We start from the raw sequence: 144,179 nt of genomic DNA, 5'->3' as shown, positions 1-144,179 counted from the left end.
TCCTTAGAATAGATTTCACTAGGGACGTACAGTCAACGTATTGGATTGTATCATCGCTTGTTACGGACATCAGCAGCCTTGTTTTGCCCAGTACTGAGGGGTTTCCCCAGATCCATGCTAAAACCTGGTCACACCAGGAGGATTGCTCACCCTACCCGGAGTAATACTCCACTTTTAATGATTAGCCACCAACTTGACATAGAGTTAAGCTCATTTGTTTCAGGTCATTGTCAATAGTTGAAGAATTCTTTTTTTAATTTATTTTTTAACATAAAACATTTACATTGTTCCAAAGCCAAAATCATATGATGAGCCACATTCAGAGAAGTGCTGTTTCCATGTCAATCTCCTTCATTTTATTCTCTCTCTCCCCTTAGAAGTATCATTTTCATTAGGTTTCTTGTTTATTTGTTTATTCGACCACTATTTCTTTTTTGAAAACCTAAGCAAGCACATAATATAGTGATATCTCCCTTTCTTACACAAAAGATAACATTCTATACACACGATTTTCATATACCATTTTTAAAAGTTTCCCCCGATTGGCATCGAATCTAGAAGTGCAAAGCCATATACCTAAATAATCACACTTGTCATCCTCAGAACGATCCTAAATCTAAAATTCCAGAATTGGGGAAGAAAATCCAACAAGCCAGGGACTGAATGATATAAATAAGGCAGGTTAACTGGGATAGAAAATGCCACATTTTTTCTCCTCACCAGACCCCTAGCATTACCTACTCAACCTCAAACAGCTTTTTAAAATTATTGCTGAGCTCAGACCTAGGGTGTGTTGGAATTTAATATAATGATGAGTCTTAGATGGCGAGAGGAATTGCTTTCAGCTTCCAGCTGCTGAGGATGGTAAACGGGTGATGAGAGGGAAGCAGGAAGGGCCCTCTCGTGTGGTCCCGTGTTGGGGCACCAGCGCCCAAAGGGAAAGGCACAGGGATTGCTTAGCCTTCTGCTGTGACGGGGCCCATGTCAGAAGCACGTGTGAGCTGCTTGCTTGGCTGTGTGAGATTCCACACTGGAGCTCTTTGTATGGTGTATACACAGGAGCATAACAAGTGAAAGATTTTAGGGTCTGGAAGAGGAGTCATGGATGAGATCCAATGATTTCCTTGAGCGGAAAAGAAGAACAGGCTCCCATTTTTTTAATTTGTGAGGAGCCATGCTCACCTCTTTGCAGATTGGGCCCTGCAGCCCGCAGGCTGAGCACAGGCCAACTGTGGCTGTCAGTGTTCTAGGCAGGGCTGGCATGATCTGTGGGCCTAATTGGTGGCTGTCAACCTGGTGTAACTTAAGGACAGCCGCAAGCTTCTCCTGCCCTCTCAGATTTCCTTCCTAACAGGCCCTTTGGAAAGGACACAGTCTTCTGAGCTCTTTTTGACAATAAAAGGAGGATCTCATCTCTTGAAGGTCGCTCTTTAAATGCACTTTTGCCTGTAGGGAGAAGGAGATATGGAAGCTCTCACCAAATCCAGTAGGAAATTCAGATTCATGTGTAGAGGTGGAGGAGTAAAATGGTTAGAGCAAAGCCCCTGAAGATTGACTGCATGGTTTTGAATCCTAGCTCCACAATTGTCTTTAGGGACCCTGGGCATTTTTTTTTTTTCCTGTGCTTTGGTCTCTCACTTGCAAAAAAAGAAAAAAACAAGAGCTTTTCCTAACTTAGAACGTTGCCATGCTCCTACAGCGGGTTGAAATGTGGCCCGCAAAAGATGTCCACTGAAACCTCAGAATGTGGTCTTTTTTGGAATAAGGGTCTTTGCAGATGCAATTAAGTTAAGGATCTAGAGACGAGATCATCCAGATTTAGGGTTGGCCCTAAGTATAATGACCAGTGTCCTTATAAAAGGAAAGAGAGGGAGATTAGAGACGCAGAGAGACAAAGGGAAAGCTCTGTGAAGACGGAATTAGAGACTGGACTGATGCATCTACAAGCCAAGGAATGAACGCCATGGATTGCCAGCAACCACCAGGAGCTAAGAGAGAAGCGTGGAAGGGAAACTCCCCCTGAGACTCCAGAAGAAAACAGCCCTGCCGATACCTTGATTTCTGTCCTCCAGAGCTATGAAAAAATAAATTTCTGTCATTTCAAGCCAAGCTGACAGTAATTTGTTATGGTAGCCCTAGGAAACCAATACAGAGCCTAAGAGCAACAAATCCTGGGAAGCAGTTCACAGAGCGAAAGCTCAGGAAATGCTAGCGCGGATTTCTTAGCTCAGTTGAAACAAAGCAAAATCGGCTAACAGGATACATCAACTGGATGATAGCGGTGGGAACAAAACAAGGACCAGGCAGGGAAGAGACGCTTGGATCACCCATTCATTATCCACTGCTGCTCAAGTATGCAAAGGAGAATACGAGCTGATTCTCGGCTTTGAGGAACTTGTTATCTAATGGACAAAAAGTCTCACTACGGTGTGGCTTTCATCGACGTACTGGTGACTCTCAAATGTTTATCTCTAGTACAGACTTGTTGATTGATCAACTCCAGAATTATGGGATCCTGTGAAGCTGGGTTGGAGCGTCCCATCCTCACTTTCCAGCTGGGAAACTTGGGTAAATAATTCAACATCCATGAATCTCAGTCTCCTCAGGTCTTAAAATAGGCTGAGGAATATCTGCTTCTCAGGTTTTTAAATGAGAACACCTATTTAGGGCACCCCGCTGGGTGCTTGACACGTGGAAGTGTTCAGAAACAGTCATCCCTCTGACTATCCCTATGCAAATTCTTACAGGATAACCAATAGGAGCTTCAAACTCAACACAGCCCTAAGTGACCTCCTTTAGGAACTTCTCCCTTCAAACCCTGCCCTTGAGCTTCCCTGGTGGCGCAGTGGTTGAGAGTCCGCCTGCAGATGCAGGGGACGCGGGTTCGTGTCCCGGTCCGGGAAGATCCCACATGCCACGGAGCAGCTAGTCTCGTGAGCCGTGGCCGCTGAGCCTGCGCGTCCGGAGCCTGTGCTCCGCAACGGGAGAGGCCACAACAGTGAGAGGCCCGCATACAGAAAAAAAAGAAAAAAAAAAAAAAAGAAACCCTGCCCTGGCCCTTAATTTCCTGATCCAGTTAATGGCATTGTCACCCTACTGTCTTCCAAATCCAAACTTAGAAATTATCCTCTCCTCTCTTCTCTTTTCTTAGCCCTTGCATCCAGATAACCACAAGATCCTGATGATTTTACCTTCCAACGAGCTCTCACATCTATCTCTTTCTTGCCAGTTCTGCTGTCACTGCCTTCGTTTGGGTGTTTCTCAATGTCCTTCCAGGGGTCTCCTTGCTCTATTCTAACAAGCATATCCCAGCCCCCAGGCCCCAGTTCCTAGTCCTCCTCTGCTTTACCATTGGACCTATAGTATAGCTACGGTCTTCAAAGCTGATCTTGTTATTCTGCTGTTTTTAATCTTCCCATTGTTCCTGTTAACCTAGATGGCAGAGGTCAGGACCAGCATGCACTCTGAGAACATGGGAACCCTGGGAGAATTAAGAGCTGATGTGTTAAATCCCAGACACTCAGATGCCCAATGAGACAGGAAATAAGGGACAAAAGGTAAGGCAGGGTAGCCAGACTCAGACAGACTCACGGTCACACCTGTCTTCTGCTTGCAGGGCTGAGTCTTGAATTAGTTGTAAGGAACGGGGCTGCAGGAAAGTTCAAGCAAGATTATCCTCTCTCTCTGAATCTGGGACTGAGAACCACAGAGTCAGGCTTAAATAAAATGAACAGGGGAATGTTCCAAAATTAGAAAGCTGCTGTGATTTTCCGGATTTTCTGAAGCCTTAGCCGCAACAGCTGTACATGCAATAAGAAGTAAGAAAATACTTTCCTGCCATTCTCCCACCTTCCCTGAGTAGGACACTCCAGTCACAATTCTTTGCAAATACATCACACTGTTTTATGCCTCAGGGCCTTTGCACATGCTACAGTAAGTCCCCCACATACAAACCTTCAAGTTGTGAACTTTCAAAGATGTGAACGTGCATTCCCATGTCCAATCATGTAAGTTAGTTCACATGTCTGGCATACATTGTCACATGTGTGCATCCCGTACAAGTGGTTGTGATTTTGTGTACTTTACTGTATAGTACTGTATAGAGTATCGTAGTACAGTATCTTTATTTCAAGCCCAGGATGTCCGGAAGCAAGCGTAAAACAGCAGATGTAGCTGGTACTGCTATACTTTTCAAGGTACTGTACCGTAAGATTAAAAATGTTTTCTTTATTTTGTGTGTTTGTTTTCTATGTATTATTTGTGTGAAAAGTATTATAAACCCATTACAGTACAGTACTATATAGCCGATTGTGTTAGTTGGGTACCTAGGCTAACTTTGTTGGACTTACGAACAAACTGGACTTATGAATACGCTCTCGGAACTGAACTCGTTCGTATGTAGAGGACTTACTGTATCCATATTTATTTCTTTAATTTGGGACTGTCTATCTCCGTTAGAATGTAAGCTCCAATGAGACCAGGCCTAGAATAGCGCCTGGTACATAGCAGGTGCTCAGTAAACACACAGTGAAAACATGATACTCTTCCTTCTTCTTGGAGTACCCACCCCCTTGTCTGCCTAGGGAATGGCCTATCTATCCTTCAAGACTCAGCTTCTACATGGCCTCGGACAAATCTCCCTGATCCTGCCTCACTCCCCCTCTCCTAACTCATTCCCTCTTGTGGACCCTTTGGGTTTCGTCAGTGATCCTCTAGGATTGCATTTGTCCTGCCATTTACGACGTCTAAGAGACCATGGACCACAGAAGGCAGGGGGCCAAGTCTTGCTGACAGAGGGCCCCAGTGCCCGCCCAGGGAGAGCCACTGAGCACCATTCATCATGAATGTTTGGGGAACCAGGAAGGGGAGCACCCAGCTCTGCCTGAAGGGTGTGGGGAGGTGAGGTAAGAGAAAGATTGCCAGGAGAGGGGAGGTTGGCAGAAGAGAGATGGGAGATGAGTCTTCAAGGGGGACAAAGGGACATTCCACGAAAGAAAAGACATCCCAAGTTCTACTCTAGGGAGTCTTTTGAGAAAAACGCTACTAAGGACCCCTGAGCTGTCCAACCTGAGTCCAAAAAAAGGGGGTTTAGTGGGTGACATCACTGCCTAAGAAGCAGCATTCTGTGTTTTCCCCCTGAGCCTACAGCCTCCTCAGCAGGGTCCTATTCCCAGCCTGGGTCAGGAGGCAGAACAAGGACGTGCACATTGCTATTCCAGCGGCAGTTTTGCCTGCAAGCTCTCGGAGACCACACAATAGAAGTTTTCAAATAGGAAGTTTCAAGTAGCCACGGTGTAATGAGATCAAGACTGCCAGCATGTAGCATGACAGGAAAAATATCATTTATGGCCGGCTTATGAATCGTATTTGCATAAAACTTATGAACCCAAGAGCGCACACTCCCTACGCAGGGAAAATCAACAAGAGCTCTCCTGGCTTTTGTTTTCTCTGGATGGTGGCAGCCTATCAGATGAATAAGTCTTTGTGATGAGAGATTTCTCCAAAGCTGAACAATTCTACTCATAATGGATTCCTAAATACACGAACGCATTCATTCAGACACTTCCTCTACTGCTGCATTGTAGAAATAAAGTCTTTCCGCTTAAACTGTTTTACAACTCTTAAATCCCTGCCCACCCACTGACACACCCTTCATACCCCACCTTCATATCCACCCACCCTTCCAGGCACAGAGCATCACACAGCCTGTACCCAGTGTATCCAGAGTATGTGCATATCTACAGAGGCTGGCCAGGGTGCTGAAAATCGCCTAAAGCCCTCATTCTCCAGGGCTGACCTTGAAACTCACAAGGGCATAGTCCTTCAATCCTTTTAGAGGAAAAACACCCTTAACAGGCTCAGGTGAATTTCTTCCTAGGTAAATTGAAGCAGTTGAATTATACGAAGTTTGAAGTCCGTTCTCCCATTTTAGAATTCTCAATTCCCTTCGCTCCACACTTCTCAACCTCACAACACAGCATAATACAAGCTAGCAAAGAGTAGGCGTAGCGTCTGCTATGTAAGGACCTTCCTGTGCCTTGAGGGGGCACGAGCTTTTCTGCTAAAAACCCCCAAACCTTGGTTTTCCTTGGTCCCAGTTGCTACTGCACTCAAAGAGTCAAATAAATAAAAATGAATTGAAACCCTACTCTGGACATTTAAGATAATGCCCTTTATGAGTGTTTCTAGACCCAATGTGTCTTCAAAGCCCCTTGGTTTGACTGACTAACGGTGTGGACTAAAGGGAGCCAGTATTAAGATGGGGTAACATTTCTGGACCTCAGAGGTGGTTAGGACCACAGCCAACAGCATGGCTCTGGCGGGTTGATGGGGGCCAGGAGGGTGGACTGGAAGGCAAGAGGGTCTCCAGAGAGCTGAGCAGGGAGCCAGGGAAGATGCGTTAGGGCAGAGAGGAGAGTGAGGACCTGAACGTGGGCTCCTCCTGTGCGGGGCTTGCAATACCTCCTGCCCCCAGACAGCAGTATGGTTTAAAACTCCCTAGCCTAGTTGAGGCCAGAACAGGGATTGTAGATTCAAAAGCTTACTAAGGGATGGCGGCATAATCGTGGGAGACCTTGCTCCCCAGGGTGGGGAACAGAGCAGGGAGAGAAGGGGACTGTGTAGAGAGCAGACACCTGGCTGTAGCCAATTGCTGATTTTAACGCACAGGGACTCAGCATCCCAAGGTCCGTCATTTGATGTGAAATTTGCACATTTCAAATATTAGCAACTAAAACAAATTTAGAATATTTTGTGTTCCAGACAAAACACCTCGGTGGGCCGATTTGGAACTCCAGTAGGATTTGTACACAGGCCAGAGTAATCAAAGACATTTCACCAGTGATGGGATATGAGGGCCTGGCCTGGGGAAGGGCTGTCGGGACCTCAGATAATCTGTGAAAGGAAGACAGGTCACCAATGCCAAAATAAACCTCAAAGTGAGGAAGACTAAGAATATTTGGAGTAATGGAAAGCTTGGCTTCCTCAGGAAAATTGTATAGTCAGGGTCCGGGGACCCATGCTGTCCCAGGATATATATACCTGTGGTCAATACTGTTATCCCAGGAGCCACTTAGGGGGAAAAAAAAAAAAAAACACACCTCACTTCTGGAAAACATGAAGCTTAAAAGAAATTGCTTCCAATTTATACCAGAAAAAGGAAATGAGGTCAGAAAAAGGTGAGAATAAATCAAAATACTTACATTATAGGAAAAGCTACACCTATCTGTTTCTTGATTGCAGGAAACTGAGCAATGCTTTTCGGAGGCCAGACTGCAAAACACAAACCTGTTTAGCTACGGCTTGATTACAGGCAATTCATGCCCTGAGATTCCCCTCTCACTATAGTTCAAAGTTTGTGTCCTTTAAATGGTGAGCTGATGCTGTTGTATTACTGTGAATGCAGATGGATATTACAAATAAATTGGGCTGGGAAATCAATATTTTTTGAGCACCTACTATGTGCCAGGCCCTCTGGGGATGCTTCAGATATGACAACTGCTTTTGTTACTCATAGCATCTTTATGAGATAGGTCATTTTCATCATCCCCATTTTACAAATGAGGAAACTGAGGCACAGAATTGGAACACGACTTATTCAATGTCAGGGAGCTAATAATAAGTGGAAGAACTGGACTCTAAGCCAATTCAGTATAATAATAACAGCAGCTAATACTTCTTCTCTCCTCTAAGGGATCTCTGAGCTACCTCTGACCTGTAACCTTCCATAATTCACTCCAGCCTGTCTTTAGAGGGCTGTGAAGCTGAAATGAGATGGCACATGTAAGCACTTAACACACTGACCTGCCCAATAAATGCGATTAATAGTTGTTATTATTAATAGAAGTAACTGGATCTGGCATTCAGAAGGCTCTGGTGACTGCAAAGGAGGGAGACAGGAGGGACAGGGACAGATTGCCATGAACTGGGAGGTGGCTGGAGATGAAAAAGAGGAAGCAGCATGTATAGACCGCTCTATGGAAAAGTTTGGTGTTTGAAATTTGTTTTCAAGAAAGTTGATTTAGCACAACTGCTATGGACTGAATTGTGTACCTCCCAAATTCACGTGTCGAAGTCCTAACTGCCAATATGATAGTATTTGGAGATGGCCTTTGGGAGGTGATTAAGTCATGGGGTGGGGCCCCATGATGGGATTAGTGCCCTCATTGAGAGAAGGTCTCTCTCTTTCCACGGCCAGAGGGCACAGCAAGAAGACGGCCACCTGCAAACCAGGAAGAATGCTCTCACCAGACACTGAATCTGCTGCCAACTTGATCTTGGACTTCTCAGTTTCCAGAACTGTGAGAAATAAATGTCTACTATTTAAGCCATCCAGGCTATGGTATTTGGTGACAACAGCCTGAGTTGATTAAGACAATGACTGTAAGTGGAAGAGGAGAGGCTGATGCTGCAAAGGACAAAGGTGCTGGTAAATGAAGAACAGCCCCAGGGCCTGGAGGGAAGAGCACCAGGAACCCAGACAAGGTCAGCCCTGGAAAGGGGGAAGGATGTATCGTCCCCTGAAACAGGGGAAAGAAGAAAGTGGGTAGATGACCCTGATATATTTTGATGTGAAAGGAAGAAAATTGAGGGACTAAAGTTTGACCTAATTCCAATGGAAGTGGAGAAAATGTCGTGGCTGACAGGGAGGAGAGAAGGAAAATGCTGGGCGTGGACGAGCTAGAAAAAAGGTGGCATGGCTTCCGTGGGGAACCGTAACCATGGTTCCCTAGATTTTCCAGCACAGCCCTGATTTTAGGATTCTTCCCCATCACCCTCTGTAAGTACATTCATGTGGACACGCATACTTGCCAGATCTTATGCCCAATTTGGGATTCAAAAAAATAGTCCTACCAACCAAGGGTGAATAAAAGTAATGATGAGCAGCCTGAAACAGACATGAGATTAGACTGAGCAAATGTGCACTGGATTCTATCAGTCAGGCTGGGGAACTCTAGCTCCACAGAACAGTCCAGAGAACCAGAAGCAGGGAAGGCTTTGCAAGGGGGACATGGTGGAAAACCAAAAATGATAGGATTCCATGGCAAAGATGAGAAGCAAGGCATTAGGATGGGAGCACCTCTTTCCCTATCCTGACCCAAAGTAAAGAAAGCTTACCTTATACTCAAGATTTCTCAAAATGTATTCCCCTTGGTCAAACAAACTTAGGAAGCACAGTGTATTTTCTCCACAGAGGATTTATATTACAAGTCACTGTGTTAAAGTCTCTGAGAAGTCCTGCAGTAAACAAACTTTGTGTCTGATAGTGAAACACATACATTTTAATGAAACTGATCTTTGGGAAAATACTAGAGGTACTTGGAAGGGCTACTTTAATCATCTACTAAGGGTTGGGGTGGCATTGAGTCGGTAAGGGACCTGCTTAAGAAACAACAGATGGGCCCTAAATGCCTGCTATGAAGAGTGGGACCAGTGAACTGCAGGAGTTTTGTTTTACTGAATGCAATATGCAGGTCTGGGGCCAAGACAAACATTTTCTGGACAAAGAAGAAGAAGCTGGATTTGAATGAGGAAAGGACAGGTAGAAGGACTTCCATGTGTGCCAGGAAAATGGAATCTTGTAAAGAGGTACATCGAGTGGGGATATTTAAGATACCTTTCTATGAGTATGGGGGACAAAGCTTCTTCTTCATTTCTTTCAAGAAAATTTCAGCAAAGGCTGAAAAATAAAATCACAAAATAGCTGCATGTAGTTGAAATTCCCTTTGAAAATGGTAAGGGAGCTGAATGCCACATGGCATGGAGTTGAGATGGCAACGTGTTAAGATGGGGTAGGGGTGATGTCTGTCCAACTGGGTTCTCTCTGTTCAACCCAGTATTTCCCAAACTTATTTGTCCAAGAACCTGTTTTCTTTTCTTATAACACCTATTAACATCTCAGAACTGGCATTCCTCAGATGCAAATTTGGGAACACCTGGTCTTACTCATTCCACTTGCATATAATCTGACTAAAGTAGAAAGTTCTAAGTTGAGAAAGTTCTAAATTTGCCTTCTGGCAGAAATAACCAAGGGTAATATTCAAAATACCTAACAAGTCCAGCATGAGTTCCAATAAATGAGTGGGTAACTGTCAGACCTGAACATTCAAGCTGAATGTCAGCCCTACAAAATTCTATTCTTTTCTTAGGCTACGTTTAATTCTGGCACTGGAATTTAGACTTATCTCTTAATAGAACTGGAGGGAACCTTGGATATCTTATTCTTCAACTACCTCCTTGGATACAAGAGATAATAAGTGGCAGGTTGGTGGCATAGTTGGGGCTGAAACCCCAACCCACTAATTATGGGGAATACTAGCAGTTACTCCATGAACTGCAGTGAATAAATCCCTACTAGGAATCCAAGACCCAAATCATCAAATACTGCCCTCTTCCTCTTCACCCACCCTCCTCACCTACCATCTGTTTTGGGGCTACAGTTATGCATAAACCCTGCATTTAGGAGCAAGACCACAGCAGTTGGGCTTTGCTTGGATGTGGAAGAAGGAACTCTTTGGACCTGTGTTAGTTAGGATGGGTTAGGCTGCAGTCATAAATAGACCCATACAGGTTGTGGCTCAGCACAACAGAAGCTTATTTCTTGCTCACGTGATAGTCCAGAATGGTTCCAGTTCTGGGGAGCTGGGGGATGGGGGCAGAAGCTCTTCAGTTATTCAGGAACCTAGGACGTAGGTTCCTACGTCACCTTCAGCATGTAGCTTCTGAGGTGGCTCAGGGGTTCTCCATCTCAGTCAGCAGGATGAAGGAGGACGCATGGTAGCATGTGAACTAGATTGGAAGCCACACACATCACTTCTGCTCCACTCCCATTGGCTGGAACTCAGTTTCGTGGCCACGAGAGAGGACGGGAATGAACCGAGGAAAGCGAAGGAAGACATTTTGGTGAGTAGATCCTTTGACCTTCATTTTCCCATTAACTTATGAAGCATGAGGATTTAAGACATCAGCTTCTCCATCTGTAACTGTGAATAAAATAGAAAGAAATGACAATCAGCTTCACTGGTGTCTTTTTTTCTTTTTAACTTCCTAATGTTTCCGGTAGCCTGGTTTATGTTTAGGACAAAAACTGACAAATGCTGATAGTAATGTAGAGTTCTTCTCCGAATCCTTATATGTTATATGTCCTAATCCTTAGGACAAAAACTGACAAATGCTGATAGTAATGTAGAGTTCTTCTCCGAATCCTTATATCCTGATCGCCCTCCCTCCTTCCCCTCCATTCTATGAATGAAAGAGAAGTGTTGGATACTAGAAAGCCTATTGATCTAACAGACAGAAGATTTAGGTTCAAACCCTTCCACTTCCTAGCTGTATGACCTAGGGCAAGTCCATTAGCCTTTTGGAGCCCCAGTGTTCTTTAATTATAAATTAAAAATTTACATAGGAGCTCCACCGAGATATCTAGTCCCAGAAAGTGTAAGAGTCTCCTCCATCAGTTTCCATATACATTCATATTAGGGTCCTTCTTGGAGGATTCATTTCAGGAATGGATTGGCATTGTTCACATAGGTTGACAAGTGCTCTATTTTGGGGCTGGGGGGGATGGAAGGCTAACCCAAAGATACCATTGAAGTGTCACACTTGAATGGGGCCATTTTAGTGAGTCATCTGTCTCTCCTTGAAAGTAGAGAACAATTTTTCCATAAACTTGGTTTTGTTTTTTGCCATTTCTAAGCCCCTGGTAGTCTGTCTAAATTTATAGTCATTTTGTGTTTGAGTCAGTCCTTAAATTAAGATACAATGCAGGGGACCTCCCTGGCGGTCCAGTGGTTAAGACTCCGTGCTCCCAATGCAGGGGGCCTGGGTTCAACCCCTGGTCAGGGAACTAGATCCTGCATGCATACAGCAACTAAGAGTCTGCATGCCGTAACTAAGACCTGGCGCAGCCAAATAGATAAATATTTTTTTAGAAAAGATACAATGCAGAACATAGACTTGGAGAACTGGAGTATGCACAGAAAAATCAGTGAAACTCATAATATGTCATGAACTTGGGGCACATTTTTATTTTCCAAGATACATCAAGCTTCAGGATAAATTTTTTTGTACTTGTAGTATCAGTGATCCTGATGGTAATGATGACAATGATGATGATTTTGCATTAAGGATATAGCACTGATTTAATAGGAATACAAATAAGGGTGGTGGTTGGATAGAGACGGTTGTGGTTAGACTTGTCAAAGGGGAAAATTATGAAAAGATACATGCACCCCAACGTTCAGAACGGTACTAAGTACAACAGGCAAGACATGGAAGCAACCTAAATGTCCATCAACAGATGAATGGATGATGAAGATGTGGTACATATATATACAATGGAATGTTACTCAGCCATAAAAAAGAACAAAATAATGCCACTTGCAGCAACATGGATGGACTTGGAGAGCATTATGCTAGGTGAAATAAGACATACAGAGAAAGATAAATACTGTATGCTATTGCTTATGCGTGGAATCTAAAAACTACAACAAACTAGTGAATATAACAAAAAAGAAGACTCACAGTTGTAGAGAACAAACAAGTGGTTACCAGTGGGGAGGAGGGAGGGGCAATATGCAGGGTGGGAGGCACAAACTATAAGGTGTAAGATAGGCTCAAGGATGTAGTGTACAACACAGGGAATATAGCCAATATTTTCTAATAACTGTAAATGGAAAGTAACTTCAAAAATTGTATAAAAATTAAAATAGTTTTTAAAAAGAGGAAAATTATGAGCAAAATAGTAGAAAGGCAGAAATAGACATAGTTTACTAAAAGACAGTGGAAATTGATTTGGTTAATGAACACTTCTTTTTTTAAATTAATTAATTAATTAATTTTATTTTTGGCTGTGTTGTGTCTTCGTTGCTGCACATGGGCTTTCTCTTGTTGCGGAGAGCAGGGGCTACTTTTCATTGCAGTGCGTGGGTTTCTCATTGCGGTGGCTTCTCTTGTTGCAGAGCACGGGTTTCAGTAGTTGTGGCATATGGGCTCAGTAGTCGTGGCGCACGGGCTTAGTTGCTCTGTGGCATGTGGGATCTTCCCGGACCAGGGCTCAAACCTATTTCCCCTGCATTGGCAGGCAGATTCTTAACCACTGCACCACCAGGGAAGTCCCTGAACACTACTTTGGTAGAAGGAGCAGACAAGAGGAGGGAGAGAAGCTCAAGAGAGGCAAAGCAAGAAAACCGACAAGGGCAGAGGAGACAAGGGTCAACCGGCATTTAGAATCCATTTCTATTGCCTCCTAGTATATATGTGCACAGCAGAAGCTAGAAAACAAAACACGACATTCCTCAGACATTTTCTCTCCCTCCGAAAGTGGGGTTGTGGATGTAAACTGGGTTCTACCAACAAGGGCCAGCCTGCTCTGAGTATGCAACCTGTGTGAGCAAGGTCCCCTTGCTCAGCAGGGCTCCAGGTTCAGTTTAATGCTCTGCTGTCAAGGTCTGGAAATCCTGAATAATTTTAGCTTTGAATTTGTGTTTTATAAGTGAATTCCAACGGGACAACAGAGCATGTGTGTGAGCAGAGGAGATACACACAGATGTGGGTGTCTGTTACTGTTCCTTGCTGCCCATTCCCATGTAGCTTTAGGGGGACCCCATGAACAAAGAATCTACGTAGGAGGACATTTCCCCCTCCTCCAAGCCCCTGGCAGCCACTAAACTACTTTCTACCTCTATGGACTTACCTATCCTGGATAGTTCATATACAAAACTCAAAATGAGTACCCAGTAAGGACATTACCTACACAACTGAATAAGCAGGGCTTTCCACTTAGGCAGAACTTCCTTGAATACAGAAAGAAGGTAAAGACATTTTAAGATACATGAAGCACCAAGGTACCCTTATCATATTGTTTCTTTGCATATTTTTTACTTGCCTAGAATTAGGCAACCACTTATGCTGAAAATGAGGAAAAGGGAAGCTATGGTAACCCATAGTTCCTTTTCTTTCTGCCTGTCCTTGCTCACAGTAAGCCGAAGGCACAGAGTATTGGTGGAATGTGTACATGTCAAAAAGTGAAATAAAAACAGTTGAGTTAGGGAATTCCCTGGTGGTCCAGTGGTTAAGACTCCGTGCTTCCACTGCAAGGGCCACGGGTTCGATCCCTGGTCGGGGAACTAAGATCCCACATGCTGCGGCACGGCTTTAAAAAAAAACAAAACACTTGAGTTAGTTATGTGCGGTGTTTCCATTGCTCTGATAAGAATAAAATATATATGCATATAGAAGCTATAAAATACAAATTGTGTGATTTTGGTGATTCTACATGAAAATTAAAGTCTTTTATATTTGTATTTGAAACTGGCATGGCACAATGTAAAGATGAATGGTAAAACTCATGCTAGTAAATTTTTAACTTCTTCTCTCTGAGAAAGACATGAAATAGCAAATAAAAAACGCAAGTCAAGAGAGAGACTGCAGAAGAAAGGGAAAACCTTTTTATTTTAGTACCTGGAACAGTACTTTTCTTCCTTCTTTTTGAACAAAGGGCCCTGCGTTTTCAATTGCGCTGGGCCCCATATATTACGGAGCAGGCCCTGTCCGTCAGTTTGATTTCCTCATGTGAGATCTGGGAGGCAAGATAGTGTGGACGCCATCTTCCTTCATCGCCACTGCTTTCCACGCGATTGCCACTGCCTGACGCAGCCATGGCTCATGGTTTATGCTACTTTCATCACAAGATGAAAACAATAAGAATCCTAGAGTAAGGTTTAAATCAGGTAGGGTTCCTTCCCTATTTCAAAGGTAATTCAGGGTTTTGAGTCTAATACTATTCTTGAATTAATTTTCATTTTTATCGAGGTAATCCTTTTATATAATTGAACATTTCAAATAACATATGATTTTTAAAATTGAGTTGTAATTTGCATACCATAAAATTCACCTTTTCAAACAGTACCTTTCTGGAATTTTTAGTATAGGCACAAGGTTAGGCAAACATCACCACTATCTAATTCTGTAATATTTCCATCACCCCCAAAAGAAACCCTGTACCTCCTGGCAGTCGCTCCACATTGCTCCCTCCCTTAAGCCCCTGGCAACCACTCATCTCCTTTCTGCCTCTGTGGATTTGCCAATTCTGGATATTTCATATAAATGAACTCATACACTATGGTCTTTTGGGTCTGACTTCTTTCACATAGCATAATATGTTCAAGGCTCGTGTTAGTGTCATCAGCTATCAATACTTCGTTCCTTTTTCTGGCTGAATAATATTCCACGACATGGATATGCCATGTTTTGATTATCTATTCATCCACCGAAGTATAAAGTTTAAATGAAAAGAGTAATCCCTTGCTCCGGTCTTTCCTTCTCCTCACTCTTACTCCCCAAAGGAAGCCACTTTCTACTCTTGTCATTTCTCCTGGTCTGTACCTCCCTGTTTCCACATATCCTCTTTATACTGCTATTTATTTGTAATTTTAAGATATTTATTATATTCCTACTTGGGAAGATGTGTCACTCTGACTCCTCCACACTGACCTATTTTTTCTTCTTCCTTTCTCTGTCACTCTGACACCTCCACACTGACCTATTTTTTCTTCTTCCTTTCTCTTAATACAGTTATATGGACAATTTTTGGTTAAATCAGTATGTATTTAGTGGCCAGATTATTGTGACCGTGTAAAATACTGTTCACTGCTGAGTCAAGAATTATACCATTATCACTTCTACTTTTCAGAGCCAGGAGAGTCATGTCTCTTCCTGATCTCCACATGCTGGGATGCCACAGGCTCAGGCCTTGGACCACTTCTTTTCTCTCTTTATACTCACTTTCTAGCCACCCTCCTGGCTTTCAATATTATCCAAATGCTTATGACTCTCAAATTTATATTGCCAGGCTCATCTTCATTTGCATTCCAGACACATGTCATCCATTGCTGACTTGACATTTCCACTTGGACGTCCCACAGGTACCATATACTTAACTCGTCCAAAACAGAACCCCTACCTCCTTTCCTCTGGAGCCACAGAATTCCCCATTTCAGGAAATGGCGCTTCCATTCTTCCAGTTGGTTAGGCTCCAAACCTTGGAATTATCCCTGTCTCTTTTTTTCCCCTTTCATACCCTCTATCCAATCCACAGAAAATTTAGTCAACTCTTCTTCAAAATATATAAAAAATCCAACCACTTCTCATCATGCCCTACTCTTACCATCCCAAGTCCAGGACACCATCAACTCTCACCTACACTATGGCAACAACCTCCTGACTGGTCTCCCTACTGCAATCCTTGCCCCCTGATAGTTACCGTCCACACAGGAGCCGGAATCATCCTTTTAAAATGTGAGTCATGTCATGTCACTCCTCTGCTCTAATCTCTCCAATGGTTTTCTGTCTCACTCAGATAAAATGTGCTGTAAGATCTGGCTCTGCTGTGTCTTTGACCTCACCTCCTTCCACTCTTCCCCAACTTACTCTGTTCCATCAACATCGGCTTCCTGGCCACACATGGAACACTTTAAGTGCATTCTAGCCTCAGGGCCTTTGCACTTGCTGTTGCCCCACCCAGAATGCTTTTCTCCCATATAGCAGCATGGCTGTCTTCCTTACTTCTCTAATATCTTACCTGCTCAAATGTCACCTTATTGGGGTGGCTATTCCATTAGCCTGTATAAATCAACCCCCTACTGTGACTCTCTCTATACTCCTAATCTTGCTTTATTTCTCCTCCAATATTATCTCCAGTATTAGTATCACCTGGCACATTATATATTTGCTTATTGTCTGCTGTCTTCCCCTGGAAGGCAGGCATTGTCTGTTATATGTACTACTGTATATCCAGTGTCTAGAATGCACCTGAAATACAGTCAGCACTAGAATACAGTAAATATTTGATGACTGAATGAATTAATTTAAAAGTGTCAATAAATGCATGTATTCGATCTACAGGTTTAATTTGGAAGCAGAATTTCATATTCTGCACTTAAAAATTCTATGTAGTTTCCCCTCATAAATGCCTCCCTGGTTCGTAGGACTCTGTGTTTATGTGTCATTCTCTTCCACAGCCTGAAGCTCCTCAGAAGAATTCACAGTGCCTGGCACAGAAGAGACCCTCAAATGTCCGTGGGACTCTAAGATCTCAGGGATTTAAAGAACTAATGGGTATGGCTGCTCATAAAGGTAACATGTGGCTCATCCTCCAGATACATTTAAGGAGTGAACCCAATACATCTGAGATGGAGAATTCTCCAACCTCATCCATCCATTCATCCAGGTATTCATTCAAGCATTCAATCTGATATGTATTGAGTACCTTCTCTGCGAAAGTCTCTAGTTCCTACAACTTTCTATTGTATCTAAATGACCTGCCCTCCCCCATTACTGGTCGAAATGTTATTTCTTGTTCTGACCTCAGTGAAGCTGGAGAACAGCTGGGTACCAGCATCTGTCTAATCACCCTTCATCCCTTGGCAACTATTAAGACATGCCAGGATGCTCTTTGCTGAGGCCTCTCAAATTTAAAATGGGGACACTCGCTATTCAAACTAGAGAGCCTTGACATTTGAATACTTGCCCCTCCTTTTTCCTGCCTGAGAGAAACGCCTGGTTGTTGACTTTCGGGGTCAGGCATAGACAGCCCACCCTTCTGTAGGGCTGGTGTTTGGTTTGGCGGATTGATTTCATAGACAATGGGCACATTTTCATAAGTCATCACAGCAGGAAGTACCCACCTCCTTGGAAGCAATGTGTGACAGCATGAGAGAAGAGGGGTCATACTTTCTGTATGGAACTTGAATTCTATTCAGCTGGTATGGAGCAATTTTTAAAATGTGGGCATAGAGATGAGGCCAAATTGAAAACCAGACCCCCAAGTCTAGCAGGGGGGCTATTTTGTAGTCAGGTCTTTAGAAGTTCTCTACAAAGTCATTGGGCTCGCGGTACATCCTTCCAAACTCCCTGCTTTAGTTGCAATGAAAAGGTGTCCTTGGAGTGAGTTTCCTGAAACTCTGCTGTGTTATGTAAATAAACTTGTTTTATAATCAAGTGGTGTGGGGTTTTTACTGTAGGGCCTTGTTTTTAGGTCAGAGGTCAAGAAAGCAGGGCAAGCACCAATCAACATTATTGTTTTGCAACAATTACTCACTGTTTTTGTTATCTTCTAAAAGGAGACCATTTGCAGGGTAAAGGGATGTTTTACTGCAAGAAACAAGAGGCAAAAATTCATTCTTAAAAAAACCCAAAAGCTGAACCTAATTCTTTTATATTAAGAGGGGATTCTTTGAAGCTCTCCTGTTGTATTTTAAATGATTCCGTTTACACAGATAGCTACGCATATACATACAATTTGTTTCACAACCAGCTTTTGGTTTTTGTTTTTTGCTGCCTGGTTCAGAGCCATTGTGTAAAAGACTATCATTTGTACGTGAGACATTAGTAGGGGAAATGGGCTCGTCTGCCTAGAAAGGTGGAGGGTGGGGGGGTGTCAGTATAAAAAACTGACTCCAGAGTGCATTTGCCTGTGAAAGGACCTATTCAGCCATAGTGAGGTGGAGTTGCAGCCCTGGGCCACACTGTTGGGAAGTGTTCCTGGACCCGCAGGTGGGGTAGGCCTGGGGCTGGTTCCTGGTACAGCTCCTGGCTTTGACTAGGTTCCTTTTGTTTTCCTCTGGGAGGTTGGCTCCGCAGTCCAGAAACCTGCTTGTGGCTGGTTCTCCTGCCAGGTGCTTCCGTCCTTGGAAAGGTACGGGCCATGAACACAGGGACAGCTCAGTTAGGACACACAGTTTGTAATTTAACGGATACATTTCTCTAGATATGCACAGCCTTCCTTCAGAAGTATTCTTTCCCCTTGACCTCATCCCTAGAAGTTACTTTCTTTTGCTCTAAGACATTTTCAGAATCCCGTGTTTATTAGCCTAACTTCCCAGCTCTTATTCTGTTCCCCGTCTTACCGGAAAGTCCCAGATCAGAGCTTTCCACCCACCTGGTGCCCTCAGCCTCCATGGGAGCTACATCCTCTTCACAAGGATGGAAGCAGGTTGGGGAGTCTTCTGGATTGAGTCCCTCAAAGCTCCTATGCAGTCGAGTCACCCATTGGTACCGGGCTAAATAAGCACTGTTTTTGATGGTAGATAAATTCAGGAATAGATAGAAAAGAAGCAAGTTTCAGGGAGTTAAGTAACAGACGACTACAAATTTCTTTCTTAATTCTACCATCAACTCCCTGTGTGACCTTGAGTTTCTAAGATGTATCATAAATGCAGAGAACCTCAGATAACTTCCCAGGGCTATTTTGATCAATACATATTAATTGGCTAAGGAATGCGGTGATTACAAATGATTTTGTAAATGCAAAGCTTTATACATACTAAGTAATTTTTCTGCATGACTTACTAATGACTGGACTAAAAGCTACAGAAGGAAGTCCACATTGTCTCTATAATAATATATATACATATAAGATAAGATATGTAACAATATCTTGTATAATAATAAGAGCTAACAAATATGAAGCCTTTATGTCCCAGGAGCAGAGCTTAGGTTACCTCGTATAATTTCCCCAACAACGCTTACAGGTCAATATTTTCATTTTCCCCATTTTAGAGATGAGGGCACTGAGGCACAAAGGAGTTAAATAATTTCCCAAAGTCTTGCAGACAGAAAGGGCCAGAGCTTCAACAATTCATTTTCATAATTGCTCTTCTCCACTCTGCTGTAATGCCCCACCTAGATCTGGAAGTCTCTTAAACTACTGCAGAAAAGTTGGGTAATTGTGTTTAATTAAAATCTTCAGTCCATCAGATGAAATCATGAATACCTGTTGAACGATTATTTTGGTAGTTACACATCTTAAACCATTTAATTCTCACTTCAACCCTAAGAAATTGGTACTTATTCCCTGTATATGGATTAAGCACAAAGATGTTAAGAAACTTGTCCATGGTCACAGTTAGCAAGTGGCAGAGGCTGGCTTTGAACCTTGGGTAATCTGGATCCAGAGTCTGTGCTCTTTACCCATAAGTAACCCAACCAATGACCAAAAGTGTAGAGCAACATGTAGAATCCCGTCCCTGTCTCAAGGAGTGGACTTGACCAATAAACTAACTGTGTGATTTTGGACCGCAGTTTCTTCATCTGTAAAATGGACGTTCTCCAAAGACCCTGCCAGCTCTGTAGTTCTGTACTTTAACAAGTCTGCATTTCTTTTTCTTTTTTTTTAATATTTATTTATTCATTTATTTAGGCTACGCTGGGTCTTAGTAGCAGCACGTGGGATCTTCATTGAGGCGTGAAGGATCCTTTGTTGCAGCATGAGGGATCTTTAGTTGCGACATGAGGACTTCTTAGTTGCGGCATGCATGTGGGATCTAGTTCCCTGAGCAGGGATCGAACCCAGACCCCCTGCATTGGGAGTGCATAGTCTTACCTACTGGACCACAAGGGAAGTCCCAAGTCTGCATTTCTTAACAGGAGTCTGGAGAGCAATCTTTGCAGCTTCAGGAACAAGTGGGTAGCAAACATCGCAACTGTAGGAATTTGAGAAGACAAAGTCTACACAAGTTTGGTGCTTCCTGCAGGAGCCGTGGGATGCTTGAAACCAGAGGTGTTAGTAAGACTTCCAGGAGGTAAAACCTCTTGGCAAGAGAACAGTGTTGCGTTCCCAGGAGAAGTGAGAGCTGGTGAGGGCTTTAGAGGTGTGGTACAGAGGGGCCGTGGAGGACTCACCTAGAGTAGAAGGTAGGAAAATGGTTAAAACAAGAAGAAGAAGAAGTAAAAGTGTTTTGTGAAGTTGGATGTGATATTGGGAAAGGAAGAGAAGTTGCAATGTTATCATTCATGAAATGCAAATCTTATAGTAAGGGCAGCACATAAAGAAAGAGCATAAGGGCTTTGGAATGGGACAGACGTGGGTTTGATCCCACTTCTGCCACATTTTAGCGTGATCTAAGTGCCTTAATTTTCTCCTTGGTAGAATAGGGGTCACATAACACAGAGCAAAGACTCAATAAATGCTACTTTCCATTCCAACCAGCCAGGATTGCTTCTCTCCCGTCCCCACCCTCACCCCAGACCTAAGAAAGTCAAAAGCCAATGAACTCTTAGCAGTGATGCAAAGCTTTGATCTTAAAAGAGGAATGAAGACATCACATCCACCCCTGTTTTTCCTTTCAAATTGCACTAGGCTCCCCAAAGAGCTTCACCCTGAGCTCCAAGAGGAAGGGATGGGAAGACAGGGATGAGTAGCAAAAAAGCAACCCGAGATTAGAGGAGACCAGCTTGCACCAGAAAGGTAAACCCAGGGAGTCTACTAAGAAAAGACGTAATAGTAGTTCCTCCCTCCTTGGTCCTGTTTCCCCACTTGCACCCGGGGTAGGGCCTGTGGTGGCCAACAGCTGACTGGCTCCACTGGAGAGGGGGCTGTCAGAGGAGCAGCCTCCATCATCCTTCTGTCCAGGGTCCTCACAACAGAAGAAAGAGCAGCCTTGACGTTACTCAAAGGGACGAGTGGGATGAGACAAGAGTGTCACATACATAGATGCAAAAAGGCAACTTGGAGAGAGTGGAAGAGCCTCCCTGTATTAGTTTCCTACTGCTGCTGTAACAAATCATCACAAACGATGGTTTAAAACAACACGGACAATTATCTTACAGTTCTGGAGGTCAGAAATCTAAAATGGCTGGGAAGGCCAGCTGTCGTTCTGGAAGCTCTAGGGGAAAACTCATTTCTTTGCCTTTTCCAGCTTCTAGAAGCTTCCTGTGTTTCTTGACTTCTAGTTTGAGATTAGTTCCCATCTCTGCTTCTATCTTCACATCTTCTTCTTGGACGCTGACCCTCCTGCCTCCCTCTTGTAAGGACCCCTGTGACGACATTGGGCCCACTTGGATAATCCAGGATCTCGCCCCACCTCAAGAGCCTTAATGTAATCACATCTGCAAAGTCCCTTTTGCCTTGGAACGTAGCATCTTCACAGGATCCAGGGATTAGACATCTTTGGAGCAGGCCATTATTCAGTCTGCCACACTATCTAAAATTTGGTAACCAGAAATCTGATTTATCTCCTTATTCAATTTGTAATCTCAAAACAACTCACTTCACTCTAAACCTTGCTGTCTCCATCTGTAAGAAGGAAGTGACCCTATTTTTCTTGATTCCTTTTGGGCTCGTTGGGGTCATCTACATAGGCTGTCCACTCTTGTGCCTTGTGTGGTATAAGGGAATGGTAAATGTTGGATCGTCTCCCTCTTCTCTAGCACGCAACGGATAGGCATTATAGGGTTAGAGGCTGGGAGGAGGCACTTGGACCCTTGGGAGCTGTCACAGGTCGAATTCCTGGGAAAACAGATGTTGAGACTGAGATTTGTATGCGGGACGTTTATCGGTGGGTGGTCTCAGGATCAGCACCTGTGGGGTGTGTGGGAAGTAGAACTGGGGAAGTTGGGCTGTGATAACGATGCAACAAAGGCCTCAACCTACCCAATGGGGAGCTCAGAGATGACTCATGTTAGGCTGAGGGGCTGAGCTTCTATATCCCTGCAGGTAGTCATTATACGAGGGTTGCCTGGGGAGGGGCATGACATTGGCCTAGGAGGCTTTCTCCCACTGAGGGTACCCCGGGAAGAGAACACATCAGCAGCCAGTGCTTCCAGAAGCTGGAGGAACGTGTGCCCCAGTTCTGCAGCAGGCACCTGGGGAATGTCCCCTGGTATCCACTATAGCAGCTAACCTTTCTGTCTTATTGAGCGAAGACCAGAGAGAAAACAGACCATAAGTGTCTTGACAGGCTGTATAGTGCACAGGCTCAGAGGCTCAGAGCTTGTGCTCTCAGGCAGGTAAGTCTGACTTCATATCTCATTTCTACTTCTTCCCGATGTGATTTGGGGATGTCACTGTACCTCTCTGTGTCTCTGCTTCCTCATCTCTAAATTAGAGGGTAATAGTATTAATCTTAGAATTGTCATAAGGATTAAACAGATAGTCAGTGTACAATTCTCAGCAGTGCCTGACATCTGATGGGTCCCATACATGGTAGATTTTGTGGTTAATAATATTCTCACAACTCCTTTCCTACTTTATCTTTTCAACCCAAACCCAAGAGTTTAACATGTGAGCTGGAAAGGAAAGGGAAGAATCCTACAAGAATACCCATCGTGATTTGAGACACATGTCACTAAAGCCGGCGGTGGAGGGCAGAGATTGGGGCTTAGAGAGTGGGAAGAGGGGTGTTAGGAGCACACACCGGGAGCCAGGCTGCCTAAGTGAGACTCCATGCCACTCACAAACTTGCCGGATGACCTTGGAGGGTCATTGTGGGAATTAAATGACATCATGAAAGTAAAGCTCTTAGGACACTGCCTGACACGTGGTAGGTACCTTGTATGTTTGCCATTATTATTCTTAGGCTACAATGTATCCACAAAGGCAATATTAAGGGAAGAGGCCCTTGATTTAGACCTTGCAGGTTTCCCAAGAAGTTTAAATCACTTGGGTATCCAGACTGAATTTCTGAAGTTGGCTACAAACTCTGTCTCTTCTGTTACTAGATTAAACCTCCAGTAGCACCAGTTCCCTGGCTTAAGTGTTTAATCATTTACAGCTGTCACCAGGTTGTCAAAGAGGGTGATGCTACCTTTAGTCTGAGCTGGGACTGGATGAAGAAAAGGGGCTTAGGTAAAATTACTCCAGGGATCAGCTATAGGGATTGGTGTTCTTTGAGAATCCTGGACCTCCCTTCAAGGTAAAATAAAGGTTGGTAAGAGAGACTAAACCTTTTATGCATTTTATGTCTTCTTCTTAGTTCCTTTTTTACCTGGAATGTTAAAACCTGAGGAACTTCAAACACCCCAACGCTTACGTATCTGCCACTTTCTCTTATGTTGATGTTCTCCAACTTTCTTTCTCCCCAGTCCAAACCCATGCTGGAAAGGGTTACAGAAGATGTGACTGATGAGAATAAAACTGGGACTACACTACTGAATCTGGAGACAGAGAGGGGGGCTTTACCTCCTTGCAGAGGGTCCAGGCTCCAGACTGAGAGCTCCTGCCCCATCCCCCACTCTCCTCTCCTTGCTCCTCTCTCTGCGTCAAAAATATCAGATATTTACTTTGATTTTCCTTTTCAAATGTGCTTGATTTTCAAGCCCACCTCGTGGGGTTCCTACCACACAGAATAATAAAAATAAGCCACAGGAATCCCAAGTCACGGAGCCAGTTTGTTGGACTCATTTAATCTTTCTCCAAGATTAACTCATTAATTTTATTTAGTTAAGAGTCACAGGAATGTTTCCCCTGCAACTATGGTGTCAAATTTTTTTTTAAGCAAGTTGAAAAAAAAAAAAGCAAAGTACGCAATAAAACAAACATGCAAAATATTTTGATAAGAGGGGCGCGATCATGCTGTCTGTATCTTTCAGAATCTGAAAAACTCCTAGTGATCTAAGTTTTTGGCATTAAGGGAGATACTTAGCAGACAGGATCACGCCCCTGATTTTTAACTTTGTGGACTTAAACTCAGTGAAAGTCAGTTCACAGAGTTATTATTACTAGGCTGGAATGGACTGTCCATTTCCTGTACTGGCTTTTCATATCAGAAGGCAGAGTTGACCTTAAATCTTGTCATTTTTATTTCCCAGAAAGAAAAAATGAGAAGAATAGGCAAACAGAGAGAGTCATGGGACTTGAAGGGAAAGCCCCCAATCAAAATGTGTCTGAAATCTATGCCCTACTTTCTACCGCCAATGCTGCTCTCCTAGGGCAGTCTACTGTTACCTCTAACCGAGACTATTACTTACAATGGCCTCCTAATTTATTTTCCTGTATCCATGCTTGCCTGACTCCTGTGTGTTTTTCCCACACACAATGGCCAAGGTGATTTTCTAAAAGTTTAAATCAAATTATGTCACTCCCCTGACTAAAAGTCTATACTAATTTCCCTTGCACTTCATGTAAACCCAAAATTCTTTCTGTGAATACATGGCCCTGCTTGTCCTTGCAGGCTCAACCCACTATTTTCTAGCCCCACTAGACTTCACTTCCTTAAGTAAGATCTTTCAGGCCTCAGGACCTTTGCACATGCTGTTTCCTTTATTTAGAAAGCTTCCCTCCATCCTATTCCCTTCTTTCAAGGGACTCTCTCTTCTCCTCCCTTAGACCTCACCTTAAATGTCACTTCTTCAGGCAGAAATTTCCAGACTATTCTATTTAAACTAGGCTTCTCATTCTGGTCATTAGTCTCTGTTTTAGTCTTTACATAGTATTTATCATGATTTGTCATTATTTATTGTTATTAATTTTTCTTTTTTTCTGGTTTATTTTCTGCTTCGTGCACTTGCGTGTAGAGGGCTAAAAGCATGTTTTTCTTATTCACCGTTGTATTCTTTCTGTCCAGCCGGGCAATTGGTACAAAGTAGGAACTCAACAAGTATCTGTTATATCAAGAAATACTTTATTCTGGTAGGAGGTGTTTTAGAAGGCTGCATTTTCAGGACTTCCCTGGTGGTCCAGTGGCTAAGACTCCACACTCTCTATGCAGGGGGCCCAGGTTTCAATCACTGGTCAGGGAACTAAATCCCACGTGCTGCAACTAAGACCCGGCTCAGCCAAATAAATAAATATATTTTTTAAAAGACTGCATTTTCCATGAAGTAGACTGCTTTTAAAAGTTTAATTTTATTAAACTCTATATGACATGCTGAAGTGTCTGTTAAAATCATCTAGCTATAAATTTCACTGAGATTGTTTTCATCCCCTTGTTTGTTTCTCATGTTTTCATCCGCTTGTTTCTCATGCTTTCTTGTCTTGTCCTTTGTGGATTTTATGAATATGAATGTTTGCTAGAATGTAAGCATCACTTTGCCTGTTTTGTTCACTGCTGCATCTCCGGTATCTAGAACAGTGCATGGCACATAGTAGGCATTATAAATAAATATATATATATTTATATATATATATATATATATAAATAAAAATAAACAGATGGGACCTCGTTAAACTTCAAAGCTTTTGCACAGTGAAGGAAACCATACACAAGACGAAAAGACAACCCTCAGAATGGGAGAAAATATTTACAAATGAAAAAACAGACAAAGGATTAATCTCCAAAATACACAAACAGCTCATGGAGCTCAATATCAAAAAAGCAAACAGTTCAATTAAAAAACGGGTGGATCTAAATAGACATTTCACCTAAGTGTGGGATTTTAAAACTAGGTAAATACAGAATTACACCAGAAAACCCATCAGGAATGAAGAATCAACTCGGAATATTTGTACAAGATTGAGATGTGTTAGGTCTGATTGGTCCTTCAGAGATTCATTCAAGGCACTCTGCCAGTGGTGCAGTAGGTTAGTGGCTGGAATAGAAATCTAGTACTATTCTTAAGATTTTCTTTGTTGTTAAATTCTGGGCATGGTATAAGAAGCTAGATGGATTTCTTCCTCTTAGGACCAAGGTAAATCAGCTTATAAAAATTATTCAAGGACACCATGTCCCCAAAGAAAGGAGGAAACAAGAATAGGCATTATTTAAATCTTGCCTGGGCCATAAGCCTTGGCAGTTGGCAAGCAGCCAGTGCCTGGACAAGTCCAAGTGCTTACTGTATTGATAGACGATGAGTTAGCAGTAGCAGAGGATCGCCATCACCATCACCATCACCATCACCATCATCACCATCAATATCATCATCATCACCGATGAAATCTGAGTTTTTAATCTAGGCATTTGAAAACAAGTGAAGCCTCCATACAATGTAAGCAATCGTCTGAGCTTGATATAAAGAGGTTCAAGTTACATTTGATCAGGAAATACTTTGGCTCTGTCTGCAATCAGGGTCAAAAGAAAAAAGAAAAGGGATTTACTAGATCTAGAAATGAGTTATTGGCCTAAGCAAATCTGGGCTGATTTCAAAATGATAATTTATGATAAGCATTTTGCTTTTAGAATTTTATTTTTTGCCTCTATTCCCTTATTGTTTTGGTCACTGTAGGAAAAAATAGGACTGATGAGGGTAAAAACATCTAAGTACTGCAGAGTTTGATTTAGCCTAGCAATTAGATACATTTTTACAAGTGCCAATAATTGTCCCCTAAAATAAACTGTAATGCTATGAAAATGGATGTCACAGTCAAAAATTACTCATCTATTTTGAAATCTAATTCATAACATCTACTTAAATATTTACAGATTATAGTAAAAAACTAAGAACTATTAAAATTATAAAATGTGTAAGTATAATTTATGAGGAATTTATCATTCATGATTTAATTAAGCAGTTCATTGCAGCTGTTCAGGTTCATTCTTGAACAAAAATATCCTGCATCCAGCAATACTACTGAAAACCAAAAGTTTTACCACAACAGAGTTAGTTTTCTTTCTCCTTTTTTTTTTTTTCTTTTCTAAAACTGTGAAGAAAACCCCAAGAATCTAGGAAGTTGGAAGCTTTGTAAAACGTGGTAAAAATTAACGGAAGAGTAGCAGTGCTCCATGTTCAAGACCAGACCCTTGGAATGGGATTCATCTGTAAAACCTGATATGGCCCATGTTGGCTCCCCAGCTTACAGCAGCTGAGCTTTAGAATCGTTGAGAATCACTGATGGGGCTTACTAAAAATATACATGGGCCTGGAACCTCAGATTGTTAAATTCTAGGTTAGACCCTGGAAATCTATAGTTCATAATGTTCCTCAGATGTATCTGCTGATCTGCCATATTAAGAAAGTGCTAGTCTAGTTCCAGGGGATTTGAGAGATGGTAGAGGAACCTGAAATGGATCCATCATCCTGTTATCCATCAAATTCAAGCCAGCTTGGAGCCTGTGTTCTGAACCAGGCAAGAGCCCTCCAGGCTAGTTCGGTCCTTACATTCCAATGTCTCAGATTCCAGTGCTGAATCCAAGGTGAATGATGATAAGGGGATTGGCAATTAGCGGGCTTGGGGTCTAGTCTTCTTTGCTTCCAACCAGCTGTGTGAAATCAATCTCACTTGCAGCATATCCATCTATAAAACGAAGGAGTTGGGCTAAATGGTCCCTAAGACGCAGACTGCAAACTGGTGGCCTCAGGCCACATCCAGCCTGCAGATTGATTTCTCTAGGACCTACATGGTGCTTGAAAATGAATGTCGATTCGTTTCCCAGTAGGGAAATCGCCCCCTCCCCCCGTCCAGATCTAGATTTTCAGTTTCTCTTGGAAAATGGGAAATTCTGGGCAACAATGGGCCCCTCATTCTTACCCAACAAGTGTTGCGTGGTAGGGTAGGTTTGTTCCTTTTTAAAGAACCTTGAGGACCTTCCCTGGTGGTCCAGTGGTAAAGAATCCACCTTACAATGTAGGGGATGCAGGTTCGATCCCTGGTCAGGGAACTAAGATTCCACATGCCGCAGGGCAACTAAGCTCGTGTGCCACAACTACTGAGCTCGCACGCCTCAACTAGAGTCCGCGTGCCACAAACTACAGAGCCCACGCGCTCTGGAGCCTGCGCGTCACAAATAGAGAAGAGAAAACCCAAACGCCACAACTAGAGAGAAGCCTGAGCGCAACAAAAGATCCCGCATGCCTCAACGAAGATCCTGCGTGCTGCAACTAGGACTCAACACGGCCAAAAATAAAATAAATAAATAATAAATAAATCTTTAAAGAAAAAGAAAAGGGCCACAAGCTCTTATATTCCAACGGTAATCACATTTCCTACCCACCAGCCTACTCATACATTTATGTTTCTGCTTGGTGCCTGCAGAGCTTGGAGCTGTTGATTCTTGCCCCAAGGTCATTCTCAAGACTAACATCCTTTGTCTCTAGATAGCATCATAAGGGTGGGTCCTTTAACCAGGCCTGTGTCTAACTGGCACCTCAGCAGCTGTTCAGTCCTCCTTAAAGTTTGAGTCAGGAAAGCAACTTCAGCTGTTCCTTTATCAGGGCCCAGGGAGTCTTTAAGAAAGAAGCAAGAGAGTAGGAGTTTGAAAGAACGTGGTGACTGCTTCTTCAGAAAGGATCCAAAAAGCTGAAGTTTCTATGTTTACAAATTCCCAAGTACAGTATACCCAAGTGGGCCTTATTTAGGCCAAATGTTTGTATCACTGGTTATGTGCTGTTCCACCAATTGCTAAACTGCCAGGTTTTTGCAAATTATAATGAAAATTGTATGGCACTGAGTCCAAAATCCTTGTACCAATATAATAATTGCTGTATGGCTAGAATTACTGAAAGGAAGTGGCTTTTCTGGGAAAACAAAAGTGGGAAAAGTTCTTTTTTGCTTTTTCAGAAGCCTCTTCAGCCTGAAGGTGGGATAATTGGGGTTGAGGGACTTGGGAAATACTACTGAACTGATATAAACCTGATTGTGATTTAATCAGATCTCAGTTATTGGAGGGATTGACCTATTCAGGACATGTTTTTCACACCACTTCCTCTTAAACACCTTGCTCAAAACACCAAATGCAAAGAGTGGCCAGTGTAGATACTATTCTCAGCTTCCCCAGGCAAATTAGTGCCAAAAGCACACTCTCTATGGTCACTTGATTAAAATCAAACATTTCTTGGTTCCCAGTTATGGGCATAATTCTATGTTATAAAAGATGGATAAAATTTGAGCCCAGAAGCTAGGGTATGTTACAAATATCTATGCAAGTGACAAAAATACCCATTAGATGTTTTGAAGGATTCTACTGTTGAGAAAGGAACAACGTGCTATGGGAATGGGAGGACGGTATCATTTAGGTTGGGCCTGGAAGGATGGGATGAATTGGATGGTGAAATGACAAGGAGCATTTAGGCAAAGAGCCTGACAATAGCACATGTGTTTGAGGAAGCTTACATGGTCTGCTATGACTAGAATTAAAGCTTCTTGGATGATGAGAGAAATAAAAAAGCATGAGAACTGGCAAGAAATAAGGCTAAATTACAGCCAGATTGAGAAGTGTTTTGAATGTCATATTAAAGCATTGGAGCATTTTTTTTAGGTAAGAGTGATACTCATTGAGGGTTTTTGAGATAGACATTGAAATTAGCATATTTTTATTTTAGAAAAATCACTCTCTCTGCAGAGTGCAGCATGGATTGGAGAGGTGGCGTGGGGGAGAGACAAAATTATTTTGAGGTTTCTAACTTAGATTTGTTATTATTTTCTTCCTGAAATGTAAAAGGTAAAATATTTATTGATTTAGATTTTGTTCAGTGATGCGGTTTAATGTTAGCTTAATATTAGAGTAAGAGACCTCCCTGGAAATTGAATTATTTTGTTAAAATAAAGGATATATATTATTTTATTCTAATATATATATTTTTAATTGAAGTATAGTTGATTTACAATATTATATTAATTTCAGATGTACAACATAGTGATTCGGTATTTTTACAGATTATATTCCGGTAAAAGTTATTACACGAAAATGCTTATAATTCCCTGTGCTATACAGTATATCCTTGCTGCTTATCTATTTTATACATAGTAACTTGTATCTCTTAATCCCATACCCCTAATTTGTCCCTCCCGGCTTCCCTCTCCCCTTTGGTAACTACTAGTTTGTTTTCTAAGTCTGTGAGTCTGTTTCTGTTTTGCATATATGTTCATTTGTATTATTTTTTAGATTCCACATGTAAGTGATATCATACAGTATTTGTCTTTCTCTGTCTGACTTGTTTCACTAAGCATAATATTCTCTAGGTCCATCCATGCTGCTGCAACTGGCAGAATTTCATTCTTTTTTATGGCTAGTATTCCATGGTATATGTACACCACCTCTTCTTTATCCATTCATCTGTTGATTGTCACTTAGTTTGCTTCCATATCTTGGCTACTGTAAATAGTGCTGCTATGAACACTGGGGTGCATGTATCTTTTCAAATTAGTGTTTTTGTCTTTTTCTGGATATATACCCAGACGTGGGATTGCTGGATCATATGGTAGTTCTATTTTTAGTGTTTTGAGGAATCTCCATGCTGTTTTCCATAGTGGCTGTATCAATTTACATATTCTAATATACTCTTTCATTAAAAAGTAGTGTAACTAAAAAAAGGATTTATTTAAGGATTTATTTATTTAAGGATTTCCCCCTCCTCTTTATGAATTTCCTAGGGTCTTTTCTTCTTCCTCCCCTTTTTCTTTTTCACCGATTCTAAGCAGTTTTGCAGTACTTTGGAGTATAAAGTCTGGGCATTGAACCAGGGATGGTAATGTTTCAGATACAGGTTAGGGGTCTGAATGATCTTCGAGATCCCTGTTCTCTCCTGCTACAGATAGCTGAGAGTGTGATAAGACATATGGGATGGAAACTATCAAGTCAAATATGGAAATAAGCCAATAAATAAGAAATCTAATCATGACAACAAGTAGGAACTCAAAAGAAACATAACCCACTGAGAAGGAGAAAAAACATAACACACATACTAATATTTCTAGTATGTTTTACATTGGTCCATTAAATATGGAACCTGTTTCAGCCTCATGGAAAATGGGTGATTTTCAGTAGAGTCCGCCAATGAGAGGCCTTTGGGGATTTTGAAGGAAAAAGGAAGGCCTTACGTATAAAATACAATTACAACCATGTGAAGTATCTTCTTGCTGGGTCTGGTACTATTGAACTGCACTGAAACATAATTAAAAGTTCAATTCTTGTAAAATATGGGAAATGACAGCTGATAAGGACAATAAGGCTGTTTCCTGAATTTCATATAACTTGGGAAATATTCTGCCCACTGAGATGCAAGGCTGAAGAAAAATTCCATAGAATGAGGAAAGGCCGAACTTAATATTTCATTATTTTGCTATTACTTTTATTATTTTGGAGAACTATTCACAAACTGCTTTGTGAGTATTTTCATTAAATATAATTATTGCTAATTATAAATCCATACTATCTTCATAAAAACAATACAATCTCAGACCGTTTTAGTTGAAAAGAGGACAAAGAACAGTAAGCCCACTCACAGAGTTCACACTTTGAGCAAAGCGAAGTCACCTGCCTCCAAGTTCCTACAGGGTTCCAGTGATGGACACAAGGGCCCTATGCAATTCTCTGTTATGTAATCTTAAAATCCACTGCTAATCCAAGATTATCTGCTCCCTTCCCACCAATACACCATGGCCAAGGTTAGGGCCTCCAAAGTCAGACAGGTTTGGGTTGCAGGGCTGCTCTGTTGCTTACCAGCTGTGTGGTCTAGAGTAAGTTAGCTAACTGTCCCATGCCTCAGTTTCCAAATCTGTAAAATGAAGACAATAATCTCTTAGGGTGGTTTTGAGTGTTAAATGAGAAAATTCATCTAAAGCAGGGTTTATCCACCTTGGCACTGTTGACATTTGGGGCTGGATAATTCTTTGTTGTGGGCCAGTGGTCCTGTGCGCTTTCAAATGGTTAGCAGCATCCCTGGCCTCCATCCACTAAATGCCAATATCCTCTCTGTGCTCCCCTCTCCCCCAGACGTGACAATTAAAAATATCTCCAGACACTTCCAGTGTCCCCTGGTGGGCAAAACCGCCTCCCTCCCCTCAACTAATGATTTTAATAGGATACTCGGCACATAGTGTGTGCTCAGAATACATTAGCTATTATTATCATTTTGTATTGTCGTTAAGGAGCAATCTCTTTGTTTCTTTCTTTGGCCTCGATGAGAAGGTGCAGACAAATGGTCAAATGCATGGAGTAGGAAAGGATGAGCCACAAACCGTATCATCAGTTTCTGACAGTTTTGTTAAACATTGTGATTTCTTTTCTTTTTTTTTTTTTTTTTTTCCTGCCACTAAGGAGAAGATGGTGACCCAACCCTTGGATCCTTCCTGATATTTTCAGATTTTACCAGGCTCCGCAGATGCCTGAATAAAGAGAATGTTGTCACATTACCAAGCCTGCTGCGCAGAAAAGGGAAGATGATAATATGATTAAATCACTTGCCCGCTATTCTACAAGTTGAGCCAAGCCATCTGCAAATGTAATTTCCATGCATTTCTTCACCTCTCACCTTCCACCACCGCTATTACTTAACCCATTGACCCAGATAGCTGCTTATTAACATTTAACACATGTTGAAATGTTAGTGGGCTTTGAACAAAACGTGAACAAGTTTCTGACTTGCTTTTAGCTCTTTGCCCTTGAACCATTACATGAGTTATTCTTAACACCCCTGCTCTGCCATTGCTATAAACATGGCTAGTATTTTTTTTTAAAGATGAGAACGAACAATTTATGAAAAGAGTTGCCACCCCCCTGGCATGTAAGCTTTCATTCATTTACTGAATGTTGATGAGCCCCTATTATGCTGGACATTGTGTGCTAAGGTCTCAATGAGCGGACATGGTGGTGGTTTTCTAGTTGCTGTGGTAGGGGAAGCAGGGGAGGGGGGTCCTGGGAGACACAGACAGGTAAATGGGTCATTATAATACATCATAATACAGAGTGAAAAGTGCTAAGACACAGAAGGTGTGTCATCCAACTGAAACACATAGTTGGGCCCCTAACTCAGTCTTCAGGGGTTAGACAAGTTGCCTCTATTCAAACACAAATAAAAAGAAAATTATCCCCACTTCCCTCATAAATAAATAAGTAAAGTAAGTAAATCAATAAATTAATCAAGTAAGCAAGTAAGTCACACTGATGATAAAAATACAAAGTTCTGGGGAATTTCCTGGCGGTCCAGTGGTTAAGACACTGCATTTTCACTGCCAGCCCGGGTTCAATCCCTGGTCAGGGGAACTAAGATCCCACAAGCCTCACGGTACAGCCAAAAAGAAAAAAAAAAAATACAAAAACTTTGTCTGACTTACTTCACTTAGTACGATAATCTCTAGGTCCATTCAGAAACTAACACAACATTGTAAATCAACTATACTTAAAAAGAAAAAAACCAAAATAACCTCAATCAAGGGGGAACCTGAATGTTGGTGACATCTGAAGTGTGTAGCCCTGGGATATGCAAAATGCAAAAGTATTTGAGTATAGGAATATTTACTATTTATTAAACATAAATATTTCTTAATTCCTAAGTTCCTTCCAGAAGGAATTCCTTCCAGAACATTTGATGCAGCTAAATTCGGCAAATAGCAACTTATTTTTTACATGATAAAAGCAATACATGAATTTACTTGAATAAAAGTTCAAAGAGTACAGAAAGAAGCCAACTCCCTTACTTCCTTCCCCCTTCTCCAAAGCTACCTTCTTTGCCTAACATGAACAGTTAACAGTTTGATGTGTATCCTTTCAGAAATGTAGTTCCATATTAGGTGGAACCATGCAAAATTGCTGCTTCCGTTGGTCAAAAATGGTCAAATTATCCGTACCTTCGTAGGATTCCACCTAATATTTAACATGATTTGAGTCATCTTACACGTATTACTCTGTGACCTCCCTTTTTCTTCAACAGCATATCTTTAAACTCTACGTGAATAAACAGAGGTCAACCTTATTTCTTTGTCACATAACATCTCTAAAAGGATTATGTAAAAATCTTGAGATGACAGATTAAGGCTGATGATGGTAGAGCTGCTGGAAAAGTTACTCATCATTTGCTACCATTTGAAAAATAAACTGCTCGCCTGAGGTCAGCCTGACCAGAGCCCCCGTACTTTCCAAGGGACCCAGTGTGCATGGTTAAGAAGCTTTTCAGTTTGCAAACAAAAGAACGGCCCATCCCCTCCCCTGTGCTGGGCTGGCTCTTGCTGCCTCATGTAATTTACCTTTCAGCCATCCAGCGTTTTCCGACTGCACTGTGCTGGGCTCCAGGCTGTCTGGGAGAGAGGCTGGCTGGCTCCAAGACCCAGAGCCCGTAGTCTGAAACTCAGACTAAGTTTTTGTGTTAACAACAAATGTTAACTTGGTTTCTGATGACTGCCGGACTCTTAGGCTAGTAGCTGATCCTCCTAGATTGTTGTCTAGTATAATTTTTCATAATTGCTATTTTTCATAATAATGCCCTCAGAGGGCAATTTGAGTGGAAGCAGCCTTGGATTTATGATCAGAAAACTTGCCTTTAAATGTCTGCTCCATTGTTTATTAAAATGGATAGACTTCGGCTAAATCGCTTCTCCTCACTGAACCACAGTTCATTTTAATAGCTATAAAATTAAGATAGTAAAAAAGATCTCTCATTTATTGGGTGCTTACTATATGCCAGGCATGGCTTTTAGCACTTTGCATATATTAACTCACAGCCGTGTGAGGTGGCTCTGGCCCTATTTTTACCCCATTTTACAGATGAGGAGACTGAGGTGCTGAGGTTAAATAACTTGCTCAGAGTCACATAGCCAGGGAGTGACAGGAATGAAAGCCAGAGGTGCAATGTTTGAAGAAGCTAAAAGAATATGAGCGGTTTTACCATCTCTTCTTGGCCACCAGCACAAAGAGTTGGTGGGGTTTTATTCCTTTCAGTTATTGCCCCCAAATCAGAGAATCATCAACATTTTGGAGCAGGATGGAACCTCAGAGACTGTCAAGGGTAAACCTCTCAGGTTAAGGGAGAAAGATGCTGGGCCCAGAGCATTTAGGAGACTTGGGCTCAAGCTTGCTGCTGAGTTTGTTGGCAATCTGTAAATCTTCTTTGGAGAAATGTCTATTTAGGTCTTCTGCCCATTTTTGGATTGGGTTGTTTGTTTTTTTGTTATTGAACTGCATGAGCTGCTTGTAAATTTTGGAGATTAATCCTTTGTCAGTTGCTTCATTTGCAAATATTTTCTCCCATTCTGAGGGTTGTCTTTTGGTCTTGTTTATGGTTTCCTTTGCTGTGCAAAAGCTTTGAAGTTTCATTAGGTCCCATTTGTTTATTTTTGTTTTTATTTCCATTTCTCTAGGAGGTGGGTCAAAAAGGATCTTGCTGTGATTTATGTCATAGAGTGTTCTGCCTATGTTTTCCTCTAAGAGTTTGATAGTGTTTGGCCTTACATTTATGTCTTTAATCCATTTTGAGTTTATTTTTGTGTATGGTGTTAGGGAGTGTTCTAATTTCATTCATTTACATGTAGCTGTCCAGTATTCCCAGCACCACTTATTGAAGAGGCTGTCTTTTCTCCACTGTATATTCTTGCCTCCTTTATCAAAGATAAGGTGACCATATGTATACAGATTGCCAACAAACACATGAAAGAATGCTCAACATCATTAATCATTAGAGAAATGCACACCAAAACTACAATGGCCAGTCAGAATGGCCATCATCAAAAAATCTAGAAACAATAAATGCTGGAGAGGGTGTGGAGAAAAGGGAACACTCTTGCAATGCTGGTGGGAATGTAAATTGATACAGCCACTATGGAGAACAGTATGGAGGTTCCTTAAAAAACTACAAATAGAACTACCATACGACCCAGCAATCCCACTACTGGACATATACCCCGAGAAAACCATAATTCAAAAAGAGTCATGTACCACAATGTTCATTGCAGCTCTATTTACAATAGCCAGGACATGGAAGCAACCTAAGTGTCCATCAACAGATGAATGGATAAAGAAGATGTGGCACATATACACAATGGAATATTACTCAGCCATAAAAAGAAACGAAATTGAGTTATTTGCAGTGAGGTGGATGGACCTAGAGTCTGTTATACAGAGTGAAGTACGTCAGAAAGAGAAAAACAAATACTGTATGTTAACACATATATATGGAATCTAAGAGAAAAAAAAAAAAATGGTCATGAAGTACCTAGGGGCAAGATGGGAATAAAGACACAGACCTACTAGAGCATGGACTTGAGGATACGGGGAGGCGGAAGGGTAAGCTGGGACATAGTGAGAGAGTGGCATGGACATATATACACTACCAAATGTAAAATAGATAGCTAGTGAGAAGCAGCCGCATAGCACAGGGAGATCAGCTCGGTGCTTTGTGACCTCCTAGAGGGGTGGGATAGGGAGGGTGGGAGGGAGGGAGACACAAGAGGGAAGAGATATGGGAACATATGTATAACTGATTCACTTTGTTATAAAGCAGAAACTAACACACCATTGTAAGGCAATTATACTCCAATAAAGATGTTTAAAAAAAAAAATCTTGCTGATGAGCCTTGGAGGCGTTAATCTTGCTGCCCACTGCCCTCAGCCATTCCTGTGGTTCATCAACCACTTGGCCAATCTGGCTTTGTCTGTATTCCCATCCACTCCCCACCTCCCAGTGCCCACTGGGTAATTTTGAAGGGACTCTCAGACATCATACATTTCATGATAAATAGTTTAGTATATATCTAAACTATAAGGACTCAATTTTTTAAAAAAATATTTTTTAATACATTAATTTACTTATTTATTTATTTTTGGCTGCGTTGGGTCTTCATTGCTGCGCGCAGGCTTTCTCTAGTTGTGGCGAGTGGGGGCTACTCTTCATTGCCGTGGGTGCCTTCTCATTGCGGTGGCTTCTCTTTTTGCGGAGCACGGGCTCTAGGCGCGCGGGTGGCACGCGGGCTCAGTGGTTGTGGCTCACGGGCTCTAGAGTGCAGGCTCAGTAGTTGTGGCACATGGGCTTAGTTGCTCCGTGGCATGTGGGATCTTCCCAGACCAGGACTCGAACCCGTGTCCCGTGCATTGGCAGGGGAAGTCCCAATTTCAAAAAATATTTATTGAAGTATAGTTGATTTACAATATTGTGTACAGCATAGTGATTTGGGGTTTCTTTCTTTTCTTTTCTTTTCTTTTGCAGTTATATTCATTTAAAGGTTATTGTAAGATGTTGGGTATAATTCCCTGTGCTATTCAGTAAATCTTTGTTGCTTATCTAGTTTAAGTCTAGTAGTTTGTATCTGTTAATCCCATATCCCTAATTTATCCCACCTCCTTTTCCCCTTTGGTAGCCATAAGTTTGTTTTCTATGTCTGTGTGTCCTTTTCTGTTTTGCATATAGATTTATTTGTATTATTTTTTAGATTTCAAATATAAGTGATATCATATACTATTTGTCTTTCTCTGAGTTATTTCACCAAGCATAATATTCTCTAGGTCCATCCATGTTGCTGCAGATGGCAATATTTCATTCTTTTTTATGGCTGAGTAAGGACTCTATTTAAAATATATATATATATATTTATTTATTTATTTGGCTGCACCAGGTCTTAGTTGCAGCATGTGGACTCTTAGTTGCAGCATGCATGTGGGATCTAGTTCCCTGACCAGGGATCGAACCCTGGGGCCCTTGCATTGGGAGAGCGGAGTCTTAGCCGCTGGACCACCAGGGAAGTCCCAGGACTCTATTTTTAATATTAGCACAATGCTATTACCTTAAAAAAATAATAATCTCATCAAACAACCTGTCAGTGTTCAAATTGCTTGCCCCATTTAACGCACATTTTTTTAACAGTTAGTTTGCAGCAAGCAAGTTTTGAACTTTCAACAAGTACAGGACACTGTGGAAGACACAGAGATGGTGAGAAACAATCCCCACCCTTTGGTTCTGAACAGTTGAGGATGAAGTTGAAAACCTATTATCAACGTGAAACAAACATGCACTCTGTGCAGAGGGAAGCAGTACAGGATGGATGTTTGTTCATTGGCTGCCTGGGTTCAAGCTTACCTCCACCACTTACTAATCAGGCGACTGTAACTAAGTCACTTGACCTATCGGTGCCTTCCTCTCATCTGTAAAATGGGGTGAATGACAGACTGACCTCTAAAGGTTGTTTGGAAAAGAAATGTGTTAATACAAACACTTCAATCAGCACATGAAACATCGTAATTACCCAATAAACATTATCTATTATTATTATATCCTGGAATGGTTATGACCCATTAATAAGTCTTAAAGGCATTTTATAGTAGAAAGGTGGGCAGTTCTGGTTATTATGGCATGAATAATTACAATACACAATAATAATTAGTATGTATGAGGGTGATGATGATGATGATTTTGGCCAGGACTGATTTTTTTTAATGTGCAAGTCAATGAAAATTAATTGACTTTAGGGGCTTCCCTGGTGGTGCAGTGGTTGAGAATCCGCATGCTGATGCAGGGGACACAGGCTCGAGCCCTGGTCCGGGAAGATCCCACATGCCGCGGAGCAACTGAGCCCGTGCGCCACAGCTACTGAGCCTGCACTCTAGAGCCCACGAGCCACAACTACTGAAGCCTGTGCACCTACAGCCTGTGCTCCACAACAAGAGAAGCCACTGCAATGAGAAGCCTGCGCACCGCAACGAAGACCCAATGCGGCCAAAAATAAATAAATAAAATAAATAAATGTATTTTAAAAAATTAATTGACTTTGTCAATCGCAATTTGCAAGTGCTTTTGAACTTGCATCCTCTCTCTCTCTCTCCCCCTCTCTGGGTTCACACCTCCTTCAAGCTGAGGGCTGAAGGACTCAATCCCTGCAGACACATGTCCAAGGCGTTTCTGTCTTAAAGGGCCCAAGGGATAGAAGGGATCTGATTCCTAATTGAAATGAGGTGGCTGCCAAGAGGTTGCTATAATCTTTATGCTCAGGATAACTATTCATCCTGGAGGGTTTGGTTTATGTCTGTTGTCCCCTTTCACTCCCCAAAGTGTCTCAGACCCCTTCCTCATGCTCGTCCCTACCCCTTCCTGCCCTGTATATACCCTCATCTCCACAGACACTTTAACCACTGAAGACCTGAGGACAAGCCATGAGCAGAGCTACTCTGTCACTGGAAATGGTTTCTGCTACAGCACTGGTGTGACAAGGGCCATGCTCGCATTACTATCCCTTCAATTGTGGAAATAGTTCCTATCAATCAAGAATGAGGGGACTTCCCTGGCGGTCCAGTGGTTACGACTCTGCACTTCCACTGCTGGGGTCACGGGTTCGATTCCTGGTCGGGAACTAAGATCCCGCATGCTGTGTGGCAGGGACAAAAAAAAAAACAAGAAAGAATGAGGGGAGTTTGGGATTAATACATATACACTACTATATATAAAATAGGTAAACAACAAAGGACCTACTGTGTAGCACAGGGAACTATATTCCATATCCTGTAATAATATATAATGGAAAAGAATCTGAAAAAAGAATATATATATGTATAACTGAATCACTTTGCTGTACACTTGAAACTAACACAACATTACAAATTAACTATACTTCAATTTAAAAAACAAAGAATGAGGGGTGGGTCCCTAATCTGAGATTATTTAGTTGCAAATTTCAAGAACTGTAAGTAGATTAAACCATTCTGCTCCCTCCCTCCCTCACCAATCAGGAGACCTGATTTACATGTACTCGTTTTTGTGTGTGTTAAATACATTTTTCCTCCCAGTATTTTCCTGACCATTTAATACTTTTAATCGTAAAGCAAGTTTTTCTTCCTTCCTTACTCCTGCAATGTGACTTCTTTATCAGATCCTAAGGAAAACGTCAAAAGGTGAAAAGATCATGGCATTCAGTATGAGATTACGACAGATTTGGATTATACACATTTATGACAATAATAATTCCAGAAAAAGAAGCTGGATTTCGTGGAGACTGAATAAGCCCTGGTAAAATAAAAATTATAGGAAAAGACACCCAGTTGCATAGTTCATCCGTAATTCCATCTTGCAGACATTCGGTGACTACTGTGTGCATCATGGCTTCGTTTTGGGCAAGCCCTTCAGTGAGATCCACAGTTGAATTACAGCAGTTTCCTCAAAGAATGTATTATTTAGTGGAGAGAGGCTGTGACAAGGTTACGAATAATTCTAATAAAAGGCAATGAAAGATATATGACTTTAAGAGATGCCTGAACAATGTGCTGTGGGGAACACAAATGTGACTCTGAAGTTAGAAATACTCCTAATTCTGGGAAGTAGCATGGATTTAGATAAGAGGCCCTATTGAGTTGTTTTCTGTTTATTCATTTTTGTACAGGGCCCCAGGAGGAGCAAGTGCCGTTAAGTATGATAAAGTAATCTTTTAGTGTCATCTTTTAAGTACTAAAAATATATATATATATATGTACACATATTTAAGTATTAAATATTAAGTACTAAAATATATGAATATGTATATATTTATATTTACATATAAATGACTCTAGGATTTTAAAACTGACACCTCCCACCCCCCTGCAACTTTTCCCATTTCTCACTGGACTCCTCCCTTCTGTTTTCTAATGTTAATCCCTCCATCTTGACTTTAGATTCTGTCTTTTGTTTTGTTCTGTTTTGCTTTGTTTTTTGTTTTTGCCACGCTGCCCAGTTTCGGGATCTTAGTTCCCAACCAGGGATCTAACCCGGAAGACAGTGAAGGCACTGAGTCCTAACCACTGGACCACCAGGGAATTCCCTAGATTCTGTTTTCATCTCCCCTTCTCAATCATCCTCCCCCACCAGCTGGATCTTCCAAATCTCCCTCTTCTGGTGTTTTTACCTCAGCCTACAAACTGCTCAAGGCTTCCCAATCTCCCTTTGATCCCTTACCCCATCCCCTCCTTTTTCATACCATTCAATTTCTTGTACCTCTAACGTACTGCTCAACCCACTGCAGCCTGAACCCTGGCGTCACAAACTCTGTCTGTGTGTCTGGGTGTGCGTCTGAGCGTAAGAGTATAGATTTAGCCACCAATGACCTCTAGGTTAACTAGGGAGGGGAGTTATCACAGGAATTAAGTGCAGGAGCTATGGAGTCAGCCTCCAAGGGTTCGAATCCTGGTGTAACTTTAGTGCAAGTTACTTAACTTCCTTGAGCTTCAGTTTCCTCAGCTGTAAAGTAGGGGAGACCAAGAGTACCTACCTGGTAGAGTTATTGTGAGGGTGAAACGGGCTAGTTTATGTAAATAATTTGGAGCTGGCTGAGCGTTGCCGGTTCTTATTATGATAACAAACCGACTGCTGTTTTTCTGTCTTTATCTTATTTGACTTCCCTAAGAGACAGGCAACACCTGAACACTCCCACTCTCCTGAAATCTTCTTGAGCTACAGCCCTCTCTGTGTTTGCCTTTCTGACCCTTGCTTATCAGGATCCTCTGTGGGGTCCTCTTTTTCTGTTTGTCCCTTAAATGTGGGTGCTTCCCTAGGTGCTGACATCAGCCCTCTGTTTTCCTCAAGGGGGACAGTCCATCTGAGGTGACCTCATCCAAACCCTCGGCTGCAGCCACCTCCCTATGGCCTGGCCTGTGCTGAGCTCCAGGCCTGGGTGTCTAGCTTGCATGACATCCACGAGCACCTCAAAGCCACCAGGCTCAACTCCACATCCTTCACTTTCCATTAAAAACCTGCTTCTGTGTCTTGCTGGAAGGAAGCACGTTGGAGCTGACATCAGAAATGGGTCTCTCTTTCCACTCATCTTCCACAGTACTGTTGGGGATCGAGGCCTACAGGTCTGCTCAGCATCTCTCTTTTTCACCCCCTCTCACCATTCTCACCTCCACAAACTTAATCCAGTTTACCACTCCTCCTGTGGATCACCACAATAGGCTCCTATTTTCTCAAGTCTGGGCCCCTTTCCATACATCCTTCATTGAGTCTTCCCACTATCTTTTCAAAATGTTAACCTTATCACATCTGGCCCCAGAGTAAAGTCCTTTAGTGACTCTTCATAGCTTCACCCTTCATCAGAGGATGAAGTTCATGATTCCTGGCATGAATAGCTCTTGTTTATCTCTGTCTCGACTCTTCCCTCCCTGTGAGGCCCCGCTTCCTAGCTGTGCTGTGCCACTCGTGGTTCACATGCCTCACGCTGGTTCTTGCCTCTAGCCCTTCGCATGCGTGTTTCCTACCTCTCCCTGTTTTGCCTTCCTCTCCTCTGGATGCCTCAGAATCTGCCATCTCTTTGGGGGAGCTTCATGAGGCCACTGTACAACATGATCGAGGTGCTCTTCTGTGTTCAAACATCACCCTGTGCAGAGCTCTGTTAGAGCACCTGTAACCAATTTGACCCCCTTATGTGTCTCTCTTCTTTCTCTGTAAATCCCATGAAGACAGCATCTCTGTCTTGTCTAACTCTGCATTCCCAGCACCAAATAGAGCACATCTGGCACACAGAAGGTGTTCAATCGATACTGAGTGAAAGCTTGAACTAAGAACATACATTATCTTTTTTCATCCTCGCAAACTGTGAGGGTTATCATTAGTACAGAGTCTACTAGTAAGGATCATATACTCATTTCTCCCATTTGATGGACAAAAGACTTTCAAATCGTCACTGGAAAAACAAGGTCTATTAAGGAGCAAACGTGAAAAGGATTATTCCCTCGATGTAGCAATTCCACCTCTAGGAATCTATCCTAAATAGTTAATAGGAGGCAGGGAAGTTTTATTCACCAAGATCTTCATCACTAAGTAATTTACGATAGAAGAAAACTGGAAAAAAATAGAGAAATGATTAAACATCCAGAATTATGGTATATAAATAGGACCGACAACATTATATTAGCATTATATAGTATGTTTCCAAAGAATTTTTAATGATTTGGGACAATGCTTGTGTTATGACTAGTGAAAAAGCTTGAAAGAAAATTAGCAAATATTGTAAAATCAAATCATATAATGAAAAAAAAAAAACCCTTAGAATAGGCAGAGAAAAAAGATTTGAAAGAAACACACCAGGGACTTCGCTGGTTGGGAGTCTGCCTGCCAATGCAGGGAGGGGGTTTGAGCCCTGGTCTGGGAGGCTCCCACATGATGCGCCCGTGCGCCACAGCTACTGGAACTGCATTCTGGAGCCCTTGAGCCACAGCTACTGAGACCACGTGCCACAGCTGCTGAGGCCCGAGTGCCTAGAGCCCATGCTTCTGCGTACCGCAATGAAGAGTGGCCCTCGCTCACTGCAATTAGAAAGGGCCTGTGAGCAGCAACGAAGACCCAACATAACGAAAGAAAGAAAGAAGGAAAGAAAGAAAGAAAGAAAGAAAGGAAGAAAGGAAGAAAGAAAGAATTGCTTTGCTTGGCTCTGTAAAAAAAAAAAAAAAGGAACATACCAAAATGAACTCTTCAGTAATTATACCTTGGGTGATTTTTGTTTTGTTTTGTTCATTATAATTTTTGGTATTTTCTAAATTTTCTACAATAAGCATCTTTACTTTTAGAATCAGAAATATAAAAAATCTTCAAATTACAGATCTGGGCTGTGTGAGACTATACCGAACATTTTTGGTTCTCTTTGTGAAGCATCATTCCTCCTTCTTCTGTTGAGAGGACCTCGGTTTTTCTTTGAGAACACAGTCCTCCCCATTCCCTCGTGATGTGGATGAAGTGGGCCCCCAACCCAAGCTCCAGGGATGGGCATGTGACCCAGGCCTGGCCCATCCTCATGTTCCATCTGTTTGGCTTCAGTGACTGGTTCTAGATGGGCATGTGACTTAAGCCAAATCAGTGCTTCTGCAGGAGATGTTCCTGAGGGCAGAAAAGCTCTGCTTGCATTGGTACTAATGAGCTGTAAGTCTAGAGCTGCATATGAGATCAGGGAAGCAATACAGGAAAGCATTGCTGAAGGATGGAGATGAAAAAGAATGCATGTGTGTTCACACACACACACAAACACACACACACCCCACCTTCGAGTCTGATGACTTTGAGCTCTTAGATCTAGGCAAGTCTGGGACATTATCACCCCTTGACTTTCCAGTTATCTAGGCTAATACATTTTAGGTTTCTTTGTTTGCATAAACTAGTTTGCAACTTCTACAAGTTGCAATCAAGAGCTCTCATTAATACAGTTACGAAAACAATAAAAATACATAAAGTATAATCCATGAAAGGGTCCAGGGCCAATCACAAAACAGAGTACAGAACTGATCCCACAAATCGTACCTGAGATATAAAACATTTCCATTATTGTAAATGTTTCTACTGGACGTGATCTAAAGTATAGTTCATTCCCCTGGAAGTTCGCTCATAGCACCTTCTATATGCCTCCTTTTAGTACACAGCTGGCAGGGGGTACTATTAAAAATAGCTAATAACCCTAAAGCCACAAGGACTGGAAGCTCTCTGTTGTGCCTGTCAGTAAACCTTTAATTGCTGGATCTGGGGAGATTTGGGGTGTCTCAAGGGAGGAGTTGGAGTGAGAGGGTACTAAGGTGTTTAGGGAGGTAGGTTTTCTTCCAATCAGTACAGAAAGATTTCAATATTCTACCAACCGATATGGCCAGCCTGGGTATGTACAGGCTGAACACGAGCCCTGTTAACAGATATTATAGTTTCTTATTTGGGTATCTGTTTTTCCTCCTGGAACAAGAATCCCTCTAGGTAGAGACTCTGTCTCACTGATTTTTGTATCGTATGCCTACCTAGGTGCTCATAGGTGTTTTTGAATGGTGAACATGAATGATAGTCCAGCATTGTATAATTCCCTATTGTTTTTTATTTTTTTTCTGATAGACGTTTCCTGCCTAGAATTAAATTGCAATATGGTCTCTTTTCAGCCACTCTTCTGAAGACTTGTTATCCTCTCCAATATCAGTTGATTGAAGAAGAAAATTGTAAATTTTCTTTCAGGCAAAATGTTGATATTTTTAACACATAGTGATTTTTTCCCCCACTACAAATTATTTTAGAAATAAATCAAGATCCTAGAAACTTATGATTGCTTTGCATGGTAGCTTTTATCTCTGTCATTATAAGAAGATGTGGTCTGATGGCCCTGAGCACAGAGCCCTTTAAATTTCAGTTCTCCCACAGCTGTGTGCCTTGAACCATTTGCTAGGACATTGGGGTGTGGGTTCCCTCACTTGACTGTAAGAACTGTGGCAGGACCCACACCTGTCTGTGAACAATGGTCCTCCCAGTGCCTAGCCCATCCTCGTTCACAGTAGACACTTAGATGCTTATTGAATGAATAAATAAAAACATTTAAAGAGAGGCGATCATATATATTGATGAAGTAGTGATAATTTTTAAGTGATTAGCTTTTTTAAAAAATTTATTTATTTTATTTATTTATATTTGGCTGCGTTGGGTTTTCGTGGCTATGCGCGGGCTTTCTAGTTGTGGCAAGCGGGGGCTACTCTTCTTGTGGTGCGCAGGCTTCTCATTGCAGTGGCTTCTCTTATTGCAGAGCAGGGGCTCTAGGCGCGCGTGCTTCAGTAGTTGTGGTTAGTGGGCTCTAGAGCGCAGGCTCAGTAGTTGTGGCGCATGGGCTTAGTTGCTCCGCAGCATGTGGGATTTTCCCTCCAAGTGATTAGCTTTAAAAGTCACTTTTCTTAAACCAATTTAGGTCCTATCAACATCGAACAGGTGAGCTTTCAATATTAAATAAAGGGGGTGGCAGAGAATTGGTTAACTATAAATTTTGGCTGCTACTTTAGAGAAGAGTCTAGGTGTATCTAAATTATTCCATAGCTTTTTCTTACGGGCACTTCCCATTTCTTTTCCATTCTGAAGCTTTCTGGAGAGGTGTTTACTGATTTATTAGAATGCACAGGGAAAGCTCATCATACCTGGGGTCAGTCTTATAATGACTGGGTCTCCCCTCTTTTAGCTGTGTGATCTCGGGCTACTTTTAGAATTGAAATAATATACATATCTGTTCCGCGACCTCACAGAGCTGTTACTGTGAGCATGAAATAGCATTCAGCCTAAGGAGGAACTATAAAACCCTATACAGATACTGTTGTTTCCTTGGGTAAAGCACTTCCTAGGCCGTGAAACTTGGCTTAAGAGGATCATTTTACTATTGTTTTGCCTTGGTACAGGCTAGGGCAGCTAAGAACACAAGAATCCCCGCCCCTGTAACTGTCGTCTGATAGAGAGGCAGAGAAACCCTACAGAAAAAAAAAAAAAAAAAAAAAGGCGCCCAGAGGGCTTCCAGAACAACGACTTTGGCGCAAATGGATTTAAAAACTCGGGTTCCCAGAGTAAACTTCTCAAGGCCCCTTCCCACCCCAAAGCCCCAGTCTCCAGAAAAGTCTCAGCAGGGGCTTGTTGGACAGAGGCCACACCGACCAATAGAAACCAACTGTGATCTTACAGGTTGAGGAGCAGGTGGAGAAACAGAGCATTAATAATTACCCACGCCTGGGCTCAGCTTTTTACCGCGGCGCCTGGCGCCACGCTTGATCCCCCTCGAATAACAGGAATAGAGAAGAATGTCGGGGCCCAATCCCATCGCCCCCCCCCACCCCCCCGTTCCTGTCCCCCGCACCACCTTCCACCACTAGCGGCGTCCAGCCTCTTCCCTTGGGAGCGTGCTCGAGGGGCGGAGGCGGACCTTTATTGTCTGGGGAGCACCTGCCAGGTGGCGGGCCGGTCCCCTGATGTGCGCGTGGTGCCCAGCTTCACAAAGCGCGTGGGCAGCGCCACTCTCGTCCGGGAACCGCCTCTGGCAGCCCTACTATATCACAGGAGAGAAGAGGTGGAGAGATGAAGGGGCTCTGGGGTCAGGAGCGGGCGGCGAGGGCTGGTGTGCCCGCTCCCTACCCGCGGGCTCGGTCCCCCGGGATCAGCTAGTCGAAGGAGCAGGGGTCAGACGCCGCAGCCAGGGAGCAAGACCCTGGAGTGGGGGAGGGAGGGAGGGGAGGCGAGGAGGGGCGCGGAGAAGGGGCGTGGCCGGCACGCAGTGGGAGGGCGCTGGGAGGAGGGGCCGCTGCTCGGCGCTCGCAGCTCTGGGGGCCCGGCTTTGCCGCGCTCAGTGCACTTGGGCGAGAGCAGGAACGTGGAACGGAGCTCCGCTCCCAGCGCAGCCACCGCGATGAGAGGCGCTCGCGGCGCCTGGGATTTCCTCTTCGTCCTGGTGCTCCTGCTCCGCGTCCAGACAGGTGGGAGGGCGCTGCGGGCACCCGGACCGCGTCCCCCGGCTCACCCTGTGCCCGCCTAGGGCCCGAACACGTTGGGGTGTGTCGGGAGAGGTGGTTGCCGGCCCTCTGGTGCCGGGGCATTTCAGCCTCCGGGAAGATTCGGGGCGGCCCTGGGACTCTCCTGCGTCCTGCCCTGCTCACCTGCGCAGGGAGCCCCCCTGTCGCTGGTGGTGGGCGCGCTGAGCGGGGGGTCTTCCGGGAATGGGGGCGGCGAGGGGGGCTTAGGCTGAGCGAGGTGAGGCTGAGGGCAGCGGGTTGCGTGCGAGTTTGGGGATGCTTTTGTGCGGAGGGTGAGCGGGCGCAGAGGTGGGCGGCGAGGTGGTTCGCATGCAGCGCGTTAATCTCCGCCGGGCGAGGCGCGACCGCTGCTTCCTTTTGTTAAAAGTTGTGCGTGTGTGACCGGCGCACCGGAGGACCGGCCCGCAGGTTCTCAGCCGCGCGGAGGGCGAAGTTGGACGAGAGCCTTTTCTTTGCTCTGCGGCGGCAGCTTTCCAAACCGCGGCGCTCTTTGTGCCCCAGAGCAGGGGACGGACCCGCTGCCTCTTCTGCTCCAGGCGCCATCCTGGACCCGAGTCGAAGACTGCGTTGTCCTCGGGTCCTCCGGTTATGCCTTTTGCACGGGGAGCGTGCCGCGTGCGGCTCTGTGTCCGCGAACCTGGAGGTGCGGCTCCGGAGACAACTTGGGTAGGGCGTGTGGAAAGCAGCCGCTAGGTTGCAGACTTTTTGCTTTTGTAGATTCTGTGCCCGAGGCTCGCCCCTTTCTGCCGGGTGCCGTTTCTTTCCTGCAACGCGCGTCGGAGCGGCTGAGGGCTGCGTTTGCTGCCTGCTCCCGGGGGAGGCGGGGACGGTGCGCCGGGACCCTGTGGTTCCTGACCCCAGCCGCCACCCACGCACGGCCGGAGTACCCGGCCAGGCTGGCAGGGCTCTGCAAGCCCCTCTACACGGTGTCTGCGACCTGTAATCGCAGGTCCCTGTTTTCTTTGGGAATTTTGAGATTCGCAACACCCCCTCCCATATGATATCTCTACTGAAGGGCTGCCTGAGGTGAGGGGTGGGAGATGGAGTGGAACTTTCTGCAAATCTTACTTACATCTTAAAGCTGTTATGAAAATCGGTTATATCTGCGCGGGAACTTGGGTCTTCAGGTGGAGGAGGATTTGCAGGTTCCTGGAAGCCCTCAGATTCCTGCCGCTTCTCTTTTTCTGGGCGTCGCTGGTGCGCAAGCGAGTGCAGGTCACCCGACTAACCCCTGAAGCCCTGCTTTTTCCCAGGTCATTTTTTTTTTTTTTTTTAACCTTTAAGGCTAACTTGATGATGTAAGGATAGAAAGTGAGTCTGAACTGGAATTCAAGGGCTCCAAAGGAAGCATCGCTGTGACTATTGTGGGACTCTATATCTACTGCTGATCAGTTTTCCCATAAAGTCTTAAGATGCAGCCTTCCCCTTCCCGGTCTTATAAGGCATTGTGAGGGCTTTCCTGTGGGGGAAGAGAGGTAGGAGGGATCATGAATGAGTGTCTGGATTCCCGTGGCGGATTTGACTGCCTAAGCTTCAAATTAGACGTTTGGTCCTTTCCATCTTTGTACCATGACATTTTAATTTCAGTGAAGGGGTGTGCAGTGGACCCGTCGGGCACACAAGAAAGGTAGACTACACATACTATTTCCCAGTTTTTAAATTAAATGAATCCATTGCTCCCTTATTCCTCATAATTAGCCGGCTCCATCAAACAGATTTTTTGGCAAAGGAGATTTTAAGGTCTGGCTCCTGGGGGGCAGTGTGGTGTAGTGACAAAGCCTTGTGCTGCCTTTCTGGGTCTCCTTTTCTCAGCTTCTATTGGCTGTGTGCCGTTGTGCCAGTCCCTTAAATTTGTGGGAGCCCGGGGTCCTCAACAGGGCAGCAAGGGGTCTGCACCATGAAGGATCCTTTGGGTCCCAAATTCTCCTCTTCCAGTGTTATGAGCGTAGACTCTACACTTCTTCTGAACTCTTTCCCTGAATCCTTCCTGCCTCCTTGAAATTCCACTGCCTCCTGGTCACAGCGACCGCTTGGTGGTGTCCTGCTGGTCTGCCTCTGGTTAAAGCAGGGAGATGTGTGTTTCTCCAGTCCAAACATGCTCCCCTACAGTTTCCCTCTGAGGCCTAGGAGGTGCCAACTCTGCAGGACCCTCCTTCATCACCAGGCCCGCCCCGCCCCAGTGTTTACAACTCCTGTGCCCAGCAGGATAAACCTGCAGTGAATAGTGAATCCTACCCTCCCCTCGTTCCTGCAGGTGTGAGGCTAGAGTCATCCCCAGCAGCTGGACACATAACATTCTGAATTACTGTCCTGCTGGAAATAACATGATGGTCTTATAAAAGGGAACCCAGATAATTCATTTATCCACTTTCTGGTGTTTCCCACCCACCCACACATTTTTTTCTTCAGACTTTATAAACCATTCATGCCGTGCTATTGCAACACGTTTTCTAGGGTGCCTCCAATTTCACGTTAGTGCCAGACCCAGTGCTGGGGCCTTTGCCTGCAATTGCCAGTCCTCTCAGCAAGCCCTGGAGGTAGTCTTGTTACCATCCCTACCATTAAAGCTGGAGAAACTGGCTGAGGATAAGCCAGTTCCCAGAATAATCAGGGGTGAAGCCTGAGGTTGGCCCCATATGCCCAGCTGTATTTCCAGTCACATGATTTCTCAGAATCAGTTGTAAAGTGAGATTTATTTGAAACTATTCTATATCATATGCCAGGCATTGTTGGAGGTTCTGGGAACATAGGATGGCCAAGATCATTACTTTCCCATTGTTGGTGAAAAAGACCTAGGTTTCCTGTCATACGATGTCTGAGTTAGTGTTCTCAATTTGAGGGAAGTATTCATTGAAGGGGGAGTCATTCAGTGATAGCTTCCCTGAGGCGTATGTAGGCATTTGACGCTTCGTATGAGGGCTTTAGGTGTTAGCTGTCCTATTCCAGGTAGAGTCCCTCCAAAATGAAGATGCACTATTTCTAACATGATGGTGCAAGTTAGTTGAAATGTTTTTCCATCCCCATTGCCAAAAACTAAAAGTGGTCTTAGCATTATATACTTGTGGGGTACTTGTGAGAGAGAAAAGCCCCAGTGATGGGTGACATCGTTGGCTGTTTACCCTGGACGAGCACCGTGAGATATAATGGCAGCTCAGCACTCCAAGCCTTTCTTTTTCCAAAACAAATGCTCATCAGAAATGTGCCAAGTTATTTTGTGGGCTTCCCTTGGAGCACGTTTCTGTACAGATGTTGTTGTGATGGATTTTGCTGCTGTTGTTGACGGCCCTTAGAAGTTGCCCTGAGGATTTTGACTCATTTCCTCAAGTCTCCCCCGGCTGATTAAGGAAGGACACCAGGAAATGAGCCGTGGTGTCCTGAGCGGGAATTCTTGAAGCTGGACTGCAGTGCAGGGACCCCTTCAAAGGCAGCGGTCAAGGCTGCAGCGGCATTTTCTCCAGAATGAATTTAGTTTAAACAGCTGATAGGCTAGGGAAGTGCTTAATGTTGCTTCATTCACATACGGGAACTTTTTTAAAAAGGGGACTGAAGGACGTTTGAAGAAATCCTAAGCATGCAAAATTTCACCTGCAGTCTCTGTAACTTGAATAGATATTTTCGTGGCTGCAAATCCAGAGTGAAGAGGGCCTGCAAGGGAGTCACCAGAGGAAAAAGTTTGAATCTAGGCCGAATCCAGTGTAAATCTTTGTTGAAAGCAGAGAGGACTTATGAGGAAGCCTAGCCTGGCAGCTCTTAGTCTCTTGACATTTTGGACCCGAGACAGCCCATCTTTTGACTTCAGACTCTTAATTGCAAACTCATAGCCCTTGCATGGATGTGTTTCGTTTGGCCCACATGATGCTTTTTTAGAAAACATTGGGGCAGTATTTAAAATATGGAGAATTTATATCAAGATCTAGGTTTCTTTATTCTCTCGAAGAATTGAAAACTCCCCGTCTTTAGATGGGACCTCTGCTCTTTCCATTGCTCTAGACAGTACCACTCTATACTGCCAGTTGGGCTTTTAGGCATTTAGTCTTGGGTCCCGGTGAGCACAGGTGGGACCATGCAGGTACCTAGTGGAAGGAGCACAGGGCTAAGGAATGAAAACAGCCTTGTATTAGTCTGCTGGCTCCATGACCGACAGCTTTGTGACCTCGGAACAAATTGCTTGCTTACCCTTGCTGAGCTTCACTCTTTCATCCTAGTTTTAGCTGTGTGACTTTGGGAAAATTACTTAACCTCTCTGTGCCAGTAAATGTGTGGCTTCATATAAAGTTTTTAGAATGGTACTGCCTGGCACGCTCATGGTATAAGCTCAACACATGTCAAGCTCTGTACATATTTATTATCTGTAAATTAGGAATTATTGCTGTCCCTAAAATGGGAATAATGCCTTCTCTAATATGAGTACTCTAAAGATTAGAAACTGATTCTTGTAAAGATACTTGGCACAGGGTCTGGGATGGCATAGGCAACTAACAAATGAAGAAATTCCATGAGTATGTAGAATCTGACTATTTCTCTTTATAATCCTTGCACGCAGATACCAATAGGTACTAACTTGACAGCTTTTAAAATGAAATAAACTTTAATTTTTGTCTTGAGTTTTACATAGCTTTTGACAAAACAGTTGGGAATCACTAGTGTTAAAGAGTGAACAGATCTTTGACGATTTTTTCCACCGGAGGGGAGAAAAACCCAGAAGATTTTTTTTTTTAACATCTTTATTGGAGTATAATTGCTTTACAATGTTGTGTTAGTTTCTGCTGTATAACAAAGTGAACCAGCTATATGTATACATATATCCGCCGGAAGATTTCTCTAGTGAAAACATTCATACCTTCTAATTTTTCCATTCATCTTATGCTTTAGCCTTAATGCTTACATTTTGGTTATGAAATGCGTTGGTTAGGTATTTTCCGCTGCATACCTTTCTGACAGGTTTTTAAGGCTTTTGCAAACTTTAAAATTTAAGCTAAATTGTTATTCAGGGCATGAGGCATCAGAGTTAAGAGTTTGGGCTCTGAATTTGACAAGTTTGTCCAGCTTGGCCTCTTGCCAGCTCTGTGACCTGGGACGAGACCCTTCACCTCTGCTTAAGCTTCAATTCCTCATCTGTAAAATGGGGATAATGGCATAGGCCTACTGAAAGGAGTAAATTAGATCATGCAGGAAACACACTTTGCATAGCGTCCCTTACAGGGAAGGCACGGGGACTCCACCATCAGGCTGATTTTATGTTTCTTTTTCAGCGTTTGTCTCTTAGGAAAGAAATTTGGAAATGGTTTTAAACCAGATTATATAGAGGGGTTTCTTTTAGTATTAAGATGAAGCTTATCCATTCAATGTCTAGTTTTTTAAAAGGTTCACAGTTAGTGTTAATGCATACTTCTCTCCCTGGTTCTTTGTTTAACCTTATTCACCGGCTGCTTTCCACCAAAGGGAATATAGCTTTCTGGATAAAAGTTTAGGAGGGGAAAGTTCTGTCAATGGCCCATTTTCTCAATGAATAAGTAAGTGTAACTTACAGGGGGTCCATGAACCCTATTGCCTTGTAAAGTGGCATTGAAAGCACCTTGAGAAGGGAGGAGCTTTTCCGTGACTATATGAGGCCCTTCCCTAGCTGTGAGGGACCAAGCTGAGCTTGTCCATTGCCCTGGGCTGGACACACAGCAGTGCTCGGGCAGTACTGGTTTAACTTCTCTCCTGTTCTCCAGCACTTGTACAGAGCTTTGAACTAGTGAATGCTGAGCCAACATTTCAGATTCAGTTTAACAAAGGATGATCAATCCCTATGCCTTGGTCCTTGTAGGGACTATACGTGTGGGCTCTGGGGGTGGGGTAGGAATAGAGTAAGAGCAGAGCCAACAATTCAAAGAGAGAATTGGTGTCGTAAGAAGTGCAAAGTGCCCAGGCCATATTTCACAGGAGAGGAGTTTACATCTTGGTGGGCATGTGATAGAGATCAGGGATCAGTCCACGTGGGAGATAATATTTGACATTAATTTCTAAACTTTAAAAGGGGGTAGAGTGTCTGTAGTTGAGGCTTGTGTTGGAAAAAGCTCCTGAAACAGGGAGCAAGAGATTAAGATCTTATTTGAAGATTTTCAGATCTTTCAGTTGGTGTTAGGACTGGGGGTAGAGAATTGGAGGCTAAGAGGCTGGAAAGGTGGACTCTGATTAGCCTCAAGGAGCATTGGAGGGGGAGGGTATATTCAGTGTTGAGTTTGGTCCAGATTCTGAAAAGAACTTTGAAGTCAAGGCTACGGTAGACTTGACCCAGTAGTGGCCCTCCCAGCTTTGCTAGCTGGTCCAGGGCTGTTCGCTGTACTATTCTGTCCTGTTAAGCGCACTCCCCAACCTGCTCCAAAAACTTGGACATCCCCTTGCTGTGGGCAGCCAAAACTAAGGGAGGGGTGTGTGTGTGTGTGTGTGTGTGTGTGTGTGTGTGTGTGTGTGTGTGTGTGTGTTTAAATTTTAGTAAAATGCACATAACATTAAATTTACCATCTTAACCATTTTTTTGGTGTACAGTTCAGTGGTGTTAATTACATTCACATTGTTGTGTAACCCATATCCAGAACACTTATATCTTGCAAAACCAAAACCCTCTCTACCCGTGAAACACTGAGCCCCTGACAACCATTATTCTACTTTCTGTCTGTATGAGTTTGACACTCTAGGGACCTCATTCCGTATTTGTCTTCGTGACTGCCTTATTTCATTTAGCATACTTGTCCTCAAGGTTTATCTGTGTTACAGCGCATGTCAGAATTTCCTTCCTTTTTAAGGAAGGCAGTGTATGTATATGTATGTGTATATGTATGTACCGACCACATTTTTTTCTCCGTTCGTCCATCGATGAACACTTGTGTTGCTTGCCCCTTTTGGCTATTGTGACGAATGCTGTTATGAACATGGGTGTACAAATATCTAATGGAGAGTTTCTGAGGGGCCTCTGTTAGGATGGTTAGGCCCACGGGTGAGAGCTATGTGTTGGTGGGGAGCTGGGCAGAGGGACCATCGGTCACACTCTTTTTTTTTTTTTTTTTTTTTTTGCGGTACGCGGGCCTCTCACTGTTGTGGCCTCTCCCGTTGCAGAGCACAGGCTCCGGACATGCAGCCTCAGCGGCCGTGGCTCACGGGCCCAGCCGCTCCGCGGCATGTGGGATCTTCCCGGACCGGGGCACGAACCCGTGTCCCCTGCATCAGCAGGTGGACTCTCAACCACTGCACCACCAGGGAAGCCCGATCATACTCTTTAGATGGTTAGGTGGTCTCTGGATGAAGGAGTGAGTGCTTGCGTGTTGGGGTGCATGCTCTGGAAAGAAGGGGGAACACTTAAGAGACATGAGGAAGATAAAGGTGGCAGACTTAGTTACTTTGCTTGGCAAATTTACGGGCATCTTGGATGTGCCAGGCACTACGAGATTGTGGGGAAGGGGGACAGGAACTATTGTGGGTGTGGTAACGGAGATCTGGGGGTGCTATGGAGTTCACAGAAATAAAGCCAAGAAGAGGAGCCCGTTTGAAAGAGGCCATATGATGCTGGACTCCGCTATGTTTGTTTATTGATTATTTACAGGCTGCATTTACTTGACAATTTCACGGACACGTTGATAGATATAAACGAAAATCTTCTTAGGGTCATGTCCATGTTAAAAACTAAAGCCCAAAGGTCACAGACCATGGCTCTATAATATTACAGTAGGATTTGGGGATTCTAAAGAATTGTGTGTTGTGTACCTGTCGTGTAATGAAAAGTAAATTTTCATGAAAAGAAGTCGATGGCAGGAAGATAATTCTTCATTTAGTCTCTGCATGAGACTATTTTAAAAGTATGTTTATTGGTTTTCTCAGAGAACAAAATGGATGTTTTAGGCACAGAAGAGGACGTAGAGTTGATTAAAGCTTTGGGAAATAGGCCCTTTGAAGGCAACTTAAAGAACTGGATTTATGAAGCCTGGAGAAGATAACGTAAAGGAAGGTTTAGTGAATGACAGTCTTCAAATATTTGTAGTATGTGAGTGAAGAATGGGACAAAATGAGAATAGTTGAAATTGCCCCAGAAAGAAATTGAGGTTTTTTTTTTTTTTTTTTTAGGGAAAATTCTTTGATTGGAAGGGTTGGAAAAGACTTTATTGTGTTGCCAGAGTTATAGGGCTTTGGCCATAGGTATGAGAAAAGCCAGAAGTAATTGTCATTCTGAAATGGTTAGGTCCTGCCCACCTCAGTTGGCTTGATGACCCCTTAAGGGCCCAGCTGAAATCTTTCTAAATAAAATAACCAGCTGTTTTTCTCTCTTCACTGCCTCGGCTGTGGGCTGGACTGTTTCTTATAAATTCTGGGTAGACTCTAACACGATCCTCACAGTTTTTGGTTATATTGAAAATAGCCAATAAAGAACTCACACCTAAAAAGGGGTTATTGATCGATCTATTGGAGTTGGGGACAGTGGATCTAACCACAGAATGAATTGTGCAGTGCACGATAGCTTAAGCTGAGTGCCAAAATAAGTGCCCAAAACAAGGAAGTTCGAGGTCTGGAGAAATCTATAATCGACCATAATTAGCCCTAACCTAAGAATGACTGTGCTCTGTGATCACCCGACTGACTGTGGATTCTGAGACACAGCCAGCCATGCTGCATGTAGGCTGACAGATCTGTAAGGGTGAAGAAGTCCTTTTCCCTTGATTACTCAGGGATGGACTGTTCAGTCTGGGGTTTACCCAGCACCCTCACTTCCCTTCCCACCTGTCCCTTCCCTTTGGTCATTTCGTGGTCATGGCTCAGTGGCACGTTAGATCAGCCAGTGGTCCAGCAGGGGAAGGTGGTAGAAATGAAATTTCAGTTGGGCAGTCTCTGGTTGATTACATCATTTCACTTGTCCTGTCAACATGCATGATGATTTCTGAGATGTGATCCCTGCCTTCAAGGAGCCTGGGATCTGTGGAAACATAAGTGCTCGGTGTAGATGCTAACATAGTTAAGATTTGTAATAAGATTTAAATACTTGTGCTGGTCCAGAAGCCAGGACACATATTCATTTGCATTGGGTTGGAGGAATGAGCATCATTTTTTGAGTAGAATGGCTGATTCCAAGGAAGATCTGGGACCTGAGTTAAATCTTGAGGAATGGGGCAGGAATTGGTCAAGGTGTGAACAGCAGAAGTAGAGGTTTACGGTCAGCCGAAAGACTCCCATAGAAAAAAATCTGTGTGGAGACTAGCAGAAGATGAGATAGGATAATTTTTAGGGCACCTGGATTTTTCTTCAGTAACTGCAGTGTCTCCTGCGGTACCATATGTGATGAGATTTTTGTATGTGTAATCTGGTCAAGTAGGTGCTTACTCAGAGAAATAACTTAAAAAACGGAAGAGTATAGGTCTCACTTTTTTTTTAAAAAAGGTCTCACTTTTGCATGATATTACATATATGGTATACACAATGCAAATCCAGAGTAGATCCACGGATGTGTACTTTGACTTGCTTTTAAGTCCAGGGCTAATTACCCTCCCCTACCTCCTTCTCGCCCCCCACCCCAGCCAAGATCACAGATTTTGTAGGCTCAACATCTGATAGTAGCAAGAGATGATCTTTGAGTCTCTGCTTCTTAACAGAGTTTAAATATTTATTAAAATGATAAGTCAGGAATGTAACAGTCTGCATAAATTCACTTGTTCAACCAACCAACCAACCAACCTGGCAACAAATGAAACCCCCAAGCCTGATAAGAGTCCTGAGTGGCTTAGGCCATCTTGGGATTCTGCTGTAGGTTCCCTAGGCCTGCATTTAGAAGGTAATTAAAAGGTAATGAGGGGTGCTGGTCACTGCCCTTCCCAAAGCAGTGAGCCTTGGGGAGGAGGTGGCTGTTTGTGGCGGGCAGAAATCTATCACTTAAGGAAAGAGTGTGAGTGATGGTACTTTCCAGGGAATGCCTTGTTCTTGACCTAATGGATTAAAAAATGATAGGGAAAATGAAAAAAGGAGAAATCCTTACTTTTTTCCTTGTGTCTCTTAAGTTCTTCAGTGAGGCAAAACATCCCACTTCATTTGGGTTTATCCCAGGTGACTCACGTTATTTCAAAGGGTGTTATAAAATTCTTGAAAACAATCAGGGCTGCCAGTAATTTAAATATGATGGCCTATGCAGACTCGTTAGCAGAGGAATTGCTTTGCAGGGTTAGAACAAAGGTGGCGTTGTCACAAAGAACTTTGGAAATTATTTGGTGTCTCTTTTTATTGGAAGGAAGTATTTATAGAAAGGGATCTAATGTAGATGTGACTTCTGAGGAAAACATTTACTAGCGATTTTGTGTGGCATTTGGCTGTTATTCTACTTGGCTAGTGCATGCTTAAAAAAAAACAAAACTACGGGCTTCCCTGGTGGCGCAGTGGTTGAGAGTCCGCCTGCCGATGCAGGGGACACGGGTTCGTGCCCCGGTCCGGAAAAATCCCACATGCCGCGGAGCGGCTGCGCGTGAGCCATGGCCGCTGAGCCTGCGTGTCCGGAGCCTGTGCTCCGCAACGGGAGAGGCCACAGCAGTGAGAGGCCCGCGTACCTCTAAAAAAAAAAAAAACAACAAAAAAAACTATTGTTTAAAAAATTGAAAGTTATACTACTTGGAAAGACTATGGGTCCGTTATAAAGTGATAAGTTTTTAAGTTTATAAATGTTAAAATGCATTTCCATCCTAATTTTCACAATGTAGATTTCTTTTTTAACGGCTGATGGAAGATTTGCATTTCAAGGAATGGTCTGGTAAAACTGCACGGACTGGTCTTTTGACTTTTCGTCATTGTTAAGTCAAACCAGGATTCTTACTTCAAAAATATGTCATTAGAATCACCACTTGAAAACAGTTAATTGGGATGTTTAAAGGTTTTTCTCCTTATTTTAGTATAGTCAGTATATTTACTACAGGGAAATAGTAGACAAATTTCTAGCTCAAGCAAAATGTATCACTTTCATGAAAAAGAATCCCCCATTCCAGCTTTTTAAAATAAACTAGCATATGTAGAAGGGTTTATGAATTTTTTAGGAGATCTGAATGTGTAGCCTAATTTCCATTCCAGTCTTTTCAAGGGATAGTATTTTAAATGATCACCTTCGTTTCAGAATGACTGCCTTCCAAGAAGGAGCTGGCCAGGATGCCGAAAGAGCTCAGGTAGTGAGCGGCATGCCATCAGGTGAGGACAAATCCAAGGCAGGTGCAGATGGCTTCTCTCCATTTGGAAAACTTGGAACAGCAACTCTGGGCATAAAGCTGTAGTGCTTAAGATTTACAGTTTCATTCTGTTAGTCCCTTCAGTATCTTTTAAACGGACCCTACACGTACCAGGAATTTATAGATTTGTTCACAAATAATTATTGACGCAGTAGCGGGGCGAGTGGTATAGTTGTAAACATACCAGGCAAAAATCCTTGTCCTCTTGGGGCTTATGTTCTAGTGAATTCTTTTTCTTTCATGAGTCCAGGTCCACAAAGAGCCCAGAAGGAAGAAAAAGTCTAGAGTCTCTCAGAGAAAGCGCCTTCATTTAGATTTATTTCAGTTTCTTATTATGGTCAATTAAGGAAGGAAGCAGAGAAAAGCAAGGTTTCTCAGAGGGTTGGGGGACGGGGTTCACAGGGAAGGAGGGACCAGAGGAGGCAAAAATGAAGTTAGGTAGGGGTGGTTTGGGGAAGGGCGTGGGTCGGGGCCGACTCAGGAGGAGCTTTGTGAGATGTTTGTCAGTTGAGTCCTGTCCGCCCCGTCAGTGCCCTTGGAAGAGCTGAGCATCACACGCCAGTCGTCCAGCTTGTCACGGCTCCAGTCTTTGTAACTTCAGCCTCTCCAGCAGGTATGAGGATGTACTGATGAAGGATGTACCGAAGGGGGTGGCAGAAATGTCTGCAACGCCGGGGGAGCACAGATAGGTGTCTTCACTTTCAGGACTTTGTGGAGCCTTGAATGTGCCAAAGTGCATCGTCCATCTGTGGCTTTAGAACCATTTTTCCCAGAATGGACCAGAATGCTTTTTCACAGCTGAGAGAGGATGCTTCAGGGGTCCAGGCTGAATGCTCTCCAGTACGTCTCCAAGCACTGGAGGCTCTGCACCTCCTTTTTTTTTTTTTTGCGGTACGCGGGCCTCTCACTGTTGTGGCCTCTCCCGTTGCGGAGCACAGGCTCCGGACCCGCAGGCTCAGCCGCGGCATGTGGGATCTTCCCGGACCGGGGCACGAACCCGCGTCCCCTGCATCGGCAGGCGGACTCTCAACCACTGCGCCACCAGGGAAGCCACTGCACCTCCTTTTTAAATTCTTTCATCTGTTTCTTGTCGCAATCTGACCACCTTCAGTTTTTAATAATACCTGTATTTAACTAATGGTACTTTTGAGTCTGACAGAGCGCCATTTAGCCACCGTCTGTTATACTGGGCATGGTGTGTCAACTCCCGTGTTGCTGCAGCCAGCCTGGGTGAGGTGACAGGGTGACTTCATCTGACTTTGCATTTTCGCCTTAGGGTGGCCTTTCAGAGTTCCATGAAGTGATAAGCCCTCCAGCTTCAAATCGGGGACTCCCCCAGATGAGAATTGCCACTGTTGGTGCCCAGAACTGGAAAGTTCCTTCTCTGGCAAGTCTTAGGCCTGGAGTAGGACTTGTGCTGCCTTTAGTATTGATCCTCAGGAAGGAATCCAAGATAAAGACTGTCCAGGGACAGAAAGTGGTACCCTCTTCAGTTATGCACAGGAAGGCATCCACTGACCACAGCTGTGATTGAAGGCATTAAGGTAGATACTCAGGTGCTTGGTACCATGTCAGTTAACAATTTCGATGAAATCAACCTTTAGGTATACAAGTGTGGATGCTTAATTATGAAATCAGTTGCCTTAAAGCACTTGGTTTAGATTTGACGAAAGACTATAGTGTTTCTAAGCCAGAGAATTCTTTTTATCTGGTGTCATCATCATTGGTTAGCACCTATTGTTTTGGGTGAGAATTTCAGGGCCTAAATTTAAATAGACCCTGTTTAAGTTTGCTATCAGTTGACTAGAAAAGGATTTAAAGAAAAAGGGGGTTGTCCTGTGACTTCTAGGCTGGGTTATTTGAAAACCTATTAGCAGCCATTTTATTTCAAGATGGAGGAATTGAATCTCACGTTAACTTTAAAAAATATGTAACTTTAAAATACATAGAAATGTAATTATATATATGTTTATCATGGGACCACCTCACACACGGAGAATAGTGAACGAACCCTCATATACCTGTCATCCAGCTTCAGCATTTGGATCAACACGTCTTTCTGCTTCACCTCTACCCACTTCATCCTCCCATTTTTTTTTTGGCCGCTCCACACGGCTTGTGGGATCTTAGTTCCCCGACCAGGGAACAAACCCGGGTCCACAGCAGTGAAGTCCCATGTCTTAACCACTGGACCTCCAGGGAATTCCCTCCACCCTCCCATTATTTTGAAACAAGCGTCATAGAATTGCATCTGTGAACATTTTCAGTATGTAGCTCTAAAATAGAAAAGTTCCCTTCCCTAAACATAACGATAATGCCAATGTCACAGCCTTCCAAAGCAATAAAATTCCACAGTGTCATTGAGTAGCTAGGATTCACATTTCCCTTATTGAAAATAAATATAAAGACATACGAATATATAAATATTTGATAGACTCTAAGCAAGAGCCATATATAGGCAGTTTGTTGATAGGGCCTTTTAAGTCATTTCTTATCTATAGGTTCTATTCTCCAGTGTTTGTTGAAGAAAACTGAGGATTAGTCCTGTGCAGTTATCCGCAGTCTGAATGCTGCTGGCTGCATTCCTGTGGTGCTGTTGAACATGTTCTCTGTTCCCTGAATTTCCTGTAAATTGGTCATTTAGAGGTATGATCATACTCAGGTTTGATTTCTTTTTTAGTAAGACGACTTAATAGATGGTGTGTTCCTCTATTATTCTCTTTCCATTTTTTGGATATACCGTTGGGTACTTAAAAAGATTTGTGCTTTCTGTTCTGACGGTTGCCTTTATACTTATACCTTTATATGATACCCTTGGTTCGCTCTTCCTGGGGCTCTATTTTCTATTGGTTTCCTTCTGTGAGTAACAATTTAAATTAGCTAGTAGCCTGTTCTTTCCTCTCCCTTTTCTCCCCTTCTTGGGATTTGAAGTAATAGCCTTTTACTATAAGGCAGTCAGCAAGCATATTCTACTTTGCAGATACTCTCCCTCCCCTAATTTTTCTGATAACTGCACCAAAACTACTTTATCAGAATATACAGCAATCACATACTCTGCTGTCTCCTTTGTTACCACCATTTAATCTTTTTTTTTTTTTTTTTTTTTGCTGTACGCGGGCCTCTCACTATCGTGGCCTCTCCCGTTGTGGAGCGCAGGCTCAGCGGCCATGGCTCACGGGCCCAGCCGCTCCGCAGCATGTGGGATCCTCCCGGACCGGGGCACGAACCCGTGTCCCCTGCATCGTCAGGCGGACTCTCAACCACTGCGCCACCAGGGAAGCCCCCACCATTTAATCTTAGTTCCACAAGTAAATGTATGTTTAATGCTTGCCACTAGTTCTTATGTTCTGTCTTTCCTGACATTTTGGTTTTCTGAAGCTCATCCTCTAACAGATACCTCAGGAAGCATTCATGGAAGTGTTTCCTGAATTATGTTCACAACAGCTTGTCTGTAGCCTTCGCTTTTATACTTAAAAGTCAGGTTGTCTGATATAAATCCTTGGCTCATCTTTTCTTTGCTCAAGGATCTTTAATATTTTACTATATTGTCTTTTGCCATAAAGTGTTGTCAAAGTCTGCTGGCAATCTGATTTTCTTTCCCTCGTATTTAACTTGGTATGTTTGCCTAGATACCCGAAGGCCTGTTTTTTGCCTTTATTCTTTGAAGTCCAGTAATTCTGTAGTGTTAGATGCTCTGGGTTGATTTTTTCAGGGACATACTGTGCTACTTTAGTAAGTACAGTATCCTCCCATATCTGCAAGGGGTTGGTTCCAGGACCTCCACGGCTACCAAAATCCTGGATGCTCAAGTTCCTTATATAAAATGGCACAGTACAGCTGGCTCTCTGTATTGTGGTTGTGGAACCTGCGGACACAGAGAGCTGACTGTAATTTCAAACTTTCTTGTAGTGTAGCTTTTGCTGTTTGTTCTATTCTTCTTCTTGGCTTTTGGAACTCGCATTGTGTGTATGTTAGATCTTCTTTGCCTGTCTTTTTATATTGATCATTTTCTCTCGAATCCTTTTAATGTCTTCATAATTCGTTTCAATTAAAAAATTTTTCTCCTTTCCATCTTCTCCTTCTTTTGAGACATTATTCATTTTATTTGCTCTTGTGTTTTTTTTATTTACCCTTTATTTCTGAAATGAGTTTTTTCTTTCATTTCTAATTCTTATTTCTTTATCTCCATTTTCAAATCTTCCTTTTCTCCAGTTCATTTCTTTTTTTCCTTTTTTTTTTTTTAATTGAAGTATAGTTGATTTACAAGGTTGTGTTAGTTTCTGGTGTACAGCAAAGTGATTCAATTACATATATATATTCAATCAGCTCATTTCTGAGTTTTAAAAATTCTGATTTAGGCTGTTCTTTATAGCTTCTTTTCATTTAATTTCTTTTAGCTCATTTTTGAAATATTAGGTTATAGTTTTCATTTTTTTTGTGCCTTTCTGGCATGATTTTATTTTCTATACTAGGGATGTCATTCTATTCCTTATTTTTTCTTTAAATAACGTATTTGGAATTCAACTGCTATTCTTTTCTGTTGTTCGCTATGAGTTTTCGTATACTCTTATTAGAGCCATTATAGCTTTTCTAGCTTCACAGTTCTAGAGTACCCACTTAATATTGTTTTCACAAAGTGGTGAAAAAAATGGTCTTTGCTTTTCTACACCTAAGATCTTACTTTTTTTTAGTCTCTGTTCTCAGCCCCTACTTATCTGAACCTTTCCTTTCCTTTGCCTATTTAACTCATCTTAGATTCATCCTTAGCAGTTTCTCCTTAGTGTGGGGCTTTGACCTAGTTTGTTAGTTCATAGGGATCAGATCTCTCCTACCCCAGAACATTCCAGCCCATTAGAAATACATGGGTCACAATCCCCTCTGTACTTCCTAGGGAAGTTGGAACCTGCAGAGTCCTCTGCCAACTTCTGTGCGTGTCCCCAGATGGCCCTCTGAGCATTGTAGTGTGTACCTAACGGCAGTTCTTGAAGCTGTTGGTAGTTTGTCCCCACCTCCTTCATACATAGGAGGGGGATATACCTTATCACCTGGTTTTGTGGGTAGGGGATACCTTATCACCTGGTTTTCTTGTAGATGCTATCCATAGGGTTTTTGGTTCTGCTCTATTTGTTTTTATGGTTAGGGTGAGTTGGGGATATTCAATAATTATGCTTCCACCACCATCTTGCCAGAATCTATATGGACATTTTAACATAAAATTTGTAGACCTTTGGGTCTACCAAGTCAGGATGAAAGTAGCAAAGTCTTGAAACATTAAATCAGTAGTACCTGCCTTTAAAAATAATTTTCTTCCAAAATATAAGAAAGTAGAGAGAAAACTTAATGGTTTTAACTATCTGAAAACTGGCCACTTTATGGGCTACCTAAGCCATATTCTAAGCTCACTGTTTTGTTTTGGTTTTGAATTTTATTAATTTTTTTATACAGCAGGTTCTTATTAGTTACCTATTTTATACATATTATCGTATATATGTCAATCCCACTCTCCCAATTCATCCCACTCTAAGCTTATTGTTTATGACAAAATGTAATAGTTGAAATCCTCTGAGTACCAGGAAGCCCATATCTGAGGAAAAGGTGTAAAGAGTGACACACTTTTGCCATTATTTGTTTGGTTTGATATTCCTTGAGTTCTGAAGGAGATAATGCTATTTTATAGTTTTAAAAGGGTTCAACCACATTTACACTTTTAATAACCATCTAGTAAAGATAAAATCATTACTTAATTAGGTGCATTTTTCTCTTTCAGCCTTTTTTTCCCCCAGTGAAGAATTTGCATATCTCTAATTATAGTCATTTGAAAAAAAAATGCTGCCAGGACTTGACATAATATTAATTTAGATTTCCAAAAATACTAAATTTCCTTCCTCCAACTTGAGTTTCCTCCAGTTGGCCATTGATTTAAGTTACATACTAAAAGGTGACAATTTTAGAATTGGCCCTTTTTTCCTCCTGTATTTAGGGATAGCCATTATTCTAAAGCCATAGAAGGAAGAAGTAAAACTTTCTCAATGGGTATATTGGAAACTTTTTTTTTTATTCTGGAAAATAGAGTAAGATCATTTTCAGACATTCCCTCTGGTTTTCTACAGAGATTGAGAAGAAATCATTTCAAAATGGGGCTGGTCATTAAGAATTCTTTGCAAACGGGTAGCAGGCTTCATGTATTGCTTGAAGTGAATGTCACCCAAGAAAAATTAAGGGAAAAGTCAACACTCATTAAGCAAATTGACCAGCCAAGTGTTTTGATGAATGTCGCAACAAATTTGAATAAACGAATTTTGTCCATTAGTGTGCTTTTAGACCAATGTGATTGTTCTGGTCTAATTATTTTTTATTTTGTGTATTCAAATGTAGAATGGCTGCAGAATTTACGATTGCAGCAATTATCTGATCACCAATTTAGAAAATTGGTGAATAGTATCTGACTACTCACCAAGAAATGCCTGGCATTTGATACGGCTGGTGCAGGACCACATACAGTCCAAGGAGAAGCCTGTGCTCTTTTCTCTGGTTCTCACCCACTGCAGATGAGAGCCCAGAGGCCGTCACTGGGTTAGCATGGGCTGTGGACATGGGCTCAGGGCCCTCGGATGTCATGCACCAGATTGAGGTCTGATGTGCTACAGAAGTTGTATTTGCCACCCAGTGTCACTATTCCAGAGTCCTGTAGCTGTGACTGGTGAATTCTGCAACATTTCCCACTTCTCAAGCTTGGGGATTCGAGAAATCTGTGCCCGAGTGGCTGCCAAAGCTTGTCAGGGGGACCCAGTGTGAGGCCGATTTCTAGGTGTAAAAGCCAGGCAGATTTGCTCACTCAAGAAAATCTGTTTTGCAGGTTTGCTTTGAATTCCAAGATACAGATTCTGGTAAAAAAAAATTTTTTTTTGCTGCATTAATGCCACGGGTTTCTCCTGATAGCTGCCTGCCTTGTGGGGGAGGGGATAACTGGTCCTCTACGTGTGGTCCTGGACCACCCGAATGCAAACTCTCCCTTCCCCTCCAGACCAGGGGGCGGGCCCAGCGGTCCCTTTTACCAAGCTGTCCAGGTGATCCTGGTACAGACCAAAGTTTGAGAACCTCCAGTCTTCAATGCAAAAATGATTGGGTTGTGTCACAGCGTTGGGCAGTGATCGTTAAAAAAAATATTAAAGTTCGTGTGACTTCTTGAATGTCAGGCGAGGGTGCAATTCTCAGTTCTCTTTCTGTGGCACTAAAAAGATAGATAGGAGTTTCAGTTGGTCCAGACAGGAAAGCAGACAATTGCAGTACTGTGGGACAGTGCCCTGCAGAGGCTGCAAGGGGCCTTCAGAAAACACGCGTGTACCAGGGGGAGGTGTGATGGGAAGGCCCCTCTTGGTGATATTTTAAAGGAATAGATGTGATCGTGTCCCTCTCTGACCAAAACCTTTCAGAGACTTCCCAGTGTTCCTGGAATAAAGTCTGTCCTTGTAGATCCCATCCCACGCCTCCAGTGTCTCCTCTTGATCTCCATTTTGCAGATTACCTGCCTCATCCTTCGCTGTCCGTGCTTTCTTCACTCCTTAAGGATGTCCTTGTTCCTCGGAGCTGCAGGAGCCCCTCTGCCCACTGCCAGGGGCACTGTGTTTCTCCCTGGTCTCTTAGTGCACCTCAGACCCCAGCTCGCATGTTTCCTTTGCAGTCCTTTCTGAGCCCCCCAGGGTAGGTCAGGTCAGCGCCCCTTATGTACAGTGCACTTCTCCACACTCTGCACATTGTAATTATATAATTGTATAATTATTGGTTTACAGCTCACCCGTGGAGCTAAATATAAATTCATATAAATTCCACGAGAGACCCTGCCTTGTTTCCCCGCTGCCCAAGGGCCCAGCCCATGGCAAGCATTCGAGAGACATTTTTAGTTGAGTGAATGAATGCGGGTGGGAGGCGGGGGGAGGGGCAGTCCCGTTTTTATCCCTAGGACATGCGGGCTGGTGAATGTATGCAATTTTGATGGAGGCGTCACCTAATGAATTCTATTTACGAGAGCATATTTGTCACCATCATCTAATCCTCCTGCTAGAAAAGTGAGTCCCCGTGCACAGTGGCAGAAGAATCTTATGATTTGGTTCTAATTTGGGGTCTGGCCTGTGGACCACCCAGGAGAAGTTCTTGAGTATTATGCTTCCAGGGATATGGGAAAGGAGGGAAATCCTCTGACCTTGGAGATGTTCATGATACCCAGGCCGGAAGCCAGCAGCCCGAGTGGTAAAGGTGGCACCTGCGAAGTTTCCAGGGAAATGACTGTTGTCCCCAGTCCCCTCAGGGCTTCCTGGAAGAGCTGCCCGCTCTGCTCCTAGAAGATGATTTTGGGGCAGCTTCTTTCTCCCCACCCACTTTCAGATCTATTTGGTGGAAGAACAGAGATGCGCTCCTTTGCCTCATTTTGGTCAATTTGTCCTGACCTGGGTAAAGCCAGGGGTTTTCATTCCTATTCTAGAAGGTGACAGCATGGGAGTTACTCCCAGAGGCAACAGCTTCAAGGTGGGGGGCATTTTACCTCCAGACAGAAACTAAGTAAGCCTTACATTGATAATTCATGGAAGGGCTGGCAATGGCACACATGGGTGTAATTTATTAAAATACACGTACTGAGAGCAAGGGCCCAAATTCTTTTTAAAGATGGAGATTTAAGATCTAGAGTGGCTTGCGGGAACCTTGCTTTTGATAGAGAAACTGATAATCTGCTATTTGCCAATTAATTGTTTTTGTTTTACATTTGGGGCTCAGCATACTCTCTTCCTTTTTTTTTTTTTTTAATGTACTTGGCCACGTTGGGTCTTCGTTGCTGCACGCTGGCTTTCTCTAGTTGTGGCGAGCGGAGGCTGCTCTTCGTTGCGGTGCGCTGGTTTCTCATTGCGGTGGCTTCTCTTGTTGTGGAGCACGGGCTCTAGGCGCGCGGGCTTCAGTAGTTGTGGCTCATGGGCTCAGTAGTGTGGCTCGTGGGCTCCAGAGCACAGGCTCAGTAGTTGTGGTGCATGGGCTTAGTTGCTCCGTGGCATGTGGGATCTTCCCGGAGCGGGGCTTGAACCCGTGTCTCCTGCATCGACAGGCAGATTCTTAACCACTGTGCCACCAGGGAAGCTCCTCAGCATACTCTCTTATACCCAGTGTAAACTCCTGTTAGATTTAGTGAAACATAATAAACACAGTAAGTTTTGGAACAAACATCATAAACACTATTTCTCACTTGCAACCATTTATTGGACATAAGGTAGGTATAGGATTTGGAGATAATGTATGAATCCTGGTGTATCTCACCCCCAATTTATAGATGTCAAAACTCTGAGGCTTGGGCTTCCCTGGTGGCGCAGTGGTTGAGAGTCCGCCTGCCGATGCAGGGGACACGGGCTCGTGCCCCGGTCCGGGAAGATCCCACATGCCGCGGAGCGGCTGGGCCCGTGAGCCATGGCCGCTGAGCCTGCGCGTCCGGAGCCTGTGCTCCGCGACGGGAGAGGCCACAACAGTGAGAGGCCCGCGTACCACAAAAGAAAAAGGGGACGTCCTGCTCCCTCAAACATCGGGTTGTATTTTTCTTAGGGTGACTGAGTAGGAAATATAATAAGTATCCCTATGTAAGCCTTTGCTGCTGGGGATGTATGCATGTCTAGAAGAAGTTTTGCAATATCATAAGCTGAGAAGGATCCTCCTTTCATTGTCGAACGGGTGATACATGCATCTCCACACTTACTGTTCACTTCATAAGATGTAAGAGCCAGGAATCAAGTTCCATGTTTAAGCCCTTATTTAATCCTGTGTTCAAACAGTAGTTTAAAAACAAAGCAGGTGATTAGTTATATTATTTATATCATAAGAGAATCACTGCTATTCATTATTGCCATAAATAGTTGAGTACTTTTTATGTTCAGCCAGTTTTGTTTTTTTTAAAAATAAAGGATTTCTTTATTTTGACCCTATTATGGCCTATTTGATTACAGATCCTAGAATCTTAGGGCTTTTGATGGCCTCTTTTTAGTTTTTCAGCAGAGGAAACAGACGCCTCGAACCTAAGGGACTTGCCCCCAATTTAGAATCCAGAATTTCTCTGTCCCCACCATTACATTTTTCCTTCACTAACTGCTTCAGAGCAAAAATACAGAGTTACACATTTTATGTAAAACGTACAAATACTAAATAGCAGACACCAAACAGTAATTTTGCTCGTGCCTCCAACCTGAGAAAAGCTTTGACGGATGTCGTACCTTTAGGAGGCATTTATTGGAAGCCTGAATCCTTTCTGCTGAGTCCTCTTAGTAAGTTTCCTCAGAAGAATGCAGAACATCTAACATCTCCTTGATCTTGGGTATGCTTTTCAAACAGCAAAAGCAGCCTGAGGGCAGCTTCTCTTGCCCCCAGATGGCATGCTTGTGAATGGAGAATTGATGGAAAAGAAGGAGTTGAGGGTTCAAGTACAAGGAAGCTCCCGGTTGGGCATCGCTGAGGGATCTGCGTGGGGACGTGCTTTAATAGCAGAGAACGAGGCCTGCGTGATTGGCTCAGGGATCACAGTAACAGCCAGAAAATACACATGTTACAGGAAAGGTGTGATCAACACAGGTGATTTATTAGTGCTGGGTTTGTCCATGTGGTTAAGGCAGAAAATAGAGGAGCTGACTCGGCCCCCAGGAGGAAACCGCTCTCAGGAGCGGAGGCCGGAAGGGCCCAAACCACGGGTGAACCCACCCTGGCTGAAAGCCTGCAGAAAGGTGAGCCAGTGTGGGGTGGGAGTTGGGGTGATGTGGCCCAACCCTGCCTCTCCAAAGAAGGGCACCCCTGTTTGCACTGGGGCATCCCTTTCTAGCACCAGGGAGCCTGGTGAATCACACTTGCTCAGATGTCCATGAGAATGTGGGACCCACATGTGGTAGCACAGCTCCTTTGTGCCACAGATGTTTTTCTGAAAAGAGCATGTTCAAAGAAAGAGGGGCGGGCTTCCCTGGTGGCGCAGTGGTTGAGAGTCCGCCTGCCGATGCAGGGGACACGGGTTCGTGCCCCGGTCCGGGGAGATCCCACATTGCTGCAGAGCGGCCGGGCCTGTGAGCCATGGCTGCTGAGAGCCTATGCTCCACAATGGGAGAGGCCCACGTACCACAAAAAAAAACAGACGGGCTTAAAAATAGTGTTTTTACCCCGCCTCAGTCACCTCATGGCCACATTCATCAGCCCTTGAGGTCAGGCAGTAGCTGCCTAGGCCTCTCCAGCCAGTCTGTGTTGTGGTCTTCTCTGCTAGTCAGTCCTCTGTGTCCCTAAATCCCATTCCTTCCTTCCTTCCTTTGCTGTTCTCCCTGGCTGCCTGCCCCCTTGGATACTCATCCCTGCCCAGCTTTTCATGCGAGACCTCTGGCAGCTTGTGTGTCTTCCATTTCCCCATCAGCCATTGCCTTCCTGCTCACTGACTCAAGGAGTCCTCCTTCCTCCTCCTCCCTCCCTTCCTCCCTCTCCTCGACATGCAGTCAAGGCTCCTCTTCTCCCACACCCCAGGCCTTCAGTACTGTCAGAGATTCTGGCAGGACTGGGTTCTGGTGTGCAGCCAGGGTTGCAAATGAGTGATATAACTTCCGTGACTCTCCATCCCTCCTCCCTACTGCCAGTGACCAATCCTTTGTGCTGAAGACTTTAGGGCTGGTTCTCTGTCCATTTCTGTTCCCCCGCCTGCTGCCATGTCCTCCAAGATTCTAGCATCCTTCTAGAAGTCCCTCCACACCCTCTAGCCTGGAATTTCCTGGTTCTGTCTTACCAGTCGAGTCATCACCATCTCTACCCTACTGTAGCCACCTTGGGCCTTGTCATTTCCCTCTTGGCCCCTCTGTTCTTTGCACTGTCCACTCGCTCCCTGGATGATTTTATGGGCACCTCGGGATACCACCCGCTGTGTGCTGGTGAATATGTCTGTGGCCCTGACCTCCCCTGCCGCGCCCGCGCCCATCAATTTGCAGAAGCTTCCAGCTGCCACCTGCGGACCTAGTCTCCTAGCTGTCCGTGTCTCTGATCCTGTTCTGTCAGTACTATCCTTCACTGCTCCCAGAGGGGTCCCCCCAAGACACACACCAATAGCTCCCCACCTGGGCAGGCTCACCTCCTTACCATGACAAAGACCCTACTGGGTCTCTGGCCTCACACCTTGATGCTGCAGGGATTTTGAGTGACACCTGACTTCTAAGCATGCGTCTTGCTAGTTCTGTGACATTTGCTCCTGTGGTTCCCCCACTCGATAGACCATCTGCGCCTGCAGTCTGGCCAGGTCGCACACATTGTTTAATCTGAGCTCTAGGACTCCTTTCTGACCCCTCTTTTTTTTTTAAATTTATTTATTTTTGGCTGCATTGGGTCTTCGTTGCTGCACATAGGCTTTCTCTAATTGAGGTGAGCGGGGACTACTCTTTGTTGCGGTGCGCGGGCTGCTCATTGTGGTGGTTTCTCTTGTTGCAGAGCACGGGCTCTAGGCACGTGGGCTTCAGTAGTTGTGGCACAAGGGCTAAGTAGTTGTGGCTCATGGGCTCTAGAGCGCAAGCTCAGTAGTTCTGGCACACGGGCTTAGTTGCTCCGTGGCATGTGGGATCTTCCCGGACCAGGGCTCCAACCCATGTCCCTTGCATTGGCGGGGGGATTCTTAACCACTGCACCACCAGGGAAGGCCCTTGACCCCTCTTCTTGCCCACACGCTCCATTGCCCTTTTTTTGTTTGTTTGTTTGCGGTACGCGGGCCTCTCACCGCTGTGGCCTCTCCCGTTGCGGAGCACAGGCTCCGGATGCACAGGCCCAGCGGCCATGGCTCACGGGCCCAGCCGCTCTGCGGCATGTGGGATCCTCCCGGACCGGGGCACGAACCCGTGTCCCCTGCGTCAGCAGGCGGACTCTCAACCACTGCGCCACCAGGGAAGCCTCCCGTTGCCCTTATTGTCTGCACTTGCTTCGTTGTATGGTCACTATGTGTGTGAGTTCAGCTTCCCCACTGGGCTGTCATGCCCTGCTCTGTATTGCTGGTCCTCCCAGGACACAGGTCCCACCCAGGCCAAACGGTAGGAGCTCAATTACCATTGCATCCATGAAGACACATTTCTGAAGTGCTGGCTTTGTTACTGAGCCCTCTCTCTTTGCCACTAATGACTAATGCTCCAGGTTTTCTTTCTCTGTCCTTTGGTTCCCTTCTGTCAATTAGTTCATAATCTTTACACCAACATTGAAATGTGCTCAGGGAGCTGCTTTTTTAAAAAAAGACTGTGCTGCGGGGTGTCTTTGTTATTGATATTTTGTGATTTTAAACTGACTTTCAAATGGCTGATCATTTTATAATGTTCTATTACCATTGCTCGAAACCCTAAGCTGTCTCAAATATGGAAACAGATTTTGTATAATCACTAAATATCCTGGACCTAATGTAGTACCAAGACGTGGCATGCAGAGAGAAATTTTATTTTTAAAAGCTAAATACAAATTTGCATTGTACCAAGGAATTGGTTTTTTCAGGCCCCGAACTTAGAGGTGTTACAGTGAGAGACTTAAAGGATGGTGAGGAGACTGTGTCAATTACCTATTGTTTATCTCATGTCTAAACCTGAGTAGATTTTAGCTGTGAGTTCTTCTCAGTTGAGTACTTTAAACCTCTATGTTATAAGATTAAAGATATATCTGAACTTTTCTGTTACCCAGAAAATCCTTTGGGCAGTGTTCAATTGTGAATTGGAATTCAAGTGATCCATTTAGGACTGTTCTCAAACTTGTCCGTGGAGGTGCATTTAAAGGTTGGAGGTGGTCGGGATTTGGGTGGTGTGTTTGTGAGTATGAAGTCGTGAGGCAGTTCAATTTCTTTGAAAGCTCATGTTTTCCCCCTGAAAAAAATGCATTTGATTTTTTTCTTTCTATTTTATGCTATGTATTATAATTTAAAAGGATGTTTACTGTTATTTGTCACTGAGTGAAATTGACCTTCAAGAAGACTGTTAGCGAGCTTCCCTGGTAGCGCAGTGGTTGAGAGTCCGCCTACCGATGCAGGGGGACACGGGTTCGTGCCCCGGTCCGGGAAGATCCCACATGCCACGGAGTGGCTGGGCCCGTGAGCCATGGCCGCTGAGCCTGCGCGTCCGGAGCCTGTGCTCCGCAACGGGAGAGGCCACAACAGTGAGAGGCCCGCGTACCGCAAAAAAAAAAAAAGAAGACAGTTAGCAAACACCGTAGATGAGGAAAGCACTGCTCTGTAAGATGATGTCTCAGATTATCTTCTTAAATCCTGCACCTCTGCATTTCCTATATGTAGTCATTCCTTCGCTGTGCACTTAGCACATGCTGTATTCCTGATGCCCTCTGAGGCTTTGAGGCTAGTGATGGCTACAGACCTTGCTTTGGATTCTGAGAGCTCACAGTTTGGGGGGTTGGGGTGGGTGGGATGGGGTCCTCATAGGATGAGCTTTTCCTCGAATACACATAACAAACACGGGCACATGCAAACACACAGACAAAGACTTCCTGGCTCAGCTCCCACGGCCCCTCCCCCTGGAGCTTTTCATGGTCCTTTTGGGCAGAATGATTGCTGCTTCCTTTGAGTCTTGGGACCTGTTTGTGACCTCTCAGTATTTTTGTTTCATTTGTATTAGATTCGTCTCCTACACAAGGCTGAGTTCCCCATCAGCATCTCGTTCACTACCATGGTAATAATTATGCAATAGATGCACGTTGACATGAAAGATTTCTTAATGGTTCTGGTGGCGTGGCCTCACCACAGTGGAATGGGGGCCATGCTGGATCCTCCATGGCGTGGCTTCCTCCAATTTGCGTGGGGATCCAGAGTGGATTCACACTCTCCCTGTCGCTGGGCAAGAGCATTTTTAAGGACTTGTGTGGTTTTCACTGAGCTCATACCCCCCACCCCAGCTTTATTCTATTTCCAGTATCATCTACTTGTTTTTAAAGCCTCATGGGTGTTGTGGGCAATTACTGCGATCCTTCCATCTTGATTTTTATCCAGTTTACTCCTATGGGAATATAAAAGTGTGTCAGAAACAGTAGGATATACAAATCATTAGCCCTTTTATTATGAACTGTGGATGAACAGTATGTGAACCAGAGAGGAGCTGAACTACAATGGAGCTTTGAGCTTTGCCTTATTCACAGCTCTACTTCCCCAAAACTAGAATAGGCCTCTCTATGTGGGGTTTCTTCCCTGCCATAATTTTGCCTGGTTCCTTACATTCGTGTCCAAAGAGGAGAAGGTTTTGAAATGACTTGCTTACTTTTAACCCCAGCTATAAATTCAGTCTTTGCAGCTTTAGACATTTGTGAAGGGTATAAAGACCTTTGGAGGAGAGTTGAGACTCCAGATTGATTAACAGTTGACATGGTCCAACCACTACTGAAGGTGATTGGGGAGCACCCTGTGCTCAAGCCAGTTGCCCTGACGTACACAGGTCATTAAGAAGCTTGTACTGTAGAAGCCCACTCTGGACTCGAGTCTTTTAAGCCACAGATCACACAAAATACAGGTCTACCTTGAATGGTTTATTTCACTTAAGAAAAGAAAGATGGATGGGTTTGTTCTTTTTGACGGAGAAACAGAACTTTTTCTTTGAGTTTGGGTTGACTGATGGGAGTTCTCAGGCAGTCTGAGCTGCTGTCTTCCCCGTACACCACACCCACAATATAAGGCCTGCAGTTTCTAATTTCAGTTTCTTTAAAAGTAGTGCCTGTGGGCTTCCCTGGTGGCGCAGTGGTTGAGAGTCTGCCTGCTGATGCAGGGGACACGGGTTCGTGCCCCGGTCTGGGAAGATCCCACATGCCGCGGAGCGGCTGGGCCCGTGAGCCATGGCCGCTGAGCCTGTGCGTCCGGAGCCTGTGCTCCGCAACGGGAGAGGCCACAACAGCGAGAGGCCCGCATACCGCACAAAAAAAAAAAAAAGTAGTGCCTGTGAGAGAGTCAGAATGCAGAATATCCCCCCCGCCCGTCTTTGTGAAGTGGAGACCCTCCCCCAGTCTTCTCATGTTTCACCCACATTTAACTTGAAGTACCTGTAGGGTTTTTTCAGTTGAGCCACCTTATAGAGTGTTGCTTGGTTATCAGAGAATCAACAGCTTTCCCCAAACACACACACACATACACACACACTCACACACACTCATTTCATCAATTTTCATAACATGTACTTATATGTAATATAAAATCAAGTCCAACTTCCATAAACAGGTTTGAGAATAAAACCAAAGGACTCAGATGGTGTGAGGAGAAAAGCAAAGATGTACAGGAGAAGAACTCTAGTAGCCCTGAGCGTTCAAATCTCTTGGGCAGTAGTCAGTGTGGTTTAAAATTTCTAGCTTATTCAGTCCAGAGCCCTAAAAGAGGCTTCTGCTATGAATGGCTACTCTGTATAAGGTAGTAGAGAACTGGGAAGAAAGAGAGCTGGTGTTCAAGCCCTCAAACACAGCTGTGTGGAACAAATAAAAATAATAACAGTGATTAATTTTTTAACGCTGTGATTTAAGATAAACTTGGGGGGCCCACAGAGGCTACTACTAGAGGTCAGAGTGGTCAGATAAGAAAGAGCCCAGGTAGCTGAGAAAATTTGAGGCTTCCCCTGGGCCTTGAAGAATTACTGATTTTTAAAAAAACTTTAGTTTTTAAAAAAATTGTGGTAAAATATACATAATATAAAGCGTACCATTTAAAAGGGTCTAATTCAGTGCCATTAAAGTACATTCACAACCGTCACCATATCCATTTCCAGGACTTTTTTTTTTTTAATCCTCCCAAACAGAAACCCATTAAACAATAACCCTCCATTCCTCCCTAGCCCTTGGTAGCCTCTATCCTACTTTCTGTCTCTATGAATTTGCCTATTCTTGATACCTCATATAAGTGGAATCATACAATATTTATCCTTTTGTGTCTGGCTTATTTCACTTAGCATAATGTTTTCAAAGTTCATCCATATTGTAGCATATGTCAGAATTTCATTCCTTTTTATGGCTGAATAATATTTTGTTTTATGTATATACCACATTTTGTTTATCCACTCATCTGTTGATGGACAACTGGGTTTTTCCACCTTCTGGCTATTGTGAATAATGCAGCTATGAACGTTGGTGTGCAAGTATCTGTTTGCATCCTGATTTCAATTCTTTGGGGTATGGTTGAATTTTACACTAGAAGGAGGTTACAGAGGGTATGTTGGTATTTATCTTGAACTATTGTTAAAATCTTGCATTGTTGACTGTTCATAAGTGCCCTTTTCCTCCCTTATTTGTGCTTCTTGAGAGCAAGGTCTGTTTCCTAGGTCCAGCGCTTAGCAAGGTACCTGGGATAAGTATTTGCTGAATAGGTCCTGGAGTTCCTAGCCCAGAGCCATCGTTCATTATAGTACTTGGTCCCCAGAATGGTGGGTTTTGCCAGCTATCATTTTTTGGGGGGCTCATTAACTAACATGTGTTCAGGAGACAGAAAGCAACTCTTGATATTTTTATTAGCCAAACATAATTAGGGAAGTATATGTTCAAATGCAAAGGGTCCTGATATAGATAAAACCCAATTCAACAAACGTTTGTTGAGAACTTGCTGTGTACCAGATATATTTCAAAATGTGTGATTCCAGAGCAATTTCAGAGGTCAGTTGGAATAAATTATTGGTATTGATTTTTTTTTTTTTTTTTTCCCTGTGGTACGCGGGCCTCTCACTGCTGTGGCCTCTCCCGTCGTGGGGCACAGGCTCCGGACACGCAGGCTCAGCGGCCATGGCTCACGGGCCCAGCCGCTCCGCGGCATGTGGGATCTTCCTGGACTGGGGCACAAACCCGTGTCCCCTGCATCGTCAGGCGGACTCTCAACCACTGCGCCACCAGGGAAGCCCCTCCATAATAGTTTTAATGGATGAATTAAGCCACTCCCTTTTCTTAGTGGAGCAGCAGAACAGACAGTTGTGCTCTTTTGGGGATAGGTCGGAAGACTGTTAACATCTGTTACAGGAGCTGGGTGTTCTGGAACCTGTCCTTCCTCCAGTCTTTTATATGTTCAGGGATTGAAGGGAATCTTTTTTATAACTATGCTAGGGAGAAAAGTACAATTTAGGATTCTTACCCTGAGGGCCCTAAGACCTTGCAATAGGTAGAGAAGGTAATATATAGATGTAGACCACTATGGTACAGCAGTTAGAAGCCAAATGGGTGATGGGGCTGAACATGTTAGAGGGATTTAGTGGGGACAGGTGATCACGACCTGGAGTGGTTAGGGAACAAGAGCCATGAAGACTGGGCTTTCCATATGACAAAGAGGTGAATTGGTGGAGTAGCTGTGTCCTGGGGACATGGGCAGAGAGATGGGCATAGCAAGGACTGAAGAGTGTTTGTAGCATCCTTAGCCTAAGGGTCTGTCTGACTGGAGAGGCAGGTTGGGTCCAGAGGAAACAGCTAGAAATTAATCCCGTGAAAATGCTTTGTAAGCCGCACGTGATGTCAGCGTTAGCTGCTGCTGCCTCTGTTAGGGGTTTTGAGGCTGGGAGTGAGGTTGTTGAAAAAGTGGTGTTTTAGGCTGATGGGTCTCAGGTTTATGAGGTTGGATGATTTGGAGGTGGGGTGAGTGGAGGCTGGAGGCATGGAGGTCTTTCAGGAGAGGATGTTCTCTCCATGACATCGTAAGTGGCTAGTCTGGGGTGGCACAGCAGGAGTGGAAAGGCATACAAGGATGTGTGGCAGAGGTTCTGGGGAAAGACTGCTATGATTTTACTGCCAAGGAGGGCGAAGTCAGGCAGAAATCTGTTTGGGAAATGATGGACCCATTCACATCCATAGGAAGTAAGTCAGGACTGATTGGAGGGAAGATAAGAGATTCTGTTTTTAGAATAATTGTCTCGTATTTATTATGTGTTTTCTATGTGCCTGAGCACAATTCTGAGTGCTTTACATAACAGTTTTATGAACAGGCGCTGTTACTTTCAAGATGAGGAAACCGAGGCAGAGACGATTGGTAACTTGCCAAAGGATCACACAGTAAGTGGCAGAGAGCCAGGATGCAAATCTGTACAGTCTTATCTCTAGAGATTATCATACTAACTGAAATAAGTCAGAACGAGAAAGATAAATACCATATGATATCACTTATATGTGGAATCTAAAGTATGACACAAATGAACTCATCTACGAAACAGAAACAGACTCACGGGCATAGAGAACAGACTTGTGATTGCCAAGGGGAAGGGATGGAGTGGGAGTTTGGGATTAGCAGATGCAACCTATTATATATAGGATGGATAAGCAACAAGGTCCTACCATATAGCACAGGAAACTATAATTTCAACACCCTGTGATAAACCATAATGGAAAAGGATATGAGAAAGAATATATATGTGGATACCTGAATCACTTTGCTTATAGCAGAAATTAACGCAACATTGTAAATCAACTATACTTCAATAAAATAAATTCAAAAAAAATTTAGAAACCTCAAAAAAATGAGTCAAGCTCTTACCTCGGATGCTTTATTGCTTCCCTGTAATAGCCAGCATTTATTACAAACTGCAGTGCTGTGTTAAGCTCCTCGCGTGTATTTATCACATTTGATTTGCATTAGGACTCTGTGAAATGAGGGTATTTCTATCATCATTTTCCAGATGTGGAAACTTGGGCACAGAAAGCTCTAGTGGCCTGCCTTAGGTCACACAGCTAAGCCTTGCCTACGTTGGGGTGGCAGGTCTCCGGAAGTCAACGGTATTTATTCAACCAGGTTGTAGTATCTGCATATGCCCTTAAGACCCACTCATGAGAAGATTGAATTGATTGAAATATATTGCAATATAAATTCTTGAGAATTTTTGGATTCAGTTTACTGTCAATGTCGCTCATATGGACTAGGAAGTACTCCTTTTTTTTTTTTTTTTGGGCCGTGCCACGTGGCTTGTGGGATCTTAGTTCCCCGACCAGCAATTGAACCCAGGCCCACAGCAGGGAAAGCACCAAGTCTTAACCACTGGACTGCCAGGGAATTCCCGGAAGTATTCCTTTTTTAAAGGGGATAAATAATTGAAATAATAGCGTCTCCATTTACCGCTGTGCCCATTTTCATTATTTAATGCACTGTATGACTTTAAAAATAATCCTAACCACTTCATTCCCACATTCTGGCTTCTCCATTCAGATGCTCAGTCTAGAGGGCACAGAGTCTCGTCCATAGCACTTCTCATACTGTTGATGCTCAGTAACTTTTTTTTTCTTTAACGTCTTCATTGGAGTATAATTGCTTTACAACGTTGTGTTAGTTTTTTGCTGTATAACAAAGAGAATCAGCTAAACGTGTACATATATCCCCATATCTCCTCGCTCTTGCGTCTCCCTCCCACCTTCCCAATCCCACCCCTGTAGGTGGTCACGGAGCACCGAGCTGATCTCCCTGTGCTATGTGGCTGCTTCCCACTAGCTATCTATTTTACATTGGGTAGTATATATAAGTCCATGCCACTCTCTCACTTCATCCCAGCTTACCCTTCCCCATCCCCGTGTCCTCAAGTCCATTCTCTACGTCTGCGTCTTTATTCCTGTCCTGCCCCTAGGTTCCTCAGAACCTTTTTTTTTTTTTTTTTTTTTTTTAGATTCCATATATATGCGTTAGCATACAGTATTTGTTTTTCTCTTTCTGACTTAACTTCACTCTGTATGACAGACTCTAGGTCCGTCCACCTCACTACAAATAACTCAATTTCGTTTCTTTTCATGGCTGAGTAATATTCCATTGTATATATGTGCCACACCTTCTTTATCCATTCATCTGATGATGCACACTTAGGTTGTTTCCATCTCTGGGCTATTGTAAATAGAGCTGCAATGAACATTGTGGTACATGACTCTTTTTGAATTATGGTTTTCTCAGTGTATATGCCTAATAGTGGGATTGCTGGGTCGTATGGTAGTTCTATTTGTAGTCTTTTAAGGAACCTCCACACCGTTCTCCATAGTGGCTGTATCCATTTACATTCCCACCAACAGTGTGAGAGGGTTCCTTTTTCTCCACACCCTCTCCAGCTGACCTTGTATGTGTACGGGGCGGGGGGGGGCACAAATCCCAGGCACATGAACCATTCCCCCCATGATCCTGCAGAAGTAGCTGAAAGCCCCCCAGGGGGCTCTGTTATCCTGGTGCCCCAGCCCATCTCACGCAGGTCATGTGTGAGTCAACCTTTTGTATTTTTCATGGCACTCTAGCCGCTAATGTGCTCTTCCTCTGGCAGTCTCAGATCTTCCTCTCTTCGTCTCAAATCCTTGCTGTGGGTTCTGTGGCTCCTGCCTACCTGAGGACCAGAGCTTTTCACTGGTTTCCGTGAATCTAGTTGACATCTGGTATCTCACTGTGCATGAGTGTCTCCGTGGTATATATCTCTGGTACATGTCTGTCTTTCCTTTCTCCTCTTCTGATATTGTGAAAATCCAGCCCACTTCTTTTTCTTTAGCCTAAAGCTCAACCTTGTATCTTTGTTTCATTATTCTGACATTGAACACTGTGTACTTTAAGCTCTGGAGTGTAAGGACTGTGTGTCCCTTTATGGGGATTTTCTCCCAGCACCTAACAATGCTTTTGTAGATCACAAGTAATGAACAGATACTTGCCTTCATGCTACAGATGCATGCGTGCACAAATGAATGAATGAATTGGCTGCTGTGAATTTTCTAAGGTTCAAGTTTCGTATTCAGAGTCTATAGTTTATATCTTTAAACGTTTCCCATGTAGGATACCTCTCTGGGCATTAGGTTAATCAGGCTGCAACCCAACATAGGCCAGGAAATCTCATGATCTGATCATTAAAATAAGCTTTTCATTTTCTGCCTTATTATTTGAAACTTAGAGATAGTCCTTTTTTGATGACCATCACCATATAAGGAGAATTGCATAGAAATAACTGAATTCACAAAGTTTTAAGAAAAAGCCAAGTTACTCGTGATCATGTACATTTTGCTTAAAGAGTGACAGCCCAGTAGTTTTTCTTTTAATAGTGTAAGATTTTGTTTTTGTTGTCTCTGGACTGGGTGTCAGCATGTCAGTATCATTGCAATGGCCCATGTTCAGAGTGGAAACTTGACCCCGCTGTGTGTTTAACCCAGCGAAGGCCATGGCATCCAGCAAGTCTTGGCTTGCATACCAAGGGTGACCCTCAGGATTAATTGAGGGTTGCAGAAAATAACTTAATTTTCTAGATGAACTTGAGAAACTTTAAAAAGAAATCTCTGCCCATAAATAGCTGGGCAGCTTTGTCCTATTTTTATTGTCGAGTACACAGAAGATGGAAATCAATATTGGAAGAAATCCTTATTTCGCCTAAGAAAAAGATCGCATTCAACACGATTTTCGTTTTTCTTGGCAGGCTCTTCTCAACCATCTGTGAGTCCAGGGGAACTGTCTCCACCATCCATCCATCCAGCAAAATCAGAGTTAATTGTCAGTGTCGGCGATGAGATTAGGCTGTTATGCACCGACCCAGGATTTGTCAAGTGGACTTTTGAGACTCTGGGTCAATTGAGAGAGAGAACATACCCAGAATGGATCACCAAGAAAGCAGAGGCCACAAATACAGGCAATTACACGTGCACCAATGAAGGCGGCTTGAGCGGTTCCATTTATGTGTTTGTTAGAGGTAAATGCTCAGCTTTCTTTGATGCTATACTTAGAAAACTTTATATCCTGTCCTTAATTAGGGATGACATATAGATGGCTGAGTCATGGATAAAATATTACTGGCTGGGTCTAGGAAGCATAAGACAAAAATTTTTATTGTTAGTTTCCCCCATCTTTTGATACATAGTGGCTTTGGGTATAACTCCAGCTGAAGGTCTGCAAGGCTGTGATACTCTTCCTAATGAGATTACAATATGGTTTAGCCCATTTGTCCTGGTGATGTGAATAAACCCTGAGAATAAATTAGGCCCTTTGGGAAGGCGGCATTTTAATGCCTTGAGATTCCAGATACTCCCACTTAGTAAAAACGTTTCAGGGAACTAAAGGCCTCTAAAGGCCTAAACAGACCAAAGCTTCAAATGAATTGACCCACTTTTAGGGAGTAAATTCCAGAAAAATAACTCAGTCGGCTAAGCACCCCCTGTCCTTCCTAGGTTCTTAATAGAAGTCAGTTCATTCATTTAAAAAATTGTGACCTCCTAGAAACAAAAGGAAAATGTGATGGTTGGATTTCTGAACCTCATCTCATGTGATGAATGCAGTGATTCATCTGTGTTTGTGCTTTTAATATCCTTGTCCGGAGGAAATTTCCTAGGGGGCTAGGGGCAGGGATAAGGGAGGAGTCTCTTTTTGCTGATGTAAAAACTGAAGCACTTAAAGCTTAGGAGACATACCCACATTATAGGAGGAGAAATAGTTTCAGTTCTAGTCCTGGGTTTGTACCTGGCCTGGGGCTGTCGTTGCAACCTCCTGCATGGTATTGTGGAAGAGGACCGAATAAACTTATCCTAGATTGTGGATCTGAGCCAGCCCTAGAGTCACAGTTCCTCACGGCAACGCTTGGATAAGATTGCCTGCTCTATCTTCCTTATGTAATTGTTATCAGGGAGACAAAACTGTGCAAATTCTAGTTCTGTCAAGGGTTAGTAAAATTGACTCTCATGTTCTCTGTACAGAAGGTTGCCGTGAAACTGACGCTGCCTCTCCTTATCTTTTACTCTTTTACTCTTTCCTGGGTGGGTCGCTGCAAAGAAAGACGCGCGTTGAAAAGCCATGGCTAGCCTCCGGGTCTGGTTCCATAATCGTTGAGCCAACCATGTTCTGTTCTTTGACATTCAAGAAGGTACTCTGTAATTTCCAGGTGGTAATGAAGTATCATTCTGCTTATTAATAGGATGGGTAGACAGCTGAATAAATAGGGAAACTGCTACATTAGCCAAATCAGTCTCACAGGGCTCACAGATTTTCTTGATGGGGGAAGTCATCCCCAATAACTTAGGACTGTACTTAATTATTACCAATTTAAGATGTTTGGATGCTTAAGTAATTTGTCTCAGACAGCAATGAAGGAAATTGGGGCATTGCTGTAGGAACTATGACTCAAGTGACTGAGAAAGAATAGATGGAAAATTAACCAGCTATAGCCTCGAACCGTATTTCAGCCGTTATGAGATAATTTGTTTGCAGAATAACTTAGGCTGGGAGGTGCATAATTTGTTTTGGAAAACTCTTTGAAAATTGGTCAAAATTCTATGATAAGTATATTTCAATCATGTCATTGATTTTTGTGGAACACCGGATTTACAGATGGAAAGGACAATTAAAAAACATCTTAAGTGTAATCTGTTGGCCCAACCCTGTATCCGTATTGTCTTTACACAGTAGAGGCGGCAGCTTGTTGTGTATACAGAATGAGGTTTGTATTTGCACATACGAGATCTCAGTCGACCGGAAGCTTTCCCAGTCCATGCCTGGTGTCCTGGCGTAATTATTAAAGAGTACCCCTTTCAGTCACAAGTATCCTGGTTTGGGCGATCAAGTATTTGCCATAGCATTTCTGAAACTCATAAGCTTCCCGTTTGCCTATCAATTTATTTGATTTCTAGAAGTTCTATTTATACATACCTTTCAAGGAATATGAATAGAGTGAGGCCCACATGTTATTTATACTGTGTGGCCTCCTGATGGTTTTCTAGATTCTATTCAGAAGCTGGAGGATCCTGGAGACTGGGAACTCTGGAAAGAGGCCCATGCAGAGGGGTTAGGGTTTTGTAGGAATGAAAACACTAAAGGACAATTTTATGATGATTCAGTTTTGTTCATTTTCAGTCTTAATTGTACTCTATTGTTACTTATAAGCTGATTGAAATTTATCTTAATGAAGAAAGAATTGTGTGGAAAGTCCCTGTGCTCAGGGTGTTCACCTGGTGGTTCTCAGGAACTTTCTGAAACCCGTGTTGTTACAAACAATGGAGATGCTGGTAATTCTCTCACTTTATAAGGAAAAACATCTGGACCCCTCCAGCTCATTCTCCACATTGATGTACTCTGCACTGTTACTACTGATTATCATCCAGGCTTCAGGCTGACCCATGGGATTCCCATATTCCTTTCTTCTTGGCACATCTTGAGTACTGATAACATGGGTTAGTCCCCTTTTTAAACATTTCTTATTTTTTTCCCTTTCGTCTCATTGAATACCCTCACATGACTCCTAGATCGTGGTCATTTTGCCTCCCTCTAAACCTCTATGTTCTTCTTTTTTTTTTTTTTTTTTTTTTTTTGCGGTATGCGGGCCTCTCACTGCTGCCGCCTCTCCCGCTGCGGAGCACAGGCTCCAGACGCGCGGGCTCAGCGGCCGTGGCTCACGGGCCCAGCCGCTCCGCGGCACATGGGATCCTCCTGGATCGGGGCACGAACCCGCGTCCCCTGCATCGGCAGGCGGACTCCCAACCACTGCGCCACCACCAGGGAAGCCCTGTATTCTTCTTTTAATTCATAGACTCTTTCCCATGCTTCTCCCTTAGTCTTGGAGGCGTAGAGTACATATTTGACTTTGAAGTCAAGCACACTTGGGGACAAATGAGGCAAGTTATTGTATCACCAGAGGGAAATTATTTCACCTTTCTGAACTAAATAGGTCTTCTTGCTTGTTAAATAGATTTAAAAAAACCCCCAAAACATATGATTAATTCGGAAACTGGTACAACATGGAAGTATATTTGGACACTTTTCAAAAAAATGATAAAGGCTCACACAAAGGTAGAAGTTGTGTCAATTAGATAAGATCAAAACAAATTACAGATTGGACAGGTGGGAAAGTCCTGAACAAGGTATAATTCCACTTTTTCCCACCCTATTAGATACCATCAGGCTGGCTTATTCTTGGCCCAGTTTCTTTGGAGTGTTACCTGCTGTAGAAACAAAGTAACTATTACAATAAAATATTCCCAGAGCTTTAAGAGTTCAAATTGTGGTATCAGTCAGACCTGGCTTTGAGTTCTATCTTGCCATTTCTGGGCTGTGTCACTTAAGGAGAGTTACTGTTTTTGAGACCAGTTTATCGATAAAATGGTGATAATGATAGCACCTGTCGTATAGGGGTGTATTGAGGATTAAATGAGAGTGAGAAGTGTGTAATGGTCCAGGCTTAGTGCCTGACACATGGAAGGTGTTTACTAAGTGTTAACTCTTCTCGGATAAATTCTACTTCTGTTTGCAAAGAATAAAGTCAGCAGCCCTTTGGGCCACTAGGGATTGTTGTTATAAGCGACAATAGTTTAGATTTTTATAAAATGTTTTCAGTGTCTGTGACCAGCCATTCAAACTACTGATTGTTGATATGCTGTAGATCCTGAGAAGCTTTTCCTGGTTGAGCTTCCCTTGTACGGGAAGGAAGGCAACGACACGCTGGTCCGCTGTCCTCTGACAGACCCAGAGGTGACCAATTACTCCCTCACGGGGTGCGAGGGGAAACCTCTTCCCAAGGACTTGACGTTTGTCGCTGACCCCAAGGCCGGCATCACGATCAGAAACGTGAAGCGCGAGTATCATCGGCTCTGTCTACACTGCTCGGCGAACCAGAAGGGCAAGTCCGTGCTGTCGAAGAAATTCACCCTGAAAGTGAGGGCAGGTACGGGCCCTTGTTTGCTTTCTTCTGGGAGTCGGAGCATCCTTTGATCTAAAAGAAAGACTTCTCTCTTCTCACTGGTCCAACTCAGTATGTCACTCAGGTAGCTTCTTGGATCGTTTCGCCCGGGCTCAAAATAATGCCGGATGCTTGTGAGTACTTTATTTCACAGCCTCCATCCCATGTGTTGGGTCCATGACCACCTCCAGCTGGGTGTGTCTACCAGGGATGGGCATTCAGATGGTCCTGAGGACAGTCGTTAAACCTACTGACATCAGGACATCCCAAAGTTTCATAATTGCACAAACTGTTCCTTCCCAGAGAAACTCATTGGGAAGCCTTAGTTACACTGAAAAGATTAGCATACAGATTATTCACTCCTTGATTTACTATTGATCTATGAATTGATTCCTCCTCAGCTATTTAATTTTAATACCTTCTCAAACTATTCACAGTCTGAGGAGGAAAGTACCAGCTGACTTTTGGACCTTGTTCTTAATGTGGCATTATGTAGAATATTTTGATAGCTGGAAGATATCCAGATTTTTGTATTTCAGAGATCATCTAACTCAACACCAGTTGGCATTTAGCTATTGAGTAGTTTTTATTAAGGCTTTTGAAAAAGGATGCTCTTTGGAATTAAGGAAAGTTTGATTATTTAAAACCTGTGATTTTAAGAAGTAAGACATTATTTTTATAGCGCGTGGGAAAGATGCCTGTTTGGTTAAAAGAAGATAATTAGTTGTTGGTCACATTCTCATGAAACCAGCAAGTCAAATAAAAATAAATGCAGCTTCACTGTGCCAGGGCTTCTACCTATTTCAAAATAGCACTGCTCCGGATTATTATAATCTCAAAGTAGATAGTCTATCTTTTTCACTCGGTGTTAATGAAGTTACTTGAGGGATGTACAATTTAATTGCTGATGTCTTCAAACATACGAGTAATACAGATCGGTTAGTACCATACTTTATATCTTATTTAAAAGACCACAAAGTGAGCTGGGCACAGCTGAGGAAAAATGGTAAGTTAAAACATTATGCTATACTACAGCCAGTTATTTGAGGGCCACGTTTCGTTTTATTCTAGCCATCAGAGCTGTGCCTGTTGTGTCTGTGTCCAAAGCCAGCTATCTTCTCAGGGAAGGGGAAGAATTTGCAGTGATGTGCTTGATAAAAGACGTGTCTAGCTCTGTGGACTCAATGTGGATAAGGGAAAACAGCCAGGTGAGTGGATTGTTTTCTCCGTTAGCCTCAATGTATCATTCTCTCCGTGTGGGAGAGTTGAAGGTTTTTCTTTAAAAGAGTATTTTTTTAAAAAATTATTTTCCTGAAGTAGAGTTGATTTACAATGTTGTGTTAATTTCTGCTGTACAGCAAAGTGATTCAGTTACACATACATATACATTCTTTTACATATTCTAGAAAAGTCTGTTAATTGTCCTGGGGATGGCTCAGCTGGTGTGTCTCTCTGGAGTGTGTACAGATGATGTGTATTTACCCCTTTCATTGCACCATATGTAGATGTGTACATTCATTATGAGTAAAAAAGAAATGTCATTTTGTAAATTTATTTTGAGCAAGTCGTAGAGAAAACTTCAGACTTGTTATTACTCCATGCTGTTTCTTTGAATGACTTTTGTGGGGGAAAAAAAAATTAATGTTTCAGTGAGTAACTACCTTGATTTTTAAAGCTACTATGGCAACTATTCAGGCCAGATTATTTAAAATATTGGGGAAAGTTGCCAGTTTTTTTCCTTCCATATTAAAAACATAAATCAATGGTCTCAGACGTTAGCCAAGAAGCCCTTCCCTCTGCCGCAGAGAGGCCTGTCCATTTGAGAGATTTCTTTTTGTATGGATCTGATTTCCTCCTTTGAGTCTGCTTACCCGAGATCAGGTTGCTAATGGTTTTCTATTTGTTTTAGTCGCTATTAATAAAATGGTTGTCATCAATCTGAAACATTTGGACACGTTTAGGTTATCATTCATTTAACAAATGCATATTGAATGTCTACTGTATGTCAGATACCGTGTTAGGCATATCTTAAAATTAAATAAATTTTAGCCAGTTATATTTGAAGGTTTTTCTCCCTCTCTAATACTCATATTAATAACAAGGTCTTTAAAATATCTGGTTTCCCTAATATTTTGCCTTAAGATTCCCATTGACTGAGTTTTTTGTTTTTTTTTAAAGACACCAACTGTACTTGAACACTTGTTACTTTTTAAAAATAATTTATTTATTTATTTATTTTTGGCTGCGTTGGGTCTTCGTTTCTGCGCGAGGGCTTTCTCCAGTTGTGGCAAGCAGGGGCCACTCTTCATCGCGGTGCGCGGGCCTCTCACTGTCGCGGTCTCTCTTGTTGCGGAGCACAGGCTCCAGACGCGCAGGCTCAGTAGTTGTGGCTCACGGGCCTAGTTGCTCCGCGGCATGTGGGATCTTCCCAGACCAGGGCTCGAACCGGTGTCGCCTGCATTGGCAGGCAGATTCTCAACCACTGCGCCACCAGGGAAGCCCGTGACTGAGTTTTTAATAATTTTTGTTTGAATGATCTTGGCCAACTAGTTAATTTGCTATCTTGGTAGTTTTTCCTGAGTACACACATGCGTATTACATTGGAAGAAAGGAAATAGTGTCTTTTCATCCTCCTCTTCCTCTTCTTCCGCCTCATGCTCTGTATTCAACATTGGCAGTTTCATGCCTGTTTAGAGAATCCTTTGCTAAACAAGTAACTATGGTGATTAGCATAATGCAAACCATTATGATGGCGTTCACGTAGACCTGTGATGGATACCTTGCTAAGTGAAGCCTGCCATTAACAGGAGAAGGGAACCAGTGGGTCAGAGTCCCAAGTCCTATCATAAAACCAATAGCTTACATATGAATTTTTGACTAACCTTATAGAACACAGTCCCATATTAATTGCCTTTCTAGGATCCTTGATTTCAGATGAGAGAACAATTTACGGTGTGTGTAACTGAGCCTCTACATAACTTGAAAATTAGCCTTTTTGAGATGAGAATTAAATTGCCCCAGGCAGTTTTGTTCTGAATCACTTTTTCCCAGGAGTCCTGCATGCCATTCCCAATTAATCCACTGGCGCTGGTAGATAAGCCTGCAGTGTTGGGAACTCTTTGGGGAAATCCCAATGAGCACCTCCAAGGGTTAAGGAAAAGCAAATCACATGCAAACAATATGTAATGTGTGACTTGCAGATGGGGCTCATGGCTGTATGCCAGGGTTCATCCATGAATCTTATTGATATCCTTTGGCTTAATTTGGAATACCTAGCACTGTTATGACACTATCAAATTCTTTTAAAAATCCATAGTATTTGATCTGGATCATTTAGAAAGTTTAATTCACAATGAAATTTAGGGTAAAACAACTCTTGTAATATTTTTGCAACTGTTTGTTTTAAAACGTAAGAGAGTCTTGGAGTTTATTCAACACTGTGAATCTTGGTTAGCTTTTCTAAGGCTTCTAAACCCTCATATTTTTGCTTGCTTTTATTATGATCTTTGACAGTATCCTAAATTATGGCCTTCGGGTTTGGGTGCTGATGATGTATCAATTATTAACAAACTATTCCTTCTAGCACCAACGTATTCATTGTCTTGTTTAGCTCCCTAAACAGGGACTCCTGGGCTCTTGCAGGAACTAGAAGGAAGATACCGGGAATCTAGAATATAGTCTGTGACCTGTCCATTGTCACTCTGCCTTTGCCGAGGAGAAGTCTGTATGATGGACTGGAAGAGGCCAGAGAAAAATGTCACTTCCCCTTTGTCTCTTCTTAACAATTACTCTTAGGCAGGAAAATGTCAGCTTTCTGCCAATTATTAGAAGAATCTCTTAGAAGGTATTATCTTCAAGTCGACATAGTGCTCCAAACCGGAAAGGCCTTTAAAGACCTTTATTCTCTCATTGCCTTTTAGAAACAAAAGCTGAGACCATAGTGGCATCCTTGACTTGGCCAAGATCTCACAGTTAGTTAACCAAGCAGGTTTCTCTTCTTTTTAATTCCAAAACATTCAACTTTGGCTGTCAGCTTTTATGTATGCTTATTTTAGTGAAAAAAATTTCCAAAAATATAATAACATGAGAAAAAAAGAGAAATAGCTATAATTCTACCACCGTACATTAGCAGCGCTGTGGAGTAGAAATAGAATGTGAGCCTCCTATGTAATTTAAAATTTTCTAGTAGGCACATGACAGAGTAAAAAAATGTAAAATTGATTTTAATATATTTTATTTAACCCAATATATCCAAAATATTTTATCATATAATTAACATTTAAAAAAAATTTTTAACATCTTTATTGGAGTATAATTGCTTTACAATGGTGTGTTAGTTTCTGCTTTATAAGAGTGAATCAGTTATACATATACATATGTTCCCATATCTCTTCCCTCTTGTGTCTCCCTCCCTCCCACCCTCCCTATCCCACCCCTCTAGGTGGTCACAAAGCACGGTGCTGATCTCCCTGTGCTATGCGGCTGCTTCCCACTAGCTATCTGTTTTACGTTTGGTAGTGTCTATATGTCCATGCCACTCTCTCACTTCGTCCCAGTTTACCCTTCCCCCTCCCTGTATCCTCAAGTCCATTCTCTAGTAGGTCTGCATCTTTATTCCCGTCTTACCCCTAGGTTCTTCATGACCTTTTTTTTTTCCCCTTAAATTCCATATATTTGTGTTAGCATACGGTATTTGTTCTTCTCTTTCCGACTTACTTCACTCTGTATGACAGACTCTAGGTCCATCCACCTCACTGCAAATAACTCAGTTTCGTTTCCTTTTATGGCTAATATTCCATTGTATATATGTGTCACATCCTCTTTATGCATCTGTCAGTGGACATTTAGGTTGCTTCCATGTCCTGGCTATTGTAAATAGAGCTGCAATGAACATTGTGGTACATGACTCTTTTTGAATTATGATTTTCTCAGGGTCTATGCCCAGTAGTGGGATTGCTGGGTCATATGGTAGTTCTATTTTTAGTTTTTTAAGGAACCTCCATACTGTTCTCCATAGTGGCTGCATCAATTTACATTCCCACCAACAGTGCAAGAGGGTTCCCTTTTCTCCACACCCTCTCCAACATGTATGGTTTGTAGATTGTTTGATGATGGCCATTCTGACTGGTGTGAGATGATATCTCATTGTAGTTTCGATTTGCATTTCTCTAATGATTAGTGATGTTGAGCATTCTTTCATGTGTTTGTTGGCAATCTGTATATCTTCTTTGGAGAAATGTCTGTTTAGGTCTTCTGCCCATTTTTGGATGGGGTTGTTTGTTTTTTTGTTATTGAGCTGCATGAGCTGTTTGTAAATTTTGGAGATTAATCCTTTGTCAGTTGCTTCATTTGCAAATATTTTCTCCCATTCTGAGGGTTGTCTTTTGGTCTTGTTTATGGTTTCCTTTGCTGTGCAAAAGCTTTGAAGTTTCATTAGGTCCCATTTGTTTATTTTTGTTTTTATTTCCATTTCTCTAGGAGGTGGGTCAAAAAGGATCTTACTGTGATTTATGTCATACAGTGCTCTGTCTATGTTTTCCTCTAAGAGTTTGATAGTGTCTGGCCTTCCATTTAGGTCTTTACTCTATTTTGAGTTTATTTTTGTGTATGGTGTTAGGGAGTGTTCTAATTTCATTCTTTTACATGTGGCTGTCCAGTTTTCCCAGCACCACTTAGTGAAGAGGTTGTCTTTCTCCACGGTATATTCCTGCCACCTTTATCAAAGATAAGGTGTCCATATGTGCGTGGGTTTATCTCTAGGCTTTCTATCCTGTTCCATTGATCTATATTTCTGTTTTTGTGCCAGTACCATACTGTCTTGATTACTGTAGCTTTGTAGTATACAGTCTGAAGTCAGGGAGCCTGATACCTCCAGCTCCGTTTCTCTTTCTCAAGATTGCTTTGGCTATTCGGGGTCTTTTCTGTTTCCATACAAATTGTGAAATTTTTTGTTCTGTGAAAAATGCCAGTGGTAGTTTGATAGGGATTGCATTGAATCTGTAGATTGCTTTGGGTAGTACAGTCATTTTCACAGTGTTGATTCTTCCAATCCAAGAACGTGGTATATCTCTCCATCTATTTGTATCATCTTTAATTTCTTTCATCAGTGTCTTATAATTTTCTGCATACAGGTCTTTTGTCTCCTTAGGTAGGTTCATTCCTAGATATTTTATTCTTTTTGTTGCAGTGGTAAATGGGAGTGTTTTCTTAATTTCACTTTCACATTTTTCATCATTAATGTATAGGAATGCTAGAGATTTCTGTGCATTAATTTTGTATCCTGCTACTTTACCAAATTCATAACATAAAAATTATTGATGGGATATTTTACACTACTTTTTTCATATTAAGTCTTTAAAATCTGGGACATATTTTATATTTGCAACACAACTCAATTTGGACCTACTACATTTCAAGTGCTCAGTAGTTTCGAGTGGTTAGTCCTTACAAATGCTATATTGCCCACATTTTTTTTTCATGTTTATTTTCTCTCTCCCCTCATGCATATGTATTAACACATGGTTGCTGTCTTAAGGTACACTCATGCTTTTTACATAAAAGAAGCATTTTTCTTATTTTCACATATTCATAATTTTGATACTTGGTATGCATTTAGGTCATCTGCAGTTTTTCACCACAGTAAATATCTTGGACCTTTTGTTTTCTATTGAGTTGCTTCCTTGAGATAAATTTGCTGGAGTTGCTCAGTGGTCTGAACATGCTTCCAAGTTGCTTTCCAGAAGGACCGTTTGGATGTACAGTACTATCAGAATGGTCTAATGCTAATAGGTTCACCATAGCCTGGCCAGGGAATCACCCTTGATCTTGTTCCATGTCAATATCAGCTCCTGTTTAGTTTCTTTTTTAGTTGCTTCCCTCCCCCCATCCTAATAGGAATGTGTTCATGTTACAGAAAATTTGGAAGATGCAGAAAGCTCTATGCTATTCCTTTTAATCTTTTCAGAGAGTGGTTATAGTTTATATTATGGTTGTTTCCCCATGATGTTTTCCATACAAGAAATCTCTCCATGTCTTATCTGCAGATAAATATTAACGGTGGCATGGTGATATCACAAGAGTAAATGCACAACCTTTTCTCTTCAGCTCATGTGTAAATAATTTGGGATTTTGTCTTATATGTCTTATATACTTTGGAACTCCCTTTAATACTTGCCAAAATTCTGCTGGGTAAGAACTATAGGATGAATTTTCGAGTTAGTCTTAGACACTGTAAGTCTATTTTTATTCATGAAAATAATATAAATGTTAATAAAATAGAACGATTGTTACTAGTGATGTGTTTCCTTTCAACCAGTGGGATGTAGAATAGAAAAAATATATATATAACAGGAAGTATTGATAGGATATAAATATGCTGACTTTTAAAATATCAGTGTCCTGTATTATTTCTTATATAAGAACTTTTAAAATTTGGCACTGTTAAAAACTATTTAGTACTGCAGAGAATTTGGAATTACGTATGCTGTGGTTATTAAGAAATGAATTTTCATTTTTTACAATCATTAGTAATAACTATCTTTCAATATAATCCTGTAATATGAAGTGTTCCAATGACAGACTTGTCATGATGTTTTATTATACTTACTTAAGTAGTGTATAATGAATGCTAATACGGAGAAGTTAATTGCTGCTATTTTTAATTTATCTAGGAAAGATCCTGAATATAAATTTTATGGTAATCTTTGATTTTTTTTTCCCCTCTCCTTCTGAAACCAGCAGACTAAAGAACAGGTGAAGCGGAATAGCTGGCATCAGGGTGACTTCAATTTTCTTCGTCAGGAGAGATTGACTATCAGTTCAGCAAGAGTTAATGATTCTGGCGTGTTCATGTGTTACGCCAATAATACTTTTGGATCAGCAAATGTCACAACAACCTTAGAAGTAGTAGGTAAATATCTCTGGGAATGGATAAATTACTGGCATAGTGAATGAAGAAATTACTAGATAGTTTCCTTTTTACGTTAATGGAATGTTGAACAGATTCTTAGGGTTTTTATTATTACTGAATGAATATATGAAAGAAAATGATCTTTGTAGCCTCTTCCAACTAGAGCACAAAAGCAAATTCTACCAATTTAATAGAGGCAAGTGGAAAGTTGTAACTGTGAAGCTGTTTGAACATGTCATTCTCTGCTTACCTCCCCTACCTCAACAAATACAATGTAGGTTGAGCCTTTCCAGAAACTCTAGTCCTTGCTGAATGACTTGACTTTGGAAATGGATGGAGACTTTTCTCTGTGGAGGAAGACATATGCTTAGAGCTTAATATATTTCTCTGAATCTTTTGTTGAGGTTCCTCAGCCTTTTGGTTTATCGTTTCATGATTCATGGGCTCTTGTCACCCTTTGTAGCAGGAAGGACTGAATTGGCTTCTCCTCCTCAGTACACCCCTGACCTCACCCTGTCCTCCAGCCTTACAGGCTGTAGCATAAACCTTCAGGAAGGCAGCCCACCAGGCATGGGTCATTGATTCTACAGAGCATAAACTGAAACATAGTAACCTGTGCCCTAACCCCATCATATCTGGCATACACAACTGGTTTAGTCTTCCATGCTTTAGATCTTACTGAATATTTATTTCCCAAGCATCTACTTAATGAGATCAGAGTGTGGTATTTTGAATTACTGAAAATAATAATAATTTAAAAATTACTTTGTTTACACTTTTCTTGTCTTTTTAGTACTGTTTGCATTTAATCTATTTTCTTGTCTTTTTAATGCAACCATATTCTCAGCGCTTGACTTTAAGTACTTGTAGGGTGGTGAAATTCATCATGAGCAATAATAAAATGATGTGATATTTGTTTTCATTTCTCTCCTTTCCCCCATATTTCTTCAATAATTTATGTACCAATGTTAGAGGTCTGCGATTTATGCCACAATAATCTCATACGATTTTGGCGTTTCTGCCCATGTTGTAATGGAAAGTATCTCACCAGACTGAACGTGAAAAAGACACTTTACTTGCAATTACAGAGCCAGCCCAGAGAAAGGGTACTACTCTGTCCCTAAACATGATTGTGAACCATTTATTAATTTGAATAAAAGGCTATGCTTTTAAAATATTAAACTCCATAAGTGCTAATTTGCTAAGTTGATTAGGGAGCATGTTGATATATCAGCTTCAGCTCCAGAAAGCAATTAGTAAGGATGTTTGGAGCTTACTATTGTATGTAATCAGATTTTTAAAATCCATTCATCAATTTCCAAGAATATAACTGTATAACTGGAAAGACTTGAGGCTGTGAAACCTGAATCTGGCTTTGTACTATTTCAGGAGTGGGTTGGGTTGGGATGGGACGAGATGGGACGAACAGTAAGAGACAAAGAGAAAAGTAATTTCTTTAGGGGCTGGGAGTAGGATTTGGACACAGTGTGGAGTGGCGCAAAAAAGGCTTCCGGGTGGCCCCAACCTGGTTTTGAGTTGGAGCTCTGCCACTTAACTTTCAAATGCACCCCACTTTAACTCTGCCTGCATTTTCTCTTCCAAGAAACATAGCCTCTAACTCCCAAGGCTGTGGAGGGAGAAAGGCCATATATTTTGCAGATGTGCCTGGCACAGTGTTTGCCCTTGATTAAATGTTAATGTCTCGTCAATTTCTTAAATCATCCTCTGTAACAAACCCAGGTGGGGTTCTTTGAGTCTAATAATTCTTACACTTCATGAATTTGAAGCTGTGTCCTATTATAGGACATAAAACTATATTGAGCAAACTGGACTATAGAAAACTCAGGATAACTTTAGTATTTTGTACATGATGATAGGGAGAGAAATCAGTGGAAATATCGTTGTCTGTGGTGTTTGAATATTTTGCATTGTGTGATATCTTTGAATTTATGACCTTGAGTACCTGAAAATTTAATGTAACATTCAGACAAAACATTTATTTCCTCAAAATTAATCTAAATTAGCTTAAAGAATGGCAGGGGTGTACCATTTATGATTCAGGTATTAGAACAAAGTGGTGTTTTAATTTCATTTGGATGATTTTTGATTTTCACCTGAAAAATATTTTTTCCATTGATACAAAGGACAGTTTGACTCCATTTTTAAATTCTGAATCTGTAGAAAACTAAAGGAGAGTCAAATACTCTCACGTCAACCTCATGGGGGCTAACAATATATTTAACCAAACAGTGCCAAAGACAATGGCACTGTTTGGTTAAATGACAATATAAAATGTTGTAATTAATTTTCAAATTTTGAAAAATAAATAGAAGATTAAAACTCTTCCATAATTCCGCTAACTTGATATAAGCTTTTTTAGGATTTGGTATATGGTTATATTTTTATATGCAACAGGATTTTAATTATACATACAATTTAATGTTCTCTCTCTTTCTCACTTAAAGTATGTGGAGACTCTAGGCTGTGCAACAGTAAAGAGACCAGCCTTGGCTTCTTACAGACCTGTATTCACATGTAGGCTCTGCTTTGGGTAGCCAGCTATATGGCTTTCCAGGACTTGATTTCTTTTTCATCTATAATTAGGGGTTACAAGCATTCTCTTTCAGTATTGTTATAAGTTAAATGTTTGTCATAATTATTAAATAAAGTGCATGCTAAAGAACTTAAGGCAGTTCTTGACACATAGTAAGCATTCCATAAATGGAGGCTATAAATATGATATTGGCAATTATTTTATGATGGTCTTTTTCAAGCTCTTCCTTGTATTGTTATTATTATTATTATTTTTTTTTTTGCGGTACGCAGGCCTCTCACTGTTGTGGCCTCTCCCGCTGCGGAGCACAGGCTCCAGACGCACAGGCCCAGCGGCCGTGGCTCACGGGCCTAGCCGCTCCGCGGCATGTGGGATCCTCCCGGACCAGGGCACGAACCCATGTCCCCTGCATCGGCAGGCGGACTCTCAACCACTGCGCCACCAGGGAAGCCCTATTATTATTATTATATAATAATTTTTAAGGGCTGCTTTATTTACTTAGCCAGTTCTCTATTTTCTCATTTTTAAAATTATTATGACTAGTGTAAATAGCACTTCTTTTTGCACGTGGCCATCTACCTCACTAAGAAGAGTTCTCTGGATTAAATTGACAAATAGATAATTTTTAAAAATCTATATTGCTAAATGCTTTCCACAAGAGTTGTGCCCATTTACAAAGTGTAATTCAGTGTGCTACTTTAATTACACTTGCAAAATTATTGAGTTTATTTCAGATTAGTTTTGCTGTTTTTCCATAGAGTGGATATACATTATTTTTTAACAGCTTTACTGAGGTTTTGCTACTTTTAATATGTGAAAAGGAATGCCTTATTTAAATTAGTAGTTTATTTTTCCTTCTATAATTTTATGTCCTCTTTTTCCTGTTACCTTAATTAATTTTCCTATATATAGATACTTTTTGAAAATGTTTATGTATTTAGATTTGTCTTTTATGATTTTTATTTCTTTGGTTGCTTCTAAAAAGCCTAGAAAACTCCCCTCGCCCTCCCCTCCACAAAATTTTGATAGAAGTAAATTCCGTTGTTCAGTTAAAAATATGGTTTAATTATTAAAATGCTGTCCTTGATTCATTTGTGGTAAATGATATGATAAGAAGATCCAAGTTTATTTTTCTCTAAATACTAAACGACATTCTTGCAACATTTTTATTAGATATCGGGGCTCTCTTCCCCTTCTTGATTTATGACATCTTCTTATCACATATACAATTATATTGGATCTGGGTATGGGCTAACTATTTAGTCCAAATACTTTTTAGCCTAATAAACATCAGGACTGGTAGTTCTAGAAGACTTATAAGATGGTGATAGATCTTTAACAGACTTGCTTAAGAGACAGAGATAAGAGAATAAACATTTCCAACGTGTGTCCTTTCTCACTTTATGACCGTGATTCTCCAAGAGCAAAGTAAAATGTAATATGGCTAAGTCAAAATTCTTGTCATTGCCAGTTAATACTGGAAATCAGTCAATATCTTTATAGTCCAAAGGTGAAGTTTTTGTTATTTGTCAAGATTTGGGGGATAACAGTTTCTTTCTGTCTCATTCTGCTGTGATTAGATAAAGGATTCATCAATATCTTCCCTATGATGAATACAACAGTATTTGTAAACGATGGCGAGAATGTGGATCTGGTTGTTGAGTATGAGGCATATCCCAAACCTGAACACCGACAGTGGATATATATGAACAGAACTTCCACTGACAAGTGGGAAGATTACCCCAAGTCTGACAATGAAAGTAACATCAGGTAAGAAAAGGGCCTTGTTTGGGGAATTACACGTTCCCCCCACCCCGTCCCCTTGGCTTACCGGATCCTGTTTCTGTGACCCGTCAATGTGTATGAGAGGACAGCTGATACGGAAGGAAGTTTGGGGCTGCTTCCTGAGTCGTCATCATTTCATTTTGCTGTGTGTTTAGAGCACACAGAAAAGTCCATGCATCAGTTTTCTTGTTTGTAAATTGGAGGATAGTTCTCTCCTAGAGTTCTGAGGATAGTTCAAAGCAGTGACTAGCATATACTAGGGACACATTAAATAATTCTCTTCAGAGAAAGAGAAATGTTAGTGCCTTTAATCATTTTTTTTAAGACTGTAAGAAAACTAAGAATCATTAAGCATCTTTGGGCCAGGCGGTGAACCCAAGTTTCTTTTACATCAGACCTCTCTCTCTCTTTTTTTTTTAAAAATTTTTACTTACTTACTTATTTATTTATGGCTGTGTCAGGTCTTTGTTGCTGCGTGCGGGCTGTCTCTAGTTACGGTGAGCAGGGGCTACTTTTTGTTGCGGTGCATGGGCTTCTCATTGTCGTGGCTTCTCTTGTTGAGGAGCACGGGCTCTAGGCGCACGGGCTTCAGCAGTTGTGTCACATGGGCTCCGTAGTTGTGTCTCGCGGGCTGTAGAGCGCAGGCTACAGTAGTTGTGGTGCACGGGCTTAGTTGCTCTGTGGCATGTGGGATCTTCCTGGACCAGGGCTCGAACCCGTTTCTCCTGCATTGGCAGGCGGATTCTTAACCACTGCGCCACCAGGGAAGCTCCAGACCTCTCATTTGATCCTCAAAACACTTATAATAAAAATAGTAGCAATAGTGACATTTCATGTAAGCTGTGTGTGCTTTTTTCCTGCCATGTGCTGTTCAAAGTCCCTCATGTATATCAACTCAAAAATTTTGGTCCTCACAAATCCGATGAGCAGGCACTCTTACTTCCCTTCTTTCTATAGAAGAGGAATCTGAGACCTAGATGGGTTAATTTGACCAAGAGCCCACAGCTGTTAAGAGGTAGGTGCCTAGATAGAGTTAGTATTTTTTCCTAGTCAGGAGCTCTTGGCTGTTGTAAGAGTGTGGATCAGAAAGGATGCTGTCCTGGGCCTCGGTCTAAGGGTTGGAGGGAAGAGCATGGATTGGGAGGTGTCCAGGCTTCCTCCTTACAGGTGATCGAAGGGCTAGGAAAGAGGCAGGAGCTGAAGATGCTCTCAGGAGTCTGGTTGTGGCAGCCAGGTTGGATGGTAAGAGGCAATACTATTCGAGGGGGAGGGGAGAGGGAGGGGGCAAAGGCAATGAGCTCGGCTTGGGGTTTGTTGAATTTGAGGTTGACTGTGGGATCTTGAGCGGGGATGTTCAGGTAGAATGTATCGTAGGTCGGGTTCCCTGGATGCAGCGCCTGCGGGAGGGATTCACAGGCAAGGTCTTCATTAAAGGAGAGAGAGACCTGGCGGGGAGTTGGGGGGAACAGGGTAGAGAGGGGAAAGGAGAGAAGAAAGGGTGTGGGTGAGCCACAGTCCAGTCCCAGGGACACTCTGGACTGGGGGGGGTAGGACGTGAGCATAGGTCTGTAGAGGAAGGAAGGCATAGGACAGGGAAGTCTGGACTAGAGGTCAGGATTGGTGAGCAGACAGTAAGTAGTTCAGGGGAGCGTGGATTGCCTGGGGAGCACGTGCAGTGTGAGAGGAGAGACTGAACCAGCCACCACGTGTCGAGTCGGTTGTGGGGGTCAAGGGGCGCCCAGGGTGCTCCGTCCATGCTGGAGCCCGTGTCAGTAATGCCCCCGTTGGTGGTACCGTGTGCTTAGTTATCACAGCCATCTATGATGTCCTTGCTGTGAAACAGAAGGTCGAATAGCACATGCTGCAGAGGACACTGGGAAGAAGCAGCGGCGGGGGGGGGGGGGGGGGGGGGGGGGAGGAAGGAGGAAAGCCAGGAGACGGTGGTGTCACAAGAAGGAAGGTGAGGGCAGCAGTCACCTTGCCGTGTGACCCTGAAGCATCTGCATGGAGACACCTACGTGGAGATGCCTGCCAGCCTGGCATTTTGCCAGGCAGGTGCCATTAAAGCAGGGCGGGCGAGTTCAGGACACTGATGAGAGGGAGGTTGAACAGAGGACCAGGGCAGAGAAGGATGCGGCTGTGGGGACAGCTCAGGAAGCAGAAGAGGCTGCCATCTCTGTGAGGTTGCCTTTATGCCGAGAGAGCCTTTCCCCACTCTGTATTCTCACACGCCAGGCATCTGTCCCCAATGAAATATATGTGTGTGTTCTTGTTTGTTAACGTGGATCTTGTTAATACTGAATTAAGTGGGGCATATTTTTCCAAAATAAGCATGTACTTCCAGGTAGAAACTGATAAAGCCACACGCCCCGAGGCAGGCCACCCACAGGTGACTGATGGGTTGTCCTTTCTTTGTAGATATGTAAGTGAACTTCATCTAACCAGATTAAAAGGGACCGAAGGAGGCACTTACACATTTCTCGTGTCCAATTCTGATGCGAATTCTTCCGTGACATTTAATGTTTACGTGAACAGTGAGTAGAACGAATGGCTGCTTACCTTTTTTTTTTTTTTATTCTTTTAAGTTGTGGCTAGTGTTTGTAACAGCTGCTGCACTGAGTTCATTGTGTACTGGGTCAATAACGTTTCATGATAATTTGACCTTAACAGAGACCTCGTGGTTTGGTGGTTGGAAGGCTGTGTACAAAAACCAATTCCTTGTCCTACATTTCACTAACCACATGACCTTGTAGCTGACGCTCAGATGCTGGGTGTTGCCTTTGAAGTCAACAGAGGAGCCATAGAAGTTAAAAATAGCAAACAGTTTGAGGGAGAATGTATGCTTACTGATTGTTGAAATGGGGAGGCGGAGGTTGAATAGGAGCTAGATTATGGTATTAGGTGGGAAAGAAGTGCTATCAAGCCCTGACAAACAATTTCTGGTTACAACGCTTTCTCTTACGGGTTGGGGTATTCTTTTTTTTTTTTTTTTTCGGTATGCGGGCCTCTCACTGTTGTGGCCTCTCCCGTTGCGGAGCACAGGCTCCAGACGCGCAGGCTCAGCGGCCATGGCTCCCGGGCCCAGCCACTCCGCGGCATGTGGGATCTTCCCGGACCGGGGCACGAACCCGCATCCCCTGCATCGGCAGGCGGACTCTCAACCACTGCGCCACCAGGGAAGCCCACGTTGGGGTATTCTTTGTGTGAGATGAATGCAGTATCGCTCAGCTCAGTGGGTCCCTACTGCGTGTCACGTGGAGGCTGTGGGAGAAGGGAGCAGGTGGTTTAGGGTGGGAGGATGGCAGTGGACGTGGGAACCTGAACACCTGAGCCCTGTGTGGCCCACATCCCACAATGTCTTGGGGCAGCTTCTCTGCACAGAGGCTGATGCCTGGGGCTGTGCTCACCAGCTGGGACTTTTGCCAAGTGTAGGGCCCGCTCTTGGCTCTGCTCTGGGGCCCCCTGCATTTCCCAGGAAGGGTGGCAGGTGCCTGCCACACCACACCAGCCAGGGGACCAGAGGCAGGAGGCCTCCAAAGACACGGAATCTCAAGGGACCCGCCCACAAAATGACCATCGGAATTAGCCATCCGGGGCATGGCAGGGAGGGGCGGGGGGCGTGAGGAGACAACCTGGAACATTCCCTAGAGAGCAGCTTAGTAACAGTTTGTGTGTGTTGGGCTGCAGGATGGGAGCCAATTCCCTGTCCTCCAGGAGCTTATTACTTGCTACATAGAATGATTTTCCATCGTTACTTCACTGATGCAGCCGCTCACTAGCGTGGTGGGGTGGTGAGCGTGATCCCTTTACAAATGAAGACAGGAAGCAGCTAGCAAGTGACACTCAAGACAGGTTTTTGATTGCTAATCTGGAGTCCTTTGTCAATTCCAGCATTTCCAAAATCGAGTTTCCTGAACAAGGTGTTAACATGTATTTAGACAAAGAGCGTCACATCTGCATAAACATTTTTCTTAACTGCAGACCTTCTCGGCATCCTTCATACGCTAACGTGTATTTTGCCTGCCCAGGAGGAGGCATGGAAATGAGCATATATCTCACATTTGTATGACCACAGAACTCTCCTTTTCCAAGGGAAACACGTTAATTAACATCTCAGTTCCCCGGAACAGTTTTGATTATGTGGTATCTCACTGGCCTGCAATTCAAATATCTCTAGATTAATTCAGATGTTAATCAGAAGAGTTTAGTGTATTACACATGGGCAAAACTACCTGCTTACTGTTCAAGTAATTGAAGAGATGAGTGCAGGTAAATCAGTATCCTTGCAAGCGTCATATCCATACTGTCCATACAAAACTTTAGGTGTTCTAGTGCAGTACTTCTCAAACTGTCTGTGGTAAAGGACCTTTTGTATTTTTAATTTCCAATTCCTTCTGGATCAATACTTCTTACAAAATACAGAAAGAACCAGCCACTAGAAAAGTGTGATGGAAAAGAGCAAAGATATATAAAATCCAAGAATGGATTTTTTTATTATTAGATTCAACAGATACAGTGAAGTCAAATTGCTTAGTCTCGGTTTCTGTGCTTAGGTCCCCAGTACCAGTAGATCATGGACATGGCCTACTCGACAGGCCTCACTTTGAGAAGCTTAGTAGTTGGGAATTTTATAAAATTGTGTCGTTTGCATTTCTCTTTCCCTGGCTTCAAGGTCCAAGGTGCGTTAAGATCTGTCTCTTTCCCCCTTTTTCCTGCTTCCATTTGCCAGTGTGTGTGGTCTACCAGTCAGTCATGAGTCACTGACCTTAGAAAGACATCCCTGAAGTCACCCTTACTTTTCTCAGGGTGACAGAATTGCTACCTTTTTACTTAACCCCCTAATTTGCCATCCGATAGGATCGGTGTTAATGACCTCTGCTGGTGAATTCACGCCTGTTTGAAACTAGAGAGGAAATGGCCTGAACTGTCCCAAATGATCCCTTCTTGGATTCCCTGTTAGCGCAGGAGGCCTTTTCTATTGTATATTCTGGGGCCTGGGTCGCAGATACCTCCCAGCACGTACTGAGCTCCTGCTTCATGGCACTGGGCACACGGATGAGGGTGTGTAGTGTCTGCCCTCGTAGGTTAAGCTCTTCAGGGAGTCTCTTCATTGATGTCAGTTTATTACAAACACTAAGCTGACTATAAAGGCATTTATTTCACTTACCTAACATGTTGGATTTCCTGACCTCCAAATGCTTTGACAGAGGTAGCATTTTTGTGTGAATCTTTTATCTGTTTCTTTCGAAGTATGTCCCGATTGCTCTTCACAGATATAGTTAGCTAATTTCTTTGTTAACTTTATTTTTTGGATTGAAAAAAAAATTCTAGTTGACGTATCATGGGGCAAGATTTTTTTTTAATGTTAAATTTAAAATCAAAAGCTAAAAATAGTTTTAAAATTTAAACTTGGACCAGTTGTGTCTATTTTGACATACCATTTTAGCTGAGCCAAATTACATATGTAGATCTGCTGCATGTTTTATTCTGTAAATAAGCTTAGCCCCAAGGGTGAAAGGAATTGTGCTCTACAAAAACTAGAATGAATAAAAATGAGAATAATAAATGCATGCTATTAGTGTAAGAATTCAGGCTACTTTCACTCAGTGACAGGGATGCATAATTGCTTAATAGATTCAGCTATGAGAAATGCTCAGGAAGATCCTTGATTTTGAAGAGTTAAATGTTTGGTGGTTGAAGAATCCATTTGTTTTGAAAATTCCACATGTAGATTTGAGGATATTGTCCGTGCGTGCGTGCATGTGTGTGTGTGTTTGTGTTCTAATCACTTATGTGTAGCCTTTAAGAGAAAAATAAGTACATGTTAAACTTGAAAATGTTTTTTTTTTTTTTTTGGCGGTACGCGGGCCTCTCACTGTCGTAGCCTCTCCCGTTGCGGAGCACAGGCTCCGGACGCGCAGGCTCGGCGGCCATGGCTCACGGGCCCAGCCGCTCCGCGGCATGTGGGATCTTCCCGGACCGGGGCACGAACCCGTGTCCCCTGCATCGGCAGGCGGACTCTCAACCACTGTGCCACCAGGGAAGCCCCTTGAAAATGTTTTAATACTGTTTTTAACTTCTCTAACAAGCCATGATTTACGTGGGTCTGGTAAGTAGGCTCACTGACATTAAAGGTGGTTTATAATGGCCAAAAAATGAAACAAAAAAATCAGTGATTTTTTGCATTGAACTTGCATTACTATAATTACTCTTGAATCGCTTATTGAAGGTGTATACAGAAATCAGATTCTTAGTTCTAAAAAGAAGTTTGATACCTTCGGTGAAAATGGCCATTTGTTTCCCTTTCAGATCAAAATCGGGAGGAAAATAGAGTTCTAAGAACTATAAAACTACCCAAAAGTGCTTTCTTAATAGGCACTACTCTTTCCAAAATTCCTGCAAGTGTTTAGAAAAAGTGACATCACCAAGATTCTGTAGGTAGCCTGTGATAATGGATTAGAAACCTATGGTCTCTTTGGTTACAATAAATGTCATACAGTCAAGGTTTTTATCAGATCCAGGACAAATAAGAGGCCAAACACGTATTTTAACCCTGATTATCCACTTGGCCTTCCTGTCTCTCTCTCTCTCTCTCTCTCTCTCTCTCTCACACACACACACACACACACACACACCACATTTTCTTTCTTCATTCATCCACTGAAAGGAATTTAGGTTGTTTCCATACCTCGGCTGTTGTGAATATTACTGCAGTGAACGTGGGAGTACTGATAATCCTTCGAGATAATAGTTTTGTTTCCTTTGAATTTATACCCAGAAGTAGGATTGATGGATCACATGGTAGTTCTATTTTTAATTTCTCGAGAAACGTCCATACTGTTTTCCATAATGGTTATACCAATTTACGTTCCAGCAGGATACAAGAGTTCTCTTTCTCCACATTGTCGCCAACACTTGTTTTCTTGTCTTTTCGATAATAGCCATGCCGACGGGTGTGAGGAGATATCTCATTATGGTTTTGATTGGCCAGTAACTTAAAATGACACTAGTAGCATTATAAAATGTTATCTGGTAGCATTTCCAGATCAGTATTATGAATTTAAAATTTGTAGCAAATGTTATCCGGGAGCCATAAATAGATCCCTCTCCAATCTCAAAGGTCTATCCTTTAATGACAGACCTATCAGTTGAGTGAGAGTATGGTGGTACTGAGGTGGTGGTACAGGAAGGCCATCAGGACAAGTAAGGTCTAGAGAATGAAAGCGCTTGCCTTTCATCTTTGGGATTACACGGAACACAGGTAACGTTAAGCTCGATTGGATATCCAAACAACTGCTGAACTCTACACCAAATTCATTCTCTAAATCACCGATTTCCCTCCATTTATGGCACAGCGTTAACAGGGGGTTGAAACAATTTAAGGAAATGCTAAATACTGTATTATTTCTAAACCACGGCATCATATAATTAACATCCTGTCTGCTGTAAGCGATTATTTATAGATCATACAATATACCCAAATCAGTCAAAGTAATAAATCATCCAGAACGAGGTTTCCTCATGGGAATGTTTCCCTTTGACCACATCTACAGAATCTGAGCTGCTTTTCATGTATTTTTTATTTTGGGTCATAGTTAAATCCAGTTATGGATAGCTAAACTATCCTTCTTCCAGGGAGAAGCCACCCTAAGTGTAACACTGTGCAAATAAAGCACACGCGCAGCCCACCATTTGCCGTAGGTGAGGGTAGACCTAACAGGACAGCCGTGTAGCTAGATGGCTTTGGACAGTCTGCCAGCCAGCCAGCCAGCCATCTGGGTCATCCACCTGGCTGGAAGTTTCAGTGACTTTATCCAGGGTAAAATAATACCCGGGGTGGCCGTGCCAGTTTGGGGGTTTGGGGCACCTTTCCAGATCCTCATGCGTCAAGAGAACAAAGTTACTAGGACTTTGCCATTCGGGAAGGTGGAAATGTCTTCCTACCTCTTAACCTGTTAGCCTTTCTGTTTCCATTTTTTAAAGATGATAGGGCCTTCCAAACATTTGGGTGTCCAAACCATACTTGCGGTAGAGGCTAAATTGCTAACACACCTATCAAGTTTTACTTGAGAAGCTTCCTGTTTAGTGTTTTTCTGATTTTTCTTTTCTTTTTTCCTACTAGGTGGATTCCATTAGACCTACTCCTATACTAAATTACTGGAATTCTTCAACATTAAATAAAACTCGTGCTAAATAGACCTCCTTTCTCTGATTTATTTACTTGCTTTTGAGAGTTTTCTGTAAGGCTACCACAGTAACCAGAATGTAGCCTGGTTTGTGCAAACATTTGTATACATGTGTTTTTAGATTTAAACAATTTTTTCTTATTATAAAAATGTTATGTGAAGGATGGGATAACTTGAAAATACAAATAGGCAAAAATAAGAATCAAACAAGTTTTAATTGTACCTTTTGAAGTTTATTTACATGTTATGGATTACCAGTGCTAATATATCTCTTATATATATCTTTACAGACCATTTTTTTTTTTTTTTTTTTTTGCGGTACGCGGGCCTCTTACTGTTGTGGGCGCTCCGGTTGCGGAGCACAGGCTCCGGACGCGCAGGCTCAGCGGCCATGGCTCACGGGCCCAGCCGCTCCGCGGCACGTGGGATCTTCCTGGACTGGGGCACGAACCCGTATCCCCTGCATCGACAGGCGGACTCTCAACCACTGCGCCACCAGGGAAGCCCCAGACCATTTTTAAAACTTTTTTTTTTTTTTGCGGGGGTGGAACAAGAATGAGGTTCTTTTGCTAACCTTGTGTGCTTTGGTGCTGAGCAGTGAATGCATTGTAAGCAATCTTCCATACCGTAATATTTCTTCTACAGTATTGCTTTGGTGATCTCACTGCATGGCTGTTTCATAATTTCTTTAACCCGTATCTGATACCATTTTGAGACATTGTGGTGTGTGAGGGTGGGACTCTGAAATGATGTGACTGAGTTTTTAAAGAAACCAACCAAATGATTATTTAAAGTTTATAATTACCTTGTTTAATCTCAAATGAGCGACCTCAGCTAAGTGCCTGGAAGTTGATAAGGTTATCATCTGTCATCTTTCATGCTCCTACGTCTTGAACATATGTCATGGCTTGCAGGACAGTTCCAAATTAAGGAATAATTTTCAGATCTTCTTAGTATGGGTAGTTAATCTATGTAAAAATAGTTTCTAATCTTTCTACATTAATTTTTTTATAGGTGATTTGAGATACTTGACGGTATCTAAAGTCTGTTTTTATTTTCTTTTCCTGAACTTGAAATGAGTTTTTGTTCTTAAATTGCTTGGGAGTTATGAGTGTTGTTTTTGATGTGGCACTTTAATATCTCCTTCTTATGAAGAGGATCTCTGTGAATGCAAGAATTGCTATAGACCATTAAATTGGAAGAAAAAAGGAATATCGTGGCAACCTACTTTAGAGTTTGATTCTCTTATATTTTGAAAAAATTTAGGAAACGTGTTGGTATCATTTTTCTTTCGTGTCTCATTAGAAAGTTGGTCTGGTGGGGTCTCTTGGTAATTTGGAGATCTGTTTAAACGCTGAATCATTTGGAGGACAGGGTAACCCATCTAGATCGTTAGGCCCTTTGTTGGTGTGATCGAGCCATTATTTCATGTTTATGGTGGAAAAGCAGAAGAGGTTTAGGTTTGGAACCATGTAAGCTTCAGCTAGAATTGACCCTGGACTTGGGATACTCTTTTGTAAAAATAACATGAGTAGTCCCTTTCATATTAGTGGAACTTCTGCTCTATGGAAATGTTCTTCCCAATTGAGCCACATGTGTTCTTACATCAGATTAGCCCCCTTCAGTTACAAATGTATACAGCGTCATCTATAATGTAGTGGAAATTTAAATTAATCCAAGAATAGGTACATAATCTTTCCATGGGCATTGTGTCAGTAATCCTTCTCTTCCACTTCTGAATTATGTGGCAACTTGAATTCACTAGTCATACAGAGTAGAAAAATAGCACTTTATCACATGCCTGCACTCCTTGGCAGCAGGGAGGGTTGCATTGTGATATGCGTACACATCCCCCCTCCCGTCTAGGTCACCCAGCGATGGTTCTCCTGTAAATTGGGCGCAGTGATTCTGGCTGAGGAAAGCTTTCTCCAAGTAGTTTCATCATTTTTTTTAAAGCTAGCTTTCAGGAGAGGGAGATCTTTTTTGATGGCTGTTTAGAATAAGGATTGGCAAACTATAGCCCTCTGGCTAGATTTGACAAGTATTCTGTTTTTGAATGGCCCATAAGCTGAGAATTTCTTTCTTTCTTTCTTTCTTTCTTTCTTTGGGGTGGTGGGTGGGTGGTAGGAATGGTTGGAAAAAAACAGAAGATTTGTGAGATGTGAAAATAAAAGTCAAATTTCAGTGTGCCTGAATAAAATCTTATTGGAACACAGCCTTGCACATTTGCTTACATGTCTCTGGCTATGTCTGTGTCAGAATCGAGTATTTGTGAGAGACCTATGGCCTCTAAAATGTAAAATATTACTGTTTCACCTTTTACATTAAAAATTTGCATACCTTTCATTTAGGACATCAGTTCAGTAGGAGAATGATTTTTTTTTTTTTTTAATGATAGACACTGCTAAACAGAACTGGATGTAGGACACTATAGTTGAAGTTTTGTTTCGTTTGTTAAACAAATTTCTATTAAAGTACCCATACACCAGTTGCTGGATATCTTTAAGAATGTATAAAACAAAATGTATTTTCTTTAATTTTTTTTTTTTTATTGAAGTATAGTTGATTTACAATGTTGTGTTTCTGGTGTACAGCAAAGTGATTGAGTTGTACATACATATATAGTACATATATTCTTTTTCATATTCTTTTCCATTATGGTTTATTACAAGATATTGAATATAGTTCCCTTATAGGACCTTGTTGTTTTATCCATTTTATATATAATTGTTTGTATCCAGAATGTATTTTCAAAATATCTGTTCTGGGGATTTTTTTAAAAAGTATTAAAAAAGCATGATACTCCTTTTATAAGTAAAAGTTAACCTGAGTTTTTTAATACTTCTATTTTAGTTGATTTAAATTCCTTTATTATAACGATATTATGGCAGGAACGTAGATTTGACTCAGACCCAAACCACGATAGTGACAAATTGCTACAAATCATTGCTGTATTGCCATTAAATATCATGGGACCTACAATTGTAAAAACATACTCATCCGTAAGATCCCTCTTCATTTTGTCTTTTGTTGTGTGGACACTTAAGTCTGTGTTCTTTGCTGATTAGAGAGTGTGGGCAGATACGTATTTGTAGCAGGAGTTGGTGGAGGTAGTTAAGTTGAGCCAAGAACTATACTCAGTGCTTCCCCACCAGTTACCTGTGTACCTCCTCCCACCACCCCCCCCCCGCCCCCAGCTCTTGTTGTCTGTGCTGTGTTCTTTAAAATTCGATTTGTTCTTGCCTTCCATATGGACATGATGTTGGTGAAAAGGAATATTTTGTAAGATCACATATCTGTGGGGTAAGTCAGCAAATGGTTGGGATTTTTAACTGCATGAGCAGTAAATTCTCAGAAGAGTTATAAGCACTCTGAAATCTGCCTACGAGCTGATCAGTGTTGTCGGAGACGCCAGATGACTGAGGTCCAACGATGCTTTGAAAGGAGACAAGGCTAATTTTTATCTCCATGGGAAATACATAGCTTATACACCTCTTAGGCTTATCTAAACCTCCAACTTGGGAGGAATTAAGGAATGTGTCATTTGGTATACTGCTGATTGCAGAATATCTAAGGAAACACAGCTCAGATTTAACCTGGAGAATTGTAGGGAGTTATGTGTCTTTAAAAGCAAAATGTATATTTAATGCCTTAGACGGTGCGTTGAGGCACTTACAAAATGCAGATGAGCCCAGATTTTCATTTTTAGGAATCGGAATTATACCTAGCTCATTCTTTATGCATTAAACATTTTTTGTAGTGCAACTTGCCATGTACGGCCCAAACTGTACTCATGTAATTTAGCCTTTTCACAGTGAGGTCTCTTGTCACCAACATTAGGGACAGGGCTGGAATTAGGATGAGGCAGGAGAGATGCCTAGGTTGCCAAATTTAAGGAGGTGCTCACTCAGGGTGCTAACCTGTATTTGTAAGACCTAGAGGGTGAGAAGCTTCTTAAATTCCTCTCCTTAGGTGCTCTTCTTGCCTCACTCTAGTCCCAGCCCTGATAGGGTCGCTTGAAGATTCTCTAAAAAAGCGCTTTGCTGGGTCAGATGCTCAACTTATTAAATCTCTGGAGATGGGGCCCAGGAATGTGCATTTTAACCTCATCTCCTCATGCTTCAAATGCACACTGAAGTTTGAGGAGCCCTCTGAGCTTGGTTTGCCAGCCTAAGGTCCAACAGGACAAAAGCTGCTCTATCAGCCTTAGGTTAGGTTGGGATAGTACCTTAAACATCTGCCTAATTAACCAGCACACAGGAACAAGTAGGTCAGCCTGACCGTACCTTTTGCCAGCCCTGGCCGTTGTACAACTGCTACCAGGTGTCATGCTAAAAGGCTTGGATCTTGTAACCAAAGCTAAATGCAATTGATTATGTAATTTTCAGCTGTTCCAATTTTTATTTAATTAAAAAATGTCTTATAGGTTTGTTATTAGCTATGTGTTCACTGTAAAAAAAGAAAAAAAATTTAGAAACTAAGTCAAAAGAATGAAATAGAAACTATCCATAACCCTGCTACTCAGAGATAACCACTGTGTACATCATCAGGCATCCTTTCAGCCCTTTCTCCCATACTGAGTGATATTTAATTCCACTAAAAATCCATCATGTAGCGTTAGGAAGAATGAGTGACAAAAGGAAGGTTGGTATGAGGAGATCTGTCTTATGAACTTGATTCCCATTTGAGTCCTATCCAGTTATCTTTACTGTCTATGTGTAGACCTTCCCCTCTCATCATTAATCTCAGTATGCAAAAAAAAAAAAAAAAAATCACACAGCCAGGTATATGTGTGGATGTCTTATGTCATGGCCCACTATTGAAAAAATAGTGTACATCCTGCCCCTACACAGGGAAAAAATCACCATCTTCCAGGTCCCTTTTTGTGACTCTGATTGAATTCCTTTGGAGTATGAAGGACTTGTTCCTCTGGGGGGACTTAATCATTCAACAGCTCTTACTGTATGTCTGCCATAGGTCAGACTCTGCTAGGAGTCAGAGATACAGTCAGCGAGACATGGTCCTTGCCCTTGAGAACATACAGTCTGACGGAGGAGCAGACACACCAGGATATTGTATAAGCGCGTCAGGTGCTCTAAAGGGCTTCAGGAGTAGGGAGGCGAGACTAACTTGGCTTTGGAGAGTTGAGGATGGCTTGGAAAAGAAGATGACACTTGAATTGAGTCCAGAGAGACCTGCCGTATGGTGCCTGCAGTCTTCAGCAAATAGCATTCTCCTAAAGTTCCACTGCTTTCTGTGTTACGTCCTACTTTTCAGCCCGATCACACAGTTGCCCATGATAATTAAATGAAACTTGCCAGATGGATGCTTTCGCAAGACGATGGCTTGTCTTCTTGCTCTATTTGTGAAAGCTGGCATTGGATCCAAACTCTCAAGGATGCCCCTACCTTGAGACTGCTTGTGGATTGTTGCTCTTTTGTGTATATTAGCCAAATGGCCTGCGCATCAGCAGGGCCAGGTTGAATGACAGGTGGGTGTGCCATGCATGCAGACACTCTGATCCCTGCCAAGCCATTTGCCTGCAAGGAGGTGAGGTGCTGAGAGGTTGTTCTACAAAGATGTCATTTATCAGCTTATTTCCTTCCTTCGAGGAAATAAGCTTCTGATCCGTCAGTCTTTTCCTCTGACCACGTATATTTTTCCTGTCGGTTGCAACATAATCAACGTCAAATTCCCAATGCATCGGGTTAAAACACACGTTACCGTGCTCTCTTGAAGCAGTTTTTAGATATTGAAGAGAATATTTAGAGTGGCAAATACAGTTAACCTAATTGTTAGCAAACTTGATTAACCGAGGAGGGTGGGTACTCTGAATAGAAAAGAGTCACTGAATAACTAATAAATTAGTAATTAATACATTTATTGTTTCGTCTCGTTCTTGGTTCTTTGTGTGCGCCATCTCATTTAGTTGTCACAGCATCCCTATGAAATGGGTACTCTTTGTTATTCCCCACTGGACACCCGAGGAGACTTGGTGGAAGGCAGAGAACCTCTACGTGTCGGAGCTGGGGTGCAGGTCTGTCTGCCGCACGCGGCAGCCTGTAGCTCTGTGCTCGTGCTTGGCGTCGGCACATGCGATGCTGTACCAGGGATGCAGGATGAGCACATCACCATCCCTGCCATCAGGTGTTTACAGTGGAGCTAACTAATTCTCAAAGGGTTAGAATCCTTCCGGTATATTACCAGTAGAACAATTGTATGTAAATTCATCTTCCGTTCACTTTAGTAGAAATCTCAAGAATTTGCAGTGCTCTAGGGCACCCTTGACTGAACATCAGTTGATGATTATAGTTACACAGAAATGTCAGATGAGGGCATTCCTGCTGATGATACAGTTTACTTTTTCAGTGATTATACTCAGGTTTAGACATACGTATAAATTAAACTCTTGAGCTGGTTTCCTCTTCTCATTTTCTGTTCCTGTTTTGTATTTGAAATAAAAGTCTGGAGTTAAAAGCCCACATTGGGTTTTACTCTTATGTTTTGACTTCTCTGTAAAAGGGTGATTCAGCTCCTTATCGGCACCACACCCACGCCCAGAAAAAGGGGAAACATTCTAGTTCCTGCAATAACTTGAAATGCCCGTGAAAGTTTCAATAATTTGACATCCTGATGGCAGGAAACCTTTAAACCGGATTTCCACCTTTAAGATAGTTGGGAATCCTAGAATCCTGATCAGATGCCGTCTTTCAGGTTCCCCCTCACTGTAAACAGAAACCCTGCCCAGTGGTCCTGCGACCTCAGCCATCCCCGGGACAGGGAGATCTCGGAGACCCCGGCATCCGTAGGATGGACAGTCCACGTGGGGACTGGGCAGCTCTAACCGGGAAAGCCTTTCTTGGTCAGACCCTCACATCTGCCTTCCCTGTGCCTTCCACTCACTGGTTCAGATTCTCCCCTTTGAACAACATGCTCCTCGGTGTCCCCTTTGGCCTCGAGAAAGTTATTGAGGATTCAGAAATAGTGGAGTGAGCCTTGGTGAGGTTTTCCAGCAGTCTGACATAAGGCCACTTCTCTCTCCCTGCAGCAAAGCCAGAAATCCTGACTCGTGACAGGCTCATGAATGGCATGCTGCAGTGTGTAGCAGCAGGATTCCCAGAGCCCACCATTGATTGGTATTTTTGTCCAGGAACCGAGCAGAGGTGAGATGATTATTTTGGGTACTACTTAACATGCATAAGGAAAGGACTGCAATTCACTTGAATTTCAAATATGTTTTCAGATTTTAAAAAAACCAAACTTCGTTTTGATTAATTTTTTTTCCAGCCATGTGGCTTTTTAAAGGACCTAATTGCTATATTTTTCTTGGTAGACATGAATTTTGTTTGCTGAAACACGATTACTGAATGACTTCTCTATTTTGGTGGTTATCTTCTTGGATTTATCATGCAATTTCCACCCTGCAGGTAGATAAAGCAATTTTCCAGGACAGAGTAATTAGATTTCCAGTCTATACACAGGAGGTAATATGTGTGGGAAATGTGGCTGTAGTTATCATGAAAAAAAATTACCTCGGAAGTTAATTGCCAAGTTACCAAAAAGTAATGATCGCAGAATTACCACATACATGCGGCGTTTGGGAGCTATGTGTTTTAAAAAGGTTTTCTCCTTGATTGAGGTGCCCAGGCCCTGAGCAGAGCACATCTGGCATTGAACTTCCTCCCCCTCACAATCCACACTTAAACCTTAAACTGTCCTTTCACATTACCTGGAGATGAAAATGGGGTCAGCATTGCTGTTTTTATCCATCAAATGCTGTTTTACACTCAGGCCAGTGTAACGTCACGATCATTTAAATAGTCAGGATAATAATAGAAATTTCATTTTTCACGGAATAGACCTTTTTTATCAACACCAAGTTGGAAGAGGTCACATGGGATTGTTCTTCTCAGCTGAGTTTTAGTGGAGTGTTTTCTTTGGGGAGTAATAGGGGGTTCAAGACCCCTGGAAAGTATGCCCACAGGGAAAGCAACCACAGTAGTTTTAGACATCTGTTGAGCAAATATTTATGGAGTTCCACCTCTAGGCCAGACATGGGTCTGGTGAACAAAACACCTGAGTCCCATTTGGGAGTTTATATTCTAATGGGCAGAGATGGGCAGAAGATGAAATAAATAACTACCATATGCAGGTGTTAAGTGCTAAGGGGGAAAGTAAAGAGCAAGGTAAGGGAATAGAAAATTGCCAGGCATATGGGGGGGATAATTTAAAATAGGGTCATCTGAGTCTTTGCCACCTGGAGTCCAGCCCAGCGGCATGATTGTACCTCGAGCCGTAGGGTCCTCACGTCTGGTGTTTGGCGGCTGGCCCTGTCTTCATCCTCATAGACTTTACTGCTTTCCTCCTCCACGCTCTTCCTTTTCAATCCTTCATACGTTCTTTCACCTTTATTTATAAAAGGCTACTGTGTGCCAGGATATGAACCAACCTTCTTATTGAATTCATCTCTGATCCTTTCGATAACCCTCCAAGATGGGTATTACCACCCCAAGTTTGCAGCTGTAGGAACTGAGTCTTGGAGGGTTTAAGTACTAGTCGGAAGTCAACAGAATAGGTGTTTTGAGTCCAGATTTCGAACCCACCTCTCACTCTGAAACCCTCTTTCTTCTTTTCCAAGCGCTTTTCTTGTTCACGGTGCCACAGACGTGCTCATCCGTCATCACGCTCTTCAGTTGTAAAAGGAAATGTCTGATCACAAACCTGACTTAGTTTTAAAAGTATGCCACATCCAATGTGTTTGATCCATTGATTCTTTTTCCTAGAGTAAGTCTGCACTGCTGTTTTTTTCCCGCTAGATGTTCTGTCCCTGTTGGGCCAGTGGATGTGCAGATCCAAAACTCATCTGTGTCACCATTTGGAAAACTAGTGGTTTACAGCTCCATTGATGACAGCGCCTTTAAGCACAATGGCACGGTGGAGTGCAGGGCTTACAACGATGTGGGCAAGAGTTCTGCCTATTTTAACTTTGCATTTAAAGGTAACAGCAAAGGTATATTTCTTTTTAATCCAATTTAAGGGGATGTTTAGGCTCGGCCTGCCATGTCAATCATGATTTTAAGTCCATTCCATCCCTGGCCATGTCATTTCTGGTAATAGTCACATTGCACGTTTGATTGTCATCAAACTTACTCGGTTTCATCCTGTGCTAGTTTGTTAATAAAATGTGTGCAGTAACCACGTACTATATGTATTTTATGCGTGCGTGCACGTATGTATGTGTGTGCATATGTATCTGTATAAAATTAATCGTGTATTTCCAACGGTTTCCATTAGGAAGGGGTAGAGAAAGAAAATAGGAGAACCAGACTTACTTTATATTCAAACAGAAACAGAATTGGGACAATTTAAAGATTTAAATTCAATGAAAAATTATTTAAGTTGTGACTTAAAGTCAGTTATTTTAACAGATTGCCAGACACCATATCACAAAGTTAACATTACCTTTTATGGAATCATGTTAGTGAACTATTTCTTTACCATCTTTAAAATTTGATTCATGAGTGACCAGCTCTCCTAACATAAGTTGAACGATGCATGTGGACGAATTGATGAATCGGTATGAAGTCAGAAGACAAAGGAACTAGACACCTACATTCTTAGGGCTCGGTTTTTGTTTCTTGAGTTGGCAAAGACGAGTGCCAGAAAGTGGTGTTTGTTCAGTTTTTGAGTAACGAGGGGAAGAATCTTACATTGTTCTTCATCGTAGGTTTTTTTTCAGGTAGTGCAGTGAAAAGAACACTTTAAAAGTGTTTTTCTCGGTTGTGAAAGAAGCTCAATGTTCAGTGTAGAAAATTTGGAAAGTCAGGAAAACATAAAGAAGAAACTATAAAATATCCATAAAGGAAACACTTTAAAGTTCAAGGCAGGAATTTGAAGTGCAAAGTTCACTGAGATGTCGCTTTTCACTGACAAACAGCGTAACGTTATTCTTGTGCTATGGAAATCGCAACTTCTTTTCCACAGTCGTCTGGTTTAAAGCTGTTATTTTAAAAGATTCCTTTGAATAACAAGAATAAGATAATAATCAAGGCAAGGAGCTCAGGTGCAACTGGTTTGACTTCTGCCGTGATGGGCAGTAAGGTGGGAGGTGGGCGAGTTGGGGGCAAGGTGGTCGTGGTGAAGATCCGACCCCACTAACAGGTTGTGATTCCACGTTCCTCCTTCATTTTAGAACAAATCCATGCCCATACCCTGTTCACGCCTTTGCTGATTGGTTTTGTGATCGCAGCTGGTATGATGTGTATCATCGTGATGATTCTTACATACAAATATTTGCAGGTAACCATTTATTTGTTCTCCGCCTTGAACGCTGTAATGGCTGAACCATTAACCATTAAAAGATGATGCCTCTTTCCCTTTCTCCCTCCACCAGAAACCCATGTATGAAGTACAGTGGAAGGTTGTTGAGGAGATAAATGGAAACAATTATGTTTACATAGACCCAACGCAACTTCCTTATGATCACAAATGGGAGTTTCCCAGAAACAGGCTGAGTTTTGGTCAGTATGCAACAGGGGCTTTCCACGTAACCTTTTTGTGTACACATAACAGTGACTTTAGGGAACCCCAGTAGCTTCCTTTTATTTTATTCCACCTGAAACAATAAGTGTTTTTTGTGAGATTTCACCACCTTTGATAGATTTGGCATCAAGCACACTTTAAGGAAGTGTATCTAGACAAATTTGTCCCAAATCCTTTATTGGTTCTGAAATGACACAAATAGTCCTTCAGTCCCACCACACCATTGCCACTTACTTCCTTGTCTTCTTTTCTATAGGGAAAACCTTGGGTGCCGGCGCCTTCGGGAAAGTTGTTGAGGCCACTGCATACGGCCTAATTAAGTCAGATGCGGCCATGACTGTTGCTGTGAAGATGCTCAAACGTAAGTTCCTGCAGGCTACTGTGTGTGCTCACCACCAGTGTCCCAGATTTGTCTTTTTTGGGGCTTTGTTTTTTGGGGGAGATATAGTTGTTTTACAACGTTGCGTTAGTTTCTACCATATAGCAAAGAGAAGTAGAGTTCCCTGTGCTATAAGTAGGTTCTCATTAGTTATCTTTCGTTTTTTTTTTTTTTTTTTTTTTTTTTTTGCGGTACACGGGCCTCTCACTGTTGTAGCCTCTCCCGTTGTGGAGCACAGGCTCAGCGGCCACGGCTCACGGGCCCAGCCGCTCCGCGGCATGTGGGATCTTCCCGGACCTGGGCACGAACCCGTGTCCTCTGCAGGCGGCAGGCAGACTCTCAACCACTGCGCCACCAGGGAAGCCCTAGTTATCTATTTTATACATACTAGTGTATATGTGTTAATCCCAATCTCCCAGTTCATCCCAACGCCCCCCCTCCAGATTTGTTTTTTGCTAAAATAAGGTGTTTCTAATTTTAGCAAGTGCCCATTTAACGGAACGCGAAGCCCTAATGTCTGAACTCAAAGTCTTAAGCTACCTCGGTAATCATGTGAATATTGTGAATCTTCTTGGAGCATGCACCATTGGAGGTAAGGCCATGGCTAACCTGACTCTTGTTATGGGTCAAATTATCAAAAGATGGGAGATTTTGATATGGTTTTTGACAATGCTTGATTATAAGCTTCTTGCAAGATTTTGACCCAGGCGGCTAACCTCTTGCTGGATTCCTGCACCCCACCACCCAAGCTATTGTACTTAAGAATGTATATTTCAGGTTTTATCATCATGGGGCAGGACAGCCCAGGACATACCCTAGTTACAGTCGTGTATGTCTCACCGACATTGACCTCTTGAATATCTCGAGAATGTCTCATCTCCTCCAGAAAGCTTTTCTTTTACCTTGTGAGCTTTTATATTTTGCTGGATGACATTTAGCCACTAAAGGGTTAATGTTCATGTACATACCGTCATTAAAAATAGGCCTCTAAGCCTTCCAGCCCTCAAATATACACCAAATGAGCAAACACTTCACTTCTATAAAAAAGAAATTTCCAATTCGGAAGCAGTCATTAGTCCTCTCATCAAGGCTTTCTGTGATGTTGCCAGAAGGCATTTTGGTCAGAAGGAACAAAGATGTGTAAAATGAGCCATTCCTCAAGGTCTGGAGAGATCCACTGTCAAGTTGACAGGGTCATGTAATTTCGTAAAACAGCCCCCATAAATGTTGCTTCACCACATCACAAATTGTTCCTGAGAGATTTCTGCCCGAGTTAATTAGTTGCCTGTTAACGTCAGAGCTACAGTTTTTGAGGCGTTCACAACACCAAAAAAAAAAAAAAAAAAGTTCGACAGCTAGGCCCTGGAACACAGGTGATGCCCTGTCATTTCAGGGTTTCCCCCACCTCCTAGTCTCAGCTGGTGGTTCTGGTGGTTGGTTTTCCTATTATGCCACAGTTTTTTTTGTTTTGTTTTGTTTTTTGTGCTCATCATCATTTCCATAATAACATTACCAAGAGGCATGGAGCCCCCATTGTAAACAGAAGTGAATCAAAGGATTCATATAGGAGGCTTGATGATAATATAACGGTGAAAGCTATAACTCTTGTCTAAAACCAGCAGTCATGCCTGGCCCCTAATCACTTAGAAATTCAGGTAAAAAGGTTACTCTGCTGCTTTTTGCTAAGCAATGTTAATAGATAGCATTGTACTCGTACTAAGTAGGCTTAGCCTTGAACCTGAGTGTGAATGGCCGTGATGACCCTTGGGTATTTTTATGGGAGGCTGGATGGTCTGTATATCTCGCCTTTTTCTAACCTTTTCTGAAATGCTCGTAGGTCCTACCCTGGTCATTACAGAATATTGTTGCTACGGTGACCTTTTGAATTTTTTGAGAAGAAAGCGTGATTCATTTATTTTCTCAAAGCAGGAAGATCACGCAGAAGCGGCGCTTTATAAAAACCTTCTCCATTCAAAGGAGTCTTCCTGGTAAGACTGATTTACATAAATAGCTGTTGACAGTTCATGGAGTCATGAGGGTTTACAATCAAGGTTGATTCTTTAAAAAAGCGAACCTGAGGTACTTTGAGGTACAAAATCAGAATTATTAAATCATTTAAATGTGATTAACGGTTTAGAAAGTTCAAATAGTGTTTTTAAGGATTGAAATAGTGTTGAACTTAAATTTTTGTTGATTCTTAAAAATGCATCTTTAGTGTTTTTCTAAGCTTTAGTTCTATTCAATTGAATGAATTCTGTACCTATTTCTCTTATCATCGTTCTGTTCTTGTGTGTCATTCTCTTTATACTGTTGAGCCGGGTAGTGTATGCTTTACAGTGAGACACTGTTTATAGGGAAAGTGGGAAAGGCTGCCGAATTGTCACAGTAAATTCCTTGAAAACCTTTAACAGAATGGCAAAGAGCTCCAAACAGCTCTCTGCACATAGGTTTCTCACCATCTACCTCTGAATTATTTCTGTGTACCTTACCCTTTCTTTTCTTAACTCATGCTCTCAAAGGCACAACTACTCCAGCACATTTTTAAAACTTGTGCCTTCTTTTCATCTCTTTCATCCTTGATACCATTCTGAATTTGAATGATGTGTCAAGGGCTTCAAGTTCCTTTAAGGAAAATTGGTGTAGTTTACAACCAGAATAGAATTCTGTGCCGTGTCTTGCCTTTTCTTTCCAAGTGTTGTTAAGATCTGCCATTTAAGACTTCCTAGATCACCCTGCCCAACAGAAATCCTAGTAATTGTGCCTAATCCCTTATACTTTATATTTCTGCAGTTGTGTGATGGGTTTCCTCTTTCCTTTTTATTTACTATATCCCCTACATTTTGAGAAGGCAAGACTTGTCTCCTAAACTTAAACCCAGGCCCTCAAGGAGACCTTGGTAAATACTGTTGATAGGCGGTTACCTCCTAAAGTGTTTTTCTATACCTCTGGCTGAAGTTTTAAATCCTAGGTGAAGCTTTTTAATTTTTTTTTCAATCCTGTGAACTTTGAGTAGTGACAAGTGGAAGTAAAATACAGTATAAACCAAACCATCTTTTGTTAGTTTCTCTAGTGCACATCCTCTTTATATGAATAAATGAGCCACTTTGCCTTATTTCTAAAACCTTGGCCCCTTATATATTTTTTAACTTTCTGAAGTAATGGCCTAAGTTGTTCAGTCCTGTGTAGTGTTTTCTGTGCTTTGGGATCCCATATGGGATTGGAACCACCAGCACACTCTGAAGGAGATTGTTGTCATGGTGTTTCTATGCTAATCAGAAGCAGGAAGTACTAGAAATCTTGAAGGCTCTCCAGCCAAATGTTGCAGATTCAAGAGGTCCAGATGGTTCAGAAAATCATCCAAATTATTGGTGTTTATCTGAACCAAACTTGGTTTTTTTAACCCTTCTTCCATCAGTTGCTATATGTTAGTGATCTCTGTCTTCCCCCACTAATAACACATCTCAGAAGCTCTGGTTCTTTGTCTCTTTCATCTTGTCTCTCTTGAGGCTAATTTAGAGAGTTTGAAGTAATGTGGGATAATGGTTTTGGTTCTCTGCTTCTCATTAAATCCCTGGTGTCAAGAGATGGGAAATTTCTGACCTGAGTTCCATCTACAATTGAACACAAAAAAAGGCCATCTAATTCCTGGGGATTGGACCCGAATGTTGAATATTAAAAACTCATATCTTACTGAACAAGATTTTCCTTATTGAAACTTTGGCAATGCTTTCTTTAAATAAAAGCAGCCTCTTCTGTTCAAAAAGGGATGGGGAGGTAGAGCCTGGCCCTTGTGTGCTCCCCCCATTTCCCATTTTATTTAATCATGATTTGATGGATGTTTCATCTCTCCCAGCGGTGATAGCACTAATGAGTACATGGACATGAAACCCGGAGTTTCTTATGTTGTACCAACCAAGGCAGACAAAAGGAGATCTTCGAGAATAGGTGGGTACCTATCAAGCAATAAAAACAACTTCATTGACAGAGGGTTTCTCATACCACTGTGGAATCTAACACCATTCCTGTAGTGACCGGTTCTCCTTTAGGATAGGACCCAATGGCCTAGGATCCAGTGGCAGTGCCAGTGGTCAATGGCAGTTAAGGGTTGCGAGTGGATATTTGGGGTCAGAGCGTGTGTTATTGTATCTGAGCATTTTACTGCATATATGATAACATGCATATCAAAATACATCAAATACATATTTTGCATATAAAAAGTATGAGACTCTTGTATTCATCCACTGTTCTTGTTCCCTGAAGATTTTGTAACTTAGCCCAGGATTGGGAATATTAGCTTTGTGATTCAGTACCTACCTGTCCTTAACACTGGGGAGGTGATTTGCCTGCAAGTTCACATCAGTTCCTTGATTACCAGCCCTTGGAGGTATTGTTGTCACTGTCTTTTACTGTCCTTACTTGAAGGTTTTAATTGCTAGGAAAATCCCTTCTCCTCCTAACAGGTTCATACATAGAAAGAGACGTGACTCCTGCCATCATGGAAGATGATGAGTTGGCCCTAGACCTGGAGGACTTGCTGAGCTTTTCTTACCAGGTGGCAAAGGGCATGGCCTTCCTCGCCTCGAAGAATGTAAGTGAGGGTGATTCTCAGAAGAGTCCTCTCCTTGCCCCCAGGGCCCCCAAGGGGCATTTTAGAGCCATAGTTAGAAGGCAGAGTGTCACTTGAAATGTGGTAACCAAAAGCAGAGGAAATACGGTTTCTTCATGTTCTAACTGCTGTCTCTTCGGAATTCAAGTTCTCATTTATAAGCTTTAACGTGCAAGCCTATCTAAATAAGCTTTCTATGAATATATTTTTTATATGCAATGAATTCATTTAAAACTTGGCTTTTAGGATATAGGAGCTGCTCTTAGAAAATAAAGAGATAATTATTTTGTCAGCCAAAGGAGGGGGTACCTCATGTAGTTGCAGTGCTCAGTGAAGCACATACTTGGGTCTTTTTGAAGTTAGACCTCAAATATTGCATGTATGGTTTACAAAGTGCAGGGGAGTAAGGAATCAAGAGAGAGCGATAAACATTTGATCAGAAGGTTGGGGGTGGGAAGAGAATGATGGAACCAAAACAAGGAACATGGTCTCTGGAAGGGTGAGAGGAATTCCTTAGGAAATGGGACATGCAGAATAGAATGAGGTTACAGAACCTACCCTTAAGTTATCATTGGTGACATTTCCAAACAATTACCAAACTAAAAGAGGATATAGGGTGGCTGAAATAAAGAGCCTCTTCCCTTTGTCCTTAGGAGGTATCAGATTGAAGTTGTAGACATTTTAGAAACTCTTTAAAAGGACATTCAAAGAGAAGCATATAAAATGAGTTTTCCGTTTAAAAAAATGATGGGACTATTTATAATGTATTTTCCTATGAATGAAAGTAGTCCTAAGGAAAAAAAGAAGCATTATTCAAGTTGGTTTTGAAAGTGATTATAGTAATTAAGGTCCTAACAATGTGAAACACAAATTTGAACATCATTCAAAGTGTAATCTAGATACTTATTTTTGGTGCACTGAATAGTTTAAACGTAAAGCAAAAGTATTGGCACTGTGTGACATAAGCAGCATTCTAGTATTAAACATAGCTTTCACTCTTTAAAAGTTTAAAATAAATGTAAATGGTTTTCTTTTGTCTCCCACTCTCCTAATAGTGTATTCATAGAGACCTGGCAGCCAGAAATATCCTCCTTACTCATGGTCGAATCACAAAGATTTGTGATTTTGGTCTAGCCAGAGACATCAAGAATGATTCTAATTATGTGGTCAAAGGAAACGTGAGTACCCACTCTCTCTTGACAGTCCAGTGAAGGATTTTTGTTTCAAGTTTTCTTAAGTATTGCTTTTTAGGATTTTCATAATGCAAATCCTACCTTTGCGGTACCATGCATTTTAGCAGTCAAATTAAGTGTACTTTAGCAAAATTCCGATAATAGAATTCCTAGTTCTAATTGTGTAATTATGAAGCATGTGAAGGAAACAGAAATAGCCTTAATTTTCATTATAGCCTGAGAATAGCAATGAACTTGATTTTGTTCAAGTGAAACAAATGTGGACCTGAAGGTCACAGCAGGAGAATTTTATTTTGAGATTGACATGCTATGTGCAAAAGATAATGTTAAGTCTAAGATAATGTTCAGAGTTAGGTATATAGAATGTTGAATCTTATAATCAAGAGCTTATTAAAGACATTCATAAGGAATAATTGGCTTACGGAACATAGTGATTTTATTTCAAAGTGCTTTCATTGCCAATTTTCATTGTATCATCAGGACAAACCCTCGGCATTAGAATGCAAGTCTTCACATTTTAAAAGTTGGGGAAACTAAAGACAGTGTATTTTAGTGATATTTGTCTGAGATGACCCAGGTCAGTAGAGGCTGAAGCCAGAGCCTACGATTTCTAGAGGAATATCCCATTAGTATGGGAAGCCAATAGTCTTGAACATATATTCTTCTACATCTATTTTCCCAGGCCCATACCTATAGTCCAGAGCTATTCCTGGAGGTAGCTCTTGTGTGCCTTATGATGATGTAATATTTCCTTCTCCCATCACTATGGCATCTCTGTGGGTGGGCTGTACGAGACTTGTTTCTTTGCAGAAATGTTCCTGGATTTACTTCCTGATGATAGCATGCGTTTCTAGTAACTCGCTAAGGCTAGGAGTGTTAATAACACCAAGTCCTCTCCGTCCTGGTACACTATTGGAAGGAAGAATGAAAGGTGGTTCTCTATCCAGGCCTTTGAGTATTGACAGAAGGCTACTGGGTTCTGGACCCAGTCTTGCTGAGTTCGAACCTGGTTCTATCGTTTAGTGGCTGTGTGATATTTGGCAAGGATTACCCCAGCACCTCTGAACCTTGGTTTTTCTCTTGGTAATAATACTGTCACCTGCCTCATGAAGTTGCTGTGAGGATTAAATGAGTTAATATACATAGTAGGGTGTTTAGAATAGTGCCAGGCACACTGTGGCTAATACTTACGTGAGGCACTTATTATTATGGCTAGATGTCTTATTTAGAATCTAAGTAATCATGACAGTGATTCTAAATCATGATTTAGAATCTAAGTAATCATGTCTTATTTAGTATCTAAGTAATCATGACAGGCAGCTTCTTAATAGCCCATTCTTGGCTCGTGACCTTAGTTGGAATTAACAAGGATGGGTCAGGTGGTTAGGTGCCACCAGGCTTCAGATTGTGGACTCCAGCTAAGCCAGTTCTACTAACCAGTCACAGATATCACCCTTCACCAGGCTACTGGGTAAGGAGACCCAATGGGACAAAATTAAAAGCAGGGAAACTCACACAACATGTTATTGGCCCCAAATTTACATCATAGTCATTTGAGACCTCCTCGTTGTGTCAGTTTCTCTGAAAGTTCTTCACACACGTTCTTGGTCGTTTTTGTGCTGTGGCCCCTATCATAGTCTGGTGACACCTGTGGATCCCTTGTCAGAACACTGTTTTAAATGCATAAAATACATAGGATACTGAGAAAAGCCATTAAATGGAAATGAAGTTATTAAAATATTAAAAAGTACCTCTGTGATATTCATTACACGTGCTTCTTTGTTACACAGAATAACATGTTCTAACTGTGGGTCTAACAACTACTGTAATGTCTAAGTGATGAATATAAAACTGTAATGTGAAGGTATCTATGTTACTGTTGGTGACAAAGTCACAGGCACTGCTAAGACCTGGTGCTTTATTGCCTGCATTTATAATTTAAGGAAATGCTCGACTTTAGTTAGTCAACACAAGAATGTAATTTTTTCCCTTCCAAGTTCACAAGCTCCTGAATTCAAGACACATTGTAAATCTCAGGTTAAGGGCCTCTATAAGAGTTTTAGCACAAAATCTGGGAGGGGATACTGGAAAGCACTTTTTTTTTTTCCTACTGACTAAAATAACTTTAAGACCAGAAAAAATTGTCTTCCCAGTTTTCAATCCTAAATGGACTAAGCGAAGGATTGATTGAACTTTTTATGGTAAATTAAGATCCAGGAATTCAGAAATGTCTCTAAGAGGACTAGTCACAGAAAGTTTGGCTCGAGGTTAGCAGGAGGAGTTCAGGATGTGAAGTTCAGCCATTGAATTTCAACCCCAAATCTGCCACTCACCACCTTGGAATAGTCATAGTCAGCATATCCGCTACTCTCTATCACGTGCTTGCTTGTACAGGGCAAGTTTTCAGACACTAGTGAGTCAGCAGTACCCAGCTAAGCACTGGTACCCATATTATCTCATTTAACCCCCAAGACAACTCATGGAATTTGAAGTATTATTTTTGCTTTACAGAAGAATATCCTGAGGCTTAATTATAGATTAAGTCACATAAGTGACTTTCCCACTGTATTAGTAAGGGATAGTTTTGGTTGCATATGACAGAACACCGCCAAAAAAGTAAAACAAGTATAGGAGTAGCAGGCTGGGCCTGGTATGGAGGTTCCATGATGTACTAGGGGGAGCGAATTCCTCCACCTTTGTTTCTTTTTTTCTTTTTTTTTACCATCCTTGGTGTAGCCCTTATCTTCATGGTCCATGATATGGCCATGAGAGAGCCAGCCAACACATCCAGAAGAGACAAGAAGGAAAAGGCCACAGGGCACATGCCAGCTTCATTTTAAGGAAGTTCTCCTAAAGCTGTCACACAACACTTATATACCTTAGTGGCCAAAACTGAGCCACGTGGCTGCACACAGCTGGGAAGGAGCTGGGCCATGCAGTCCTTACCGTGGGAGGCCATGTTTCTATTAAGGGAAGAGGGTAAATAACGTTCAGTGGTAACTAACCTCTGTGTTACACAAGGCCAGTGGTGGAGCCAGGGTTAGAACCCATGTATCTGTGTCTGACATCTGGGCTCCTATCCACCACACTGTACAGACTCAATGTCCCCCTCTTGAAAATGGGGATAGTATACAGTTGAACAATGCAGGGACGAATCTCAGTATAAATTAGAGCCAGCCCTCCGTATCCACGGTTTCTCTGCATTCTTGGATTCGACTCACCGCAGACCGTGTAGAATTTATTATTGAAACATATTCATGTGTAAGTGGACCCATGCAGTTCAAACCCTCGTTGTTCAAGGGTCAGCTGTACTTGTGATCCACCTATTTCAGAGGCAGTCGGGGTCATCTGAGGTTATGTGGGTGGAAGGCCTTCGTGAGATGCCCGTCAAGTTCTCACCTCCACCTCTCAGCAGAAGCAACATTTATAGGAATATATTCTGTTCCGTGTTTTTGTTTTTGTTTTTGTTTTTGAGCTTCGTAATTAACATTGTTGACTCTGTTATGCTTCCATTGCAGGCTCGGCTACCTGTGAAGTGGATGGCACCAGAGAGCATTTTCAACTGTGTGTACACATTTGAAAGTGATGTCTGGTCCTATGGGATTTTTCTGTGGGAGCTGTTCTCTTTAGGTAAAACGAGCCTTGCCCAAGCCTCCTTGATCAGACTTAGAGCATCTTCTTTAAGGTGTTGTCAGCGTCCTGCTTGCGTATTGTTACACTGATTGCAAACTGTTTGTGCCTCAGGAAGCAGCCCCTACCCTGGAATGCCAGTCGATTCTAAATTCTACAAGATGATCAAGGAAGGTTTCCGAATGCTCAGCCCTGAGCACGCACCTGCGGAAATGTAAGGGCCCGGACATTCTTCCTTCAGATAATGTTTCCCCTTTTATTTTCCTTTTTAAAGACAAGCTCAGATGTTGAGGGTTTTCACTAGCACAGTTTGAAATGTCGCTTGGTTCCTTTTTTATGACATCCTGGTCAAAGGTCATTTCTGTAGCTGACTTTCATAACTCTTGTCGCCCAATATACAGAAAGTTTGGGCAGCATCTCCTAGACACAGTTTTAGTTTATGCCCGTGTCATTCACTATGTCCAGTTGCGTAGCCCTGGAATGATTTTTGAAATTGCCGCGTGGCATACACCTGAGGACCAGTTAAGGCCACTGAGGAGTGATAAACGGCCCTCATCTTGCAGGTATGACATCATGAAGACTTGCTGGGATGCTGATCCCCTGAAAAGGCCAACATTTAAGCAGACTGCGCAGCTGATTGAGAAGCAGATTTCAGAGAGCACCAGTCATGTGAGTACTAGCCGGGCAAAGGACCTCTGCTCTCTTGGTTCCAAGCGTGTCCTTCTCAGGCTCTGGGGGTAAGGACTAAGCTACCCACCCCTTCTCTCCTTGGCTTAGGCTGTAAATTGGGCTTTGGGTAGGAAAGTAAAGCAATGGAGACAGTTTCTTTTTACCCAACCCCCCCCAATTCTGGGCCAAGGGCTATGAAATAAGGAGGTGAAAGAGTATAGAGGGCTTGGCACTCAGAAGTGTGGACATAGATGTTTCCATAAGGATTTGCCACATTTCCTCTTCCACCCCAAGTGCTGGTCATGGGGTCGGCATGCGCTCTGCCTCACGTGTCAGGCTATTCAGCCTTTGGAGGGTTGGGGTGATGTGCACTAGAATAAAATCAGAGAAAAGACAGCTTGTTGCTGCAGTAAAATAAACCTTCTGCTCAAGAAAGCATAGCCAGAATGTGGCAGATAGCTGTCATGGCCACAAGCCATAGAGAATGAAGAGTTGTTTGAAGTTGGGAGATCCCTCCCAGTGATTTGAGGAGGGGGGAAATCAAAACTCAAATCCATCATTTGTTTGGCTTTTAAGGAAGAATGAGTGATCCTTACTTTGACTCAGATTTTTTTTAAGCTGCCTTTTCTCTGGTTTGTGTGTTTAGAACTGTCTTTTCTTCAGCATATACCACTGATACTTTTGGGTTGAAGCTTGCTCTTCCGGGTGTCAAAGCACATTTTGAATTAAACAGCGTTTCACACCCAAGAGCCTGGTTCTCAATGGAAGACCCCCGGAAGGACCACCGATTTCTTAGTGACTGACATCAGCCTTTGGATTGGAGTTGGCTGTAGAGATTTATACACCTTTTATAAAAGTTAGATCATTCTCTTTCCCAGATGTGTCCCAGCAGAAAAGCACATTTTGCACCATCACTTCTTAGGTAATCAGACCTTGGGGAAAATGAGGGATAGAACAAAGCTTGTCTTTGGTCAATATGATTTGGTTCTTGGCTCTAAGGTCTTGTAAACCTCCTGGCTTTAGGAGTCTTCCTAAGTTGTGATTCTGAGGCTGCAGACGTGCCCCTTTGTTGCTGTGCTCGTTATGGGGACTGGTGTATTAACTGCGGACTTGTTTTCCTCAGATTTATTCCAACTTAGCGAACTGCAGCCCCCATCGGGAGACCCCCTCGGTGGACCGTTCCGTGCGGATCAACTCGGTGGGCAGCAGCACATCCTCCACGCAGCCTCTGCTTGTCCACGAAGACGTCTGAAGCAGAATGCGCATCTGGGGGTCGGTGGGGGGGCTCCCCGACAAGAACGGCCCCCATTCTTTTGGTTTTCATAATGGTTATTTTGTTTTCCTTCGACTCGAATCCTACTCCAGGGTAATGGACACCCCACTGTACTCCTGTCTTTATGAGCACACTTTAGTGGCCGATGATTTCTGTCATCAGCTACCATTGAGCTGCATATGTTCCCAATAGCAAGCGAGCCCCCGTTAACGGAATAACTTCAGACTTGGAGAAAGGGTGGGTGGGATGGGCTATAGACACCCTGAGTCCTTCCCAGGGCTTCTCCAATTTCTGCCTGAAAAGCATAGTTGACAGTTTATTTGAATACATGGCAGTAGTCACCCTCATTCCTCATAACCATCCGTAATGATACGATGATACAGCAAGATTAGAAACCAAAAGCTCATCCCTTGATGTGGAAAATAGAATGTTATTCAAAGGGCAGAAGCCTATGAGTATCTGGGCTCAAGAAATCTAGTATTTCATGCTGGGAGTGAGACGTAGGCCGTGGAAAAATGCTTTCCAGGCACGAATAAAGACTGCTGGGTGTGAGCCTTTGTGGTCCGGACCTGTTTTCTAAATAGAGTTCACAGTTAGGGAGCTGAATTGGAGAGAAGGCCTCCCCAGCCTGCATTTTGTATATACTCATCTGTAAATTGTACAGATTCACATATTTGAGGGGGGAAACCCACAAGATGTAGTTTCTGGATACGATTCTGGCTTGAGTCTGCTGTGTGTAGGGATAGCTGAAGAGCCAGACAAGTTTGAAGGAAACCGTTAGTGCTTTTTTTTTTTTTTCTTTTTTAAAGAAAATACATAATTGCCAAGCACAGTCTTAACAGAGATCTCCTTTGTAGCCGATGAACTTGCTCTAGAGATTGTCCAGAACAAGTTGACCAGCTTCAGAATGGCATTGTGTTCAGTGGATTTGATGCCGTTTGAAAAAGTGACCGATTTACTGCATGACTCCGGCAGAAGGGACAAAACAGTACTGTCTCAGTTGGATTCTTCTGTAGCCGGAAATAAACTTTAGATTCAGCCTCCATCACAGACATGTCCTAGACACTGGGCCAGTATCTATATAAGTGTGTGTGTGTGTGCGTGCACACGTGTGTATGCTTGTAGACAAATATTTTGGGAGTAGTCTTGCCTTGAGCCCAAGAGGGTCCTTCAGTACCCAAGAAGTCGCTTGGCTTTCTTCAGCACAGTTCTTGTTTCACTCCACCTAGCTGTGTAGAGAAGCTTACCAAAGCTTACATAGAGGCATATAGAAAGTGGAGTGTTTAAGTACCTGTTTATTTGCAATCCACCTGCACTTAAGGCACTCTGTTATTTATACTCAACATACTCTACCTGTTCCTTAGACCTTATTAATGCTACTTTCCCACTGAAACATATTTAAATTTTACACTTTAGGCTGTAGCCTGGATATTACTGTTAGAGTTTAACTTTTTTTTTCCTGCCCAACTATAAGAGATCCATGGGTACATGGCAAGGTTTGTGTGTTGTCTCGTGAGATTCAGGTATGCTGCCCTCACGGTTTTCTCCTCCTAGGTCTCTTAGCTTTCATTTAGAGAACTGTGGCCATTTATCTGGAAGTAACCATTTGCACTGGAGTTCTATGCTCTCGCACCTTTCCAAAGGTAACAGGTTGGGGCGTTTTGTTGTCACGTAAGAAGTTGTTGCTGTTTGCCATACTTTGAAAATTTCCTTTGTGTTTCTATTGACTTTGATTATAGTAAGAAAAATGGTTGTTAATTGTAGATGTCTAGGTACTTCAGGGGCACTTCACTGAGAGTTTTGTCTTGGATATTCTTGAAAGTTTATATTTTTATAATTTTTTTTTTTTTTTTTACATCCCATGTTTCTTTGGCAGTGGCTTAATGTTTGAAATTATTTTGTGGCTTTTTTTGGTAAATATTGAAATGTAGCAATAATGTCTTTTGAATATTCCCAAGCCCATGAGTCCTTGAAAATATTTTTTATATATACAGTAAGTAACTTTATGTGTAAATATGTAAGCGGTGCAAGTTTAAAGGACGTTGATGTTCTATATGTTTTTTCTCTGTAATGTTGTCCAATTGTTCACAGTTCTGAAGAATTCTAATAAAAGTGTAAATATATAAATCAAGTGGAATTTTTAATTATTTCAAACTCAGGGAAATTAAACTTGAAAGTGTTAAAGTGCATTCACCCTGACATGAGAATGGTTTGTACCTAGTATGCGTAAGATACATGCGAGGCTACCAGATTGCTAGGATTTATATACTTAAAGATTCAACAGACATCTGTTAAGAATTTGTATGTGCTGTATTTTCTCATTTTATCTCCACAGCCCAAGGTCTCCATTTACATTGAGAAATAAATGTAGAACACATTGCTGTGATGATTATTAGGTTGATTCATGTGAAATGACCATCCTGGTTAGCAGCAGTTTTATGTGGTTCAATCTAATATAACTGGCATGTTTCTTCCTAAAAGAGATTGTCTAAAAATTAATATGAACAGTAAGGTAATTCACAAGGTTGACATGAGGAATCCCAAGAACGTGGTGTGTATATTCTCGTTGGCTTGGATTTTTAACATCCCTTCTGACATGTTCATGTTCCACCCTTTCATCTTTATTCTCACTTGCTTCTGGAACAAAGTGAAGTTCTATCACTTGCTTGGAGGGAGGTGACTTGTGCCTTTTAATTCGGTACTGTCCTGTGGCTGGAGCAACCTTTGTGATCTGCAGGGACTGTCCAGACCGTTGGAACCTGCATAGAGCCTGAGTGTTACTCCAGCTTAAAACAAAGAATCACCCCGAACCACAAAATCCTATTAAAAATGAGTTAAGCACACAAAACACCATGGGTTTTATTTTCTTTTTTGACATGGCATCTACATCTACAGAAGTAACTCCTGGAAGGAGAGGGAAAAGGGGTGAACGGTGAACTGTAATGAAGAAGAATCCTTTTAAAATCAGGAGGGAATGGTGTGGCCAGAAACATCAATAACCAATGAAAAACAGACCCACATTTCAGTCGAGCGTTTTTCCATTATATGATTACTGACAGGAATGAATGCTAATTGACCACAAAACAAAGAAATCCTTTATGAATGGTTTCATTGTCATTTAGACTTTTTCATGTGTGTGTAATCAAGTTAGAAGCAGTCCCTGGCCCTTATATTATTAATGTAGCTGTTACCTTCACTGGCCCAGCTTTTAATCACAAAGTACATGCTTGGTGTCCAGTCTCTCACTGGGTTCCAAGGTGCCAGCCTTGTCTCGACCCCTTACTGCTCTGTGACATTGGGCAGATGAACTCCTGAAATCTCATTTTCCAAAACCGTGGTAACTGCCTCAATGTACTAAAATGAAGCTGTCAGACCACCTTGTTCATATGCCTATTACATAAATAGCATTCAAAAACGGTGACTTTTGGGCTTCCCTGTTGGCGCAGTGGTTGAGAGTCCCCCTGACGATGCAGGGGACACGGGTTCGTGCCCCGGTCCGGGAGGATCCCACATACCGCGGAGCGGCTGGGCCCGTGAGCCATGGCCGCTGAGCCTGCGCGTCCAGAGTCTGTGCTCTGCAGCGGGAGAGGCCACAACAGTGAGAGGCCCGCGTACCGCAAAAAAAAAAAAAAAAAAAAAAATGGTGACCTTCGACATGGCTGATTAGGCTCGTTAGGAAGGAATAAGATGCTCCCGGTTACCCCGCATAGAACTCTACAGTCAAAAATGTGCTTTTACCTGTTGTCTTTCTCTAAAATGCAAACAGTACCATACTAGTTTGCTGGTGAAAATTGACTTTGCTATAGAGATTTCTGTGTTTTATTAAAATCCCAACTTTTTAGCCAGGAATTCAAGGCTCTCTATTCTTGCTCCAGCCTTCTCTCCACGCTTCTCTCATGTTACCCTCGACTCACAAATATGCCCCACTCTTCTGCTTCCATCCATTCTGACTTTACGTTGTCTCTTCTCTCCCAACAAGCCCCCCACCCTTCAAGACCAGGGAAATAAACTCAATTGGAAGTTGCCTTTGAATCCCCATGACATTTGGTACCCATCATTTTTATTGCTCTTACCAATCTGTTCTGCCTGATACTGTAATTATTTTGATTTTTTGTGTCATCTGCTCCCCACCGATACTATAGTCAGTGTTAAAATTAATTAACATAAAATACCTATATGTGGTGGGTCACTAGTTTCTCTGGTTTTCGTTCACTTGTTAAAATTAGACACTCCAGAGGTTAAATTGCTCACAAGTTTTCAGGAGGTAAAGACTTGCCCAAGTTTGCTTAGTGGTATGTGAAGTCTCTGCACCTCCGTGTTGGCAAGTACCTGGTCTTCCCATGCTGGCACCTCCCTATCCATGTCCGTGCAGACATCACTCATGTAACACAGCACTCTTTCCCATGGAGATGCCTTAGAAGTCTCAGCTTTCTCCAGGAAGCCTGTACTTCGCAATTGGAGTTAGCCTAAGGAGAGACTTACCCGTAACCCTTAAATGATCACTACGTTTCATTGTGCCGATTTCAGAACACTCTTTTCAATTATATGATTATTTAGAACAGTGCCTAGAACAGTACCTGGTCTGTAGCAGACACTCAATACTTGTTGAATGAATGAAGTTTTATGCTTCTCCTTGGAACTTGCCCCCTGGCCTGCCCTCACTGGTTCTCCTCCTCTCTGTTTTCCTCCATCAGCCCTTCAAAGGTCAGAGTTGCACAGAGTCTGGCCCTTCATGTCTTTTCATCTGACATCTCCCATCAAGCCCTAGTCTGTTTCATCTCATCCCTGGGATGTGGCCATCACCTACAAACAGACGATTCCAATTCTGTCTCTAACATTTCTCCCCTTGTATGTACTAGTGTTGCCAGATAAAACAGAGGACACCCAGTTAAATGTCCCATACAATATTGGCGACACATAGATGCTAAAGATGTATTTGTTGTTTATCTGAAACTCAAATTTAACTGGGTGTCCTGTATTTTGTTTGCTAAATCTAATAACCCTTGTCTAGATTTTGGGAATATTCAAGGTCCAGCATGTGGAAGAAATGAAGAGTTAAAGTGATTGTAAAACACAGAGGAGGAACTTTATTTTAGTGAAGGTCTGTAGGTGGGAAATCTTGTTTTTGCTGTCTAAATTACTTCACCGTCATTCTTGAAAGATATATTCACTGGATATAAAACTCAAGGTTGGCAACTTCAGCATGCTTACTTCCATGCTTTCTTCTGGTTTCCATTGTTGTTGTTGAGAAGCCAGGTCAGTCTATTGTTCTTTTGAAGATAGTTATCTTTTTTTCTTTACTGCTTCTAACATTCTGTCTTTGGTTTCACTATTATATATCTAAGCTCGAATTTCTTTCTGTTTATCTCATTCGAGATTCTTTGGACTCTGAATCTATGGATTGGTGTTTTTCACTGATGCTGGCAAATCCTTAGCCCTTTTAAAATTGCCTCTGCCCATCCTGTTTCAGTTCTCCATCTAGGATTCCAATTCATTGCATCTTAGAGCCCCTCACTCTGCCCTCCATGTCTCTTAATCTTTCATATTTTCCTTCTTTTTGTCTTTCCATGCTGCATGCAAGGTAATTTCTGTTCTTCCTGTTATCTGAATCCCCCTTCAGCGCCTGCCTAGGGAGACTTTTTTTTTAGCACCTTTATTGAGGTATAATTAACATACCATGAAATCCACTCATTGTAAGTGTACAATTCAGTGATTTTATTAAATTTATAGAGCTGTGCAACCATCCCCATGATACAGTTTTAGAACATTATCCCAAAATTTTATCTCATGCTTGTTTGCAGTTAATGAGTATTCAAATAATTTAAATGAATTAATTTTCAATAATTCTTGCCTTGTAAGATGACAGCACATCTTTGGCGCTCACAGCACACGCACGCACGCAGTCATTTATGTCTCTGGGATCTTTCTAGATTAGATGTTTCGGTCATATAAAAGTGACAATTGATAGGTTGCCTTGTTTGGATATTATCAGTGATGATGATGACAATGGTGATGGCTACCGGTTGTCGAACGCCTACTCTTTACCTGGACCTACATCGGATGTTGTATGACTGTTAGCATTACTGATGCCATCTTGGGCCCACACAGTTCCTCCTGTTCTTCCACTGTCCCTACCCAGGATTATGCTGTGCGGTAAATCACTTCTTCATTGTTAAGGGCTTTGTAGTTAATAGATATCCTTTACTAATCATTACAACCAGGTGGCCTCTATGCTCTGGTAGTCTCCAAACCATGATGAAATCCTTTGTTGATGTATTCCCGGCGCCCGTGAGACTAGTTACCCATTCATAAATCTTGACTTAGGAATGCACTCCCTGTTTCCAAGCACGTACCCCCATACCCTAGGTTATCTATAAAAGTATCCCAGTGGCCCCTCGGCAGTGTGGAGTGCAGCTGCAAATACTTCTAGATCATTGTCTGCCCAATCCACCCCGAGTACGTTACCCTATGATAAACTGATCCGTGGATTGAATGGAGCTGCCTGCCTCATTTTTCGGTCTCAAGATAATTTCTCATTTCGATGGGCATTTTTTCTTCTCCCTGTCCTCCAACAGATGTTTTACACATTTTACCTTATTTAAGCTTCAGAATAACACTAGGAGGTAGGTATGATTTATCTCCGTCTCAGGGTGAGAAAACTGCCTCTGAGAGGCTCGCTGTCTCGCCCTAAACCTCACAGCCATGAGCAGTGGAGTTGAGAGGCAAGCTCTAGTTTGTTTGACCTCTGAATCCTAATCACTATAAACTAGTTGGTATATAGGCAAGCTCCTTATGGTCTTTCTCTGGGTTCTGGATGATGTTTTAGCCATTTCAGTTCACCTTCAAAAATACAAGAAAATGTAGAGAAAGCAAATCAACCATTTTGCTCCCTATTACCAGCTCCTCTAAATGTTGGTGAGAATGGTGGTTGAAGTCGAAGTTAATGTGAGGCTCCAGAATCATCTGTTGATTTCCCAGGTTCATGATCTGCCCCCTCCCTTATGTACCGTGGGACCTTCCTCATATCCTTCAAGAACATTTTTGCCTTTATATTTCAAAGAACAGTCTTGTTCATTCGAGCCTTGGGAGAAAAACAAAATGTTGGGTTTGCAGGAGGGGCTGGGGTCTGAAGTATAGAGAGAGGCACTGGAGAAAGGGCAAGTCAAGAATTGCCAATCAGTGAGAGTGTAGGTGAACATACCACCTTGCCTTTGCTTCAACAGTTGTTATTGTTGCTTATAAATTAAGCTGTCGCCCATATGTCTCCTTCACTGTTGATTCCACTTTTGTTGGTTAAATGCAGCTTTTATGATGTGGGTTCGATGAGGGGTTTAACCTCGCAAGGGCTGGGTCCTCAGGGTAAAGGCTCCTAATTGAAATAAATGTTCTCAAGTGGCTCGCCTAGATGTCTCTGTCCGTCCGTCTGTGGTTGGCTTTGAAGTGTGCATGCTTTTCCGGGCACATCAGCGGGACCCTGGTGTATTTTGTGAGACTGACTTTTTCTTTGTGGTCTGTGGCTTAGCAGCTGCTCTTGTTCTATAGGTAATGAAGAATGAGGACAGGCAAGCACTCTTGTCGTGGTTGCTTGTCTCAGAATGTATTCTAGGGCAGCTGAAAACACTTGTGTTGACACAACAGGCTCCTGGGCCTAAAGGCCAAACATCCCTTAAATGGTATCATTTGCCGCTAATCAGGGTATGCTTTATCCTTGGGAAGTATGTGGTCTAGAAAACTGGTATGGGTAAACTGACTTTCTCCACTGCTTATATCCAAATATTCCAGTTGACTAGGATGTGAAAACAGTTTTTATTGGGTGAGCTAATCAATCAACAACTACTTGGAGCGACTGTTGAGAAGGATCTAGGAACTTCAAACAGGTTGAGTGAAAAAGAATGCTGCTGTTGATTAGTTATGTCTGCCTAGACATTGGTATGGGGAATGCAGTATATGTGCTAACCCATACAGCACCCTTATATAGCTCTAATTATGTTCTAAGTGCTTTACGTACATTAACTAATCTGATCCTCACAATGACCATATGTAATATTTTATAGATGGGGAAACAAAGGCATAGAGAGATCAAGGAGCTTGACCAAGCTCATTAGCTAGTAAATTGCCAAAGCAGGATTTGAATCCAGGGAGTCTAGCATCAGAGTTTAGATTCTGAACCACTGTGTCACACTGCCTCTATTGTCCTATTATAATCAAGTCAGACTACCTGGGTTAGCCTCATTCAGTAAAAGCTTCACATTTTTTCCTGGCATCACATACAAGAAGAGGTCTTCTCCACCATGATACTTACTTACTGGACTTTGTGGGTCTCTATTGCCCTTCCTTCCTCCCAGGATGACCAGGACTTAGATATCTGACCTTGCAAAACGAGATGGCTTTTTTAAACAGACAGTGAGGGCGGAAGTCCCCAGGTGCACACAGCATGTGTGGGTGACAACCACAGGTCCAGGTTAACCCAGGTCTCTGAAATGAATAATGTCTAAAGGTGACAGGAAAAGTTGAAGATAATTGTACCATGGAAGGTATTCCAAGCCCGTCACTTGCCCTACCCATGCCTCTGTTTACCACTCAGGTGAGCCTTTTTCCTTTCACATAACCATTTATCAAGCACTAGGCACTTAACTTGCATTATTTCATCTTATCCTCGCAACAGCCCTAGGAGGTAGGACTTCATCTGCATTACACGAGTGAGGAAACTAAGACTCCGGGAATGTAAGCAAATTTTGTTTGACTCCAAAGTCCTTCTCAATGGAATCAGAAATTTACAATTTCTTTTGCTGGGGTCGCTGCTGAATCCCCAGTTAGATGGAAATCCCAGTAAGCAAAACATTCAGTGGCAATGCGGTCCCAGGGGCCCGCCTGGCAGGCTCTTACCCTCCCTTTCCCACAGCAAGCCCCCAGACTCTCTAGTCCATCACAGACCACATTTGGGAAACCCCTGAAAGTTCCCTGCAGTCTAGCAGCTTAAAAATCCCGTCCCAACTCTGTACTGGCTGACGATGTCTCCTCCTGCTGGAAGATTTCCTGTCCGAGGGCACTTGGGGAGCATTTCCCAGCCATTAAACAGAGACTCCTCTTTCGACTCAACGGAAAGATACTGGAGGAAGTACACCTTCCTTGTCTGCAAGTTTTCCAGTCTTCTGCAGCACAAAGGCTGTTGTTTTCAAATTAACTGTTACTCTCTCTTTGGTAATCAATGTTAACTCTGATATGGTTCCTTCATAACTTTCTATTTCATACAAATATATCTCTACCTCTATCATCTATCTGTCTCTCATCTCTCTCTCTGTATGTATATTTCTTGTTCTTTAAAGGAATGGGATTATTATATATTCTGCAACTTACATTTTTAATTTCCACTCCAGATCACTACATGTAAATGAAACTTATAATTTCGCATTGCATGGACATACCAAAAGCCTGGCATTTTCAGGTAAGAAACATCACATTAGCTACTGGAAGTTTAAGACCTTATATTTGGGGCCCACTTCTAACAAACGTAGAGGTTGGAATGCATTTGCTTGTTTGGGTTAAAAGCAGAGTCAGGGGGAAGTATGTGATAATAGATTTTAGTCCGTTTATTAGATAAAGATAATCCACATGTGAAGGCCTAGAGCAGTGCCAGGTAAGGTGCGTGTGCTCATTAAAGGTTAATTAAATCTGAAAGTATAATATCCTTCAGTAAGGAAAAAAGGGCTGAGAAAGTAGAAGGTATATTAGTGTGCCTGGATTGATTTCTATTCAGTGAATTTTAAAAGGAAGATTATTAGCTTTTCTCGGATGTCTAAAGGAAATTGGAAGAGAAGGAGTTATTTTCCAATTACACATGCATCTACAGTTCATTTGCCTATGATTAAAATAAAGCCAGACTGGAGCTTCCCTGGTGGCACACTGGTTGTGAGTCCGCCTGCCGAGTAGGGGACACGGGTTCGTGCCCCGGTCCGGGAAGATCCCACGTGCCGCGGAGCCATGGCCGCTGGGCCTGCACATCCGGAGCCTGTGCTCCACGACGGGTGAGGCCACAACAGTGAGAGGCCCGCATACCGCAAAAAAAAAATAAAGCCAGACCACACCAGGGTTACGTTAGATATTCACTGCTCAGACAACAATGGGCTATCACTTTCTCTTTGAACTGTTCTCCAATGATTCCAAGTCCCCTACCCCCAAGAACGTCAATCCTTACCCCTGTCTGGGCTGATGAGTAAAGCTTTAGCCCGCTCTTAACCGACGATGAAAACAACTGCATGCCAGGTACTTTCAGGCCATATAACCTCCAACTCCCTGACGTTCTGAATCCATCAAAATCCTAGTTGACGGAAACAGTGCTTATGCACAATTGTCTAAAGAACAATCAGTTCATCTCTCCTCCCCGAGGAAATGCAAGTTCCATCCATGAACACAAGAAGGTTACGTGCATGCACGAGACTATATTGTACCATTGCTGAATCACACTTTGGGATATTCCATCAGCTTCCACCATAGATTAAGGAAATTGTAAAAAGAACATTATTGTGAGTAATGTTTGGCGTTTGGAGTTGAGAAGACCTGAATGTTAATCCCGGCTCTGCCATTTATTAGCTTTAAGGCTTCAGGTGAGTCATGTAATTTCTCTGAGCCTCGGTTGCCTCATTTATTATATAGACATAAGAACAGCTCCTAGCTCACTGGCTGTTTGTAGAATTAAATGAGATAATCCAGGTTAAGTGTTGGCAGGACAGTGCTCAATTCATGGTCTTCCTGGAGCAGCCTTGGCTGAGGGTCTAGACACCTGGAGGGCCTGGCTTTCCATTTCCTCCACCCTGTGGGTCTCAGACAGTCTCCCCACATACGTCCCCAGCCTCCCTGGCAGGTCCCCGCTTGCCTCCCCACCCTTTCAGGGAAAACCTAGCATAATGCCTTCTATGAATCTAGGCTTTAAAAAATGAAGGCTCCAAAAGGGAGGGGATGTTTTCTTCCAGCAGCTTCTGCCTGTCACACAAATTAACCTTCTAACGAATTATACTGCCACATCTGAAAAAGAGTTTTTTGACCTGTCAGGTGTTTTGCAAGTACACAGAATATAACTCAGGGCTTCACTATTTGTCTAATCGGCTAGTCCCAACAAGCAGCAGCACATCAGCTGTGGGCTCCAGAGTGTGCCCTGCCAACCACATGCTTGATAGCACACGGCACCGTCCCCATCATTGTTTTTAGTGGACTTGTATTGATTACAAAAGAAGCAGGACATAATGGAGGAAACTTCTTCAGATCTGTCAAATCCCAATCCCACCAAAGGCTGCTCAGCACCCAGGTGCCTTCTGCTGGGTCGTTTAAACTCTGTGTGTGTGGGGGGGCAGGGAGGGTTGGATTCACCATCTTTGAAATGAGATGGTCACAATGTATCAGCGATTTCCAAAATACTCAGTAAACAGGAGGATGGGAGTGGGGGGCACTTTGAGTTCCCACCCTTGGTTTAACCAGAACTACCTGACGTTTATCTGGTCCGTATATCTGGTTAGAAGAAAGATGTCTGCTACCCAAAGCAAGAAAAAGGTTGTAAAAACCACTGGCTTGGTTGATCTCTGGGGTCTGTGATTCTGTGAATGCAGCAGAATCTGCTAAGAAGGGGCAATGACTTTTCTTTTGTGTGTTGTCCCACCCAGGCCCTCTCTTAGATGTGAGCAAATAACAGGTACAGCCCCAGCCATGGCTTCAGAACCCAGACACACAATGTCAGGACTGAACCCTCTGGGATGTGCATGGCTTCCTGGGAAACATAAGTTTTGGCAAAGTGCCTCCTAGCCTGGCTTTGGCGATCCCATCGCTCTCCCTTGCTGGCCTCACCCTCATCCCCAATCTTACCTTGGGCTGCGCAGGTTTGAAGTCGATGAATCTGGTCTCAGACAGGCAACTGTCAGCTTTCTCTCTTGGCTACCTTAGCTGCTGCTTTGGCGTTTCCCTACTAGCCAAGTGAAGCCTGCCATTCTAGAGCCGGAGGCACTAGCTTCAAAGTCACAGCAGGTGATATTAATTAATCAATCATTGACTCCCAATTATCCAACAAACATTTTCCGAGGACCTCCCCCGTGGGAGGCTCAGGACTGGGTGCCAGGCATACAGGGATAAACAAAGTGTGGGCATCCCTGGTGGCGCAGTGGTTGAGAGTCCGCCTGCCGATGCAGGGGACGCGGGTTCGTGCCCCGGTCCGGGAAGATCCCACATGCCGCGGAGCGGCTGGGCCCGTGAGCCATGGTCGCTGAGCCTGCGCGTCCGGAGCCTGTGCTCCGCAACGGGAGAGGCCACAACAGTGAGAGGCCCGCGTACCACAAAAACAAACAAACAAACAAAACAAACAAAAAACAAAGCATGGATGGTGCCTTCAAGAAACGTCTGGGCTCCTGGAGGAGATGGATCACACGTGTACAACCCATTACCAGGGGATCAGGGTACACACAGTGCCTTGGGAGCACAGAGAAGGGCTCAGTTAGCTTTGCCTGGGGAATTGGAAGGGGAATCATGGTACGTGGAATATAGTAGCTCCTCAGTAAATATGTACTGAATGAGGGGGTGTTTGAGAAGGTGGACTTGGTTAGAACTGAATCCCAGCTCCTTCAGTTCATCAGACATGAGACTTCTGGCAAGTTACGTAACCCCTCTGTGTCTCAGTTTTCTCATCTGAAAAACAATGGGGCTAATAGTACTGACTTCACCTCACAGAGTTGCTATGAGGATTAAATGTCAACACAGGGGAGGTCCTCAAATCAATGTTTGGCACGCAGTCAGTGGGTCAGTGCCGATGACCGTGGGTACTGAACAGGAGTTGTTAGGGTAGAGAAAGGAGGGGAAGATGGGATCCAGATTAAAAACACAGAAGTTCCTTTCAGTAACTCCCAGAGGGAACTTGCTCTTATCAGCATTCAAAAACAAACAAACATGGGCTTCCCTGGTGGCGCAGTGGTTGAGAGTCCGCCTGGCAATGCAAGGGACACGGGTTCGTGCCCGGGTCCGGGAAGATCCCACATGCCGCGGAGCGGCTAGGCCCGTGAGCCATGGCCGCTGAGCCTGCGCGTCCGGAGCCTGTGCTCCGCAACGGGTGAGGCCCGCGTACCAAAAAAACAAACAAAAAACACAAAAATACCTGGCCCAGAATCCACAGTTCCCTGAATTTGCCTTCCCTTCCCCAGCCTCATCCTCTTCCCCAGCTCTCCCTTTCCTTTTCTTTCCTCCTTCACCTCCCTTCCTTCTCTTTTTCCCTTGCTCCATCCTCTTTTCCTTCCCTCTGTCTGATTTTTCTCTCTGCTCCCTCCTCTCCTTCCCTTCAACTCCCTTCAGCCCTCAGATATCTGCTCTTTTCATCCTCCCTTTCTCCCCACCACCCTTCTCCCTGTATCCCTGGTCTTCCTGCCCCTACCCATCCCAGCCCAGCTGGCCCTACAAACATTCTCCAAAGCATGGAAAACCAGACCCTCCTCTGCTCTTCGTCCGTCCCTCTTCCTCTAGCAAGCGGCATCAGAATAGAATGAAGGCAGACCAGAGCAAAGAAATAAATCTTTTTTGTTGTTGTTATTGTTGCCTCTCAGGGAAAAGTAGCCCTGGGTGCCCTTTCTTGCCAGCACAGCCAGGGCTCTCTTGATGACATTTGTAGCTTGGGGTGATCACGGCTTTTGGCCTGCTAACTTTTTACTGTCAAACACTCTAGCAGTTTTCAGGGTTTAAATGGCAGCAATCAACATGGACAGAACCAGCCCTGCTGACACCCCGAGGGGGACAAAGCCTGGCTCCACAGAAAGACACAATTCACGAGTTTACTGCACTCAGAAATTAATGCTCAAGCTTGAAGAGTGATCCCTTCCCACCGAGAAGTCTGGCCTGGGCATCTCCCTTGAGGGGCCTCCCTTTTCTCTATTCTGCAAACGATTCCTGCACATTGGTCATGTGCCTAACACCATTCCAGGCTCTAAGGAGGCAGCACTGACAGGACCGAAGGGAGAGGGGCTCCCTGCTCTGCTGGGATAAATTCGAATGGGTGAGGTAGACCATGAACGAGTAAAAGCATGACTAATAAAACTTGTAGGTAGTTACAAGTGCAATATAGAAAATAAAAGAGAGTAATTAGTAAACGCATCTTGGTGGGGAAGTGTTCGCTTTAAATCGTACAATCAGGAAAGTTCTCCCTGAAAGGGATCCATTGAGCTGAATCTTTAATAACACAAAGGAGCCTCCATGTACACCCGGGGAAAGGCGAGCACCAAAGACTCGAGGTGGGAAGAGTTTGGAGAAAGAGACCCGGAGCGATGAGGTGTAGGGACCTAGTGGAGAGGTGATATGTGATGAAACTGGATAAGCAGGAAACGACCGGGTTTTATCAGACACGTTTACAAGTCCCTTTGTAAGTAACAGTAAGTAACAGAGACGGATTGGACGATTTTACCAGAAAAGGAATTTATTGAAAGGAACTTAGGTAGCCCACAGGATTGTCAAGGACATATGTGGAAAAGGGACAAGAGCAAGGGACAGCAGCTGGACACTGACATTTCTAGCGCTCGTGCTACCATCCCTGTCACTGGACACTTCCACTGGACAGCAGCCAATGCCACTTTGGCTGCCTTCCAGAGAGAGTCCCTGCAGTCACTGAAGCAAGCTTCAGAGAAACAGAACCAATAGGATGTAGGATGTCTATCTATTCTATTCTATTCTAGAATTAAGTCACATGATTATGGAGGCTGAGAAGTGCCAAGATCTACACTTAGCTGGCTGGAGAACCGAGAGGTCCTGTGGCCTAAGTTTCAGTCCAAGTCTGAAGGCAGGAAAAGACTAATCTCCAAGACATTGTCCCAGAGCACGGCATGGAAGAGATGCCTATCATCATGCAAATGACAATATAAAGTAGACATTACAGGTATGATTATATTACAGGTATGATTCAGGAGAGTAGGCAAGGTTGGAGATAGCAATTGGCAGGATGGGCTTGGGAGCCAGACAGCTTTGCTTGGACTTTTGTTTCTGCTAATTACTAGTTGTATGATCCTGAGCAACTTGTATAAGATCTTTGAGCTCCAATGTCCTCAATTATAAAGCAGGGTTGTATTCGTTTCCTGGGGCTGCATTAGCAAAGTACCACCAAACGGGTGGCTTAAAATAACAGAAATTATTCTCTCACAGTTCTAGAGGTTTGGAGTTAAAAATTAAGGTGTAGGCAAGGCCAGGCTCCCTCTGAAGGCTCTAAGGAAGAATTCTCCCTTGCCTCTTCCTAGCTTCTAGCGGTTGCCATCAAGCCTTGGCCTTCTCTGGCCTGCAGCTGCGACACTCTGATCTCTGCCTCTGACATCAAATGGCATTCTCTTCTCCCCTTTCTGTATGTCTCTGTGTCTCTGTGTTCAATCTCCCTATCCTTTCTCCTATAAAAACACCAGTCACACAGACCTACTAGAGAATGGACTTGAGGATACGGGGAGGGGGAAGGGTAAGCTGGGACAAAGTGAGAGAGTGGCATGGACATATATACGCTACCAAACGTAAAATAGATAGCTAGTGGGAAGCAGCCGCATAGCACAGGGAGATCAGCTCGGTGCTTTGTGACCACCTAGAGGGATGGGATAGGGAGAGTGGGAGGGAGGGAGATGCAAGAGGGAAGAGATATGGGAACATGTGTATATGTATAACTGATTCACTTTGTTATAAAGCAGAAACGAACACACCATTGTAAAGCAATTATACTCCAATAAAGATGTTTAATAAAAAAAAATAATAATAAAATAGAAAAGTAAATAAAAATTGAACTACCATATAACACAGCAATTCCACTCCTGGGTATAGATCCAGAAAAGAAAAAAAAAAAAAAAACACCAGTCACTGGGTTGGGGCCACCCTAATCCAGTATGACTTTACCTTGGCTTGATTATGTTTGCAAAGATCCTATTTGCCAAATAAAATCACATTCACAGTTCAGGGGTTAGTAATTCAACATATCTTTTGGTGGGAACACAATTTATCTCACAACACGGGATACTGTTTTAACTACCTGGTCC

At 42.7% G+C, this 144,179-nt stretch overlaps 1 protein-coding gene across 3 annotated transcripts; it reads left to right on the top strand.

Annotated features, from left to right (window-relative positions):
• The first annotated feature begins 47,383 nt into the window (after positions 1 to 47,383).
• Positions 47,384 to 128,951, top strand: KIT (KIT proto-oncogene, receptor tyrosine kinase). Of its 3 annotated transcripts, none has more exons than XM_065878074.1 (21): positions 47,384 to 47,546; positions 81,196 to 81,465; positions 85,138 to 85,419; positions 86,506 to 86,642; positions 93,172 to 93,343; positions 97,478 to 97,667; positions 100,101 to 100,216; positions 112,917 to 113,031; positions 114,685 to 114,878; positions 116,061 to 116,167; positions 116,262 to 116,388; positions 116,667 to 116,771; positions 117,271 to 117,381; positions 118,627 to 118,777; positions 120,643 to 120,734; positions 121,250 to 121,377; positions 122,451 to 122,573; positions 126,107 to 126,218; positions 126,333 to 126,432; positions 126,782 to 126,887; positions 128,011 to 128,951. In XM_065878074.1, the coding sequence occupies exons 1-21, from the start codon at positions 47,480 to 47,482 to the stop codon at positions 128,137 to 128,139; spliced, it is 2,934 nt and encodes a 977-aa protein (XP_065734146.1). In that variant the 5' UTR covers positions 47,384 to 47,479; the 3' UTR covers positions 128,140 to 128,951. The 3 variants fall into 3 exon arrangements, with proteins under 3 accessions (XP_065734146.1, XP_065734149.1, XP_065734147.1); XM_065878077.1 differs by having other exon boundaries at positions 47,397 to 47,546; positions 93,175 to 93,343; positions 114,685 to 114,866; XM_065878075.1 differs by having other exon boundaries at positions 47,412 to 47,546; positions 114,685 to 114,866.
• Positions 128,952 to 144,179: the final 15,228 nt, after the last annotated feature.

The sequence above is a fragment of the Phocoena phocoena genome, chromosome 5, assembly GCF_963924675.1.
Source record: "Phocoena phocoena chromosome 5, mPhoPho1.1, whole genome shotgun sequence".
Classification (NCBI taxonomy): domain Eukaryota; kingdom Metazoa; phylum Chordata; class Mammalia; order Artiodactyla; family Phocoenidae; genus Phocoena; species Phocoena phocoena.
Note: the sequence above shows the minus strand (reverse complement) of the source record. Positions and strands in the feature narration are given on the sequence as shown.

Excerpts from the sequence above, each read along its gene's own strand:
- KIT (XM_065878074.1), top strand. The coding sequence starts at position 47,480 with ATGAGAGGCGCTCGCGGCGCCTGGGATTTCCTCTTCGTCCTGGTGCTC. Across the intron at positions 81,466-85,137 it reads CATTTATGTGTTTGTTAGAG|ATCCTGAGAAGCTTTTCCTG; the intron begins GTAAATGCTCAG and ends GATATGCTGTAG. Across the intron at positions 93,344-97,477 it reads AACAACCTTAGAAGTAGTAG|ATAAAGGATTCATCAATATC; the intron begins GTAAATATCTCT and ends TGCTGTGATTAG.